This window comes from Paroedura picta, chromosome 2, assembly GCF_049243985.1.
Source record: "Paroedura picta isolate Pp20150507F chromosome 2, Ppicta_v3.0, whole genome shotgun sequence".
Lineage (NCBI taxonomy): Eukaryota > Metazoa > Chordata > Lepidosauria > Squamata > Gekkonidae > Paroedura > Paroedura picta.
In genome coordinates, this window is record NC_135370.1 from 133,733,778 (window position 1) to 133,877,956 (window position 144,179).

Sequence of the window (144,179 nt, forward strand, 5' to 3'; positions counted from 1 at the left end):
CTAATCTAACCCACTTTCAGAAAGAAGAAGAGTTGGTTCTTATATACCGCTTTTCTCTACCTAAAGGAGTCTCAAAGCAGCTTACATTCATCTTCCCTTTCCTCTCCCCACAACAGACACCTAGTGAGGTAGGTGAGGCTGAGAGACCCCTGATATTATTTCTCGGTCAGAACAGTTTTATCGGCACTGTGGCAAGCCCAAGGTCACCCAGCTAGTTGCATGTGGGGGAGTGCAGAATCGAACCTGGCTCCCCAGATTAGAAGCCCACACTCCTAATCACTACACCAACCTGGCTCTACCAAAGAGGTGTATAAGACACAACTCTCTCACTCATTAGTTAAAAAGACTTGGTAACCAACCACTTCAAAACATACAATTTTACTCTTCCTGAAATATATAAATGTGGCTCTATTAATGGGAATTGGAGAGAAGGGGAACAGAAAGGGATGGTGGCATTTGAAATGCTGTAAGGCCATCATGCCTGCATCTCCTCCTGCATCTTTGTTTGAAGGAGACTGCATGGACAGAGGCAATCTTACGAATGGACTGTTTTGAGACAAAACTTACAGCTCAAGTAAGCTTTTACACCCTGATTCATTTATATCTGGCACCAGTCAGTACATGAAAGTTTTGGAAGTTTTGCTTTTGTTACCCTTTGCTGCTTTTAGAGTTTTCTCACTGCCTTTCCTAATAAATATATTTATTTGATATTGGTCAGTTACCATGCTGTCTGCTCATATACTGACTTCACAGTGACACTTTCAAAGTTAGGGAAAGATGTCACCTGAATTGAACTTGTAATATTTTGGTGCCAGAGGTGCTATTGATGCATGTGAGCTGCAGGATATGCGGATACGGTTTGTGACACAAATTAACCTTCCATACTAAGCCCTGGCAATAGTGTTGCTGTTGGCCTGTATGTTTTTCAGTTAAATTTATTTGCACAGGCAATTGTCAAGAACTTAATTTCAATTTGGCCATTGTATTAAGTGTTTTTTTAAAACTACAGCAGCATTCTACTTAGTATTCTTATTAAATGAATTTTCCCTAATGTTTAACTGAAAATGAATGGACAGAATGAAATTGTTGTATGTTTTTCATGAATTGTTTGCTCTCTGTTTCCCTCTTCTGTTCAGAATCTTTTCCTTCCTCCAGTACAAACAGCCAGCCTTCGTTTCCACAAAGCCTTTAAAGACACTGAATTAAAAAAAAATCTAAACAAAAGAAAAGTCCTACAAAAACATTAGGTTCCCCCCAACCCGCTGTATAATGTTCCCCTTTTTTAAATAGAAGGATTCTGAATTAACACCAGATTTACTGGTTGTCAAAACCTCTCCTGTCCCACTTCCATCATTCCCTATAGATAATGTGAAATATACTTTGTGAGCAGCTTGAGAAAATATCCAAGCGGCAGGACCTAGTCATCATTCAATTTCCCAGATGTGTGCTGGGAAACAAACTCTGTGAAGCGTCCTCAGTCATGCAACTTTCTGACCTGTCTGGCTGACAATTTCATGTATCAAATGGTAGATGAACCCACAAGAAGCTCAGCCATACTGGACTTCTGACCAACAGGCAAGAGTTGGTGGATGAGGTGAAGGAGGTGGGGACCCTAGAGGGAAGTGACCATGTCCTCATAGAATTCCTTTTGAGATGGGGAGGCAAGGAAGCTTATAGCCAGACGCAGATGTTGGATTTTCGTAGGGCAAACTTTAATAAACTCAGAGACATGATGAGTGTCATACCATGGACGAGAATGCTGGAAGGGAAGGGAGCATGTGAAGGGTGGGCACTACTCAAACAAGAGCTATTGCATGCTCAATCAATGACTATCCCAGAAAGACGAAAACACTGCAGGAGCTCTAAGAAGCCCATTTGAACAGAGAACTTCAAGAGGAATTAAGAAAGAAAAGGGAAATGTTCAGGAAATGGAGGGAAGGACAGAGCTCTAAAGAAGAGTACCTACAGGTTACTAGGCACTGTAGATCAATCATCAGAAAGGCCAAAGCTGAGAGTGAGCTAAGATTGGCCAGGGAAGCCCACCGTAACAAGAAAAGATTTTTCAGGTATGTGAAGAGCAAACGTAAAGTAAAGGAGGCAATAGGCCCACTGTTGGGTGTGGATGGACAAACTCTAATGGAAGATGCAGAGAAAACAGAAAGGCTTAGTGCCTATTTTACATCTGTTTTTTCCCACAGGTCAAAGGGTTTAGGCACATCTAGAGATGGCAGTAGCCAAAGGATAGTGTCTGGGTGGCAGGTTAACATGGATAGAGAGGTTGTCGAGAGGCATTTAGCTGCACTGGATGAGTTCAAATCCCCTGGGCCGGATGAAATGCACCCGAGAGTGCTCAAAGAACTTTCCAGAGAACTTGCACAGCCCTTGTCCATCATCTTCGGGACCTCTTTAAGGACTGGAGATGTCCCGGAGGACTGGAAGAGAGCAAACGTTATTCCGATCTTCAAAAAAGGGAGGAAGGATGACCCGGGAAACTACAGACCAGTGAGTCTGACCTCTGTTGTGGGGAAGATAATGGAGCAGATATTAAAGGGAGCGATCTGCAAACATCTGGAGGACAATTTGGTGATCCAAGGAAGTCAGCATGGATTTGTCTCCAACAGGTCCTCTCAGACCAACCTGGTTTCCTTTTTTGACCAAGTAACAGATTTGCTGGATCGGGGAAATTCAGTTGATGTCGTTTACTTGGATTTTAGTAAAGCTTTTGATAAGGTTCCCATGATGTTCTGATGGATAAGTTGAAGGACTGCAATCTGGATTTTCAGATAGTTAGGTGGATAGGGAATTGGTTAGAGAACTGCACTCAAAGAGTTGTTGTCAATGGTGTTTCATCAGACTGGAGGGAGGTGAGTAGCGGGGTACCTCAGGGCTCGGTGCTCGGCCCGGTACTTTTTAACATATTTATTAATGATCTAGATGAGAGGGTGGAGGAACTACTCATCAAGTTTGCAGATGACACTAAATTGGGAGGACTGGCAAATACTCTGGAAGATAGAGAGAGAATTCAACAAGATCTGAACACAATGGAAAAATGGGCAAATGAGAACAAGATGCAATTTAATAAAGATAAGTGTAAAGTTCTGCATCTGGGTCAGAAAAATGAAAAGCATGCCTCCTGGATGGGGGATACACTTCTAGGTAACACTGTGTGTGAACGAGACCTTGGGGTACTTGTGAATTGTAAACTAAACATGAGCAGGCAGTGTGATCCAGCGGTAAAAAAGGCGAATGCCATTTTGGGCTGTATCAACAGGGGCATCACATCAAAATCACAAGATGTCATAGTCCCATTGTATACGGCACTGGTCAGACCACACCTGGAGTACTGTGTGCAGTTCTGGAGGCCTCACTTCAAGAAGGACATAGATAAAATTGAAAGGGTACAGAGGAGAGCGACGAAGATGATCTGGGGCCAAGGGACCAAGCCCTATGAAGATAGGTTGAGGGACTTGGGAATGTTCAGCCTGGAGAAAAGGAGGTTGAGAGGGGACATGATAGCCCTCTTTAAGTATTTGAATGGTTGTCACTTGGAGGAGGGCAGGATGCTGTTTCCGTTGGCTGCAGAGGAGAGGACACGCAGTAATGGGTTTAAACTACAAGTACAACGATATAGGCTAGATATAAGGGGGGGAAATTTCACAGTCAGAGTAGTTCAGCAGTGGAATAGGCTGCCTAAGGAGGTGGTGAGCTCCCCCTCACTGGATGTCTTCAAGCAAAGGTTGGATACACACTTTTCTTGGATGATTTAGGAGGCTTAGCGCTGATCCTGCATTGAGCAGGGGGTTGGACTAGATGGCCTGTATGGCTCCTTCCAACTCTATGATTCTATGATTCTATGATTCTATGATAGGCAGTTTGAATCACTAATCACTAACACTAATAGCAGCTATGGATTTCAGGAATCAGAAAGGTGGCATATATTGCCAGTTTGCACAATAAAGTGTTTATACAATTATGTCCAGCAAGAACAAGAAATTAAAATGTTCCTCCTCTCCCCAAACAGAGTGGTCCAGTTCCTGTTTAAATCCTGGTTGATTGGATGTCTAATGTTTCAGAGAAAATACCACACATTCACACCTTGACCTTGATGACAATGGTCAGTTGATGTAATTAACTATGGTTTTTTCTGCATTCTCATTTTCTCACTGTTAAAGTTCCTGTTCCTTTGTTTTTTTCCTGTTCTGCATATGTTTTTCTCCCTCAAACTTTATTTCCATTTATTTGCTCCTTCTATCTTTATTGTCTCTCCCTAAACTGTAGGGCCTACAGATTTAAACTTCAGGGAGACAAACTGGAGATAAAGCTGTTTGATATCGAATTGACTACTAGAGGGGGAAAAACACTTGTAGAACAGGAGAACACCCAGATGAAACAGGAACTTAATTGGGAGTAAAATGGGAATCTGGAAAAAGTCAATATGTTGATGAATAAGGGAAAGATCAGGTTCTCTTGACTACCAGTATCCCTGTGTGGTATCTGGTGAGGAGTGGATAATAAAAGGAACTGGAGACATCTGACTGGATATATCTCTGGGAAAGAGGAGAAGTCCCATGTTTGGAATGTGGTCAGGACTCTCCATATATTAAAGGAAGACCAGGTGAACTGTGACTGTCCTGACCTGCTGACGTATCTGAACCTATGTGAAGGGAGTTTAATAGTGGGAGGCAGAATGTTTTTTTTTGGGGGGGGGGGGGGTTGGAGGGGAGGAATCATAGGCATTAAGACTGATATTTAGATCCCTCAGTATTATTTCAGGATTTGAGTTCCTGGAATTATTTGGGTGTTATTATTCCTATAGAGTTTTGTTTCCCCATGGAGACTAGAGTGACCATTTCCCACCTACCCCAACCAAATTACAGCAAAATTTCAGGGGACCTAGTGCTACTTGTTTATTAATGACTGATCAAGGTTCAAGCAAATTGGAACAAGGGGTCTGATTCCATGGGCCCTTGAACAAAGTACTTCAAATGATTCAACTTGTCCCCATTTCCTATGGGAGACAAAACTCCATGGGGCAAAGCCAATAGCCAAACATGCAAGAGCAAGCAACAACTGCCCAAAGCCCCCCAGTACAAAGAGCAACCGCAAACCCTTCAGAACCAATGTCAAAACAGAAAATCTCTGCAGAACCATGAGCCGATGTGCCAACTCAGCACTAGAGTCAAGTCCAGGCATACCTTATAGACCAATAAGACTTCCATGGTATAAGCTTGTGGAACTCAAAGCTCCCCTCATCAGATGCAAGCAGGAATAGAGAACTCCAAACTTCTACATATCAGTGGATAGAAAGGGGTGGGAGGGGTGTTCCAAAGAAGGGAGTCAGGATGCAGAGGTACTACGCAAAATGTCATCAGCTTGATTAGAACAGGAGGAAAGGCTGGACTCACCATTCCTCAGCACAAGAAGCTGCCCAAGTCCTTCTTGCTTTTCTCCTTTGATAAAATGTGCAAAACCCTCTAGTTTTACTGCAACAGGTAATCTTTCATAATAAGCTAAGTGCCCCCCCAACCAAAATGTTGTTTAAATATACCAAATACAGTTTAAATAAACATGATGCAGAATTTCATTCTTAAAGAAGGTATGCCTAGTATTCTCAGGACTTCCCCGGAGGAACCAATTCTAGAAGGGTAGCCATGTAACCCCCCTATTTTTGCACTGAACGCCCAGCCTGATGAAGTGTTCATGTGAACAAGCATTGAAAAGCATATGTTGCAATGCAAGAACTGTTGTATAAAAGGTATAAAGCTTCCGTAGCTGCAGAAGGAACATGATTAATAGGTTGTCGAAAACTGAGACCTTTTGAAACACAAATTGTCCTATGTTCTGAATGGCTCTGCATTCCCTTTTTTTGGAACACAACAATCATGCATCCCAACTTGGGTTCCTTGGACTGCCTACCTATTTCCGATACTTCTTTAACATCAAGAGGAAATGATTTCTGCTCAGTAAGAACACTCTTTGATCAAAAGCCGCACACATTTTGCCTTCAAACCCTTACAAAGTCCTCATGTGGAGAGGTCAGGAACCACAGTACTTGACATTCACAGTTTTACAGAAGTGGGCCCTAGGGATGCATACGCTGTAGAAGGGGCTGCCTATGTCATGAGAGAAAGCGAATACAGGAGGATTATTGTTCACATGTGTCCTCCTTTCCTTGTTTCTGATGGTATTCTGCTTGCTTGCCAGGAGGATGACTTCACAGAAAACAGGGCCAGTATCTGAATGAGAACTCCAAATATTTTGTTTTTGGAATGCTGTGGAGACAAGGAGAACCAGAGAATTTGCCTCCGGGGAATGGAACGGAAAAGAGTGAACCCTTTCAGCTTTTCTTTCGGTGCCTCTATAGAATTTGCCTCTTATTAGAAACATCAGAGAACCACCATAATTCCAGCTCTGTGAATTGCTGCAGTTAATCAGCAGCAGAGAAAATTCACTCTGCACTTCAAGTTATTATTCTCATATGATCTATGCATAGATGTTAAAAACAGACACTAGGATTAAGTCACACTGGCTGTGGCTCAAGTTATTTATTTACTTGATTTATATTGCAACACGACTGACAACATTCTCCTCTCCACCATTGGTGAGGTGGTTAAGGGTGTGTGACTGGCTCAAAGTCAACTAGCAAGTTTCCAAGGGGGAATAGGAATTTGAACCCAAGTCTCCCAGCCCCTAGTTAGACGGCTACACCACACAGGCTGAATGTACGTGTACCTGAGCACTGTTCTTGAGTTGAGTGATGGTCAATAGATATTAATCAAGTCTTCATTCCTAAACAAAATGGCCTTTAAATGCAGGAACTATAGCTATGCAGAACAGCTCCAAAGGGGCCTTGATCTCTGCGGGCAGCTGGTTCCACTACTAGGCTGGAGCCAGGGCCAGCAGCACTTCTTTGGGGCCGGGCAACGCGAGCAAGTTGGCATTTGCTGAGTGAAGTGGGAAATACTCGGAGATGCGTCGGCAATTGTTTGCAGGCACAGGAGGCCACACTGTATGGGGTTCAAAGAAGGAAACGAGAGGTCAGAGAGACAAACAGAGCGTGGGAGCAAACTGTGAGCAAATGTTAATTTGGGGAAAGATAGTTGGCTGTGCCCAGTGCTAGGTGGATGGAAACCAACTAAGGAACATATTCTGTCCACACATAATATTGTCATGTGCTATACTACTTCCTTTAGCCAACTTTAGAGTCTTGTTGAGTCTTGAACACTAGAACCTTCCTTGATGGTTTGTTGCGTACAAAAACAAAAATTGAGCAACACAGTCACTAAGGTCTTGCTTAATTTTAAACAAGATATTGCAATCACATAATTTAACCACCACTACAAACTCGCCCAACCCACTGGGCCTCAGTATGAGTTGAACTGATGTGCTTTGCAGTTTCCACCTGTCTTTAATGTTATTGGTGTTTTTATGTTAATGTTATTGCTGTTATCACTTTGTTATTACTACAAATGGAGTTGCCTGTATCGTTTCTTGTTTCATGTAAACAGCCCTGAGCCTTCAGGGAGGGTGGTAAATAAACAAACAAACAAACAAACGTTAACAATTATTCACAAGCAATGATTTTGCATTTCACTAGAAACAAGATATTTTTCCTTTCCCAATTTTTTTTGAACTGCAGGTACTGGGTAAAATTTCAGTTGTAATAATAATAATGAGGATGGTGATGCTAGTGAGACAGAAGAGAAAGCTAGCAGCCTGTTCAAATAACAGCATTGATGGAAGAGGAAATTTAATCAATCGGTCTGCTGACCATTTTGCTTTTTTCTCTTAAGAGGAAAGAAAAACAGTCCCCAGCATGTTCATTCGTGTGCATGGAAATGGGTAATGCAGTAACATGGGTGGCGCTGTTGCACCATATAATCCTGCTTTCATAGGTTTTAATGTACTGTGTGTGTTATTAATATAGTCCAGTTTAAGTCATTATTTCAATACAGACATGAAAGGAAAGGGAATTTAGGAGGGGGGGGGTCACCCTTCATTAAAGGCAAATGTTCACTTCTCAGCTTCCTTTTCAGCAGGAAAAGTGAGGCGCTCCTTCTAACATCCCAGTGGCTAAACATAGTGCTTAAATTGCTAAATTGCTCTCATCCTGTTGCAATTACTCTTGCATTGAATGTAATTGCCCCAAACATGAAAATACAGTGCAGGTTTCTATTAGCAGCAGAAGCCTGCTGCTTTTTCCTGCCCTGTGGGAATTGGGAAGCATAGGCAGCGCTGTTTCTTCAGGGTCACCAGGAGACATCGTCCCAATTTCCTTGAAGGAAAATAGAGAGCCTTTCTGTAATATGCAGACAATGAAGATTTGGCTAAATTGCCCACTATTCTTGTTCTGGCTTTGATCTTGACTTCTAAATTGATCTGCGTGGCAATTAAATGGCATCAACTACTTTTCAAAGCATGCACCCTGCTCTGTTGATGAGGACAACGAACTTCTAGGACCCCATTAGGCACTGGGGCGTGTGTGTGTGTGTGTTTACAGGTCTACTCATAAGCTCCGTGCTATTCAGTGGGGCTTGTTCTCAGGAAAGTGTTCTTAGGACTGCAGCCTAGGAGAGGTACCTTACTGAAAATTAACTTTAACATTAGGAATCTTGATGAAATGTCAGCTTTAGCTAACATCATAAATAACAATATAGCACCATTAAAGTACATGACATTTTACAATAGAAAGTTGGAGACAAGTGGCATCTTTAAGACCAACAAAGTTTTATTCAAGGCATAAACCTATAAACCTGCCTGAACCTATGGCATTTTACAATCATGCAAGTTAATACAGGCAAAATGGGCCACTGTCCCAACAAGCTTACAGTTGACATTTTAACAGGGTGAAGAAGACAACAGGAAGAGGAAGGAGAAGAGGAAAGCAGCTGACAGTTACGTCCACTTCATGAGAAGTCTGCAAGGAGGGATCTCTAGCCCTTATACTACATGTAGAGTTGCCAGCTGGCAAGATTTGCATTCTCTTGGTTGATTACCAGAGTTAAACTACAAAGCCAGGAAAACCTCCCTTCCAACTTGGTTCTAAGCCTCTAAGGACTACCAAGATAGAAGAAGAAGGAGGAGAAGGAGAGTTGTTTTTTATATGCCATTTTTCACTACCCGGAGGAGGCTCAAAGCAGCTTACACTCGCCTTCTCTTTCTTCTCCCCACTACACAGATCCTGGGAGGTAAATGAGGCTGAGAGAGCCCTTATATTACTGCTCAGTCAGAACAGCCTTATCAGTGCCATGGGGATCCCATGGTCACCCAGCTGGCTGCATGTGGCGGAGCGCAGAATTGAACCTGGCTTGCCAGATTAGAAGTCCGCACTCCTAACGACTACACCAAACTGGCTCTCAGTGAAGTCCAGTGAAGTGACCAGTCTAGATACTATGCCGAGACAGTATTTGCACAGCAGAATAAATGGATTCCAAACAGACATTAATATGAAAATAGTCAGAAATTGGTGGGGAATATTTAAACCTCCCAGGGCAAAATGCCCCCTACTTCAGTTGTTTGCAGTTCCGGGTATAAATATGTTGGCCAACTGAATGTAATGCTTCATGCCTGGCTTAGATTTGTCTTCACTATAGCAGTTTTTTAATAGGTGTTTTAATGTGTCAATATTGTATTTTTAGTGTGACCTGCCACAAGCCAGCTTGCTGAGTGCAGCAGGATATAAATCGCAACATAAATAAATAAATAAAACCCTGTGTCACAATAGATTTGTTAGTCTTTGAAATGCCACACTGCTGGAGGTTCCTGCAACTCAGTCAACTAAGGCAGCAGAACACAACCACGATAGGAGCACTTACTTTCTGTCAGAAATCACGTGTATGACTCAAACAGGAGAGCTAAAGCACTGCTTACTTCAAAGTTTGATGACATTTGAACAGAACGGAAACCAGTGTTTTGTACGGCAGAATTTGAATACTTCAGGAAAAATGGCAAGATTATTATAGTACTTTGCATGGGATAATTAATTTGAAACAAATCTAGACTTGTCTGGGTTATTCTGTAGTGCTATCTTTAGAGAGCCAGTTTGGTGTAGTGGTTAGGAGTGCGGACTTTTAATCTGGTGAGCTGGGTTCGATTCAGCACTCCCCCACACGCAGCCAGCTGGGTGACCTTGGGCTCACCACATCACTGATAAAGCTGTTCTGATCGAGCAGGACTATCAGGTCTCTCTCAGCCTCACTTACCTCCCAGTGTGTCTGTTGTGGGGAGCGGAAAGGGAAGGTGACTGTAAGCAGCTTTGAGCCTCCTCCGGGTAGAGAAAAGCCGCATATAAACACCCTCTTCTTCTTCCTCTTCTTCTAAATTGCTCCCCCTTCCTTCACAGCAGGGTAAGTTTATGTCCCATTGGTATTAAAAACACAGTACCAAGGAATAAATTGTTCTTGATCTGGCATGAATTTTCTACCCAATAAAATTGTTTCCTTTATTAAATATCTTTCCTCTTTAAAATGGATTAGCACTTTCACCAGAGGTCCAAATGAATAAGCTGCTTCATTGCTATAGCAACATGATATGCAAGCTAATGTAGGCTGGCTTGTTCCACAGCCTCATTTCACATCGTTCAATACACTAGACCAAGCTGCTCCCAAGGACTCCCAATAATCACCTTCTTAGCATCAAGTCGGTTTAAATAATCACCAAGAACTTTTAATCAGGCAGAAGGAAAAGGTGACTGACTCTCAGCTGCACTGAGAGCAAAGACGAGGAAGCCTGGGCCATCATTTGACTGCCAATTTTAATTTTTGCCCCCTTCCCTAATGATAAAACAGTGAAATTGGGCATGATAGAAAGGGTGGGAAGTGCCCTCAAGTGGGGCCAAACGATTTTTCATTACAGACTTGTAAACTCACCCCCCCCCCTCACACACACACAATCCCACCCCAGTCATGAATTGTGACAAGAGAATGGCAATTTTAATTCTCAAAGAAGGTAAATAGAACTGCAATCGGCTTGGAGCAAGCGATGGGGCTGTGCCAGACTGTGGCAGAGTGCACTTGCTTTCTCTCTAACAACTATTCATGTTTTCTTCTGTTCCCAAGATGGCGCTGACTGCTGGCAGAAGGAAGCCGGCTGTCGAGAGCAGGAAGCCATTTTGTCTCTCTGGCTCAGACCGTTAGAAGGCCAATCCTAGCTGTCCTGCCAGGGCTGCACACAAACACTAATGGATTTTATTTTCATTTGTTCCACAGGTCTCCAAGCCCCAACATATGTTCACTACCATAACAAATTTGTATTAGCCAATTATTGGATTTCAAACACAACCTTTCTTCTCACTGAGAGTTTTAAACTTTCCAGAGTTTTTTAGTGTATTCTTCAATTGTTCTGCAAAAGTACAGAATAGCTCCAGGGTGAAATTCTAAAACATCTAGGCTCTTTCTGGAAGTGTGGGCAACATCGGCATTTCCCCCTCCCTCAGTCACTACTGTGTTCTTGAAGGAGTCCAGTCATCACTACCTCTTCCTTTCCCCTACTTTCTTCCTACAAGCGCTTTCCCTACTTCCTCCTTTCTCAAGCTCCTGTATCTTCTTTCCTTTCAGCCTTCCTTCCTAACACCCTTTCCCCTCAGGGTCACTGTTTCTACAAGACCCCCCCCCTTTTCTTCACACTGCCCATTTGCTTCCTCTTTTAGTGGGGCAAATTTACTTCCAAGTATGACTGTTTTTAGGACTTCAGCTTCATACTTCAAGTCTTCTAAAAACAAATGCCAGTTAATACAATAGCCACAGTGATTTAATTCTGCTTTAAACATTTTTTTTTACTGCAAAGGTTTTTTCAGACAGTCAAGATATCAATTTTTTTTCACACAAAGGATTCAACCCTGTTATTCTAAAATTTTGAGGTAATAAATTGGGCCATTTCAGTTTTGTCAGAGAATTGGTGTATGGTCAGAAATGTGACATGCATGGTTCTTGTGAGGATTTTGAGACTGGTTGGAGAGGATTTGGATTGATTATTGCTGAGGTGTGCTTTTCCTTGACTATTTGAGGATGCTTTTGCCAACAGATGATTTGAACTTTTCATGGTTGCATATGAAAGGAACAAATGGAAAGGTTTTCACTTTGAATTATGTTTTCCTGAAACTTAGTGATTGGGTTTGTAAAAAAGTCTTTGAAGTGTTCATTTAATTGCTCATTTCATATCAGGGAGCAGAGGGAAAAACAGCCCTTTGATGAATGCCACTGCAAAAGGAGAAAGCCAGTGGCTTCTTCAAGCACATTCTCAGCTATGTTCCAGTATCTGCCCATTGCATTTAAGCACAGGGTTAAGTATGTTCAGTTGGTTTGACTGCACTTCATTCAGAGATGTAGCATTTTTCTCTATAGCACATTTAGCATGTAAACAGTTTTTACAGTAATACAGCCTTGGCAAGAAAATGATTCCGATTAATAGTTTTCCATTTGAAATAGAAGTTGAAATGTTACTGGCTAGTGGACATCTATAACTGGATACATCAATGTGTAATTTTCTTGTGAAAAGCAGCAGCCAGGGTTGGGGCTACAGTGCTGTGAACATAGTTCTGCTTCTATCCAGGCCATTTTGCTGATAAAAAAGTCTCTTAACAGCCATTATACCTGGATAGTTTAGGCTAGCCCAGTCATGATAAGATCTCAGAAGCGAAGCTCGTCAAAGGATGGGAGACCTCCAAGGATATGAGGGTTTGAAATATGTACTTTCAATGTTCTTTTGGCCGCTGGATTTTCCTGGGTGGAATAGGGACATCTACTTCTGAAGGGCGTCGAGAGTGCAATATATGTGCGGAATGGGCTCCTCTTTCTACTGCTGCTGCTGCTGCTTTTTGCAGCACAGGGACATGTTGGGGAAATCCCATCACAGGTCCCAAAATCACAGATAGTTTGACCTCAAGGGAGGACTAGAACTGCGCATATTCTCCAGGCCCACACAATGAGTTCCTGCCGTTTGAGCAGGATTTTGAATATGGCACATTATCTGCTGGACAATATTGGCTTTTAATGAAACACCATTTCTCCACAGATATTTTTTAAATTTCCTCTTTAAAACTTCATCTTTTAATGCATCCTTCTATGGCCCTTAATCAAAGAATTTTTATTGATATACCACCACTTTGCCCATGTCTCATTTATCATTACAATCATTTTAATGGACCCAAAGCTACAAGAAAATCATTTAATTGGATAGGTATTCTATCACTTTAATATGACAACCACGATTACCCTCAACACTCAATTGGGATAATTTCTGGTGCAATTACTGTCAGTTACAATTAGCCGTATTAAAACTGGCAGTACAACCTAGCCAAACATTTCATGCCTTTTGTTCTTTATGGCTTTGTGGGTCAGGGAACACCAGATCACTCTGCTTTTTATTGCTTGCTGAACAGTTTCTCTTTCCTCCCCACACTGCCAGGTAATGCCACTCTATCCCTGAGGAGCTCCTTCACATTCCCACCTCAGCCCGTTCTCCTCAAGTATGGAAGCAGGCAGGGGGAAAGGTTTCACTCCGGATTCCTCCCACATAGACTGAGGCTCAGCACGTCATTTGAGAGGCTCAGGACAGAGCAACACTGCTGTAGGTATGTCAAGCAGAGATGTGCACTTTAAAGTACTTTTCACATTTGGATTTGGAGCAGGGTATAAATGGTGGCATAGGAGCCCCTGATAGTTTTGGGATTCCAGGATCCTGGAATTATTCAGACTCTATTTTTCTCAATGGGGCACTGGAGAGTATTTTCCCACCAAATGACATCAAATTTGCAGAGAATCTATTGATGCCTGTCCACTAAAAACCCACCAGGCTTCGACTAAATTGGACCAAGGTGTCCAATTGCATGGCCCCAGAACAAGGTGCTTAGTTGTCTTCATCTTCATTGTTTCCTATGGAGGGGGGGGGGGATCAAAGAAACCAGTAGTCAAGTACACAAGAGCAACCTCTGGACAAGACTCCAAATGGAAACAGAACCAGCAAACCCAACAGAACTGAAGTCAAACCAGGGAATCTAAGCCAACTCAACTGTTTTGTTTTTTTGTTTTTTGTTTTTTTAATACCTAAGCCATCACCTACAGTTAACTGTTAAAATAAAGCCTAGTTAGAAATTTTCTTCAGAATTGGATATTTTAAAAAAGTAACTGGAACACCCCAAAACACTACAAAGACACTCCTGCAAAAACACAACACAGAAATAATTTGGAACATCTCCCGCCTCCCAAAGTCAAAACCCTTCAACAACAGACAGGTTTTCAGAAACAGGAAAAGAAGAAAAGCAATTCTAAAACAAGCCAAAAGAACGGCTCAAAAATGGTGCAAAAGAGAAACAAAGAAAACTATTACTAAAAGATCAAGGAAGGAGAAAAAGCAACTCCCTGGAAAAACAAAAAGCATGGAAAACCTTGAAATAAATCCAGCTGCAGGCCTTTTATTCTCTGTGCCCATACTCAAGAAGCCATGGGGGAATAAGAGAATCACCATGATTGGGCAGCCAGTTTGTGTTCTCCCTACATTCTGATCCCAGAGCTGGAGAGATGTCCCTCCTTTTTCTTAGGAAACTTCAAAAAAGCATAACAGCAGCAACCCTGGGAACCTTGAAATGGTGGCCTTGAATTCATGCTTCTGGCTTTTTAACTGGCATCCAGAAAAAATCCCAAATGGTCTCTGGATATATATTCAGACCAGATATATTTGAGTGTACATCTTTAATGTCAAATGACCAGCGTGTCAAATTCCCATTCTTCCATGAAGCTTGCTGGGCAACATTGGACCCATCCATCTAACCTGCCTCATATAGAGATTGTGAGCATAAAATGAGGAAAGAATGAGGGAGGAATGACATTGGCTGTCCTAAGTTCCTTTGAAAAGATGTGGTAGACAGTACTGGAGCTAGCTGTAAAGGGATGGATATACCTCAGGAATATTCAGAAAATTTATGTTCCAGATTATCGTCATTCTTGTCTGTGTTTCTCTTCATAACATAAATCAAAAGCAAGCTGTAGGTCTAAAACAGATAAAGCCTGTAACACACGGTAGCAGCTATGCAATCTTTAGTGTTATTTATGTTTTGATTTACCAGAAGTCCCCTCCTTGATGCCTGACTGGTAGTCACACCCTCTGAGAACAGATTATGGGAGCTGCAATGCATGACAGGCTCCCGTGCCATGCAGGGACCATTTGGATGTCACAGTCATTAGGTTAGGCTACTCTAGAGGGTAGATCTAGCCATCAATGCAGCCAAGTCATTTTAAGGTTTAGTCAAAATACTGTGGATTAAATAACATCTCATTGCTTTGCATTTCATATTCAAGGAATGCCTTTTTCAAAATTCGCTACCAATACAAATTCTTGACTGCTTGAACATTTACAATTTTACTCACACTTTTCTCATCTCACTCCCCTGTGAAGCCACGTAGACTATGCAAAAGCCTTACTTTGTATACTGAGAGGGAAGGAATGTTTATCTGTCCCAAACTGTTTGTGATACCATCAGGACACTTTCTGATGCCCTTCTCCCACATGCTTCTGGCCAATAGAAAAAAACAGCTTTCTCTACAAAGCAACTCTTTGGCAGATGCCTCCAAGTGCTGGTGAAAAGCTACCCAATAAAGAGCTTGAAAGCAATTCCAGGAAAACATTGTATAAGAAGTTTATAGGACTTCCCTAAAATATTCTGCATACTGACTGTGTGTTACCTGACCATGACATAATTAAAGACACTTCAATAGTTTTCCAGCGGCCAACACCTTTCCCTGTCTTCATGAGGTGCAGAAACAGAAATTTGAAATATAAGGCATGTTGTTGCATGTTGCAGGGGACATCACAACAGCATGTGACTCTGTTTTTAAATTACCACCTTAGAGGGCTGAGTCATCTTCTAAACCATGAAATGGACAGTGTAAAAAAGTCTGATCTCATCTTTTCCATAATCTAACCCCCCTTCCCACCAGCATAAATGATTAGTTCTCTCTCCCAATGCCAGTTCTAAGAGCATCTTGTTTACCTACCACAGATTAGGTCTGCAGAACTTCCCTCCATAATCACATGAAGTTGTCTTATACCAACTCCGATCCTTGGGTCCATCGAAATCAGTATTGTCTGCTCTAACTGACAGCAGCCTTCCAGGGTCTCGGGCAGAAGACACTCCTATCACCTGTTCATTGAAGATACTGGAGACTGAATGCAGGACCTTCAGGATGCGGAGCTCATGCTCAACAACTAAGCCATGGTGCTCTCTAAAGCCAAACGTCACCTACCATTGTTTGGCTGCATTTGTAGCCCACCTTTCCACCCCGAGAGCCATGGAGGCATACGTGGGGTCATTCACCTAATCACTATAATGATTCTGAGGTGCATTAGAGACAAACGTTGGGGTCAAAGTGAGCTTCATGCATAAATGGAGAGTTGCTCCCCAGGTCTCCCCAAGCCCATATCTATTGTTCAACCAGAGGGGGAATTCTAGATAAGGTCAAAGCACCAAGAAGGGGAGTTCAACCCTTTTGCCCTGAGCTGTTTTTCCAGTAGAAATTGGCTCTCTGCCCAAGTTGCTATTACCCCCAGCAATGCAGGAGGGAAACAAATGAAATATGGGAATCCATGTCTATGCTCTGCTTCTCCTCTCCCAAGCTAATATTACCTCAGGAGAGCCTTCCCGGAAAAGAGTCCAGGACAAAAAGGGTTAATAGACACCATACCCAAGCCACAGTCCCTCTCCCCAGGCCTGCTTTTCAACATTAAAAATGCATTGGAAGATCTAATCCAGGGGTAGTCAAACTGCTGCCCTCCAGATGTCCATGGACTACAATTCCCAGGAGCCCCTGCCAGCAAACACTGGCAGGGGCTCCTGGGAATTGTAGTCCATGGACATCTGGAGGGCTGCAGTTTGACTACCCCTGATCTAATCCATCAATTTCACATATAAAGGAAAGTTTGGCCCTGACCTGGTAACTTCCAAAGGTTTTGTTGCATTGAATCATTCTACACAGTAGACACTGTGGTACAGTTCCTGTAGGGATCAAGTGAGACTACGGCCAGCATTTGACTCATCCTTGAACACCTCTGGCCATGCATAGCTAATTACAAGCCGACCACCAGATGGCACTCACTCACCAGTTAATGATAATCCCAGCCTAAGAAGCACCTAAATCTCCAGCAAATAGCCTCTTTTCCTCTCAAAGCAACCCCCCCCCACACACACACACACATTGCACAAAAAAGCAGCAGCAAGAATCTCTGAGACCGTTTATGCACTGGGAACTTCACTGCCCCAGCTCCCATGCAGGAGCACAAATCAGGAACGGATGAGGCACAGTGGGCCAAATGCTCCCCTGTGTGGGTGCAGGAAGAGGTGGGGGCAACGACCCATTATGCACGGGGGGAATAATGCACATTCGGGGTGGAAGGGCGGCGACTAAAATCACCAAGATTGCACGGTGCCGGCTGCAACCGGCCGCAGCTTCGGTGCATGCCGCTGAAAAAGCCGTGTTAGCGGAACGCGGAAGAAAGCACAGCTTCCGGGTGACCGGGGCGCAACCAGAAGCGGCGCAGGGATCGCCGTGTGCATAATCGGTTACTCTGGGTATTGCTGTCATCGTGCTGTGTCCCGTGCATAACCGGTGTGCTTTGCGTCTTCCCCCTCTGCATTTTCCATGTGACCCAAAATCGCTGCTTCAGGGGCCGTGCATAATCATAGAATCATAGAGTTGGAAGGGGCCATACAGGCCATCTAGTCCAACCCCCTGCTCAACGCAGGATCAGCCCAAAGCATCCTAAAGCATCCAAGAAAAGTGTGTAGCCAACCGTTGCTTGAAGACTGCCAGTGAGGGGGAGCTCACCTTAGGCAGCCTATTCCACTGCTGAACTACTCTGACTGTGAAAAAAATTTTCTTGATATCTAGCATATATCGTTGTACTTGAAGTTTAAACCCATTACTGCGTGTCCTCTCCTCTGCAGCCAACAGAAACAGCATCCTACCCTCCTCCAAGTGACAACCTTTCAAATACTTAAAGAAGGCTATCATGTCCCCTCTCAACCTCCTTTTCTCCAGGCTGAACATTCCCAAGTCCCTCAACCTATCTTCATAGGGCTTGGTCCCTTGGCCAACCTGCCACAACTAAAACTCCAGCCTGCAGCCAGGCATGAAACCTCCAGTGTGTAAACGGTCTAAGAGGCAAAGGATGCACAATTGGAAGTATTTGCTCTCATGTGCAGTTCCTTGGCTGGACACTGCGAAAAGACAAAGGCAACTACAGAGTTAAATGATGGCACTACAATTTCCTTTTAAGAAACTGACACCAAGAGGGAGAATCAAGAAGTTGCAAGAGAAATAAAAGCAGCCAAGTCAAGGAATGATACATACCATGAATAGCAGCAGGGGCTAGAAGGGCAAAGGGGAAGGATGGGAGAGGAAAGCTAGAACTACTCATTTCTTCTACCCTTTTCAAATTGCTCCTAATTGCCCATCTCATTCGTCTTCACAAGCCTGTTGCTCCAGGAGACAGTCCATTCATATTCCTGACTGACTGCCGCAATCGCTGAGCTTTTAGTCCAGTATGCCATTTTGACTCATTGTATTTTGACAGCAGTAAGAGTATGTATTGGCCTCAAGTTTTCAAAAACAGCATTAGTTCGAAATTATATGTAACAAGTTAGGATCCACAAAATGGAAGCACGCCCAATGTCCAAGTTTTCTTTCTACTCTCCAAGCCAGCGGTTCCCAACCTTTTTCAGGCTGGGAGGGAGGGAGAGGGAGGCACTGGCGCACCGGTGCCCACAAACCAGCAGGTGCTTTCCCCTCCTCCACCATGGCGTGGCGCTCGCTGCACTGAGAGGTGGCCGATCGCTCCCGGCGCAGCGAGTGTGCGCTGCAGGGGGGAGTAGGGAGGCGCGTCTGCTGGTGCACTGGCACCCGCACCTCCCCCCTCGCCGCAGCCCGGTACCAAGGCCTCCATGGCCCGGTACTGGGCTCTGGCGCGGTGGTTGGGAAGCACCACTTTAAGCTGTGAAGGAGCAGCTGAAAGATCTGGGAAGGGAAAATAGAGTATAGTCAAACTAAATCCAATGTTTTTAGCCACCAGTTGTGATGTTTTTGAACAAGTCGGGTTTCAGCTCATGAAAAATGACATGGAAGAGGCTGATGTCCCCTTGTGTTGCAGCCCAGATCTGAACTGAGTCCCATGCAGTGCTTAAAAAATTAGTCCCCCACATGAGTTGGGTCTGGTTTGTTCGGTTTTTTATCAGTTTAGTTTGGTCCTAAGCCCTCCCCACCCTTCAGCCATGAGAGGCAGTAAGACTTGGAGTCCCTTCAAATCTTTTTGTCATGGAGAGTTAAGGGCCTGTACTTGTGCAGAGCCCTCTAGTGCTGGGAATGTTCTCTCATAGCCCTCATTCTCTGCCAGTTTGAGGAGTGGTGATGGGTCATTCCAACCATTTCCTAATCATACCTCCTTCACATCTTTAAGTACAACTGTTTATACATGTGCAATCTCATCCCTTTCCTAACAGAGTGAATCTCTCTCCCCAAACTGTGTGTATGTTAAATGACACCAAGTCACTTTTGACTTATGACAAGTAGTCTTTTCAGTTGCCTTCTTGATGTGCAGCTGTAATCAAGCTTTGTCACTTCCTGCTTTAACCTTCATCAGTAGTCGGTTCTTCACTGTTTTCTCCCAGTAACATGGTGTCTTCTGCATATCTCAAGTAGTCTAATCACCACTGAGATACTCTAAACCTCAAACAATCTCACTTTGTGATCTCAAGCGCTCAGAGACCATTCCTTTGCATTCTAAAGTCAATTTGAGGCCCAAGGGAGCAGAACTCGTGATGGAAGGCCCTGTCCACAGGGATACCCACCTAGTCATTCTGATTTCTTGATTGCAGTCCCCTTCAGAGATACCCAATCTTGTCCACAGCTCTTGAGATTTATACAAAAAGCAGCAGATATTATAAATACCTTGCCAGAGCAGACCTCAGTCTTTAAAAATCAACAATACTTGGTATTGTGATTTTATGCACCTTTGTGAACTATTTCAAAGAATATAGGATAGGATATCCTTTTAACATCCATTTATCAAGTCATTCCCACCAACACCAGAAACACTGGTAATAAAAACAAAACAGTCTCACCTTTGTTTTCTAAATCAATACAATTTCTCAAATTTATTTTTAAGAATTACTTCTAATATATCTTTTTCACAGAAGGAGGGTATAGGGAATGTTCTCATTCCATCTGTAAACACTGAAATACAGATCTGGGAAACAAGGGAAGAGACACAAAAAAGTGCATTTTACAAAATTATCAACTAAAATATATTTTACATGTATTACATTTCAATTTTAATTCTACCGACTGCATTTTCAGTTTCAAAAATATTTCCATATCTAATAGATTAAAAAAGCATGAAATATTCTCATTTCAGATAAGACATTTCAAATCATTTACATGCTGTCCGCAACACAGCATAAAACCACCACACAAGTCTTTAAACAATATTCTTGGCCTGAAGTAGAATTCTGACAATATCAGAAGCGAGGAAGGGGAAGGGGGACCTCTTCCCCTGTCCAGAAAGGGGGCTCCTAAGCCTCTCCCAGAATCTGGGCAGATACAGTTCCGTTCTTATAGACAATGGTTTTTGTTGGGTTTTTTTCCTGCCTGGAAAGGAGGCAGGACAAAGATGGATGAGGAAGCTACAAAAACCAGGTTTTCAGGAAATTACTCTGCTTTCTGAAGCTAAGTTTCAAAACCACTCAACAGAGTTGCTATACCCTGAATCTGAGTCTGAATTAAATGTTTTTGAGGATTCCTGTTATCTACACCGTGACCATCACACTTCCACCTTTTCCAAGGAAGGAAACCTAGCAACATCCTCCCCATCACAGCAAAAAAGGAACCCCAAATCTGATTCTGCATAGATCAGACTGTCCCGTCTTCTAAGACGCACACACACACACACTCTGCCCATTTCACTCTGGGAACATTCCCTATTCCAGTTGCTCCATTCCCTCTACAATTTCCTCCTGAGCAGGCAAATGGAAGAACAGGCAGTAGCTACAGAACCCACAGTATTGCTCCCAAACCACTCCTGCTTACCACTAGATTAACAAGAGTGATGCTGTTTCTACCTTCCCTCCATGGAAACCAGAGCCTCCTTTCAGTCATACTATCACTGGCCTGAGCGAAACATTGGATGGAAACTCTTGTGCCATTTGTGTGCTGGAAAGCAGATGTGCTCTGTAGCACTAGTCACTCCAAGAAGTTCCCCTGCGGGTCCTAGCAGCGGCTAATGAAAAATAACCTCCTTACTCTGGGCTCCGGCAAACTTGGATCAACCACAGGTTGTTGGGTCAGCTGCATCCCCCCTTAATCGCAGGAATAGTCCTTTCCCCACTAGAAGACCGTGGGCATCATCCCCTTGTGGTCAGGCGGCCACAACCACCGCCATGCTTAGTCTGCCCCAATGCTTCAAGGTTCTGTTCATGACTTTTCCCCTCTTTGGTATGTAGAGCAAAAATCTGTCGATATCGCTTTGTTCGCACACTAGGAATGGAACACAGCAGGGCCACTTTTTCCAGACCAAGCAAGGACAGAGCACAGCTGCCCTCACTCTTGCTTCCAGCTCATGGGCAAGTCCAGGTAGTGCTACTTCTACTTGAAAAGACAACAACATTAAAGCCATAGAAACACTTCTAGATCATTTAACACTAGGTTCAGAACTCCCCGAAAAATGCAATCCCCAGTTCAGGTGAGCGACTCTGACTGTCAGCAGGTACGTGGACTGATACAGTGTTGATTCTCATTCTTCAGAACTAGTGCAATCGACAAATGGAATCCCAGCACATTTGTGTGACTGATTCAGTGGACTCTTCTTATGCTGTCCTTTGGTTTGCTTTAGAATTAACTGAAATAGCTTTGTGTTAAAAGCTAAACTAAAGTATTCCTAAGAGCTATACATGTAAGGCAAGAGGCAGAAGTATCCATAGGAATCAGGTAGCAGTTTTTTTGTGTTTGTTTTTGACAATGCAAACCTCTCATTGGTCAGTTCCTTTTGGGAGCCAAAGAATCTCACCTTCGTGGGCTCAGATGTCAGTGTTAGAGATTTTGGGGCTGGGCGGGGGTCAGAAAAGAAGAGAGGTAGGCGAGCAAAAGTACAGACTAAACTGGTCAGGGCTAAGATGCTTTTCTGTAAAGACATCCAAATGACAGAAGCTGTCATTTCTTAACCCTGCTTCTAGCCTCTCCCGAGCACAATGGGGTGCGCAAATCCAGATTCTACAAGGACTACAAATGAGAGCAAAGAAAACAGAAAGGGGATAGAAGGGAATATGAACTATTTCTGCCAAAGGAAGAGATGCCTCAAGACTTCTGTGGGAAAGAGATCAATATCATAGCAGCTGTTACCTAGACTCCATACTCGGGAAGCTTTTTAGAAGTAAAGATATTGCCCTTCCCTTCCAAACAGGCATGATGCTTAAAGTTTTCTTACATCCTGATCTTAATCACATTTACTTGGAAGTAAGTCCCACTGTTTCAATGGAACTGACTTTTGTCAATGGCTTAGGACCACAGCCTAAGAAAGATATGCAGCTTTTTCATAATGGCGTGAGGTAATCCTATTACATCGTTCCCGCTTCCCTGCTTTGGAGATGAAGCTCAGAGCCAGCTGGAAAATCTCCAACCTGACTGGATCATTATAGAACATAAAAGCCACCCCAAGTGTGGTCCTTCTCCCTTTATGGAGAAGAATATACTCCATATACAAGAAGGGTACTTGCTTCACTTATGTCTTCAAGAGAGACTCTTTGAGGGAGTCTCCATCCTTATCCTTCACATAAGGACTTGAGGTCAAGGACCTGTCACAGTTTGATTCATTCCTGTGCTGACGTTCCCTTCTTTATGTTCTAACCATCCCCCACCAAGATCGGCTCTGGATTCAGTTTACTGGCTTTTATCCCCCGGACCATCCTCCCTTCCCCGCTCAATATATGAAGCTCATTGTACATATAGATATAGATTTACAGAAGCAGGCACCTATATCTATATACACACACACTTTTCTCTATAGATATATATTTCGATTTATGCTCTTTAGACGAAGTGCTGTGCTTTGAACATCTGCCTGGACAGAAAACCTGCTCCCAAGTACAGAGGGTAGAGTGCTTAGGCATTCCGTCCTGTGCCTGCGGGCAGCACTCCCAAGAGCAGGACTGTGTATGAACAAGGAGGTCAACCTGCCCTTGGCTCTCGTGCGTTCCTTATCAACCCCACAGTCACAGAGCTCCATTACTGGGGATTCTTCAAGATACGTCCATGTCTGAAGTCGTAGACGTGGCGGCAGAGGAAAACCAGCTCGGGGTCTGTGTCCTCTGGCACCTTGCGATGTGCAGGGGTAGAATACTCCTCTGATGGCGGCACCATCACGGTTTTCTTGCCTGGGATCCCCTCAACTCGACGCTTTGCCAAGGCACAAAATCTGTCAACCAATCAAATAACCAGGACTCAGAAGCAGAAATGCTCATATAAGCATGCAACCCGAATGCAGCTGCTTTATAGTGAGCCAGACCCCCCACAGTCCTTGAAGATAAGGACTGTCTGTCTGACTGGCAGGAGCTCCCCAGAATCTGCTACCTGAGTTCTTTTACCTAGGAGCTGAATTTAGGATGTTTGTACCTCTCTAAGCCATGGCCACTTCCCAGATATTGCTATCTGCCACAGCAACTTGCTGAATCTTGAACTCCAAAGCTTTATTACCATGCACCTTTCCAGCTGTTTGCTGCTGTTCCCTCTACCTGCTTGATTGTTGAGACCCACACCAGAAATCTGCTCCAAATCTTTAAAAGTCTGGAGCTACCACAGAAAGGGTGATTTCTGCAGGGCCCTTCATCTATGACCTCCCTCCCCATTCCTGCTCTATTAATGCTGTTTCACTTTCCCAGGCCTATGGTGGCCTGTGGCAGTGTCTATTGCTGCTTTGTTTTTTACATTACCTTCCCAGAGAACAGTGCACAAGCCTCACAATAGATCTGATTTCCATGGAAATTGTTTTTTTAATGGGCAGTGTTGTTTAATTTGGGAGATCTCCCCTCTCCTGCTGGCCATAGACTTACTGCATAGGAGCAAAAAAATGACCAGACAAGGTATTGGCCAGGTCTCCCCCTTATATGATAGCAATTTTAGCTTAACAACTTAGATCAATGGGGGTTTGCTCTGAAACTAAGGTATGCAATAATGAAGCTGTCACAAAACAAAAATCTGACATTTTCTAAATGGGTCATTTTGCAAACTGTTCCACATAGCCTGGACGGAAACTTTTGAAAAATGTGCAAGGTTTTAGGCACATTTCATTATCACTCCTTCATGAAATACGATTGCAAACTTTGTAATACGTCATTGGGAGAAAATTCTCTAGCCTTAGTGACAGTAGGATTAGTTGGCTGTAATTTGCATAAAACTGGAACACTTTAAGGAGTTGCTTCACTCCCCAGTCTCTGCAAAATTCACTGAAGGAAGACAGCTAAATAGTTGGAAAAAGGGTAAAACAAGAGTAAACCAATACAGGCAGTATTTCTGTTGATGTGCTTTCTCTTGGAGCTCCCAAGAACAATCTAATAAGAACAGCCGCGAAGCCCCAGAGAACCACGGCACCTGCGGAGAGACAGGCAGAGCAGACTCATCACACCCAAAGCAGGAGCACAGACTGCAAACAAGGAGGCCCACACCATTCTTCTAGGGATCATTGAAAGAAAAGCAATGTAAGAGTGCCACCTACCTGCAGTACTCTGCAAAGGTCAGAACATAGCACTTTTCCTCAATACAGGCAACACTGTTTTCATCCTGATGTCGGGATGCAAAGATCTCGTTCTACAAGAAAGCACACAAGGAAGATCACTTGGCATCAGATGAGACACACACATGCTTGCTGATGCTCTGCAGAGACATGCATATTTATGCTTGCAGCTTGTCCAGGGGATGGTGGCAGAAAGCGCCATCATGTTTCAGCCAACTTATGGCGATCCTGTAGGGTTTTTCAAGGTGAGAGACACTGCCTACCTCTGTGTAGCATCCTTGGAATTGCTTGGTGGTCTCCCAACCAAACACTAACCAGGGCTGACCCTGCTTCTGAGATTTGACTAGCCTGGGCCATCCAAACCAGGGCTGTCTACAGAATTAGGCCAACCATTTGCATTCTTACTAGGTGTAATCATAAAGAAAAACTTTGTGAGGAAAACCCATTCATGGTGAAGTGGTTAAGAGTAGTGTCCTCTGATCTGGAGACATGGGTTTGGTTCCCCGCTCCTCCACATGCAGCCAGCTGGGTGACCTTGGACTCATGACAACCCTGATAGTGCTGTTCTCACAGAGCAGTCCTGCCAGAGCTCTCTCAGCCTCACCTACCTCACAGGGTGTCTGTGGTGGGCAGAGGAAGAGAAGGCAATTGTAAACCACTTTGAGACTACTTCTGGTAGAGAAAAGTGGCATATGAGAGCCAACTCTTCTTCTTCAACTGGGATCTATTTAGCGCGTGGTGTGGAATGAAGCCAATGCTAACCAGCAGACCAAACAGATTGACTGAGGAAGAGTTCTTGGAAGTAAATCCTAGTCAGGTCAAAGAGGGCACAGGAGGTATACCTTCAACCTTAGTTCAGCATCCATTAGATTTTTCTGGACACACTAAAATGAAGATATGAATTAAGAAAGGCAGAAGCGGAGTGTCTGAAGGCCTGTATAGGTAAAAGGACTGGACTCCAGAGTGGGAAAGGCTGGGCTCAAATGCCCACTCCATCAGGTTGCTGGGAAGATAAAATAGAAGAGGGAGGAACTGGATAAGCCACTCCCAGAACTCCGTGGAAGAAGGATGGAATAAAACATAGTAAGAGCCTGGCAGACAGCTTTATAAAACGACATGGTGGAGGAAAAGGCATTTATCACAGCATGTATAGTTTTAGAAGAAGAAGAAGAGTTGGTTCTTATATGCCACTTTTCTCTACCTGAAGGAGTCTCAAAGTGGCCTTCCCTTTCCTCTCCCCACAACAGACAGCCTGTGAGGTATGTGAGGCTGAGAGAGCCCTGATATTACTGCTCAGTCAGAAGAGCTCTAGCAGTGCTGTGGTGAGTGGGGATGCTCTGGCTGCATGTGGGCGAGTGGAGAAAACCTGGGCTCTCCAGGTTAGAAGTCTGTGCTCCTAACCACTACACCAAGCTGGCTCTCAATACTACTTAATACTACCTTGGATGCACAGAAAGCATTGTTACCTATCACCATCATCAACAACTAGACTGTTGGCAAAACACAATTTTCCTACAAGATAACTATTAATTGGGTAAAAGATATTTAGAGTTTCCACAACAACAAACCCTCACGCCACCAAGTAAAGGGGCCTGGATCAAAAGGGAGGGGGTCATTTCAACACTGGGATCTGGACAAGGCCTATTTCAGGGAAGGACCCTGAGAACGTGTGAAACTGAGGAAAAATTTCAAGGATCCTGACTACTCCAAGGACCCATATAACAAGCAAGTCATGTGATCTGTTGTCATATGAAATCTGGCCAATGCAATTTTTGTCAGGGGGTGCCTGTGGTGACTCTTGGCGGGTCACCTCATCCTAGCATATCTTTCTTGGAGCTATTGGCTGGGATTCAGCAGTGCTCAAATGGAAGAAGAAATCTACTTCGTGTTGTTTCGCTTGTGAAAGAGATTGCCCAAGACCTTCTTAAAACATCTACTGCTCTCATTCTAGTTTGCTCATAAACAAACTTGTAAAATCATGTAACTCAAACAGCAATCTCCTTCCTCACCCATACTGTACATTGGGGAGCCATTCTGCGATTGAAAAAACTGCTTGAGTTCACTCCTTGAAGTCCTGGGATAGGTTATATAATATTTTGCACAAGCAGAAATGAAAAAAAAGGGGGGGGGGGCAGACACAAATACATATGATTTAGTGCATGCGGCTACTGTGCTCTTTTCCTTGCATTTCTGCCTGTGTGAGCCAAACTCTGCACTGGATCCAACCTGGCCAGCATCTTTGCAGAACTGTTGGTTGACTGTCAGATTATGAACACTTTAGCAGAGGCTGAAGATGAATCTTTTTCATAGGTTTGTAATAGATTACTTGCTTTCTCATGCAATGCCACAAATTGTACCTATTCAATCATAGTGGGTAACTTGCAAAGAGGCAGCTTAACGCATAGCATGTGATTTGAAACTCTCAAAATCTGCATAAGGCAGGTATGCTAATCCCGCTCCCAGCAAGAGAATGGCTCTACTGTGATCTCTGCTGAAGAAGCCTAAACATCCTGTGGAACTCAACAACTTACTTGATGCATGCTAGGATTGCGGCCCCCCTGAGTGTGCTCCGGTCTATAATACCACAGGAGGCTCATCATCAGCTCCCCTGGAAGGAGAGAAAGGCAGACGTTAAGAAAACCTGAGCAGCAGAAGGAAGCACAGCAATCAGATTACCCCATTTAGGGTGAAGACTGAAGTAGCGGGAGATGGACTCACAACCAGAATGACAGAGGTGCATACCTGTGAGCTGAATGCAGATCAGTTATGACCCTGACACACTATTTTTTAAATTAAAAAATAAAATAAATGAAATGTCCTATGAACATTCATGTATTTACCTGCCCCCCCCCCCCAAAAAAAAATCCCTTTCAAATTGTGAAATCGCTCTTTGGGACATTAGGATGAGAGGGGAGAAAGAAGCTTGCTGGTGACATCCCGGGGCCTACAGCTAGTCTCTCTTTCAAAGTTGCCTGCTTTCCTCCCTGTAGCTGGACCCTGGAGAGCTGCAATTGGGGTGATCTCAGTGAGTGCCTTCGGAACAGCCCTGCTGCCCTGAAACAATCATCTCTTCACCCTGCAGCCTTATAAACTGGGCAGAACAGCCTTAACTTTGCTAGGACTGAAAACGGTTCAGGTCAGTTGGCTGTGAGCTGTTTAGGCTTCCTTCAAGGTGCTCATCTGCTCTTTGCAATAACAGTGGAAGCTGAACGCTGGTCACTGGGTGTCTCTGTCACAGAGAGAAGTACTTAGCGATGGATTCAGATTCACGAGGAAGCCCTAGGATGCCAAACTGCCTCTTTAACAACACAGGACTCCATTTTAGGAACCATAATATTCGTCCTCTGGCATCCATCCCTTGAGATGTTCATCACATTATTTTACAGGGTGAGTTTCCTGCTGCTTTAATTTTTTTTACAGTGAAATCTTAAGAACCATCTTAAGCAAGTACAGAAGTTGTATTAGAAAGCATCACCAGAGCAAGACTATACTCCTCCCCACCCCCGTCCTCCGCCTCCCGGCCAATTAGTTTTACTTCTTTGCTCTCACCTTTGCGTGATGTTAGCTGCTAGAAGCAAGACAATCAACTAGGTACAAAAATCAGAGCTTTATACTATTTCCCTGACTACAAACTGTAAAGAACATTAGCCTAATTAGAGGTTCATGACATTCTGGCTGTTACATTATCACGCGGGAGCAGCTGTTGCTAAGATGTTAAGAGTCATAGGATCACTACAAGTGTTTCCAGGGCAAACATCTCTAGCTGCTGGGCCTGAGCCAACAATGAGAAGTTGCCATTCCATGGAGTTCAGAGATCACCATAAAAATGCATTAAAACAATTCTTCTTCCCTCTGCTGCCCCGCCTGTGAGCACCTTGGTTGGAGAGGGTCTAGTAAATGCCTCCAAAGTATCTTCTTGGTGCTCAACAGTCTTCCCCTACATGATCAAAGGCAGCTAGTGCATCATCTCATGTTCCGCTGAGACAGAACAGCTGTGGCTTGGCAGCCTGGGAGCCATACTGTCAATACCGGTTGAACCACTGGTTGAGCCACTATGAATCGTGCAAGGTGGGCCAAGCAAAGAGTCACCCCAGAAATGCACATGCCTTGGCAGTACCCTCATTTTGTATCGGGAAGGAAGAGGGCACACACAATGTGGGCACTGCTAGTTTACTCATGGTCTCCAGGCCTGATCTTGGGGATTGGTTATCATGACATTTGCTTACACTGATCCAGTGTTTTACCAAACCCATTCTTTGCTCCACAAAAACCTCCAACACAGTGAGCGTGGAATACCTTCAGCTCACTTATAATTTGAGCACAACCACAAATACATTGAGGCAGTTGGGGGAGTATTGAAAAGGGCAAGCTGAATGCAGTGACCTTTGATTCCCTTCCACCTCTATAGATCTCTTATAAACAAATTCAATATCAGCAAATTCTACAAGCCATATGTCACCAATCACATTCTTGGCCATTTTTCCTCCATGTCAAGACAGGAGAATCTTCAAAGGGTAAACTTGTCTCTCCAGTACCTGTTTTAGGATCTTCCCATAAAGCAGATATCTTTGCCACATAAGGCATAGACTTCTTCCGTGGCCCTGATTTCAGGAGCACTGTGTCTCGGACCCGGATGATTTCTCCGTCTCTCTCCACAGCTTGGTAGCTCTTGCGAACAGCTGGCTCAGGTTCGTTCTACAAATATTGACAAGAAAGCGCGCCAAGAAAAGAAGTGAGGCTGGAAAACAATGCTGAGAAATAGACACCAGCTTCCTTTAATCCACCTACACAAAGTCAAAAGCTTTCTGCCAAAAAGGGTGTGCCTTTGCTGCTAGAGAAGCCATGGAAAAGCTGTGCGGCACCAAAAACCACACGATGCATCTCCTCACCCAGCAGGTTAAATTTCAGAAGCAAAACATACTGCTCAGATGAAAGGCAAAGATTATTAAGCTGAGAAAAACACACAGACACACATTGAAGTCACTTTAGCTTGCTTGCACCAGTTGTTAGCTGGAAGGCTCTGGAACAGGCGTGCTATTTTAGCATCTGGTTTGAGACAAGAATACATTAGTGCCTCTGCTAGAAGGAGGAACATTAAAACACTCACAAGCAACACAGTCCAGTCCACTCGAACCAAGGCGTTTTGCTACAAAACTGTTGCAGGATAAGGGTCAACAGCCACTTCATGATTTTTACCATTACATTTTTATACCACCCTTACAAAAAGCTCAGAGCAGTTTGCATCTTGGTAAAAACAGTAAAAGATCAAATAAAACAGAGCCATAACATAATATAAGAATCTGAAACCAATACATAATTAAAATAACTATTTTCCTATCCCTTGCGGCTCAAAAATGACCCTTCTTTGACAGAGTGTGTGTGTGTGTGGGGGGGGGGGGGGAGTGCTTAGCCAGATATTTAGGGAATAATTTTGGCATTGCAGATGTATAGCTTGCTTTTTCTAAAGTAGCTTCAGGAGTGCTTTGATAGGGAGGTCAGTTCATTGGTGGATTTTGGATTTCGGACCTCAACCATAGGCCTAGTGGAACAGATATCAGGGTAGCCCCATGTAGAGTAAGTTACAATTGTCTAATCTGAAGGTGACCATTGCATAGGTCACTGCGGACAGGTTGGATGCTGACAGGTAGGGCATCAGCTGCTAGGCCTGGTAAAATACCTGGCAAGCCACATTCATGACCTGGGCCTTTATAGATAATGTGGAGACCAGAGTCACGCCCAGGCTCTTGACAGTGGCTTGAGTTTTTGTGAATGCATGACTTGAAAGATGGCAACTTGTTTATGGAAAAGCACGTTCTTCAGAATACAGGAATCAAAGCCCTCCTGAAGCTACTTTAGAAAAAGCAAGCTTGAAGTGTGGATTTCTATAAACAATATTACGTTAGCACTGGGCTTCGGAACTGGAACACGGCAAGCTGAATCCAGCTTCAATAGTATATATGGAGCACTTCAATTCACAGTCCTGTAGGTTGATGGATTGTGCTATGCTGCAGAAAGCTTTTTACACTCCTGCTATTCATTCCCAATATTGTGATACTCCATGCATCAAAGATAACTGCTAAATGCTGCTGAACATTCCTTAGAAACTCTTATGATTTAAAAAAGAAAGGTGTAAATTACTACACTTGGGACACAATCAATTCAATCTGTAAAATCCATAGAAACCAAAGGGATTATCCAGGAGGAAAGGGTTTGATCAACATATCCTCATTTGCAGACTTAAAAAATATTGCCTTGACCCTGGCTCAAAATGACAGACCTTGCAGACCGCAGAGACAAAACACTCAAAATTAAAGAGCCAATCCTGAGAAAGATTTAGAGGGGTGGATCTTATCCCTATCACTCCACTAAGTAAAATTTATTTCCTTATTTGTTAATTAAAATTTTCATACTCCTATATTCGTTGTGGATCTCATTCCTTTGGAGAAAGAGCCACTTAAATTGGAGGAAGTCCCCTTTGGTTAACGGAAGGCTTCTTGGAGTACAGCTGGATCTGCTCCACTAAGGGGTGGTCAACCATGGACTACAATTCCCATGAGCCCCTGCCAGCAAATGCTGGCAGGGGCTCATGGGAATTGTAGTCTATGGACATCTGGAGGACCACAGGTGAAGGTTTACTTGAATACAACTTCCATAATTTTGTCAAAGATTAACTGGAGTGCTGCTGGGGAAATTTGGGGGTTATATTCTGACAGCACCATACGCCACAGCTTCACCAGAAGATGTATTTGCACAGCTGTAACTGAAATTTACACACCTCCACTGACAATGAAGGCATTTCTGGTGTTTATGCACAGCCATATTTCTGCTCCCCCCTGCAAGTTAATGAATGTTGTTTGAAACCCATCTATGGTTTGTATTCCCCATAAAAGTCAGGGAAGTAACCTGAAGTTTGTAATCCTGGTTTGCCGGGCATGCACAAACCATCACTTGTCACCTTGGATGTAAAATTGTGGTCTGCTGCAAAAAGGAAAATGCTGAACAGACAAGAGGAGGAGAAAGGGCTGGGCGCGTAATGGCAAGCCAAGGTCTATTCAGACCAAGACAGGAAGTTATGCACTGATCACAGCAGGACAGCAATGTAACATGCAAAGTCATACTTGGCTTGAGTTAAGGTTGTGGTGTCCTCCTGAGTCCTCGTAATGGAAGCCTACTGAAAAAGATTACAGCACACTCCAGTGCTGGGTACCAGGCCAACCTTATTCATTAAGTCCAAATCAGGGGTAGCATTCGCTGGCAGGGGCTCCTGGGAATTGTAGTTCACGGACATCTGGAGGGCCGCAGTTTGACTACCCCTGGTCCAAATGAAGTATTTGGCTCAGGCAACCAATTTTGGCTCAGGCAACCAAAGCAGCACAATTATTTGTTTGAAGCTTCTGCCTCAAAATGCCAAAATGTCACCTCATCTTTCTGCTCAGGTTCAAATCAGCTGTCATGAAAAATCTCAAGTTTGATTCAGGTGGGTTGGTCTGAAGCAGCAGAACAAAGTTTTGAGTCCAGGGTTACCTTTAAGACCAACAAAGTTTTATTCAAGAGGTATGAGTTTTTGTGTGCATGCACACTTCCTCAGATACAATAAAACAGAATTTCTTCAGCCATCACATATAGGTCAATGGGGGGGGGGGGGGGACCAGTTCCCAGGAAGGGCTAACCAATATTTAATGTTTGAGGAAATTCTGTTTCACTGTATCTGAAGACGTGTGCTTACACAGGAAAGTTATCTACTTTGAATAAAGTTTTCTTGATCTTAAAGGAGCCACTGGACTCAAACTTAAATCTCAAGCTTGTTAGTGATCAGTATGAACCTGGTGAATTTCTAGAGTTGCATGCTTGCTCCTTTTCCCCACTCTTGTATAGCTTGCCAAGACTGAAGATGGTAGTTTCCAAATTCCAGTTCATTGCAATATTTAAAAGAAGTCATTGTCACTGAAGATTATCTCTTTCCTAACATGGATTCTTAACCTCATTTTAATCTTGGTTAAGGATCTAATGGTGCAACCTTAAGCTCAGTTACACCTTTCTAAACTTAAAGGAGTAACCATTTAAGGCTGCACTGTAAGGTACTGGAATAGAACCAATCCTCAGTAAGTGAAAATTTCTACCTGCAATCACAGTATGCTGTGCAGTGAAAGTATAGAAGGAGCGTACGATGCTGGCTGTTATCCAAGCTTGGTGCTCATCTTTATTATATCTATAAATTTCCCCTCAAATGAGAAGCCTGGTTGCAGATGACCACAAGAAAAAGAAGAAAACAAAAAATCTTGGGGTTTTTTTTCTGGTAAGGACTTGTTCTGCAGAGTAAGTTGGAATATAATTTTTTGGCACTGGCACGACCAACTGGGGCAGGGGAGGCACAACATGCCAACGCTTCCTCTACCCAAATATATGTCATACGGAAATGTGTGCCAACATTTCTCTCTCTCAGTTTTATCCTCTTTTTTCTCATTCCAAGTTTATTTTTTGAAATTTCCATTTTCTGACTATATCATATGGAATTCCTAAGGGCAATCTATTCTAAACACTGTTTAAAAACCTGGCCCATACATTTCCAAAGGCAAGCTGGGACTGGTCCTCTGGCATCACTGCCCTGACTTTGGGACTGTCACAAAGCACACAACTGTCCTTTCTAACAAGGCTTGGCATAGCTAAGGCTGACCAGCAATTACTGAGCCACAGGATCTTCCCCAACAAACAGGCATGGAGGTTTCTGGCATTAAACCAAAGCATATCATAAACACAGTTGCTGAAAACTTTGCACAGTTTAAGTTAGTGGCAGAGAAAAAATCCTGAAAACCAATCGGCTGTAGCATGCTTACCACGACGTAGACAGCTTTCTCAGAAGCTGCTCCAACAGGTACCCAGCCATTTGTGGCTCTCCTCCGGTTAATGCGCTGCTGCTTTGGATGAGAGTGAGCCCCAGCTGTTTTGCTGTCAGACACATGTAAACAACTGGTTGTATTCCGGAGGCCAGATTTAGAGCCACTGGGGGGCTTGGAGCTCTGTGGGCATTCACGGGCCATAGTCTGGGGCTCCGAGTTGGGTGTCTGCAAGTGAGGAACAGGTTCTGCAGCTGGTGGCACACTGGGTACTGGACATCCTGAGAGCGGGTGGGCAGGTGAGACAGGGTGCCCTGCCACAGGGATTGTGAGGCTCAGCTGGTCCAGGGACTTGCAGCTGTCTGCAGGGGGGATTTGGGAGGGGCAGGAGAAAAGAGAGGGGAGGGAAAAAGCAGAATATAGTATGAAATGACGCTTCTCAGGGATAAAGACTCAATCTCCTGGGATCATTGTGCTGTTTCATGAGGAGGGTTGTAAAGCCCTGTATAACAATGACTAAGCACAAATATTCACATCTGAAACTGCGTCTCATACCTCAGAATCGTTCTGTTTTATTATGTCATTCTTAGTATTCCTTAGGAATGGTATTTTGGCCTTAAGAATTTCTTTTTTGCCCTGTCTCCAGCTCTTCTCTTCTACTACAACTTACAAAACACTTCCAATTTCCAGAGTGCAAAATCCCCCAGAACAATTTGAAACATGACACCTTCATTTGTCTTCCTTTTTCCCCACCACCCTTGAAGCAACTTTTTAGATCCTATGATCAGTGAGCAGAGATAAAAGAAATTCATAAGCAGCTGTTTGTTTCTGCTGAGAAACCACCTGCTTCCAGCAACAGGGCTGCTGTACCTATCTGTGCTACCAGATGCTGTTGCAATGCTGCCTTGATGGTATTATGGTCGGCATTCTGAGAGTCCTGAAGAGTACGCCAATTCTAGAGCTACTGGTCAATTCAGAGATTTTCACCAGAGAATGCTCTCCTGAATTTGTAACCCAAGTTTAAACACCTAAGGCAACTTCAACTCTCAGTGGATGCCGTACACCTGGCATGACTATAGCTGCATTTCCTGTAGAGCAACTTCTATCCTTGACCCATTTCAACTGTCCTGGTTTTGGGAACAAGGCGTCTTTGGCTGTTGTGGTGAATGACCTACAATTTCAAAGGAACAGACAACAAAGCCTCATTATTGATCCTTTTTGATTTGTCTGCAGATTTTCAGTTTTGCTAAAGTGCTCAGGGCCTTCCGAGAGTTTTGGTCATTTCCGTCCAAGAATTCATGAACACACCGTATCAGGAAGGCTGAGTCATCTGTGTGAATATTGAAATGTGGGAGTTCTCCAAGGCTCAATACTCTTGCCAATGCTTTTCAACATTCAAGCCACTAAATCAGCAATATCATTAGCTACACGTATAATATACTAAGTCTCCAGGAGCAGCGGCATCAACCTTAAAAAACAATGTTGGAAAGCTGTGCTCCCAAGTGCTTGAAAGGCAGCAAGCTGAACCTGAGTCCAGTAAGACAGCAGTGATGCTGCCTGGGAAGTGGATATTCTGGAAAGGACCGACTTGCTGAATGGTGTGACGTTTGGGAAAGAGCCTGGCAACGCTCTTGCAGCCCAGTTTATTAAAGGAAAAACTGGATAGAGAGATTGCTTTATTCGACTCCCGCCTTTCCCCCATTCTATTGACTTCACTTATTGCCTGTCTTTTTCGTGGATACTCAAGGTAGATTCTAGACTCTGCTGCTCTACTTGCACTTGATTCAGTTGTTGTAATGACGTGTACTGGAAGTTCTCTCATTTACAGAACGAGGATGCAAGCCTATGGAGAAGATTTAGCAGCTATGAACAGGTAAGCTCAATTCTGAAGCGGTTTTAAAGGGTAGCTGTGCTAGTCCAGTAGCCACTTAGAAAAAGACCATTTTTTCAGAGTGTGAGCTTTTGGGAGTCAAAATTCTCTGGCACTTACTTTTCAAGCCCTTCCAGGTAACTGAAGGACAAGCCTCTTCCTGTACAGCAACTATACTCCTCACAGCTGTTCCTCAGCCTTTGCCCTGTCTGCTGCGCTGAGTTTCTCCATGTCCCCCGGTTGCCTCCGCATTATGGATTCGCAGCTCTGCAGAAAGCACCATCATAGATGGCCTTCCAGATAGCATGAAATGGAACAGCCTTACAGAGGGCTTTTTGCTTGTGGGCGGGAGAGGCAGGCTTTAAATCGGAAAGGTATTTAATGCCAGGTCATTAGTTCTAGCATTGCTTCCTTCAAAAGCATGTTTCTCCAGGGCTCTCATAAGAGTCCGCAAAGGAGCTTCAGGTAGCCTCCGAAAACTGTGGAAGTTCACGTTAAGGGACGCTGTGAGAGAAGCAGGTCCGTGTGGTGCATGCATGCACCCAGCATGCCTCAGAAATCACTGCATAGTGGTACTATGAATGCCACAGCTGATTTCAATCTAAAGAGGGAAGCCTGGCTGAGGCTTTTTGCAGCGGGAAACTGCTGCCCTCTGCCTCCCACACGCCAAGCTGTTTCTTTTTTTATAAAGCTATGATGATGAAACAGTCCTCCCGCCTTACAAGCTGAAGGCATTAAAGAAAGCACTACTACTGACCCGTGAGCCCCACAGCTGTAAAAACAAGTGCAACTAATAAATATGACAAGTTCTTCTAATGACAGTTCTTCTAATGACGTTAGGGTGCAATCACCCTTCCACGCTCCCTGCAGTGCCAAGCCCTCGCCCCTTGCTAATGCTGATGCCACCAACATAAACAGCACGAGGAGAGGACCCACAAAACATGCTGCCTCCTCTCCCAGGGAAGCAGGACCTTGGGCACAGCATGCAGAGGCTGGAAGGGGGGAATCCATAGCTGGGTCCTGTCCCTGCCCTGCAGGTGGGGGCTTCTCCAGACCAGACGTTCCCTCCACCCTGAGCGTAGGGAGATGGGTGTGCAGTCTCAGTGGAAACGGAGAGGCTGTGGCCCGCTCCAACAGGGCATCATAGATATCTCGACAGAAGAAATTAATCTCCATTTGCTACGCTATAAGCGCTGCACCGGAAAGCCTAATTTAAGTTAATTTAAACAATTTCTTGGTTACTGGCCAAGCAAAAGGAGACCTTGGGTTCAATTCCCTTGCTGGCATTCTGGCTGCGGACCACACAATCTCTCTCTCTCTTGAATACTGAGATACCAGGATGAAGTTCTGTAGGCAAACTGGGGACGTAATTCAACATTTCAAGCTCTAGCTTGACTCTCCCCTGACATACAAATGCATCATGGGAAAAGGGCTCACAGAGATCTGAGTTCTCTCTTTTGTCCAGGACCCATTCTGCACATGGAGAATAATGCACTTTCAATGTGCTTTTGCAGCTGGATTTTCCTGTGCAGAACAGGAAAATCTACTTCTAAAAAAGGTAAAGGTAAAGGTTTCCCCTGTGCAAGCACCGAGTCATGTCTGACCCTTGGGGTGACGCCCTCTAGCGTTTTCATGGCAGACTCAATATGGGGTGGTTTGCCAGTGCCTTCCCCAGTCATTACCGTTTACCCCCCAGCAAGCTGGGTACTCATTTTACCGACCTCGGAAGGATGGAAGGCTGAGTCAACCTTGAGCCGGCTGCTGGGATTGAACTCCCAGCCTCATGGGCAGACAGCTTCAGACAGCATATCACTGCCTTACCACTCTGCGCCACAAGAGGCTCATTCTAAAAAAAGGTAAAGGAGCATTAAAGGTGCATTAACCCTTGGGTGCAGAATGGGCCCAGGATTGTGTGATTTCCTCTGGCTCCCCCAAAACTACTCCACTCCAGGGATTTCTTTTAATGCTGGCCAATCTTACATAGTTTCTATTCCCATGAAGGTGCCTTTGCAGAGATGGAGGAAGGGGGTAGGTTGTAGGAGCAAGTCATGTTACTGGGGGTGCTCAGTCTTTCCAGCTTAGGATCAGCAGTTACCCAAATGATTAAGAGCACAAGTTGCTCCATGTCGAAGTACTGGAAGAGGCACACACTGTGACACAAATATTAGGAAAGTAGCACAGGCTGCACTTACAGCATGACCCCCACCTCATACACCTGGTGGTGAAGGATGCCTCTGCAGAGCAGCCCAAGCTGAATGTTATGATGTGCGATTTCCAGCATCTGCTCCAGAACTGCTGGACTACCATTCTGCTGTATCAGAAGCAGGAGCTGATGGGATTGCCAGGGCACTGCCAGATCAGTGACACCAGCTCTTGCTGAAGCTCCACCTGAGCATCAGAATCACACGCACAGCTGCAAGAGACCACCAGTCCAGCCCCCCGCCTTCTTAGGGACTTTAAAATGACACATTCTTGACATCTGGTAGAGCAGAGCAGCACCCTGACTCATCTGACCTCAGAGGTCGATGCTTTGCATGTAGAGAGAGCTTGTAGCAGTAAGGAATGGCTGGATCTCCCACAGACACTGGAGCTCCTGAAGGAGGTCACCAACGCATGCTTGTCTGATACAGCAAGCCTAGATATCATCATTCTCTCAATTCAAATGTTTCAGGAGAAGATAGCTGCGTTTCTGGACCCAGGCCCAGGATGTGCATTCTTCCAGCCGTTTGCATACCAGTGCAGTGGCTTAAAAAGGGCACCAAGTCCTGCCTGGAATACCTCACACCCAGCAGATGGCGTGACCTGTGCATCAAAGGGCCAGGCCACTCATTCCCTGAAGAAATGAGCTCTCTTGGTGGGTACAGTGCTTGGAGGCCAAGAGGACCACAGTGCCTTCAGCAGAAGAGAAGGGGAAAAACAGCTCTGCTGCTCTTTCCACCTTCCCCTTTTGGGCAGGGTTCTCCCACAACCATTCCCGAGATATCCAAGGAGATAGAGACTGTCGAGGAGGCAATTGGCTGCTCTGGGAATGTCAGGCACATAAGCCAGGCTGCAGCCATGAGTAACTATCTAGCTGAGACCTATGAGTTGCATTCCACCAATCAACTGAGCTACTGGGCCAGGAAAAAGACATTTTGGCACAACCTCTCTCTTCTGGCTGAGAGGCTCCTCTTGTGCTCTCTTAAGGCAAAGCGGAGGGAACGTGACTTTCCCCCAGACTATCAACACTGTCTGATCACACTGCTTATGTCAGCTCCACTGGAGAGTTGAGCAATGGGTTTTCCCGAAGGCCAACTTGTGGTTCTTTAGCCACTCAGGCCTGGACTTTGAGAGTGAGTGAAGTGGGCACCTGTCTGTGCCTGCATCCTCTCAGCTGTGCTAGGGAGTCAGGGGGAAATGCTCTTTCCACAAATGAAAACCTTAAGCTCAGTAAAAAAAAGGGGGCATCAGTAATGCTATCCAATTTGATTGGCACTATGTAAAACCCACATTGCAAATTGTGTTCTAAAAACAGATATCCCTCAACTGAATTTATTCCAGCACCTCTTGGCACAATTCTGTGCAGAAAACAGGTATGATGCCAAAAATGTTGTTCTAAAAAGAAGAAAACCCACAAATATCATTGAAACAAGAGATGTTAGGCAAGCAGAAAAGTCTGTCAGTTAAAACAAGCAAAACCCACAGGAGCACCTTAAATGAGGCTCTTGCATGCTGTCTTGTGCTGCCTCTGTATGGGGGAGGAAATGACCACCACCAATTCACTTGCAGCTCTTTCTATAGACTCTACTAAGCCAGTACTGGTAGAGGCTGCAGACTGCTGAGAGGGGAGCATGTGGGCACCTCCCCCCCAGGCAACCCCTCTGTTGGTTTCTGATGCCTTCCTTGGGGAAGTGACATGAGAGTGTGTGCGTGTCTGTGTCAATGTCTAAGAATAAACAAAAAAAGTGGGCTACACCCAGCAATGACACAAAACAAAAGGGGAAAATGATAAGTGATAAATAATATTTATTTTGCAAAGTCCCTATGTGTTTCACCATGTTGACTTCTTTAGAAGGAATCAGAACATGCAGCTGGTACTGGAACTACCCACAGCAAATGAATTATTTGACCAAAGAATGGCTACGAGCTTTGTACTAGAGAAAACATGTTATATGGTTACAACTATTAGTTATTATTATTGTAAGGTTATTCACATGTTTTTATAGACTGTTTTATGTATTGTTCTTTGTTCTTATGTAAACCGCCCTGAGCCTCCGGGGAGAGCGGTAAGTAAATAAATAAATAAATAAATAAACAAACAAACAAACAAACAAACAAATAAATAAATAAGATTTTACTTATTGGATTCATTTATTTAAAGATTTTTATCCACCATCCTGCAGAGGCCTCAAGACCCTCTGTAAGAAGGCAAAAAGGATAAATGGAAATATCTTCTTCAGGCACCTGTAGAGTTGTAACCCCTGGTCCAATTCTCTTGAACCGGGAGGGGGGGGGCTAGTGGACAAACAGCACTAGATCCCCTGCAATGTTGGTGCCATTTGGCTGAACAACAGCTGCTCCAAACTATCAAAACAAATCCTCCATAAGGAATAATGGAATCCAAATATTTCTAGAACCTTCTCCCCAACCTCACTTGAATCCTAAAACAGTTTCAAGGTACCAAAATACCACTGAATTTATTTATGCCCAGTATTTATGCCCCTCCCAAAATCTGAATCCTAAAACATAAAAAAAAACAGGTACATATTCTTAAACACAAATGCAGACAGGAAAATAGTCAATGATTAGAAGTACTTGTAGAAAAGAAATCAAAACACACAATGAAGAGTGCATGGGATGGTATTAGAAGCCAGGCTTAAAGACCCTCTGAACATGCACCCCCCAGAACAGAAATTCCCTCCAGGACTGGAATCTATGAACAGAAATACGAATTCTGAAAATTTCCCCATGCTTCAAAAGGCTAGGATTGCAGGCCAATTTCCCCTTTAGAAACCAGCAGGGTCCATGGGATTGGATGGACTACTGTTCACAGATTCCAGCCAGACAGTGTAAAGACTGGCTTTGAAATTAGTGCTCCTAGCATGCGTTAATGGCTGATGGCAGATGACTCAAGGGAAAATGAGCTGACATTTATTTTGTGCTCCTTGGTGCATATTTAGCAATCAGGTTCTAGAGGTAAAACCAACAAGATGCATTATCTCACAAACTAGTGATTAAAAGGACAAAAGTACAGATTGTTCTTCTCATCTCGGTAACAACACAGTATTAGGCATTACAGTACCAGAGTCATAATAAACTGAGAAACAGCTATATAATCCTCATTCTTGTAAAGCTGTTCTCATCTCCTTTGGCAGAAGATCGCTGGATCATGTTGCAAACAAACAAAAAAACAAACAAACACATTCCTGTCCTCCCTACTCCACAGACTACCGAAAGCCTAAAACTTGGTTAGGTTAGTGCTTTAATTCAGCTGTTAGGGGTGACAGCTCCAGGCAATTCAGTCGGCTTCCCCACTTCACTTTCTACCCACAAGATCTAGCTGTAAGTACTTTATTCATTTAACTTGAGCTGGGGAGGAGAGACAGGAGAAGTTTGGTGGCAGTGAGAGAGACAGAAAGGGTTCAGTCTTAATGTTAATAGAACAGAAAGAGAGAAGGTTTGAGAAGGACAAGAGAATGTGCTGCATAAAACTATAGAGCTTTTCACTACCACAGAATATTGTGCTGGCTGCTAAGAGAACAGGCTGTTGAAAAGACTGAAAAAGATTGGAGGAAGGCAGATAGCCAGGAGTCCATCTTGAGAATGGCAATCTAAGGCTATCCAATGCTGTGAAACACAAAGGACAGACAAGAACCACCTCTGCTTCTTCAGGGCATGTGAGTCGGGACACTCACTTGGGTGAGCACAACCAATCTAACAATGTGAATGTTGTAATAATAATGTTTAAAAGCTAACTGCCAGCTCTTCTCTATACTCTTTAGAGCAGCCTTTCTCAACCTTTTGTCTGTGGATTAACCCCCAAATATTCTTTAGGCTTCAAGTAACTCTGGAAATGCTGCCAGCTGGTCACGTCTCCCTGCTACACCCTCAGAAGTCACCTGTTTATAGTGTGCGTGGAATCACTAATAAAATAAAAAAACTTGTTAAATACAAAGTTAATTTCATTTTTGTGTGCGCAGTATCTTGTCTGAGCAAATCAAGGAAGCATTCATCTCAGCTGTCATAAAGCCCACCATGCAAGAGAGAAATGATCTGTGTGATTTAGAGATCATTTGTATCTTTAGGAGATCTCCTGGCACCACCAGGAGGTTGGCAATCCTAGCAAGACCTAATAATATATTTTCCTAGGGTCAGAAATGGCTGCCAGGGCATGAGGAAACATGGAAGAAAGGAATTCTAGTGAAGGCTGTACACAGTCCTTGCACTGGATCCAGGTGTAGTAGCTCTCAGCTAGGGATGCCAATTCCAGGTAGAACCTGGGGATCCCCAGATGAACCTGGGAGCTCATCTCCAGACTACAGAGATCAATTTCCCTGGCTGCTTTGGAGGGTAGACTCCTGGTCCTCTCCTGCCTGTATAGTTGAATCCCTTTGCTTGCAACAGTCTTCCTCCAGCCATTTTCTGCTGATGGGGCTCTGAGAAGAAATTCTGAGGGGGGATGGTGGTGGTGGTGGTGGTGGTGGTAGTGGGATGAGCCAATAGGGCAGTACAGCAGATTCATCTCTTCCCTCCCATTCCTTTTCCATTGTGTGTGAATTCAACAAGGCCACTGCAGACCAGGCAGATGAGCAGAAAGCCACTCTGTCCTCCTGAGTCTTCCCCAGGTTAGTTAATTTTAAAAATATATCCTCCCCCTAACTGGAGTAACCCTAGTTGAGAATGACAGATTTAGAGCCACAATTTAAAAAAAGAAAGAAAGAAAAACTTTAAAACCCATTATTGATTTAACTGAATGCGATTCAGATTTACCTCTACAGACATCAAAGAACCATCATATGGATGTCGTTTCTGAGCAATGGAAGTCTCTTTCGCTACTCATCTCTCAGAAAGTAGTGAAAAAATTAATACAATCTTCTTTAATTTTAAATGCAAGTTAATAAGCGGACAAGATGTGCTAAGTTCTCTTCCTACCTTTGAAGCGAGCATAACTCAGACATCACATTTAAGAGACTCACACTACAGCCATATCTTCCAGTACAGAAAAGCAATATAATTAGATTTTTGTCAGACTCCCTGTATTTGTGTAAAAAGTAATGCAGTCACTTGGGAGGCATGTCTACTGGTGCTAAGAGTCAGCCTGACTTGCCATGGGTCCTTCACCTCTCCTTACTGCCAGCCCCCTTGGGCATTCATTAGGAATTCCTCTTATTTCCCAGCCACATAGACACCTGCCATAACCCTATAGTTAGATCCATGAAAGTGAGTGAGGTCAGCTAGCCATCAAACCTGGATTCACAGTTGCTAATCTGATTGAGAAGTTATGGAGGCCGCCTGAAAGGTTCCCTCAGCAACTATTTACATCAGGGGTAGTCAACCTGTGGTCCTCCAGATGTCCATGGACTACAATTCCCATGAGCCCCTGCCAGCGTTTGCTGATTTATATGACTCCCTCTAGTCCACGGGTGGCCAAAGCATGATTCCCAGATGTCCATGGACTACAGGAACTAATTGTAGTCCATGGCCAACTAGAGAGCCACACTTTGGCCAGGCATGGACTAATTCTTCCTGCCTCCCTTGAGGAGGTCTTGTGATTGCTTTATGGTGACAGAAGAGGCTGTCAAAGGAAAATCAGATTGCTGAGGGCCAAGCATCGCTGGGTGGTGCACTGGCTGGAAACTACACCTAAACCATACATGGGCCAGTGACTCCCACTGGCATTCTACTATTCAGTACAACCATCAATTATAAAGTTACATTCTTCCATGCATTATTTGAAGTATCACACGTGCACCTTGACAATCCTACATACCACACATTACCAGCAAGAGAGTCCTTGAAATGCTATGCAGTCTGGCACTAAATAAATTGTCCCTTTGTACAGAAGCTATACTGGGTGGTACTCTTTCCTGACTTTGAGTGCTTTATGTGGTCACCTGAATGCAAGCAAGATACAAAGCTCACAACTCTAACAGCACAGGAGAAGTTGGGCTTAGGTGGCTACTCTTTAAGGACATGATAGCCCTCTTTAAGTATTTGAAAGGTTGTCACTTAGAGGAGGGCAGGATGGTGTTTCTGTTGGCTGCAGACGAGAGGTACAAGAATATAGGCTAGATATCAGGAAAAAAATTTTCACAGTCAGAGTAGTTCAGCAGTGGAATAGGCTGCCTAAGGAGGTGGTGAGCTCCCCCTCACTGGCAGTCTTCAAGCAAAAGTTGGATACACACTTTTCTTGGATGCTTTAGGATGCTTTGGGCTGGTCCTGCGTTGAGCAGGGGGTTGGACTAGATGGCCTGTATGGCCCCTTCCAACTCTATGATTCTATGATTCTAAATACTTACTTATAAAATGAAAATCCAGTGTTCTATGGAACTTTAGCACAGGACTTTCCTGATATCCCTACCAGTTGCAGCTTCCTAAGCTCCCTAAATGTTGTTCCTCAGGAGCTCAGTTTTTTACAAGAGGAGTAGGAAGCAAGAGCAGCACACGGGGCAAAGCAGGCATCAGCAGTGGGGGGAGGGGGGAAGAAGAAAGGAAACTACTGCCCTATCTTCCAAAGACAGAGGTGCCCTTAACTCTTAGGAACTGCATGGTTGGATAAATGCCAATATCTCTGTTCACGTGCTTCTTCTATGCCTAGCTGGATGAGGTGTTCTGGTGAACTCAAAAGCTTACACGCTGTATTGGAGCTGGTTCTAATAAAGGTATTACCCAGTTTATGTTTTGGGATTTTGGACCAGTACAATTGGAAATAATTTTGGTTTACTTTTGAACAGCCATATCTCTCTGGAACAGGAGGAAAGCATAAAGTCCATCTTATTCCATAGTTCTAGCTTACGCGTTCCATCCATCTACCTAAAATCACCCAGCGGTTTAATTGGATTAGTTATCCTTCCCTAAGAATCTTAAAACAGTCTGCACAGCATGGCGGCACACAGTCAGAAAGCAATGTCCACAGAGGCAACTGACATCTCAGGTAGAGGAAATTATGCCTCTTTATCGACTAATTGTGTAAATAACAGTTATTAGAGATAGAGTTTTATAGCCCCGCAGCTTTTATACTTGGCATACTGGTGTGAAATTTCCTAGCACCACAAGCACGAGAAGCAATTTTAATAGTTGGGGATCAACTTTTTATGTGCTGTACGCAAAAGAACCATATATAGATATAGATATAGATATAGATGTAGATGTAGATGTAGATATAGATATATATAGAGAGAAATAAATAAATAGATATAGATATGGATCCTTCCTGCCCATCCATTGGACCTCCACCTTTGAAGGGTTGAGCTTCAGATGACTCTACTTGAGCCACCTCATCACTGCTTCCAGACACCTGGCTAAAGCTTCAGGGGGAGAATCAGAGCAGCCATCCATCAGGAGGAAAAGCTGGGTGTCATTTGCATATTCTCTATAAAAAAGCCTGGATGAAAATCTCAAGGGACAGAGGGGGCTTGTACATATGTACTGACCCTCCCTCCATTACATAGATCACTTTACTCAATGCGTAATTAATTTCTGGAAGGCCCTGCCAATGGACATTACAATGGCAATGGGGATAGATCGCTTTAGGCGGGGATTAGACACATATTAGATGGATTAATGATGGAGATGGACTGCAACGGCTATTAGCCATGGAGGGTAAAGGGAACTTGCAGATTCAAAGGCAGCAAATCTCTTAATACCAACGTTAGGAGACAACATCAGGAACAGGCCATGGCCTCTATGCCCCGTTTGTTGGCCTTTCAGGGCAGAAGAACAGATGACTGGCTTACCTGAAGAATCCTTCTCTTAAGTGGGGCAAAGTCTTCCAGGAATGGTTAGGTCATGCCTCCATTTGCTCCAGGCAGGACTATGCAAATTCGTATGCCTTTACTGGACAGTAGTGGGCTGACCCTCTCCAGGCACACAATAGCCAAAAAGCTCCACAATAAACGTAGTCAGATGTAAATCTTAACCTTATTTAAGATAATTTCACAACAGTAGAACTTTTGTTCCTTCAAACAACTCTGCAACGTAACATGCAAATACACGAAGTTTAACAGTGGTGGAAAAATATGCTGGAGGACATCGCCCCACTGAAGGTAAGCCAATTAGCCAATCTTCAGGTAAGCCAATTATCCATTCTCCTTCAGTGTAGAAAGTATTCCAAGAATGGTTATGTAGAAGAAGAAGAGTTGGTTCTTATATGCCACTTTTCCTTACCCGAAGGAGGCTCAAAGCGACTTATAGTCGCCTTCCCTTTCCTCTCCCCACCACAGACACCCTGTGGGGTGGGTGAGGCTGAGAGAGCCCTGATATCGCTGCTTGGTCAGAACAGTTTTATCAGTGCCGTGGTGAGCCCAAGGTCACCCAGCTGGTTGCATGTGCGGAGCGCAGAATCGAACCCGGCATGCCAGATTAGAAGTCCGCACTCCTAACCACTACACCAAACTGGCTCTGTAGAACAGCTTAACCTCAGATGGGTTATTCATTCTTATTCAATGTTACATCTTTCTGTTTGCTCCTGACACTCCTGCCAAACAACATCCCTTCCGATACCTGCATATCAATTTTATAATACTTTATTACAAACGTTAAGTGAGAAGACCATGTGGCCATTCTGCATATCTCTTCAAGAGATTATCTTGTCTGAAAGGATGCAGATGTAGCTGCTGACCTGATAGAAAGTGTAGTAATACCTGTGGCCTGTTTTATGCACCGCTCAATCCAATCCAATCCAATGGTACTCTTAAATGCCTTATTTCCTAGATTTGTACTGTCATGATCAACAAACCTGACAAACAAAACTCTTTGGTCCTCTCCAGTATACCTTTAATGCCCTCCTCACATCCAGCCTGTGTCATTAAAGGAGGGAAATATAATCAGTCAATCAGTATGAAACGAGTTAACCTTTGGTATGAACGATGGATCCATTCTGAGTACCACTGAATTCTTATGAAACATGCACAGCTCTTTCTAATTTGATAGAGTTTCCCATTCTGACACCTTTCTAGCTGTAGTAATTGCAACCAGAATGCCACTATCCATGATAGATCTTTTATTTCTTCTCGTCTTTTAAGTGGTTCGAAAGGATGTTTTAACAATGCCAATAGCACTTTGGATAGACTCCACAAAGGAAATCTGTGATGGACAGGGAGTGCTAACTGCATGGCACCTTTCAACGATTTACAAATTTGTTCAATGTTTGTAATGCCTGTTAAGCCCATAACTTCTACTATTGCCTCTAGGGCAGATACCTGGCACTTTAGGGTGTTTGGTCTAAGACCTTTACCTCTTCCATCATGTAGAAACCCGAAATATCCTTAGAAGAAGGATTGTTGGGACAGACTCTGCGATTTCTAGACCATGTCTTCAATATCAACCAAATATGACTATAAATACGTCTGGTTGTTGGACTTCTGGCCTGAAAAATGATCTCAACAGTATCACTAGGAATTCCAGCATTCATTAACATTTTCCTCTCAGTCTCCAGACCGTCAGCTTCAGCCACTGAGTGTCTTGATGCCACAGTGAACCTTGATATTGTAGGTCTGCCCTTGTTGGTAGCAGTGAGGGTTGCCCCACCTTTTGTTGTACTAGTAACAGAACTGCTCACATCTCCCTGATGTTGCTGAGCGTCCTGCTCAACCTTTGTGTCAGGGGGAAAGCATACAGAAGGCTCTAAGGCCACACTTGAGTTGATGAATCCGTTCCCTCTGCTTTGTTGCCCTAGTATCTGGACATCAACCTGACCACTTGATGATTCTCTGCTGTGTTGAACAAGCCCATCAATGGGATTCCAAAGTGCTCTGTTATCTGCTCAAAAATCTGCTGGTTGAATTTCCACTCTGAGTGGTCTACGTCTCTTCGATTTAGCCAGTCCGCTGTCACGTCTGCTGTTCCTTTTACATGCTGTGCCTTTAATCCCAGGCTTTGATGCACTGCTCGTTGAAATATTAGAACTGCTTCCTTGTGTAGAGACCATCCTGGCGATTTGGATATGCTTTTGCCGTCATGTTGTCTGTCGTTATCAGAACATACCTGCTATGTCTTGGAATGACAACAATCCCAGTCTGATTGCCTGTAACTCGAGCAGATTGATGCTGGCTTCCCTTTCTGAGTCTGACCATCGTCCCTGAGTCACTTTGTTGAGTCAATGAGTTCCCTAACCTCTTAGACTTGCACCTGTAGTTATCATTAGCTAGGGAGGCTGGATAAACTGCAGACCTTTTCTGAGGTTGCCCTCATTAAAACACCTATATAACTGTAAAGTCTGTACTGTTATTTTTGCAGTTCTCCCTCATCTAACAATCCCTCCCCCTCACTAAAAGTTGTCAGGGTGAGAGTCAGCATGCACCCCTTCTGTTTGAGTGCCGTCCTTAACATCCTCATTGCCTTCATACATATATTGGAAGAGCGACCACTGATGAAGATAAAACAGAAAGCGGGTCATTTAACCTAGGATCCCGTTTTGGTTGACTCTTTAGGTTTGACCATTTAGACTTTGTTATAACCTTTTCACTTATAAACATAGAGAAGACTACTATATCATTGTGCCTTGTGATTTCCTTTTTTCTTCTGAGTCCTTCATGCATATCCCTGGCAATGACGACTGACCAAGGTGTAATGCCTTGTGCTAATAATGTGTGTGAGCCTTAATAGGCAAACTCAGGGGGGACTATGCACAGGGCACACCTTTAAGAGCCGTTGAATCCTAGGAACCAGGCTCCATGGTGCCCATCTAGCAAGTGCTGCATTGTCTGTTCTGCCAGTGATACCCTTCCCATATACTGGGTACTGGTGATCAAACAAGTTATGTGGGGCAAGTGAGAAAAAATATTTTATAGCCATGTGCTGACAGGACAGGAACCAGCGATCTGTATTGGAAACCTCTATGTTTAGCATCCAGTAATACAAAGATGATTTGCCATTTGCCAGCCTCTGTGTATCAACCCTGGACTATTCTGGGTGGTCCAAGTACTAGCCAGGGCCAAACAAGCTTAGTTTCTGAGATCTGACAAGATCAGGCTGGCCTGGGCCCTCCAGGGCAGGGCCTGTAGTATTTGGCTTGGCTGTCTACCTGACTTCCTTGCAACTAATAGGCCCCAGAACAGGATAAGTGTTTGATTTAAAATCTCTGTCCTTCTGTGTAGAAGTGAATGTTTGGTCCTTTTTCTTCCCTTTGTTTCTACAAGGATCTTGTTAAATGCACCTTCTCCATGAGAAGTATCCTTGCAGTTTAGTTGTTGCCATTCTGGTCTTAAAGATGGTAACTACCTTTCAAGGCTTCAAGCCGAGGTTTCTCATTGTCCCAATCTAGGTAACCTGCCCCTAGTTGGCAAAATATTGTACTGTAACTGGTGATATCTCTGTAACAATAACCAAAAGTTCTTGATTTTAATAGAGACCATCTTTCCGAAGCTGGTCCAGTTCCAGTCCTGTAACAAATCATCAGACCAATTTACAGTTGCTCTGACAATATACCACCTTTGCTCTAATTGCCATTGAGCTAGCCTCATGTGTTACTCATCGTGCCTCCCTGCCAGCTCTGCACTCTCGGCACAGGTACATTATCCATTTGTGCCACTAGAGACGAAGGCCAGCCTGCTCTCCTTTGGCGCCTTCTGATTGTGTCGACTTCTGTCCTGGAGTGTTGTGACTCTTGCAGTGGAGGAAGCACGGTCGCTACAAGGTGGGCTATTTTTCCGCTCCCTGCTCCGGTAGAACAGGGGTGAGAGAATGGCCATTTGCAGTGCTGCAGACAAGGTCCCAGCTTGCTCTCCTCTGGTGTCTTCTGTTTGTGCCACGTTATGCCTGGGAGCGTCATGCCTCTTGCAGTGGAGAAGGCACAGTCGCACCAAGCAAGGCTATTTTTCCCCTCCCTGCTCCAGCAGAACAGGGGGGAAGGAATGGGGCAGCAGGGAAGAGGTTGCATCTCTGGGTGCCCTGTACTAGACACCTCTCCCCAATGGTATGGTTCTGTGTCTAAGCACACTCCTTCCCTGACCTGTGCCCTTCTCCTTCATCTTGAAGCTAGAGTAGCCTCCTTCTCCAACGGAGAACTTCCGTTTTCAGATCCCCAAAAGTCCACCATTCTGCAGAGTCATGGAGCTTCGCAACAAAGGTCCTGCTAGAGCAGCAGGGCTAATAGGACTGGACAGGGTCAGCCTACTACAGTCCAGTAAATGTATACTAATTTGCATAGCCCTGCCTGGAGCGAGTGGAGGTGTGACCTAGCCATTCCTGGAGGACTTCCCCCACTGAAGGAGAAGAGCTGAATTTTATACCCCACTTTCTGCTAGTCTCAATGCAGCTTACAATCACTTTCCCTTCCCCTCCCCACAACAGACACCCTGTAAGGCTGGTGGGGCTGAGAGAGCTCTGCGATAAAACTGTGACTGGCCCACAGTCACCCAAGCTGGTTACCTGGGGAAGAGTGGGGAATCAAACCCAGTTCTCCAGATTAGAGTCCACTGCTCATGACACCACACTGGCTCTCAGTGGGTGAAACACAATGCTGGACTAGATGGCCTAGCAGGGCTCTTCTTATATTCACTACAAAAGCTGCTTTCTAAAGTCAGGAGACTGCAACCTGGCCCATTGTTAGGACAGCTATTGGGTTGACATCTGATTCACAAAAGGAAGCGACATTTGGAAAACAGCAGGATCCTGGAGCTCCTCAGTACTGGGTGGGGAATGCCAGAAGATTTGCATCCCAGACACAGTCTTTAAGATAAGGCCTGTAAACAGCTGTTTGCCAGTGGAGAAAAAAACCTGTAGTGTATGGAATAAGATCTTCCCAGCAATTCTAAAAAGGCAATCAGACCGAGCTGATTGGGGAGGCAGCATAGAAAGTGAATTGAACTCTTCACCCATAGAAATTCTTCATTTGAAACTAGCCCCTCCCCCCCGCTGTTGTTAGCTCTTTAAAGAAGAGACAGATAAATATTGGCTTCAATTACTAAGACATGCAGATTTGAAAGTGCCCCCTCCCCCTGCATTCTGGGCAGCACCATGGCCCTGGTCATGGCAAGGTACTGCTGCAATAGCCCTTTGGAACCAAACCATTGTGTCGATACGGTCATGGCATCTCTTGCTATAAGCCTGTGAATCTCTTCTAAGACACAGGTAGAACAGCTTTGCAAAAGCTTTCTGGCCTCCATCATTTTAAGCAATGCAAACAGGTGGCCTAGATATATTTGCATGCTTCCCATCACTATCATTTTATTTCTAATAGCCAGATGCATTTATTGATCTATATTAGTGTTGTTACCTTTCTCTTGCTTGCTTCATGGACCAGGAAATAAGAGGAAAAAGTGGGGTACCTTAGTGCACAGGAGTGGCAGAGCAGTGCAGAATTCTCCATCATGACTGTTGGCAGGCTTACCCCCCCCCCCCCCACACACACACACTACACAGGAGTCTGGAGCCAAGCTATTTGATGATTTCCTGCCTAGCTTCCTTATTGTAGCCATTATGATACTCAGCTTCCCTGGGTTGGCCGGAAATGTCATTTACAAAACATGCCATCACCAGTGACTTTAGCTCTTTTCAGTGGCATACTCCTTTTCATGTAAAACAGGGGTAAGTCAGCCTGTGGTCCTCCAGAGGTCCATGGACTACAATTCCCATGAGCCCCTGACAGCAAATGCTGGCAGGGGCTCATGGGAATTGTAGTCCATGGACCTCTGGAGGACCACAGGTTGACTACCCCTGATGTAAAAGACCAGGAACCCTCATTACTTTGTATGCAAGAGAACAGACACATCTAGTTTGATCCCTATAGAAACAAAATCCCTAAGTGTTTGAATTAGATTTCTAGGCACCAGGGCAGAGAGCATATAAAAACTACATTTCTCAGATGATAGTTCTATTTTTTCCCCAGAAGAAGATAATCCCTTGCATAACATTTTTGTTGCTTCTTCTGTACAACTTTGGTTGGCCAGATTACAAAGCTAAAAATAATAGTATGGCATGAAGAAAATACACGAGTCCAAATTCTGTCACTTCTATACATTTTATGATGTTTCCCTGCTGGCATAAGCAGGAGAAATGCTTGCCAGCAGAAGGTGTTTGACCAGAAACCTGATCCAGAATCCACAGGCCCCTAGGGAAAGGGGATCTCTTCCTCATGTCAACTACTCAAGCCTTTCCAATTAGCATGCACCACTCATGCCAGTAACTTGCATAGATATCTGAGCACAGCACCAGAGTCTTTCAGGTGCTTGCTACTTAGCAGTCTCCCTGAAATGAACACAGCTATGCATTCCCTAAATTCAGCCTGCAGATAACAGGTTGTGAGGGCAACAGAGATGCATGGAAATAAAGCAGGATCCTTTTAAGACAGCTTAACACTTCTGCCTAATGCCTAACTGTCTAAGGATGAGAGCCATCAATCATCCTTCTAAAAGTCTACAGTGGGCACGTTGGTTTGCTGCCAATGTGCACTGTGAGAAATATTTCAGTTGGTATGCTGGTTTAATCTCTGCAAAGCCCCGGAAGCTCTCCTGGACACCCCATTACAACTTTTGTCTCCCTCGTATCCAGAGCTCAAAGTCCCACCTCTGGAAAACACACACACAGCTCACCCAGCCATGATTTCTCAGGTACCTTCTATTTCCAGATAGATCATCATCAGTTTCCAGTGTGTACTTTCAAGCTAAACATATGAAGCTACTTGGCATCTGCTACTTCTCCCCATATTCTTCATCTCAGTCTCCAATGAGATAATCAAGTCCTTAAATTGAGTAAAAGTCCAGTACGATGCCCACATCAGAATTGGGTCACCACTAGGGTTGTGCGCCTCGGCTCGGCCCAAGCCGCCTCAGCAAAATATATAATAAATAAAATAAAAATAAATAAACTGCCGAAGCCCAAGGTGGTGCGTAAGAGGCCAGCACCATGGTGCGGAGAGGAGGGCCGGCAGCTGCCCCTCCTATGCCCCGCCTCAGGCTTCAGGGATCGCCGAAGCACACATCCCTAGTCAGCACTGACCTAGACAACCGAAAGGCATATTGCCAACACTCCTCATGCCCAGTGTTTCTCCAGTAGAAGGTGTTGAGGGAGACAGCCTAATAAGAAGGTGGCTAGGCAGCAAGTGTTTGAGCAAAAATGGCAAATATCAGCTAACACACCAAATTCAGAGAAATAATCCCAACATGCAACTGCAGGGCGATCAGTTCACTGTGCCACACACACAGAGATAATGAAGCTTGCTAGGGACAATCAACGGACAAAACAATCACCATAAGGGCAGCAATGTCCCAGAGGTAATGTTCTCTCAACTGGCTATATTTTTGGCAACTACAATATCACTTTATCCTCTATCTCCTTCTATGCTTCAGGTATTAACAAGCCCACTTAACCCCCCCCCCAGAAGACAACATAAGGCTTACCTGCTGTGAAAGGCATTTTATAAGGGTAGCCATTCCGCGCCGTATGCACACCACCGATTCTGCTTTCTGGTACGTGCATAACTCCACAAAGGCTGTAACTATTAATTGCTGTTCCTTCTCCACAACAATATGGAGAGTTGCACCAGTGAAATGGCTGAAAGGAGGGATCTGATGGCAAGGAACCTGGGGACACCAAAAGGCCCTCACAACTGGTTGCCTGTGACAACTCATCCTTCGGGTACACAGAGCAATGCGTGTAACTACTGTATCCACTTTGGCCATAATAAACATAAAACCCATTTAATGGAGTCAAGCCTGATGATTCGTAGACACAGCCGCAGTCCGCATGATTTCCTGGCACAGGCAAAGGATGGAACTGAGGTACTGGGAAGGAAGGCTGATGGAATTCCTGCTTGGGGGTAGGAGATTTCTCTCCAGGTCTTCCATATTCAGGCTTCATGGAAGCTTGTCCACCCATAAGCAAAGGCAGCCTGTGATAGAAACCCTCCGTGCCTTCACAAGAGTTAGATAACGGTTCGTAATTGACAGATTCTGCTTTCCCATACACTCTAGGAGGATCCTGATGGGCTACTTTTCTAAATGCGCCCTCAGTGACTCCTTGCCAGCCATGCTGACCCTCTATTTTTATAGTGGACGTTTCCTTTTTGGATTTAACACAATTTTTCCTGTTGGCTTTGGCCCACTTCAGCTTCGATTTGGAACAGTGGTTTTCAGACTTGCCCTCCCCAGTCGATTTACTCCTCGGCTTCAGTGGGTGGTCTTTTTCATGGGTCAGTTTCAGAAACGCTACTGCATTGAGACTGGCCAATCTCTTTGGAGCAGGATGGTAGGAAACCCCACTATCCTCCCGCCTCTTCCCATCGAAGACGTCGTCCAATAACTGGTCATAAGGATCACACTTCCGACTCGATCCATTTTGGTTCTTTCCCTTCACTGTTTTAGAGCTTTGCTTTTCCAGCAAGGGCCAAGTGCCCTGAGTTTTGCAACATACGGTCTTAGTGCAACAAACTCCACTGACTTTGGTGGAATCTTTTCGAAAACGTCTGCCAGACAACAGGCCATCGTCCCGTTCGAAAAGCAGGTTGTTTACCGCTTCTGCATTCAGAGAAGCCAGCCTTCGCTTCCTGGGCACTGAGAGGCAGGCATCGGGTCCTTCCTGCTCAGTTACTGGACAAGACACTGTGCATTTCCCTATGGAAGAGTCATTCGTTCCTGCTCCCCCCACTTGAACTTGATCTGAAAAGCAGGCAGGTCTGAAGTCATCCATACAATTGGGGAGGCCTCTTTTCATGCCACTCTGAGTCTCCTCCGAAAGCGATCCGGCTACATCCTCCAGTCTCGTGAGGAGCACCGAGCATGTCTTTTTATCCACGGATGAGCTGAGACGTTTCCTCAATGGGTACGTCTTTCGGAGTTCTTGTGAATTCCTGCTTTTATTCACGCCTGCAAATCTATTCTGGCAGTTTCGCCCCTCGGTGCCATTTCCTTGCTCGCTGTCCTCTGCCTCAGTCCTATCCATCCTCTCACCGTCAATCGGTGACAAAGCTTGGTCCGCAGAACCAGCTGAGTGTTTCAGAAGTAAGAGCTGTTTCTTCCGGGCATGCGTCATAGGATCAACGTCCACCCCTGAGAACAAAGAGGAAAATGTCTTAATATCACGAGTAGAGAAAGGCTTCCTTACACAATACACCAACTGATGATCACTCGGAAATAGTCTGGAAGCTTGTGCCCAGTGCAAAATACAGGATTTGGGGTGGGGAGTTAGCTTTTTAACCAATGAAGACTCCAGATAGTTTGAAATGTGGCTTTATTTCAAGACCCGTATCATGGTAATTACCAGGGAGGATTGAAGGCCAAAGTCTCAGCCTCCGATTATCTACCCAAACACAAGCTGTCCTATTGTGTAAGTAGTACGTGAGACGTGAATTTATTAAAAATATATGTCCAGAGTAGGTACTAATGAGAATCATTTACCTGTAATTTGGCAGGTCTCCTCTCAAGAACCGGAAGCAACATCCTATTTTGTGTGTGCGCATTGGGGGGGGGGGTGTTCTAATTGACTTCTGATATACAGTAATACAAATTATACAGTACTAAGCCACCTTGTTTTCCTCTGAGTCATTATTAACATATAATCAAACGTCTCATCAGTAGAAGCAGCTATTTCATGGCAATGGTCTTTAAAATTTTAATTTGATATTTGGGAATTGGTATCCTGGAGTGTGTCATTCTACTTCATGTTTAATAAATGCTGTTAAAAAGCTCTAAAATGTGTGTTTATAATATATTCCAGCTTTAATATGTGTAAGAGGCATTAAGGAAGAATGGAGAAATGGTGTCATGAGTCTGGGAAATGGCAGGATTGAGCAAAACCACTGACTATAGCAGGCCACACCAACCCAGTAAAAGGTATGAGAAATTTCAGTTGATAACTGCAACTGCACTCTATTTCTTTAAATTGTATAGTTATAAAAAATCAAACACAAATCCCAAATGGCAAATACAAAACAAAATGAGAAATTAAGTAAAAAGGAAGGGAGGGAATAAAATGTTTACAATGTTAAACCTATTTCTTAGTCAATGTCTTACCTCAACAGGCTCACAACCGAAGAATTGTCTGTATGAATGACTAAAAGGAATGGATGGAAGGGGTCCCAAGCACAGACAGAAACCATGCAGGAGCAAGGAAAGTAGGCTGGAACCTATCCAGTTATGTAGCTCACCTGTGATCCAGACAACCAGGCCTGGAAGCGTTACCAAAATTTTCATAGAATCATAGAGTTGGAAGGGGCCATACAGGCCATCTAGTCCAACCCCCTGCTCAACGCAGGATCAGCCCTAAGCATCCTAAAGCGTCCAAGAAAAGTGCGTATCCAACCTTTGCTTGAAGACTGCCAGTGAGGGGGAGCTCACCACCTCCTTAGGCAGCCTATTCCACTACTGAACTACTCTGACTGTGAAATTTTTTTTCCTGATATCTAGCTTATATTGTTGTACTTGTAGTTTAAACCCATTACTGCATGTCCTCTCCTCTGCAGCCAACGGAAACAGCATCCTGCTCTCCTCCAAGTGACAACCTTTCAAATACTTAAAGAGGGCTATCACGTCCCCTCTCAACCTCCTTTTCTCCAGGCTGAACATTCCCAAGTCCCTCAACCTATCTTCATAGGGCTTGGTCCCTTGGCCCCAGATCATCTTCGTCGCTCTCCTCTGTACCCTTTCAATTTTATCGACGTCCTTCTTGAAGTGAGGCCTCCAGAACTGCACACAGTACTCCAGGTGTGGTCTGACCAGTGCCGTATCCAATGGGACTATGACATCTTGTGATTTTGATGTGATGCCCCTGTTGATACAGCCCAAAATGGCATTCGCCTTTTTTACCGCTGCATCACACTGCCTGCTCATGTTTAGTTTACAATCCACAAGTACCCCAAGGTCTCGTTCACACACAGTGTTACCTAGAAGTGTATCCCCCATCCAGTAGGCATGGTTTTCATTATTCTGACCCAGATGCAGAACTTTACACTTATCTTTATTAAATTGTATCTTGTTCTCATTTGCCCATTTTTCCATTGTGTTCAGAACTCGTTGAACTCTGTCTCTATCTTCCGGAGTATTTGCCAGTCCTCCCAATTTGGTGTCATCTGCAAACTTGATGAGTAGTCCCTCCACCCCCTCATCTAGATCATTAATAAATATGTTAAAAAGTACCGGGCCAAGCAACGAGCCCTGAGGTACCCCGCTACTCACCTCCCTCCAGTCTGATGAAACACCATTGACAACAACTCTTTGAGTGCGGTTCTCTAACCAATTCCCTATCCACCTAACTGTCTGAAAATCCAGATTGCAGTCCTTCAATTTATCCACCAGAACATCATGGGGAACCTTATCAAAAGTAAACGACATCAACTGCATTTCCACGATCCAGAAAACCTGTTACTTGGTCAAAAAGGAAACCAGGTTGGTCTGGCAGGACCTGTTGGAGACAAATCCATGCTGACTTCCTTGGATCACCAAATTGTCCTCCAGATGTTTGCAGATCGCTCCCTTTAATATCTGCTCCATTATCTTCCCCACAACAGAGGTCAGACTCACTGGTCTGTAGTTTCCTGGGTCATCCTTCCTCCCTTTTAGATCACATGTTAAACAGCTCTACAGGAGCACATAAGATAGTCAAACATCACACAGGCTACTGATCAGTAGACATATTTGCACGGCTGGATTAAGGTGTGATTCTTAATAAAGGCCATGGACAACAATGCCTTATAAGATGTTTATTAGGCTTCCTTGCAGCTCTAAAGACCATCCTTTAAATCTGTGGATTGATTATGTCCACTCTTTCACCAAACACTTCAATGATTCATCTGAGCAATAACCAGAATAATGCACTGAGTTGCATGGAAATGTATAATTTCACAAAGGACAAGCAAGCAAGAATCTGGAGCTACAGCAACTGCAGAAATGCAGACTTGCTGTGGCAGCAACACACACAAAATAGTCAAAAAGCACCTTCAAATGTTGCTGCATGTTTCTGTGGAATATCAGTGTGTGTACACCAGGGAAGGGGCATATTTCTCTCCCTTACAGCCATTTCTTGTTCTACAAAACTGTACCCAAATTCTCTAAAGGCTTTCACTCAGCTTCCAGAGGCTGGTTTTATTTTGGTTTGGTTTTAAAGTACAGAAAGTTCACTGCAGCAGCAGCAGCTGCTGTGTCGCCTTCAGTCATCCAGTGAAACATCAACTGAAGGGTAATCGAAGGGAGCCCTCTGCTTCCTCCTGCAGGTATAGCAGGGACCATGAACTCCGGACTTCTACTACTCCTTTCCATGATCAGATACCCTCAAAGCACAGAGGCCACGCTGATTGTCAGTTTCTGTTGTCCTAAAACTTCCTAAATCCCCCAGAAAAGAACAGGCCTCTAGCCGGAGCCCCCTCACCCTGAACTGTGGCTAAACAATCAGTACCCCATGGCTGTCAACAGCAGGAGAAATTATCTGTGCCTTCCCCTTGTGGAACTGTCTGAAATAACCTCTGGGCCGAGGCCAGTGACAAGGCATCTTCCTGTGTTTAGGCTTGGAAGGATTCGATTGCTGCCAAGCCTCTTTTCCACTAAAGACTACGTCTAAAAATGATGCCCACTAGCCTAAGATGTACACATGAAGAACAAACACCTTTAATAGTGTATAATGTGTAAAACGATGTCACTGGAGCACCCCCCCTTCCCCCAAACACCCGTAGCCTTACATGTTCACGGACAGGATCGGAACTGGTGGCAACTGGCCAGAAGAGATTGTGAGGACATGGTGGAAAGCTCCATGAAAACACCCAACTCACTGTGCAGCAGTGACGAAAAAAGCTATGGATTTTGAGGCAAACAGAATTATTATGATGTGTTCTCGTTTAAATCACTCGTGCAGTCCTACCTGGAGTGCTGTGTACAGTTCTGGGTGCTCACCTCTAAAAGGAATAAATATAGAGGCAGAAAAGGACAAGCATAATGATTAAGGGGTTGGAGATCTTTCCCTCTGAGAACCTTCCTCTATATAATACTGCACCTTGGAGAACTCGGTGGGCAGTAGAATCAGTACTACTTCACATGTAATTAACTTTATGGACCTTACTACTACAGGCTGTGGCAATCATCAACAATGTACATGATTTTTATTTCATGGAATATAGTAATTAATCAGCCCTACTAGCCATGATTGCTAATGGGGACATCCACATTCAGAGCTACTCTGCCTCAGAACACCAGAGCATGAGGAAAAACAACATGAGGGGGTTCTGACTGCTGTGCCCAGTTCATGGGGGAGGTGGGGAGGCTCTGGTTAGTAACCATACAGGTCTGATCCAGCAGTGCTCCTCTCAGGTATGACTGCAGGGTAAAGGCTTACCTTGACGCATTTTTAATGGTCAATTATTCCAATATTTGATTTTGGCACAAGTCACTAAATGTTTTTATTCCCACAAATGTAAGCATTTGACAGAAATCAAACTACATTTCAGAAGAATTGACATTGCTATAATCCATTGCAGCTAAACAAAATGCAACCTGCCAAGCTGTGTTATAAATTCAAATACAAACTGAATGTTAGCAAAATGAGCATTTTTTTTTGAGACTCAAAGTCTGCTTTTTTTTTTAATTAAAAATGTTAACCAATGCAACTGTAGGCTCATTACAATATGGATAACATATCCAAACCTAACTTAAACAATAAGCCCTCTACTTATCGCTAATAACCAACCCCATCACTGAACTAAAAACTGAAGTTGATATTCTAGACCAACCCTTCCCAACCTTATTTTTGGCCATGGCCTTTTTATTATACTATATTTTTAATAAGAGATCTCCTCAAGTTCCCTCTGCAGAAGGCTGACTGTTTGTACAATGAGCCAGACTGTGTCCATTTCACTGAAGGAATCGGAAACGGCACTTTAAAAGATATATACAGTGTCATTAAATATTGGGATTAGAGGGAATTCTTTGAAAACACTTTATCATGAGCATTTGACTCCTACAAGATTAGCTAAAGTCTTAGGACGGTGGTTCTCAACCTGGAGGTCAGGACGCCTTTGGGTGATCTGCTTGGCTGGGGGGGGGGGAGGGCGCTGCCACTGTTGCCGCTCCTTCTGCAGGTGCCCACGCTCAGCCACCAGCCGCTTCAGCAGTGCCTCCTGCACTGCGCAGTCTCCGGCCAGGCGCTCCAGGTGGCAGCACAGCTCAGTGGGACAAGAGGCAGAACTGAACTGAGAAACCCCGGGAAAAACCAATTTATATACAATTATTATGAGCAATGGATCTTCATACCATTGGTAAGTTTCAGAGATTGTCCCCTTAATTTCTAGTGTAAGATGACTCTCCTCACAGCCTTTCTGCTTTGGAGTAGTTCCATTTCCCCAGCAGGTTATGGTCTTCTGCTCACCAGTAATTTCAATATATGTATCCCCATTACTTAAAGAAGATGGTAAAGTCTCAAAAAGTTATTTTTACTATGAAAGCTATGCATTATCATATTCTATTTGGTACATTTTGCATATGCTTTTTGGGCTCTGTCACAATATAGCTTCATAACAGCTTCACAGCCCTGCTTCATTGTACCAAGTGACACACTGACATGTTATGCTACTTTCCAGTATTTAGACAGGAATCTTATGAAGAATGCTGAAACTAGTTTTATCAGCTCAATGTAATCAATTCCACAGAAGTTACATAAAACAAACCTGCCTCTGAGTACATAATACTCAGTGGGGTTATGAACAACTCCAATCTACACATTTCACACAGCAGCTTATTCAAAGTTCCTAATTAAATACAAATCAGCAATATTTTATAACCTGGACAGTAACTTGTACATCTCTGAATGTAAACTGATGCAGTGAACTAAATAGAATTTAGAGCCTGGTTTGGATGGGCCATTTGTCTGATCCAATAAGGTACTGACATATTCTGTAATGCTGGGCTGGTGATAAACATGCAACAGTTAATTTATTTGAACCATTGCTGTGCATTGCAAAGCAATATGGCAGAATGTCAAAAGAAAGGGCAGTATATTATAGAAAAGTATTTTACACAAAAGCCCATGCTTATATTACAAAAAATGCCATCACCGTATCAGTAGATCCTAATAATTGTAACTTGGGGAGGGAATTCTAAAAAGAATTGGCAGCTTAGAAAATACCGTCAAACAATATTGCATTTAAGTCCTGCTAAGTACTATTTGCACGATCATGCATTTGTGCACAAGTTCCACATGAAGGGGAGGGGAAGTGAAGCTGTGCCCACATTTCTAATACCCACAGTGGGTAAAAGTTTTTACATTTATTAGCACAGAAGTGTTCACGATGAAAAAGGGAGAATGAGTTAAACTACCAAATTAACTTCAAATGGGGCTTTAACAGATTAGAGCAGTGGTTCTCAAACTTTCTAATGCCGCGACCTTTTAATACAGTTCCTCATGTTATGGTGACCCCAACCGTAAAATTATGCAAGTGTTCTTTCATAGAAATTAAACCGAAACTGAGCAATGGCGTGAAGATCCATTGCTCATGATTGTATATAGATTGGGTTTTTTTTCCACGTGGTTTCTCAGTTCAGCTCTGCATCTTGTCCTAACATGCTGAACTTGCTCTTTTCTGCTGCTCCAGACATGAACGCTCAATCTCGATCTACCCCCACAAAGCTGTTGTGTGGATGCCCTCCCGCAAGCTGCTTGCCCTGCCATGACTCCTGAAAGGGTCGTTCAACACCCAAAGAGGTCCCAACCCCCAGGCTGAGAACCACTGGATTAGAGAAAGGAAAAATTTGGCATGGGTGGGGGCAGCTCTTCCCAGCACCTGTCAAAATCTGCCTTGCACTGAATAAGCCCATTCTGTACCTGTGTACAAATGCTGGAGGTGCAATCATGCCCTGCGATGCCGGCTCAGGGTGGATCACAACATATTGTAGTGTATGAATATAAATACAACAATTAAAAACACAATAAAACCATCCTACCCACTCTATGGCAAGCCCAGAGCATCTCTGTTTCCGTTTCTGAGGGGGAATATCCCTATAGAGGGAGCCCAGGATGTTAATCAAGTCGTCTAGATATTCATTGACCCCAACCAAATGCCTGGCGGAAGAGCTCCGTCTTACAGGCCCTGCAGAACTAACTCAAGTTACATCAAGCCCCTGGAACAGGATTAACTCTCCCCACCATGTCTCTTTTCTGCCTGTAGTCAGAGTGCTACCTGAATAGCAGGAAGCACAGTATCCACATTGAAACATTTTTGCAACAGATCCACCACTACTTATCTTTGGCCTTCTCAGCCGCAACTCCCAAATCTTTTCACATCCAGTGACTGAAGATGGAAACATTAAGCACTTCTGCCTCCCCCCCCCCCCCCAAAATAGATCTTCCCTACACTCTCCCATGTTAAGGGCATGGAACCGTGAATACGGTGCTTTGCCAAAGCAGCACCACGGCATAGGGACATTTGAAGGCAGCAATAAGAAAAGCAGAGTTGCTCGGTTCTAGAAAATTGCTCCGAGAGGAACTGAAGACTTCTACCGCTCCCACACAAACACAGTATCTGTTGCAGCTCAAAAACAACAAGCATCGGCAGACCAACCGGCTTTTTAAATTCTCATTGAAATCAGGAATAATAAAAAACATAGGTACCCTTGACTCTCAGTGGGGGCATGCCCCATCCTAGCAATTAAGCTGCTGTTAAGCCATCGCAATCTGCGGTAAATTACAGGACACGCTACTCTGTTATCAAACTCAGTGCTTGTCTTTGCCCGAATGTTTGATTTCAAGACAACGAGGCAAGCCCATGACGACGCAGGTAGCACTTGCAAGCTCACCACTTGTGGGAAGCCTGCTGCTTGTAGGCTGGCAGATTCCCTGGAAACGCGCTTATAATTGCATATCTTTAACTCCTTGGGAGTACTGCACAGCTCGCTAGTCTTAATTTTCGGCCAAGTCAGCGGCACTATGAATTACTTGGCCGGAGCCCACGCACAAGGATGATGATGTATTTTTTACTACTATTATAAAACCATCCAGCTTGTACTCTAGCTGGGAGAAAACTGACCCCCCTGTTCCCCAATTTTTAACAATATTCTAATTTTCTCTGAAGCAATACTGGGAACTTCTAGGTACAGAACTGAACTTTTCTACCTTGAGTTTTCTGTGAGAAAGGCAGAGTGTCACTGAAGTAAATATATAAAATAAAAATTCACCAGCATGAATTATAAAACTAGTTCTGAAAGCAGGTGCAACCTCTGGGCAATACAACGTCAAGCTAAATTTCAGCCCATGATATCATCAATCTGTTTATCAAAAGTCCAACAAGATTTTCCACTGGAAATTTGAGAACCACAAGTGGTACCCAGAAGTGACCTCGGATTCCCACCACCCCATTATTAATTGGAAATTGGGGGGGGGGGTAAATTCAAACCATCATTTACAAATGAAGTGCTCTATTTACCTTGTGCAAGTCCCGGAGAAATGAAATGATGCCTTCCAAGATTTCACTAAGCTCTATGAAATCTGTATTCTCCTCAAACCAAATTACACGGGGACTGTAAAAAACTTTGATGTGTCTCAAGCAAAATGACAATGTTCCACTTACAGCTTCAATTTACTGTTTTTTGAAAAAAATAATAATCAAACCTTCCTTGAATCATAACTACAACTTGTCCTATTCCCCTCAAAGTATAATCCTATGCAGAGAGCTACTCCAGTTTAAGCCCACTCATTTCACTTCTCATTACTACATTCAAACATCTTGATTAAAAAGCAAAATATTCTTGTTCATGCTGCAGGTGCAGTTTGAAGATTTGCAGCACTTCTTAATGCTTTCTTGTGTCAAAAGTGGAATCAGTTGAAGTGCTCAACATGCAGTTCTGCTTCTCCTTCAATTTCTGGTTAAGTTATGCTCTGTTCTGAATTTCTTAAGTAAATGTTAACAAAACCAGTGCAAGTAATCTCTGTGCTTAAAAAAATAAGCACTTAGTACATAAGTAACAAACATGATTTCCATGTTGTACATGTAAGATCTAGTCATTTCAGGCTCATAAATAAAGGAACCAAGTAGGGCGGGACCTGGTGTAAAAGGTGGGGAGAAGTTTATTTAGTGTATTTTAAGTGCTGCCTTTTTGACAGAGGCGTTCTGAACTGCATGAGGGAGGAAGACGTAACAGCTGACTCAATGTTGTTGACACTTGAGGATAACAATTTCAGAATAATATTTTAGGATAAATGCCATATGTCTACCAAGAAAACTTCAAAATCTGCCACATTCATGAGAATATGTAAATTCTACTCAAAAGCATAGAAAATAAGCAGATATCTAGTGTGATGCTCAGCAAGTTACTTATGTCTGTTACAAGTGTTGCAGTAAGAGATATTTAAAAAGAAGGAAGAAAAGAGAACACAGAAAAATGGTAACTTCTCTAAAACAGGAACACAGACAAACCCTGATCAGATGCAGATCTGTGGATGACTAAGAATGAGGGACATACAGATCCTGAACTTTGACAATGTAATCCACATTTTTATCCCTTGAGTAAATTATGAAAAAGTAACTGTGCATAATTTATTCCATTTACACTAGTTGAGGAGAAGGCAAAAGGGCACTGATGTCATTCCACTCTCCACCACCGAAAAAAGGAAGCATGGTGGAAACAGTCAACAGCTGAGATTCTCAGATCGCTTAATTCAAATAGAACTCTGCATTAATTTTTTTATTTATGTTATTTATAGAGACTCGTTGAGACTCAAGGCAGATTATACAATGTAAGGCAGTGCAATCAATAGAATAAGACATCTGATAAATGAAGTGGTAGGGATAAAAAATCTGTAGCAAAGCATAAATACTAGATTTGATATGTTTTGATATCCAAAAAGTAGAATTTCAACATTGCTAGAAAATAATGCAATATTAAGAGTACACCACGAAGAAAGGATGGTTCAAAATTATTGTAACAGAAAACAGAACCTATCCTGGGCTATACTAAACAATTTCACAATAAATATAAATAAACGTTTCTTATCTCTTCTTTTATATATATATGTATTAGAACAACCAGAACGGCCTCTAGATTAAACCGTTTTCAATTGGGTTTTCCTCAGTGGTTGTTTTTCAACTTATTGTATTGTTAATGAAGTCCTTCAAAAGGATCAAGTTTTCCTCTCAACATTTAAATCATATATATGTGGCCTTTGGCTCCCAAGTTCGGGGAGGTCTAGTCAAAAGACTCTTCCCCTAGGGCTTGCTAGTAACTGAGTATTCTTAACTGAGTATTCTTAACAGAAACCCTGTTAAGTCAGTGTCTTTCATTCTCACATGTCCCTAAACCCAATAGAAAAAAAGGCAATTGTCCAAAAGAATGAAAGATTTAACTCAGTAAAGATTATGGGAACTAGCAGGTGGCAGTTGAAACAGAGTTTGAGGTTCACTTAAACTGGAAGTCAGTACATATCACCAATGTACCTAAGGCATGGCTTTAGCAAGGGGCTATGTGCAAAGTTATGCTATATGCACAGACTGCCAGAGCAGCCAAGAGTGGCCCTTGGAGTAAGACGTAAGTAAGTAAGAAGCACTTTCAATATCTGTGATAGTCATTCATAAGAGTCATTTTCATCTTAGCATCTAGAAAATACCACTCTAGCAGCTAATGCATAACACAAGATATAACAAGCACCTAATCTATTTGTATGGAAGCTGTCCCAGGCCACAAATCATTTACATGTAGACCCAAAAGCACATGGAACTTTCATTTTCCCCCCTCCATGCCTAGTTCAACATTTTAATAACAGCCAATAGATACTAAGAGTCCCTTGTTTCTTCTTCACAACTATTATTATTTTAAAAGCATACAGTACCCAACAAGCAAGTTTTTTGAGACAACATGAAAACAGCACTAGAAATAAGAACCCAACCCCCCAATTGCAGATATTGGGCATGTGCTATTACTATGGTATGGTATTTGTCATCCCATTTTCGGGGGGGGGGGGGTGGTTTAGAAATCCCAATAAATAAATAAATAAATCCCCCAAAATGAATTTTTCAAACATTTCACCCTTGAAAGGTACAGGAAAGGGCACATGCTATATATGCCAAAACAAGCCACAGGGAAGAGCATGAATCTGCTTGTCTATGGAGGCAGCATTATAAGAAGGTCTACAGCCATCACTCACAACTACATTCTCTAGATATAATGCATACAGTCTAAATTATCCCTTTTCCTCCAGGACTCCAAAGCCCTTACGACATCACTCCTTTGTATTACATTGGGGAGGCAGCAGTAAGCTTCTAATTCTGAGCACAGATTGGAGGGGATGGAGATAGACACAGAATGAGCAGATCTCTGGCTATGGTTAAGAAGCTATTCGGCCATCTTCTACCTATGCCAACAAGTAGGCTTTCCAAGGCAAGACTAGCATTATGGAACAGCAAAGCCCAAAGGTTTGTAGATCAAAGAAACTACAGAATTCAAGGATGGTGCTCAGAACTCCTACAGCCCACACAAGCTATATTCTAACTCCAACTAAATACAAATACCAGACCAGAAGTATCTTAACAAACGATCAATAAAAGCTGGCTGGACCTATAAATGAAGCCATTTCAAATGATGTAGAGGTGAGGAATAAACCTTTAAAAAAATAATTAAATAAAAGACTGATAAGAGAGCAGATTCAAGAGGGTAGTCATGTTGGTATGAAGTAGCACAACAAAATTTGAGAGTGCATGCACATTAAAGCTCACACCTTGAATAAATCTTTGTTGGTCTTAAAGGTGCTACTGGACTCCATTTTTGTTGATAAGAGAGCCGTACAAGATTCAAACTGGACCAGTTGCAATGAAGGCAGTACTTGGCTTCAACCTGCTCTCTCCAGTCCAAGTGATAATCTGTACATCACAGTATACACCCACAGATCTCTGTATCACCTAATTACAAATGAATATTAATCCTGAGCATCTTGCAACTCCTTCGTAACATAATTCTCAGGTTTCAGGAGTGATCCCACAGGTAAACCCCCACATTAGCCACCATCAAAACAACCCCCAAGAGCCAACTGCTCCTAAGTAGCAAAGTAATTCCTGTTGATTTAGAGTTCTTCTGATGAACAGTAACATTTAGGGTGCAGAGGTTCCCAAAACAGTAGACAGGAAAATGATCTGCAACTTTGCATTCATCACACATAACAGACTTCCAGCAACAAAAAATGAGTCTGTGCAAGGCAAAAAATGCAAATGAGAGATTTTACTAGTATAACAATCATCAGTGCACCAAAAGGTGAGCAAGAGCTAGAAGTATTATCACAAGCTATGCCAAGAAATGCCACCCATTGAACATGGCAAGTATACTGTATGGGTGAAACTGTGGATTCATGTTTTGATTACAGCTTTAGAAGTTTATTGCTTCTTGTGATTTTCACCACTCACTAGAAGTAGTCTAAACTGTCAGGAGCACATCAATATTTCTGTCCATGGGATCTCTCATACTTTTCATCAAGGATTAGAGAGGGATACCTTGCACATGTGGACGACTCTGTGCAATTTTATTGTCACCTGGCATTCCAAGATGGCTAGAAATTTAATCAAAAACTAAGTGGCTAACATATCCCACCCCAAAAAAAATAAAAGAAGGAAGTCAATGCAACCACTTGAACATATTCTAGTTTAAGGCTTCAAACATGTGACAATTAAACAAATTTAATAGGGGCCCACTCCTGTCCTCTACTAGTTCAATACTAGTCTTAACAGAGACCTCCTCAAACAAATGATTGGTTGTACCACACAATCAAGACCCCTGCTCCTCCAATTAAATATGCACATATTGGCTTCTTACAATGTGGATAACAGAGCCGGCAGACACAATCTCAACTTCTCCCCTGCATAGGTTCGGCTTGTTTAAATCTGAATATAGAGCTTATGATACCCACCATCCATATTAACAGCTATGATACGACACAAATTGAACTGAACTATGTGAAATCTGCCTTTTGTTTGATAGCAACCCAGTCAATCAGCAGTGACAATTATGTCTACTGTACCATTAGGGCGTAAACCTTGCTTCTATAAAGGCCATCACAAGACAGTCTGCTGGTGCTTGTCTTGTCTAAGCAGAGAGTGACATTTGTCCTGCTCAGCAACAGAGGATGAGGTTTGATGAAGCGTTTGATGGAGAGCCCTGCACTGCTCCTAACTGCACAGATAACAAAACACCAACAAGTTATATCTGTAGCCAAATGCAATCAGTAAAGTCTTATATTCATACATATTAATGAACAGATTTAAGAATTCTTACTTGCTAGAGGAAATTACCAATTCCTTTTCTCCACCTAGAGGTTCATTTGCAGCTTTGCTTCAATTCAACTATTATGAATTATTAAACTCCATACCACACATTCAAGATACATTACACTTGAGTCAGCATGATGTAGTGTTAGACTAAGATCTGGAAGACCCAGGTTCAAAAGCCCCAACTGCCATAAAGTTTGCTGGTGGATATGAACAAAATTTACCTCAAAGGGTTTTACTGGCAAAAAATGTGGGAAGTCAAGAGCCGCTGAGCTTCCTCGAATGAAGATGGTATGGAAAGATAGACAGAGTTGAATGCTAAAGTCCTTTTGTTCTGCAGTCACAGATTTGTTTTCAGAGTTCCGAGAGAGACCAAAGATCTCCCTTTCTCATTGGTTGAGTCACTCGTGGCCTGTAGAATAGCAAGGCAACACAGAGTGTTTCCATACCAGGAATTTGCCCTGACTTACTGCTCATCCAGTGGCAAAGCAAATTCCTGGTTGCACTCAACATCGGCACCAAGCTGGGGCTGTCTCAGGTATGGCCCAACTTAAGCCTTCCGTTTCCCTGCAGCAAAGGAACATGGACGGCAACAGAGCCTATGTCAGGGCAGGCCCATGCAGCAGGTCTCACCCTTGCCTGACTATGGCATCTCGAAAGGGACAAAAAATTATTAATAATAAAAAGAAATCCAGGCCAATACTGCCCCACAGTGGAACCTTGCTGCCCTGGTGGGAGCACAAATTCAGGGTGGATGAGTGTTGTTGTTGTTAGGTGCAAAGTCGTGTCCAACCCATTGCGACCCCCATGGACAATGATCCTCCAGGCCTTCCTGTCCTCTACCATTCCTCAAAGTCCATTTAAGTTTGCACCGACTGCTTCAGTGACTCCATCCAGCCACCTCATTCTCATGAGGTATGCCGGGCCAAATGCTCCACTGTGCAGGAGCAGGAAGAGGTGGGACAACTTGTCCTGAGGCAAATGCAGGTGGCAGCCCAGTGTAATGGCAGCCATGTGGTAAATGTCATAGACACTTTCCTGAGGTACAATGCATGCAAAGCATGAGCTCAAACCACTGAACTCTTTAGAGATGGCTTACAGCAAGATGAACTGTTACTGGCTAAAATCAAAACAACCTCCATAACATCAAGAGAACATCAGAGTTAAGGAAGTTTGATTCCGCTCACGTATGCAGTGGACGTGAAAAATCAATTTCAACTATTGGATGCAACAGAGAAGATGCCTGATGAACTGTGGCAGAAAAATTCAATCAACTGTTGTTGAAACAGCTGTTAAACACAAACCAAAGAAGAAGACAGAAAAAAGATCAAAACAACTCTCAGATGAAACCAGAAGAATACCTGAATGTAGAAAATCAGCAAAAGCTGCAGGCAAAAGGGAGGAAGCAAAAAAATTAAATGTGGATTTGCAAAGCGCAGCAAGAATAGACAGTGAAGCTTACTGGAATCAGAAATGCAGCAATGATGAGCTTGAACCAAACATGGAAAAGCAAGGACATAAGCCTGACTGTCAAATGTAGATGAGTTAGAGCTATCATATTTCCAATATCCACTAATGGCTGTGAAATTTGGATGATAAAAATCGATTCTTTTGAACTCTGATGTTGGACAAGGCTTCTGTGGTTCCATGGACACCAAAAGTCACAAACAAGGAAATACTACAGTGCATGAAGTCCAATATATTATTGGTAGGCAAAATTGCAAAACTCCAACTCACTTATTTTGGCCATATCATGCGATCCAACTCAGTGGAGAATGCAGTGATGCTAGGATTGGTCTGTGGAAAAATGAAACCAGGCCAATAAAGAGCACGGCCATTGGATGTAATCAGAATGGACATAGGCCAGAACATTGCATGGCTGAGGGGGCCGGTGCGGGATTGTGGACTGTCGCGGCAGCTGTGCCACAGGATCGCCAAGAGTCGGACAGGACTGAATGGCTGACAACACCACCAGCAAGATCCGTTTAGGCCTTTCCCAGACTGGACATTATTTTTGCTCAAGACTAAACCTGATCATCCCTTCTCTTTGCAGTGAGGCCACTGATTCATGTAGCTCACCACTAGCTACTCAGACCACAAGCAGCTTTCCATGGTCGCAGCCACAAGTCTTTCTCCACCCTGCCACTTGAAATCCTTCTACTTAAGGAACAGAACCTTAAGCCATCTTTGCCCAAGCTGAGAAGGCAACATGCACACATTGTGAATAAATAAACCTGCAAAAATCTGGATCACAGTATACACAGAGCTATCTCCCTCGGAGACACAGATTCTTCAAGTACGAAGGCCAATAATGACAGACCAGCTTCCTGAAAAACAACCTGCTCAGCATTCTGAAAAACCTCAGCAATGTGGTATCATAGGGGAGCATTGCAAGGAATATTCCCAAATCCTGGACTACATGAAATGACGCTGTGCCTTGGCTAAATTCAGTTATTTAAGAGCAGTTTTTGGAATTAAATAAGCACACTGAGGAATCTCCTCCTTTAGAATTTTTCAAAGGTTGAACAAGAACCTCTGGTAGATCTCTGACATACAAGTCACCCCATTAGACAACAGAAGTTTGGACTAGATGGACTTTGGCATTCTACTTCCATGATTCTGCAGACATTATGCCTTAACTAGGGCAAACATGACTATGAAATTGGCATTAAGCAAGGCACTGATGGCAAACCAGCCTTCTGTCTTAATGAAATTAAAGTACTCAGTAAGCAGAACAAAACTTTCCTGCCTTCCCTCTCCCAGTGCACCCCCCAAAATGCTGCCCTTGAACATTCCCATAGTGCTGTATAAATGCTGACCCCAGCAAAATTTTAGCACTAGCTCCAAGAAAGATGGCACTGTTTGCTTAGTCTGTCTGGTTATCCTGTTCCTTTAGTCAAGCTGCCTGAAAACATCATATGACACCTAGTATTCCATGATGTTACTTGAAAATTATTAATAAAGCCAACAGATTCTGCATGAGCACAATTGAGGTCACCGACACATTTCTGATGCCATAAAAATATTACTATAACAGTTTAGTTTAAAGAGCTGTTTAGTGTAATAAACAGTTTAGTTTATCTGCACCCCCCTCTTGTTCTTGTGATTCTCATGCTGCAGCACAGAGAAATGAATGATGACCTTCACTAAATGAGAAACTGACTGTTGGGTTTTTCCCCCTCCATGGAGTCAGAGAGATGCAAAGCAAAAGGGCATTTCAGACCCTTCTCACAAGATTTCCTTGTGAATATCACTGTGCTGCATTTCTGACAGGTCCTGTTGAAGCGGACCCTGTTCCTGAACTACACTCTCCCTCCACCCATTTCCAAGGAATTAACCGTTGCCACTTTATTGCCCTGAATCCAGCTAGTTCTGTATTCTGGAAATTGAAATGGTGCCTGCCACAGAATTGCCCTCAAGATACTCAAGGATCTACCCTCAATATTGCAATTTTCAGAGACTACAGTCTTGTGCACACAGTGAGGCTTGCGTATGCACCATTTGCTTCAATGGCATTTAAGCCCCCAAACCAGATACAGAATTGCAGGCCATTTATAGACTCCAATTTTTGGCTATTTTACCCTCAGAAGGACCTGTACGTCCCAGTTTCACGTTGTTCTCTTAAGTGCTTCAGACTATATTTGTCTTTAGGAAGGCAGGAGGGGATCACCATATAAATCCCAGAAAAATAAGAATCAAGAATGCAGAAGCAGCACTGAATTTCTCAAAAGCATCAGCAAGTCTCTTTCTTTTTTCCTCTAGCCTCTTTTTTTGTTCATGTTCACAAGGTCTTAAACAACCCTAAACCATAGAATAATGGCACAGTTTTTCTAAAGAATTTTAATTCAACTTTAGAGCTAGGAGAAGCAGCAGCTGCCAAAGACTTTGCAATGGTTGCTGTTTACATCCAAAAGTAGGGTTTGGGAAACGGAATCTGCACTAAAATCCACCTCTGGATCCACTGCTCTCTCTCTTTCGTTGCCTTCTTCTTTTTAAGCAATGAGCAATCCATTATTCTATGTGTGATGATATCAATAATTTCAGAAGCACATTGGCGAAATCTATCTAGAAAGGGAATACCCAAAAACATACCATAAAATTGAAGGAATGAATGGCATTTAAACATAACATAACATAACATAAATGCTCAACACTGAGTGAACGATAAGGGCAGATAAATGAGTGGTTTTTCCTTTTGAAGTAACTAATGGGAAGCAAACCTGCCTTTCCCTACTCAAGGCTGAAATAAAATCGAGCTCAATTATTAGATGTGTTAGTATTTTCCTGAGATGAGGCGATATCCTCGGGAGTGACTCCTAGTTGCAAAAACTTATCCTCTGGTGTCTTGAACCGGGGACTGTAAGCTGAATCCTGGCTCAGGAGATACTGGAGACTATCTGTCAGAACAGGGTTCTAGCTCTAGCTCTAAAATTGAAAATATGCGCTTCAACTGATTTAATACCCAGTTAAAACCTAATAGCTGAGGTGGCAATATATGAGGGGAGTTGCCCTATCCATCATTAACAAAAAAGAATAGAGATAATCCACTGTCTCATTAACCATCATGATCCAAATCAGAACATCATAGAGAAACTGTGCAGGGGCTCAAACACCAAGGGGAAGTACTGAGAAAACGATCACTTTTATTATTTCTGAAACTTTAAAATAAGCTTTTTGCCTATGTCTGTCTCAATTTAGTTTAAAGGAGAACCAAACACCCAGATAGGAGTAGATTTTTACCTGATCGGTTTTATGATTATTTAGTAACCAGGGAATGTTGGTATTAGATGGAGTCCTTCTGAAAACCCTTGAATTTAGAATCATTTTCTTCTAAGACTGGTGAGCACAATGAAGCAAAAAGGTTTTCATTCAGTTACTACGGCTCTCTCTAGTTCTAGAATGCAAAAGAGCATCATCTGCATACAACAGATTCAAAATGGTTTACCTGGCTAAGATGGGCAAAAATGGTGTCCCTTGAGGGTGCTTGGTAGATACTTTAAATATACATTAAAACCAAAGGAGCCAATAGGCAACCTTGATCGTTCTGATCTTCTTGGAGAGCCATCCATCAAAAGTGCAGCGCACCTGGGAGGAAGTATTCGTATAAAGAAGACTAATAAGCCATAGAAGGCAATGATCTATAGAAGTTGCCTTTAATTTTTCCCAAAGACACCTTTGAGGCACGGAGCGAAATACTGCCTTTACATACATAAAGGCAGCAAACAGAACTCCTCTAGGGACTGAATATTTATAAGCTAAAAAAGCAAGAACTACACAATGATCTAAGGCGGTGGTCCCCAACCACCGGGCTGCAGCCTGGTGCCAGGCTGCAAAGGCCCTGGCACTGGGCCGCGCCCAGCCACGCACGCACGTTTGCGTGGCATGCGCGGCCGGGCGATCGCCCTCCCCGCCACCGCCAGTCCGCAGCCTAGAAAAGGTTGCGGACCAATGATCTAAGGTACTGTGGCCTGGCCAGAATGTTAAAAAGTGGGCGTAAAGCGTCTGCAGTACAGACAGCAATGTAATAGGTTGATAATTTGCTGGTTCTACTTTAGAGCCAATTTTATAGATTGGGACAATGATGCAATCTCACCATGATGTAGAAGAGAAGAGCTAGTTTTTTATACTCCGCTTTTCACTGCCTGAAGGAGCCCCAAAGCAGCTTACAAACACCCTTCCCTTCTTCTCCCCACAACAGACACCCTGTAAGGTTAGTGGGGTTGAGAGAGCTCTAAGAGAAACGCTCTGCGAGACCAGTTCTAAGAGAATTGTGACTATCCCAACATCACTCAGCTGGCCGTATGTGGGATGTGTCCTGTGTCCTGTGTTGTTAGATGGATCAATAAAGTGACAGGTAATGGTACCCACCAATCCAAGTTCTTTCTAATTGCTTCTAATGGAATCCTGTCTGGGCCAAGTGTTGTATTGGGAGAAAACCTATAAACTGCCTCAAGAATTTCTTCAGGGGTGATCAGTGTCCTTTCAGAGAAGTGCATTGCAGGGGTGTAGCCACTGTTATCACTGGCCAAAGGGTTGCTATATAATCCATATGAGTCAGAAACTGATGCCCAGAATCTGACTGAGTCTTTACTCTGAGAAGCTCATCACCAAGTCCCCATAATGACCTATTACGGTGAACCCCCGTGGGCACAGGCAGCAAGACCACCAAATTTGTTTGATAGCTCTACAAAGGTCTAATGCCCAGAACTCTGGCAAGATTATTGATTTATTATAGTGACCAGGCGTCCTGATTCTCTCGGGACTGTCACGCTTCTGGGCCAAATGCCCCGTGTCCCACCAAGGTCTTTGAATGTCCCACGATGCCTGGCTGCTGCCACCGAGGGGGAGGGAGGGCCCACCACTACCGCCGCTGCTGGTCTTGCCGCACAGCAGGCCGTCATGCTCACTTCCCATACCCAGGCTAGGCTCGACCAGCTCCACCTCGCCCAGGTGACGTCAGGCGATGCGAGAATTGCACCCTACTCTGCCGCTGGCGCTGCGCGTGTCCAGGTGATGGAGAGGGCTGGATGCATCCCGCCTGTGAGGGGAGAAAGTGGTGGGCCCATGCACACGTTTGCGGTCAGTTCGGCTGAGGGCCCAGCAGCCGGAGGAGCCTTCAAGTCCCAGCCCACTGAGGGGGCCACTCGCCCTGTCGATGCTGCCTCCAGCCTCCTTGCCCCTCCACCACCAGTGCCATAGATTCGGATGAAGGCTACAAACTTAACATCCCAATGATTGTTTTAGCCCTTTAGCTCAGTGCTATGGAAATATTTGTTGGCAAAGGAATGCAGCTGGAATATGTAAAGGTAACTCAACGAGCAATCCTATTGAAACTTATTTGAAAATAATTCTGTAGAAGCCAATGGGACTTTATCTAGGCAATGCTGTTTAGGATCAAGGTGACAAATTTAGAGGTTTGGTTCTACCCATATTTTCCACATTTAATTAATTTTAGCAAATAAAATGCGTGTGTGCTTGGGTTCAAGAATCAATCAATATATCTGGATGCAAATGTTTTCATATTAGGGTATCCTACTATGAGTCATAGATATCTTTAATCTGCACATCTGTATACAACTTGCCTAGAGTAGATGATTTAGAGTGAAATAGGTGGGCCATAAATTTAAGCAAAGGAATCTTTCTTGTCTGAGATTGGTCATGAGTTGCATAGTTCTCCTAGAACTTGCTACAGTCTCTGTCCAACAACATACTTTTTATCCAAACTGTCTCCCAAATGATTATAATTTTTTTAAAAATCAACTTCGTCTTGTGTTCAAGCTTGGAGAAGCAGCTCTAACTCTATCTTTGGTCATGTTGTTTATTAGTGCTGCTTTGAAAGAAACAGAAGTCTTGCTAGGACAAGACAAGTGGCAATCCCAGTAATTAGATTTGCCTTAAGAATCACATTCTTGAAGATGGAGGAGGATCAGGCAGAAGAGCAGATGAGTAGTGATTCCAGAACTCCAGGCTGTACCTGGAGGTTGGCTACCCAGTGGTGTTCCTCTTTACCAATATTAAAATCTGGTCACCTTATACTTTATGGAATTCACAAACCAGAAAACAATGTACATATTGAGCAAGCCTCCTTCTCAATGATCAAATCTTGACAGCAGCCTAAAAAGCGAGTAAGATGAGAGCCAGCTAAGCAGTTAGGTCTAAATTAATCACTCATCATACACCAATGAACACATTTTTCAAGTGACCAATCAGCTGGAAGATTCTCTGAGTTGACAATATGGAGAGGGGGTGGTCAAGGACATGCTTATTTATTTTATGTTTATATTTATTAATTATTATAACCTGCCACTCATGAGCCTGTGTTGCACTTACTTGTAACAGTTCATTAAATTGTCTGCTGTGCCGGCACACATGGGATCAGCCAAATGGAAGATTTTTTTTAGTTTCTTCTAGTCTGTTGGCACGTTAAGGAGAGCTCCCCCCCCCCCCAAGCATGCTAGACATTGTTTCCCCACTCAAATGGTCATATGCACCATGGGGAGGTGCTCCCCTTCTGTCAGTTGCAACAAAACGAGGAAGGACTACTGAGATCTCACAGCAGGGCAGGAGGCAAGGGGCGTGTGTGCCTGCACAGAAAATAATGAGATGAACAACAGTTACGGGAAAGGGCAACACTGTTTTCATTTTTGGTCTTCTGTGCAGTTTCGCACTGAGAGACTAACAAACTAGCTTACCCTGGAGGTGAGGTGCAGCTCTCATTGGAAGAGAGCCCACTGGACTGCCTTGCCAACTGACATCTCCCTTCTTGCATTCCTGTCCACAGAGTAGTGTTTCACAAAGGCGTCAGCAGACAGCCATGTGGCAGACCCATAGATGTTATTCAGCAGAACACCTCAAAAGAGGATTTTGCTCTTGTAGAATTTGTTCTTACTAGGAAGGGGCAGGAAAGTCCCGCACATCCATAGTGCAATACGATGGCCAATATGATCCATTTTGACAGTCTGAGATGCTGCTGTCTCACCTTTTGATGGCCCAGAATGACAGGCTGGGAGACTTTATGAAAAGGACTTATCTTCTTTAAAAAAACAATAGAGTTCAACGTGTGTAAAGCTGTTGATGTGTGAGATGGAAAAGCTACTGCCAGTGTATTATCTTGTGCTAGATGGAACCCATGCAACGTTCCCTCCAGGCAAATATTGGAAACTGCCTTGTCTAACAGTGGGAAGGGCGGGAAATAGAGCGCCTGCTCAAGGCATTTGAAAAGCATCCCTAATAGACAAATGATTGTTCCATCTCTGACACAGAAAATTGGGGCTATGGTGGTGTGACACGCAGGAAATAAGTTCACAACTGGATATCCCCATTGTTTAATCACTGGGCATATAAAGTCTGGGCCAACAGACCACTCATGATTGAAACTCCCATCAGCTCTGAACAGCTATGTGAATTGTATACAGCTCTACTGCACGTTCCCAAATTACTCCACTTCCACACAAAGAGAAAGCAATGTTATGTCTGCTTACCTGTTTAAATAAAACCTCATAGCTGTGTTGTCTGCTTGGACCAGGACCATGTTCCTGTGAAGAATAGCCATAAACGAAATAAGGGCATAACAAATGACGCTTCATTCTAGAACTTTAATGTGCAAATGTTTTTTGCTGCGTAGGCAGGGGTCTTGAACAGAAACTTCTCACAGTGGGTACCCCTATCCTGGAAATAAGCAGGCCTAAACAGTCCGGGACCAGCATATCTAAGGGACTGCCTCTCATACTATGTCTACCCAGAAGCACTAAGGTGTTCTAGTGACCAAAATCTGCTGCGGGTTCCTGGTCCTAAAGAAATAAAATTGGTTTTGGACAGGGCCTTTTTAGACCTGGCCTTGTAGAATGCATTATCATTCCACAGGCTGTGCAAAACAGAGCTGTTCCACCGGGCATATGATTGAGGTCTAAACATCTAACACCAAAATAGTGCTGACCTCTCTTCCAAATCCACCTGCAAAACTGTGTTAAAGTACACTTTATATCTCCCCCCCCCCAATGCCATTCTGCCAAAGTAATGAGATGGATCAAACAGACTGATACTATTTATTGTTTTATATACTGATGTGTTTTAAATGGATAAGTATGAATTTAACATTTTAAATTTATTTTTATATATGTAATATGTAATGATTGTATTTTATTTTAAATTGTGCGAACTACCCTGAGGAAGGGTGGCATGCAAGTATAAAAATAAATAAATCTGAGGTTACAGTTAATTGCAGACAAAGAGGTCCAAAGGAGACACTCCTAAAATGACTCATATACTGAGACCACCACAAAAGTAGCTTGGCAACAAATTGCCATTCAGAGAACCTTTGGGTTAGTAGATGAGTTAAAGTAGTCATCCCCAACCTTCTTATCACCGGAGACCAGTCAATGCTTGACAATTTTACTGAGGCCCGGGGGTGGGGGGGTAGTTTTTTGCCGAGGGACGTCGCTGCTATCGCCTGAGCCCCTGCTCTGCTTGCTTTCCCGCCAACGCCTCTGACTTCCCATTGCCCATTGGGGGGCGCTGCCAGTTGCAGCTGCGCAGTGCCACGCCAAGGGGGAACCCCAGCCATGGCGGCCGCCAGAAAGCACCAAAGGTGAGCCAGTGGCAGCAGCCGGGGAGGAGGATAAGGAGGAGCTGCAGCCCGGTACCAACTGACTCACTGACTGGTACTGGTCTACAAACCGAGAGTTGGGGACAGCTGAGTTAAAGGACTGAAAACAATTCTGTAGTAGTCTCATCTTGAGCTGAGGATATGGAACAGAGATAGTTGCAAAGGGCATCAGTCCCAGATATCCCTGTATCTGTTGGAAATGGTTACTAGCAAACTGTCAAACTAACCCTTTAATGTGAGAAGCTCAATCACAAGGTAAAGAAAAGCTTGAACTAAAATAGAATTTAGCAAAGCACCAATAAACTGCACTTCTTGGGAAGGAGTTAAAAGTTTAGTTAAGTTTAGATTTCCTCCGATTGAGCACTAAACCTACAATGCTGGCAGGTAGTGAGGTCTAGATTTGATTGTGCTGAGGAGCCAATCATCCACGTCTGGCTAGATGGCACATCCCTGTGATCTCAAATGTGTAATTACTGCAGCTATACATATTGTGAACATATGGGGTATAGTAACCAGCCCAAAGGGTAAAACAATATATTGTAATTAAGGTGTAGGAACTTTCAGTGATCTGGGTAGATGGAAATAAACATCCTGTAAGTTCAGCACAGCAAACTAGTCATTAATTTAAGAAACTAAAAAAAAAAAAAAACCCTAGCAATAATTGTGCTAAAATATTTAGCAAGAAGGAAGGCATTAAACCTCTGAAGTCCTAGAACCACCACTTTTTTTTTTGTCTACTAGAAAGTATCTGGAATGGTATCCATGCAGGCAATCAGAGTCTATATCCTTTGACTTGCACCTTTGAGCAGTAGAGATTCTAACTCAGATGGCAAAGAAGCCCTTTGCAAGTGAAAAGACTCAAATTCCAGATAATAACCATCCTTAAGAACTGTAAAAACACATCATGATGAAGCACCACTGGGGGGGGGGGGACAGACAACCTTGTTCAAACAATCAGAGGCATATGCCTCCAAAAGGCATGCTAGTCAAAGGTGGGTTACTGGCCCTATGGAGCTACTGAATTTTAGCCCTGGGCCTATATCCCCCTCTGCACCTTGACCATGGGTAGGATTCACAATATGACCTCTGGGGAGTATACTGTTGGTGATTTTGATGGAAAAGCCTCTGATCTCTTTGGTATGGTTGCTGGTACTGTTGCCTACAGGGGTGCTGCTGCTTGTAAGTTGACTTGGTTCAGGTGTGATGCAAAAGAGCGAGCTGTTTGTTCCTTTTAATCTGTGAAAGTAGTTCACCTGTTTTGGTGGAGAAGAATGAAGACACCTTTAAAAGGCAGGTCTTCCACCCTATTCCTGGTTCCCGGGCTGTTGTACTATGCTATTTCTTCTCTAGACCACTGCAGAAGCCATGGCACTGGTGGATGAGTCTGTGGAGTATTAGCCAGTATTATTTTTAAAAACATTTTGCTCAACCCTTCTTATCATAAAATCAAGGTATGTGGAGAGCTCTTCCCACAGGAACACCCTCAGAAAGTGATGGAAAAATGCAAGTGAATCAATGGGATCTGAGGTGGTTCCATACATGGAACTGACTCCAATGGTTTGTTGAATGCAGACAGGAGAGTTGAACATGTCTTTCCTTATGTTTAGTCTTAGTTATGGCCTTCCTTGACAGCAGTTCTGAAGACCTCTATGACAGTAATGGCTCAGGTGACCTCGATCGCCTACAGATCGGAGCCTTCGGGGAGGGCAGTATATAAAATAAAATAAAATAAAATCCTCAAAAACAGATGGAGCTGAGATAATAGAATACAACCACTATGGATGGTCTATCTGCAGCAGTGACTTCAGTACTAGAGTCAGATCCTCCCTGCATAACGTGGGCAGATAATTTAGCAAATAGGCAATTAGGGCTTGATGAAGCCTTCTTCCAAAGGGCAGCCATGAGGCAGGAAGCACAACTCTATGCGCTCTAGGTGTGAACTGCTGATATCATTTTCAGGCTACCACATTATGTAGGCAGATTAAATAATGGGAGTGCTCATCTTTCCTCATCATTTTTACTTCACAGGAGGAACATATTTTAAAATGTCTTCTAAGACACATTAAAGAAACTCTCAGAGACAAATTTAAAAAATCAGATAAAAACAAAGTTAGAGAGTTCAATTTTCATGATGTGGTGGCAAAGAAAAAACTGAGGAAAGGGGAGCACCTCCCCTGAATGTGAAAATGGCACCTAGCATGCTACAGAGAGGAGGGGCTTCCCTTAATGTATCTACAGACCAGAAAAAGCTAGAAAAATCCTTCAATGACTGGCCTTCACACTCCCAATGTGTGCCTGCAGAGAAGACCGAAGATGAACTTGATAAAAAAATTAAGTTATTAAACACCTTTATCAGAATGACCACTTTGCCATTAAACTTAATTGCTTAGTGATTAAATATTTCATTACAAAGCAATTGGCACTTAAAAGTTTAAGTGTTAAGCAGCCAGCTGCATTCTAGAACTGCTTAGGAGGTAGAAGAAGGACCATTGCCTCATCATCAGTCCAAGTGCTGTAGGGAAGTGGCTCCAAACACAAGCACTTGTCAAGTTCCCATACTAAATGGAGAAGCCTCAACAGTGCACAAGTATTCTGCCTGCAAAATTGGATTCTCATACAACAAAACCTCAAACTGGAAGGGTGGGAGGTGAGAGGGTCATTCACAAAGAAGGAAAGGATGGCAAGTAATATGAAGACTCTGCTGAAAATTAATGGCTGTTAAATTCTTTGGATAACTTGCTCCAGCAACAACCTAGGCACCTGCTACAAAACCTAGTTTCAGACAGAATTCTAGGTGACTGCAAACATGGATTTACCACACCAGATGAGTGAAGAATATGGTAGATGTTAAACAAAATGTGATAGTCATCATGCTATTCCAAAAGTGATGAATGGCTGATGTCAACAGAATGAAAAACTGGGGCAGGAAAACCACTGCCTGGAAAAGTATGAGAGCAGCAAGATGATAAGATAGGCAATGAAGATGCACAGAATCGATTTGCTATTCAGAGATCAAAATTAGGTCTGCAGGGGTTTTTTGTTTGTTTGTTTCTACAAAAAATCCAGAAGCCTTGGCTGCAGTAGGAAGAGCCAAGGGACCAAGGAAATAGCTCACACAACCTCAGGAACTGGATGAAAACCCACTTTGGACATGGGATTAAGCAAGACCAAAAAACTCTATGGAATGTGAGAGCTTGGATTACAAAAATAAGCCACCTGCAGGAGAAAACAGCAAGAATACTACTAGCTCTGCCATCCTAAACAGAGCTATACTTTTCTAAATTCACTGATTTCAAAGCAGTCTTGTAAAGGCTTCAGGAGACAAACTGCAAATCATTTTAGTTATATACCATCTTCTACATGACACAAAATAAATACGATGATTACAGAGCAAGAATAAGGAGGCGCTTCCCTGGACTCTAACACAGCCCTTCCTTTCAAATCATCTCATATTTTTAATAACCTTGCCACAACCCAGTCCTGTTCCAGGTAACTTTTGTATGAATACAAATACTAGCTAAAAGTGATTTTGCACTTGCACATCTGTAAACAGAAGCTTTTCTACTACTAAAAAGGTTAGTTTAGAGTTAAAGTGGTGCTTTGCTGTGCAAGATGTCTCAACAGCAGCACGCTGTCCAGTCTATTTAAACAGCAACATCATCTGGAAAAATGGGGGGAAAGATTAAAGGACATTTCCTCTTTCTTTGTAGAAATTATTTTTAAAGAATGTTTGGCTCTCAGGAACACAGTTTAAATAACACAACAGTATTGCACAGATGCAAAACACTCACACAATCAGGCTTGGGGAAGAAGGCAGAATTACAACATAATCTAAGGCATCAATTCCAGAACTATTAGGCTGGAGTAAAAGATAGGGTAAAGAGAGCTGACAAGGAGACATTTTTATCCCTATCCTAAAACATTAGAAGTTGATGGTATCCAATGAAGTAGGTTCGGGATGGACAAAAGGTAATCCAGAGAGTAATTAAAATGCAGAATTTGCAGCCAGAGGATGTTGTGATGGCTACAGGAATAAACAGCTACTAGCCATGGTGATTGAAGGGAACCTCCACATTCAGAGGCACTGAATTCCAGAGCCAGGAGACAATATCAGGGAAGGCCTCAGTGTCTATGCTCTTGTGAGATGAAGCACCCTGATTCCCACCCTCCAAAAGGTAAAGTTTAGTCAGTCTACTTATGCCCTCCTTATCTCTTCCAAGATCAGATTCAAGAATGTGGTAACTGGCTAACTGTGGGAACCTGGGTTTATATTTTGTAACTAGTTTTGGGGGGGGGGGGGAGCAGGAATGGATGTTGTCATCTCCTGGAGGGCTCCACCAAGCAAGCTCACTGATTGGGTTACAGAGACTGCCTGATGCCAGATGGCCTCTAGTGACTCTTGGACTTCAGAATTGCCCCTGCACACTCAAACAAGCCTCTGTTAAAATCATAAACAAAATCATATACACAAGGCATATGTTATCACCCTACTATCCTTTAATTCTTATGAATATGTATTCATCTTTTGTTGGTGATTTTTATAGTCTCAAGGTTTTAAAGGGGATTTTATGGGGTTTTATAGGGTATTATGTGATCCATCTTGAGTACAAGGAGGAAGGCAGACTATAAATTAAATAGTTTTAATTAGAAATATTAGAAGTAGCGGTAACTAAACAAATGTTACTCAGCTAAGGTGCAAAACGTAATGTGCTGATCTGAAGGTGGCATTAATTTATCATATGTACAGATTTCCTTTTCATGACTCTCAAACCTAGAGGGCAGACAAACCCAATATGCTTCAGGTGTGATTGTTCAAATTCAAAACCAGTTCTGTGCAACACAGATGCTGAATGTCCCATGAACATGCTTTGGCTGTTTATGATTATAAACCAAACACAGTGTATGGTCACAACACCATAAGGAAAAGAGTTACTAATGGTAAGTCAAAGGCATCACTGTAGCAGAAAAATAAACACAGAAAATAAACAAAGAAATCCTACAAAATGACACCCAACATACCTTGCCCCACCTGAAGTTCTCTACAGCAGTGACAGGCAGAGAAAATTTAACAACTTCTGTTTCCCAAACATACAGTTCTCAGGTGGATAATCATGAGTTGTCCAGAGACACATCTTGTAGTTCTAATAGTAATCCTTTTGAAGCCCCTTGCTTTCACATGAACTACTGCCGATTGCCCCCAAAGTCATCTGAATACACTCCATCATAGCATGAGGGAAAATGGCCCTTTGCCCTTATTACTAATCACATCTCAACAGGAGGAAAGATTAGATGAATCGAACGTAGCAAGTTCTGCCGAGGCAGCGTGGGCAAGCCAAGGGGCCAAGAACTGCAGAAGACAAACATCTCCCTGTCAACCCCCCTGACTTTTCAGGGAAAAGGGCAATCACATTACCTCCATGACTGCCAATATAGCTGCTGTAGCCAAGGAGGCCCCACAGTAGTCTTCCCCTCCCTAATCCCATTACACCCTCAGACATTTGACAGAAGAAAATAGATGATCCAGCCTTCCATTAACAATTCATTCAAGTTCACATTAGAGTACTGCACAACCCATTTTGAAATACTAACTTCATAACATTCTTATCTAGTAGAGAGTACATTTACATACCAAATACACTGTATAAATGTAAGTTATGATGATCTTGCAATTTTTCATTCACGTTAACACCTGCAGCATTTCAAAGTTTGGCCAAGTTACAAAATCTGATCTCCTAGTATAATACACAAAATACTGCAGAAGCCAAATAAAGACTAGGAACCAGTGAAATGAGCTCACAGAGTTGACCTGATGGAGTTGAAATTACATATTTCCCACTCTTGCTATATCCCATTGGGTTCCCTGAAATTTTGCTCCTGGGAGTCCCTCAGGAACAGCACAGAGAACAAGGTGGGGGGAACTAAAATGGGAGGGAGGAAATGGGAGGTACTGTCACTCCTCCTTAAGATTTTGGAATGGCACAGCTGGACATAAGCCACCATGTATGTGGCTGGGCAAGTTCTAGTGCTACATTCAAGCTTACTACAGAGCTTTGCACACAGAGGGAAAATAGCTCCTTACATGTTAAGCAGATACTACTGAAGAGTAACCTATATCTGCAGCCAGAATGGTGTGGTGGTTAAGAGCGGCAACTTCTAATCTGGAGAGCTGGGTTTGATTCCCCGTTCCTCCACATGCAGCCAGCTAGGTGACCTTGGGTCAGTCACAGCCCTGATAGTGCTAGTAGTGTTGTTTTCACAGTGCAGTCCTGTCAGGGCTCTCTCAGCCCCACCTACCTCACAGGGTGTCTGTTGTGGGGAGAAGAAGGGAAGATTTGTAAGCTGCTTTGAGTGAAAAGCAGAGTATAAAACCAACTTCTCTTCCTCCTCCCATGTATATTACTTAGAAGCAAGTCTCACCAAACACAAAGAGACTTCCCCATGAATTGTTTAAAAAGCTTTAAACTGACCCTTGAAACTCTTTCCCTACTTCTTAGGGGGGGATTACTCATGTCAGCAGAGTTTCTGCAGGTGCCAACCTGCAAATGAGCAAAATCAACAAATGTTCATATACATGATTTCTCCCGTTTGTCTCCCACCTTGTGGGATGGGCTGCCTGAGGAGGTTCCACTTTCCTGACTTTCCCCAAACTATGCGAAATTGAACTATTTAAGAAGGCTTTTCTGCACTATACAAAATGGTTTCACAAACCGGCCAGAATAAATTATCAGGAATTGTGATATTTTCTGCTGTATATTATTATTTATTATTTATTATTTGTTATTGTTATTGGATTTCTAGCCCGCCGCTCCCCTGAGGCTCGTGGCGGGTAACAACATGTAAAAACCCACTAAACCTCCTAATACATAAAACACCTAAAAACCATCCCCAGCCCATCCAACCCACCCCACCTGATGGCGGCGGAACTATCCGGGAAACCTATAGTAAATAGGATCCTGTCATGGCATCCGGCCCTCTCAATTCCTGGCAAATAGATGGGAAAGAAATGGAGATAGTGACATATTTTATTTTCCTGGGCTCCAAGATCACTGCAGATGGGGACTGCAGCAAAGAAATTAAAAGACGCTTGCTCCTGGGGAGGAAAGCTATGGCAAATCTAGACAGCATCCTAAAAAGCAGAGACATCACCCTGCAAACAAAAGTGTGTTTAGTCAAGGCTATGGTCTTCCCAGTTGCAATGTATAGCTGTGAAAGTTGGACCATAAGGAAGGCCGAGCGTCAAAGAATTGAGGCTTTTGAACTCTGGTGCTGGAGAAGACTCTTGCGAGTCCCTTGGACTGCAAGGCGAACAAACCGGTCAGTCCTAGAGGAGATCAGCCCTGACTGCTCCTTAGAAGGCCAGATCCTGAAGATGAAATTCAAATACTTTGGCCACCTCATGAGAAGGAAGGACTCCCTGGAGAAGAGCCTAATGCTGGGAGCGATCGAGGGCAAAAGAAGAAGGGGACGACAGAGAATGAGGTGGCTGGATGGAGTCACTGAAGCAGTCGGTGCAAACTTAAATGGACTCCAGGGAATAGTAGAGGAGAGGAAGGCCTGGAGGATCATTGTCCATGGGGTCGCGATGAGTCGGACACAACTTCGCACCTAACAACAACAACAAAAATGTAATTTCTGTACCACATAATATGTTATATTAACACTTTAATACCCTAATGCATCAGTTATTGAATATCACATTTTGCTGACTGTATTGATTCACTGTGTATAATCCCCTTTGAGTGTATGCAAGGGGGCAAATTATAAACATCATAAAATAAATAAATAAAACCAGCTTCTTTGAAGACCATAGCCCTCATCAAGCAAGTCAGGGAAGCAAAGCTGCATCCCGCCTAATCGCTGAAAGAAAAACAACATGTCCCTTAGTATTTCTGCTCTCTTCACTCTTGTGATTTAGGGAGGCAATAATCTCTATAGGCCCCAATTCAAGTTATATCACATTCCAGAGGCAGAGTAATGACTAAGCCTTCAAATACACCACAACCATGCTTTGTTAGTTGTAACAAGCTGTGGGGCACCACTGAAGTTACTATCTGTGTCTGGTTGTTACTGTTGTGCAACTGCTGAGTACCACAACACCAATTTTCTATAACAAAATGGCATTCTCATACCACAGCTGCTTATTCTAATATTCAGTGGCTAATGAAAACAGGAAGTACTGCAATCCATGAGAGAAGTAGTATCCTGAACATTTATATAAGAAATAACATCTTTGCTTATTTTCCTCCCCACTGTTAGTAGCATGGAGGCACAGGTCAAGAAGGTAGCTGGCCAGGCATTTTTCCATCTTTGCCAGGCTCGGCTACTAGCGCCCTACCTGTCCCTGAACACTTGACCATAGTGATCCATGCAACGGTCAGCTCTAGAATAGATTTCTGTAACTCGCTCTACGCGGGCCTACCCTTGTCCCTGAACCCAGAGACTCCAGCTGGTGCAAAATGCAACTGCTAGGGTCCTCACTGGCACATCTTGGAGGACCCATATCCAGCCTGTACTGAGGGAACTGCATTGGTTGCCAGTTGTTGTCCAGATCTGGTTCAAGGTTCTGGTTTTAACCTTCAAGGCTTTACCCGGATTGGGACCCACATACCTGAGGGACCGGATATTGTTCTATGCCCCCCGCAGGGCATTACGCTCGTTATGATGATGATCACAGGACAATGACCGGGCATAGAACTTCCCAGGCCCTCTACTCCCATGGAAATAGCCAAACAATCATTGTTGTTAAATGTAAATTGCTAATTAAAAAAAGGCTTGTTCTATATCAGCCACCCCCTTTGAGCCCACGGGGCATCAATGCTCTGTGACACACAGACAAAACTTTTTACAACAGCTAGAAATTCAGATTAGGCTACTGTGTCAGAGCCCTCAGTACTGGCTGAGAAAGCAAACCAAATGGACACACATAGTTAAGTAGCAACAATACACCACAGTAGAAGGCAGAGGATGCTCCTTTCAAGTGTTATATCAATCAGTAGTACCCAGCATCTTGATCAACCCATATGCTAATGTGCAAGGTGGACTTTGACACAATGTGGACATTGCAAGTATATCTATCTTTTTTAAATGCCCAGAACATTGCGGGTGGGGGTGGGTTAGAAAAGGGATTATTTGATTAAATAAAACTGTCCCCTCCAGCCACTATGTAGACAGTTTTCTGAGGTATCAAAAATGCCCAACCAAGCACTAGTGCAGAGATGCTGATGAAGCAGACACCACAGAACCATCCAGTCTGAGTCTACATTAGCATACTTCCCCTAAGAGAGAAAGCAGGAGAAAGCTTCTGTTCACGTTAACATTTCCAGCAGATGATGATGCAGAAAATGCAGAAATTATGGAGGGTATTATTTGGCTGGCCATGCAGTATCAGTGGCAGTCCAAAACCTTCCCTGCTGTGTAAGGTTTTCCTCTAGGTCAGCCTTCCTCAACTTTTTTAGCATTGAAAACCCCCTGAAACACACTTCAGGCTTTGAGAAACCCCAGAAATGGCACAATCATGCAGAATACAGATGGGAAGCATAGCTCTGTACATGCCCAACCAGGGTCCCTCCCCTCCCCACCCCCTCGGGGTCCATCACAGGCCATTTTGGGAGAGGGATCAACGTGACCATATATGGTCACATCACCCAATAAAATGTTTAACTATATATAAAGTAAATTAGCTCCCACCCATTTGGGAAACCCTTCCAGGGCCATCAAGAAACTTCAGGGTGTCATGAAATCCTGGTTGAGAAAGCCTGTTCTAGCTACTACAAAAGCATGACACACTTTCTGTTTGTATTAACACAATTCCTACTTCCAAAAGTGCCTGCAAGTCCCATACTACTTCTCCTCACTAACAACTCTGGTAATCCTGGTTCTCTTTTCTACCAACATAATCTCTTCCAACTGAGTACACTACAATTGAGTGAGCTCAGTTTGTTCTACCCACACTGGAGGATGTCCCTTCCCTTTTCAAGCCAATATTGCTCTCCTTTGAAGCTCCAGCTGTCAAACATTAAGTCACCCATTCAAGTCTTTTGCCTGGGTGTCTTATCAACTCTTCAATCACCTTCCTACCACAATCATTGTCATCCATCCTCCTGTCCATTTAGAAAGAGGATGAAAGCAGTTCTTCCCTCACGCAACCAACTTTATTTCTAGAAACCATAAAACTGGTTCCAGTTAAGCTTGAACCTTCCCTCCTACACTTTCAAAACTGTGTGCATTCTTTTCCAGTGAAAGTGATTTAATTAAGCAAGCCCAAATATACTGAACAGACGAATACTGTTCCCCCCTACACACCTTAACAGTTTATTGGCTTCCTACTTGAGCAAAAAAAGTATTGATGAATTCAAATTATAAGCAATTATGCACTAATTTTATGCAAATTCTGAAAGATTATTATAGTTCCAATTATAAAAAATATTATAAGCAACATATGGTATCCATAAAGTACATTCCAGTAAAGAACACATGCCACTTTCGTAAATGGAACTGCTTGTCCTACTTCTTTCAAATTCACTGTTACTTTAAGCATTCTATCTTCTGTTGAAATTTGCTATAGGTATATTAACATGCAATAGTTTCGATCTATTTTTGTTTCTATTTCTATTAGCAGCCATATATTTATATTCGTCCCATCCAAGTATCCTCTAAAATAATTAAGCAAACTTTTAATGGACTCACAAGTAAAAGCTATCCCTTCAGAATTCCTTATACCCAGATTCCTCGTACCCAGAATTTTGAAAACCATCTTATAAGACTATAAAACACACACACACACACACACACACACACCTTAAAATCTGTTCTAGTAAGCTTACTAGAAATATTATCAGGGAAAGTATACGTAATGGTTAATGAAATGAGTGCCAAATGCCAGCAGTACTTTACGGTGGGGTTTTCCCAGCAGGAACTGTATTTGTAAGACCATTAAAAGTGTAAACCGGCACAGTTTGAGTCCAGTGGCACTTTTTGAGACCAACAAAGTTCCATTCTGGGTATAAGCTTTTGTGAGGGTGCAAGCTCTTGCTTGCACATGAAAGGCTTCAAATAGTAATACAAAATTCTCCCATTGAGTCCAGGAGGACATCTATCTCAGGTAGTTCTCGCTGCTCTTGTTGGGGAGGAAGGATCCCCTTCCTGTTTCCCTAGTTGGAACCACCACCACCCTCCTGCTGTTTTTCTCCTGCCTCTTAGGGAGTGCAGTTGACCGGAGCTCTGCTGATCTTCAACTACCTAATTATTTTAACTTCCCACACACACACTTATCTACCTTTCTACAGCTGTCCTTTCCCCTACATTTCCCCTCCTCTCTTCTATCTTGTTGGAGCTTAGAGTTGGCTAGGGGCTTTCTAAGAATAGCAGGAAAGAGAGTAAGAGAGATCAAAAGCAGACAGTCATTCCAGGCGCATCATTTTTGCTTGCTCAGTTTAATGGTAGCGGACAAACTTTTAGACAACGGCTTCCTCCCTGATGCAGATCTGGAGACCACAGCACCAGCTTCAGGAGAGGCAACAGGCCTGGCGGATAGTGCCTGTATCTGTACTGACCATGGCAGTCGCAATGCAGGTGACTGGATCCAAAAAAGGCACAAAGAAGCAGTGTGTTGCCAGAGCGACTGTGAAGACATGAGCTCCTGCTGTGCTACCTATGGTGCATGGCGGCCATTTTGATCCCCAGACCAACTACAGCTACCCTTTGGCAAGTGGGTTTGGAATTTTAATTCAGCTTTTCATAGTGCACAGGAAAATACCATCTTTTTCTCCAGTGTCTAGACACCCAAAAGAAAAACAATGGCATAAACTAGATGTGAGAAGAGCTCTTAGTCAGGGGAGGGTGGTAAATAATAATAATAATAATAATATTATTATTAAAGCCTACTTAATCAGGATGGAACTGTTTAGGAAAACTGATTCCCTATTCATTTCAGCTATACCTTCTCTAACAAGAGGGCCAAAATGTCCAAGTTAGTGATCAGTAAGTGCCTTAAGCATTGTAATGTGGAGGGCTTATAGGTCACAGAGCCAACCTATTCCATAGAGCATTACAGCACTCACTAAGATATCTGCACAGTCTGCATCTCTGGAACAGATTGGTAAGGTTGCCATCTGGTCCTCCATTTCAACTTTTGTGCGGCATTATAGATTGAGCGTGTTTAGTTCTACTCACGCAGCATTAGGAAGATGTGTGCTTCAACATGTTCTGGATAAGGATGACAACAGCCCACAAGGACTCATTAAGTACTCTGATATGTCGTGAAACAAGATGTCCTCCTGGACTCAAGGGGAGAATTACCACTGTTTACTCACCATGAAGGGTCCTTCTCCCTGGAGTCCAGGAGGACATCTGGCCTGACTCTGGGTGTTGTCCAGTCCACCACATGCCATAGGGTACTAGTAGCAGAATGCTGTTAAAAAATACACAGGGGTACATAATTCTTATAATGTAGTTAGGGGCTCTTTTTTCTGAATATAGGTCTAGGTTTCTTCTCCTTCCGTCTTCTGATATTCTTGAGAGTTACTTGAATTAGTGTCTTGTTATTTAAGAGTTAATTACCAAGGTTCTTTTAAGTTACAGCTACTGGAGTCTCAAAACTAAAGGAGGGGCAGTTCCAACTAGGGAAACAGGAAGAAGATTTTGTTCCTGCCTGCCTAGCAAGAGCAGCAAAAACCACCCGAGACAGGAGTCCTCCTGGACTCCAGGGATAAGGACCCTTCATGGTGAATAAAAAATGGTCACTCTACACAATGAACTAGCAGCCACTCCAAGGAGTTCAGACATAGAATAGACAAGGTTCCCCAAACCATCATAGTTATCGATAATGTTACCTATTTGAGAACATGCTGTGTTTAAAAGGGGGGAAAAGGGATTCTACAATTAAAAGATGTATAATGGGAGTTCAATTTACAAGGATTAGATGCCCTTCATTCATTAAATGTCACCAAACCTGGCTACTATCGAATTACTACTTAGCGCATCATCTAAAATTATTTTTCCGCTTTGTTAATATACAGATTACCACACACTACTTTCTGCTTTACAAGGAACCTGAATGTTCCAGATTGGGGAAGGTTTTGATGAACTGCTGGCATGTATATTTTCAAAAGGGAGACATTCCATCTTTCTTAATTGCAGAAGACTCCAGCACATCTTTTAACTCAGTTAACACCCAGCACCCACAGGTTCAATACAGCAATCTGTCAGCAGCAGGCCCTGTTGGATGCAGAATTCTTGCTGTGTTCCTTTATGGCCTCTGTCACTTTGGGATCAGATTTTCGCTATCTTCCCTTATAACCCCTGGCCAGTTTTCCTGAGAGGGATGAATAGTCATGCAGCTGAAGGGGCTGAAACAATATAACGGATGGGGACAAAATGGTCCCTCCTTTTAACCTGTGAACACAGCAGAACACCCTTCCACATTGCAGCCTCCAGATCCATGCTGGTGGCGGAATCAGCTTTTCTCCACCCAACACCCATTAGTTATTTGTACTTAAAAAACAGCCTGATTAAAAGTTCTGGGAAGCTTATAAGCTCACTATTCTGTGATGTTATGGTAACTTCTGTTTTGGAGCAGCACCTATAATATGGACAATATTTTTACATTTTTAATATGCTGAATTATCCCACAGGGTGTTCAATTCTAAAAATCCTTATTGATCAGGATGTACATATCTACTAAACTTTTTTTTAAGCAGCTAAAACAAATAGCATTTTGAAGTCCACATTAATTCTGGCATCTTTGTTTCCTCTTGACATTGACACATTAACAACTGGATTAACTTCAAGTGGGTATCAGAACAAAGTTTGAATCCAATGGCATATTTAAGACCAACAAAGTTTTATTCAAGGTTTAATGTTAAGAAAGTGTGGGTGCACATCAAATCAAAGTATTAATAAAGCGCTAAGGGCAAGTTGAGAGGAGAAAGGGGTGGGCTCCGTCCGTGATAAAAATTCAGAGGGGTGATTCAGTAGCCGCGGAGTGTCACTCGGGGGCCAAGTGGCCAATGGGGCTACTTGGCCCGTCCTCAGATCTGCGCTCTGGCGAGGCGCATGTCCTCGCCTCTGCACTCCCGCTCCATCAAAGGCTTTGCCAGGGGGAAAGGAGCAGGGCCACCGTGTCAAGGACATGGCAGCACTACTTCTTTCCTCCCACCGAGGCATCCAACTTGCCCGGGGTCTGCTGCAGGCAGCAGCCGATGGCGCTGCCACCCGGTGAGGGGCACCTTGCGCCCCTCCCAAGCAAAACTCCATGCCGGAACGCCCCAGGTAAGTGCCCGCCCGCCGCAACCCCCCAAACACCCCCCCACCCGCTGCGCTCTTCCGCCCCCCACCGCCACTCCTTCCTGCCACCCTAAACCCCCACCCGCCCACGAAGCCTCCCACCAAAAGCACCCTTCTCCCCACACACCCACCCACAACCATTGCCGCCGCGCTCCCCCCTCCGCGGATCCAGCCCATCACGCCGCCGCTGCTCCATCGGGGGCGGCACCCATCCTTCCACACGCCCCTGTTGCGGACCGCTGCCCTGGGAGGCGGCCACCTGTCCGTGGGGGGGGGGGCGCGTCCTTCAACAGGGCAAAGCCCATTTGTAAAAATGGGCTTTGCCCGTAGTCTTTAAATAAATTTGTTTATATCCTCTAAAAATGTTGCAATTTCTTCATTCTTTGCTCCATTCTCCCTCTGTTACCTACAATATAGAAGATGCTTTCAAATGAGTCTTGGATCCATAACTTCCAATTACTCCCTTTCTATTCTTCTAAAACTCTTATCAGATCAAATACTGAATTTAATTTTTGATTTATATTTTGCACTCAGCTTGCTCTTTCCTTTTCAAATATGACTGGAGTTGGTTGGTTTGCTCATTAACAAATCTCTAACACAAGCTTTGCATATTTCCCATCAAGTTGTGAACACCACCTAAGAAAGCTGGCAAGCCAGGTAGGGTAGATCCAGCAAGGAGTGGTGAATTTTCCTGCCTTCTACTCTCCACTGCAGCCACTTCAGATTCTGTCTAAAAATAAAGCATGAATGGGCAATTTTCCCTCCTTCCCCACTGCTTATTACTCCATGCAGGTGCTACAACTTGGGAATCCATTCTGCTGGTCGCAGACGCAGCGAGGCTGCTCCTGCCACCGGGAGAAGGCCCCGGGACGATCCGCCATTGGGGGGGCCCGCAGCCTTCTCCCGGCCCCAGGAGACCAGCCCGCGGCCGGGAGAACACCCCAGGTCCTGCCCAGTCGCCCCCGCATCCCACACCCCCGAGAAGCCTTCGCCCTGCGAGGACTTCCCTGGGGAATGGCCCCAAGCGCCCATTTTATTCAAGAATAAAATGGGCTTTATTTCTAGTACAAAAATAATTTAACAGTTACATCAGATCACAGATTCAGGTGGGTAGTCCAGTTAGCCTGAAGCAGCAGAACAATATTTGAGTTCAATGGCACCTTTAAGAACAACAAACAGAGGTATATCCCAAAGTGCCCCTAGTACATGATAAGTTTAACTTCTGCTCATGGAAAAAGTCTCATATTTTACACTATAACTAATCCATCATGAGAAAAGTGGACTAAATCTCTCTCTTTTTGCTTATGAAACTTCGTGCACAATGTAAAATTTGAGGACATGTACAGAAGCTATCACTGTACCTTGTGAACATCCAGCACAGCCTTTCTAAACTATTTTACTGTTGAGAGACACCCAAAACATTCTTCAGGCTTTGAGAAATCCCAGAAGTGGTGTGATGGTGCAGAATATGGTTGGAAAGTGTAGCTGTGTACATGCCCACCCAGGGCCCCTCCCCTTCCCACGCCCTCCTGGTACACCAGTGCCCATTTTGAGAGGGGGAGGCAATCAACATGACCATATATGGTCATATCACCCAACAAATGTTTAACAATTTTAAAATATATATAAGAAATTAACTCCCATCCATTCAGGAAACCCTTTCAGGACCATCAAGAAACCCCAGGGCTGTCATGAAATCCTGGTTGCAAAACCCTGACCTAGAAGTTTCCAGAGCAGCAGGTGCTGCTGTTTACTTCTGAAATAGTTTGTTGAATCCAACCTAGGAGATGGCAGTCACATCCACTGAATTCAGAGGGCTAGATCCAAAGCATTACAAAAGGAACTTCCCCATCACCCTCTGCAGCCCCATCATGCCTCCTGAAATACTGACCTGAAGAGAAGAGTTGGTTTTTATACCCTGCTTTTCTCTACTCCAAGGAATTTCAAAGCAGATTATAATTGCCTTCCGTATTCTCCCCACTACAGTCACCTTGCAAAGTAGATGGAATAAATTAGATGGTGAGAACTATGACTAGCCCAGGTTAACCCTTCAGACTTCATAAAGAAGATTGGAAAATCAAATCCAAGTTCTCCAGGTTAGAATTTGCCGTTCTTAACTAGGAATGGGCACAAATTGGAACACAAACCAAATTTTCCAATGAAAATGCCCTGGTTCATGCCCCCCTACATGAACCTTTCACAGACTTTTCTTTGGTTTGGCGTTTACTGGCAGCCATTTTAGTACATGGGTTCCCTTCCCCCTGTTTCCAAAGGGAGAGGAAGGAACTGGCATGCTAAAATGGCTGCTGATCCTAGGCAGGCCCCCTTGCAGCTTCTAAGCAGGGGGATGTGAAACAGACTGGCATAAACTAGACTGGTTTGGGAGGATTGGGTCATCTGGGCTAAGGAACCCCCCAAACCGAACTGGAATTTTCTGGTCTGGGCCTAGTCCCTACTCTTAACTTTCACACCATGCAGACCCATGCCTGTCTCCAACAGGTAGCTTACCTAGACAACCACGGAAAAGACTGCCAAAGATCTCCTAGGTCTATTTACTACTACTACTATTACTATTACTACTACTACTACTACTACTGCTACTGCTACTACTACATGAGCCTCTTGTGGCACAGAGAGGTAAGGCAGCAGACATGCTGTCTGAAGCTGTCTGCCCATGAGGTTGGGAGTTCGATCCCAGCACCCGGCTCAAGGTTGACTCAGCCTTCCATCCTTCCGAGGTCGGTAAAATGAGTACCCAGCTTGCTGGGGGGTAAACGGTAATGACTGGGGAAGGCACTGGCAAACCACCCTGTATTGAGTCTGCCATGAAAACGCTGAGGGGCGTCACCCCAAGGGTCAGACATGACTCGGTGCTTGCACAGGGGATACCTTTACCTTTTACTACTACTATTAAATTTATTCCCCGCCTCTCCCAAAGCCAGTTTGTGTTGGGTTACAACGGTCCTTCATAAAAACCCAATAAAGCCCTATTAAAACAGGACATCACAAAATACAATATAAGACAACGTACATGACGGTAACAGCACACAACACCCATTCCCCACTATTCCTAATAGCAGAGGGTAGGACGAGGGCCATCAATGTCACATTGGCCCAAAATGCTGTATAACACTAGCACTGGCATGGGGGTGGGAGGCAAATCTATCTTCCTCACCACCCTGGCCTCAACCGTAGACCTGGCTGAAGAGCTCCGTTTTGCAGGCCTTGCAAAAGTTCCCACAGGGCTCACAGCTCGCCCAGGAGCTCATTCCACCAGGTCGGGACCAGGACTGAAAAGGCCCTGGCCAAGGCCAGGCGTGCTTCTCTAGGGCCAAGAATCACCAACAAGTCAGTACCCACAGAGAGTAAAGCCCTGCAGGGGGGCAAAGGGCAACAGTCGGTCCCTCAGATATGTGGGGCCCAGACTGTGAAGGACCTTGAAGGTCAAAACCAAGACCTTGAACCCGATCTGGACAGCAACTAGTAACCAATGCAGCTGCCTCAGCACAGGCTGGATTTTCCCAAACAGACTGGGATTTTGTCATTACTCAAAAGTAGCTCTTGTTAAAGAAATGGTTTGGGACCCTGACAGCATCTCCTCAGGAAAAATAGGCATAGGTCTGCAATGGAAAGTGGAAATTACCTCCCATCTGCTGGCTGAAGCGCATTTCATCACACAGTAAATGGATCTGGATACCATACTGCGGGACTTACTTTCAATTAAACATGTACAAATTATTATTATACTTTAAAATAAGTGTTTTCTGCCTTTTCTTCATACAAACTCTACAAAAAAAATAATTTTATGAACGATATATGTGAGATGCATTAGTTGCCATCCTATAGGAACATTTTGTTCCCACCACCTCGGGTCAAACAGGTTTTGCAATGCAAAAATCTGTTTGACCAAAGGCAAAACTGGGTCGCCCACACACAACAATAGCTACAATTCAAGCTGCCAGCACAGCATGAGCACCAGCCAATCAGCATGAGTAGGATCCTGCAATGTCATCCTTCCAGTGGCAGCATTTTTCTATGGTGCAAAGAACATTCTTGTTGTGAAAGAAACTACTATCATGGCAGATGTCTTCTTTTGCAGGAAAGCACTACCGTAAGAAAAGAAAGCTACAGGATATATCTAATCTGACCATACACAGAACTTCTCAGAACTTAAGAGAATTAATTGGTACTCTACCTTCTTATGCTGCTTATTTAGATATTTACAATTTGGGACCTGTGATACTTTGGGGGGGGAATATCTCTCCCCGTTTTAATTAAAAACAAAAACATCATTGCTGCATCCTTTCGGCCACCACAGCTCCTGACCTCCCCCCATCCCAGCCGTGCCAACTATCCAAAACTCTAATATCACTACACCACCGTTGCAGATCCTGAGAAATCAATGTTCTGCATTATGTGGAGCTACAGCTGTGGTTCCTCATCATCATGCTTTATATAATGCTTTATTATTCTCATTAGCCTGCAGTGCCCCATCCCTACAGAGCACTCTTCCCCCTAAAAAAGAAAATGAGGGGGGCTGCTGGGGGAGGGGAAACTATGGAACTAGGGACTGCCTCCCGAGTATGGTGCAGACAACCAGCACAAGCAGCAGCCCATGTGCTAACAAGTTCCTGCCACAGCAGGTGATCAGGTGAGAACAGAGAAGGGGGCGAGCAATCCAGGGACTGCTCTGGTGAATTGCTGGCAACCTCTAAACCATCAGCACAAATTTTGGTGCCTCCCTGTTAGATCAGGAAAGGAAGGTAACGGGCAAGGTATGTGTCCATGCAGGTCTCTCTGACTCTACAACAACCTGCCTCCTTCTTTTACCACCGTAAGGGAAGGCTCAGGGCTTCCGGCACCAGATTCTTGATCTGTGGAACCCTGTTCTCTTCTCCCCTCTGGCAGAAACTCTTAATGCAGCAGTGTGCTCCACTCGTCCACCCTACATCCCAAGCACAACCCACAGTCCTATTACCCGCCCCCCCCCACAAAACTGCCTCCCTTACACTTTACAGAGAAGAGGTTCCAAGCCCTGTCCATTCATTGTGTAATTCAGCATTTAGTAAATAGTTTCTAGTAGATATAATTTTATCATCACACTAGGGGAAAAAAACAAAACGCTCCACACATGAAGAAAACAAGTTGTGCCAACAGGTTCTGTTTAAACCTTCTTCCACTAAGTCAGCCCCGGAAACATTTCCTAGTTTCTTTTTCCTTCTTACATTGACTGCTTGAGAATTATGAAAATGGGATTGCAATTCAGATTGTTTTAAAATAACAGTACAACCAGAAATAGGCTGGGCACCGCTAATGTCAGCAACCCCCCCCCACTTGCTAGGGGCATCAAAAGCGTTTTTGCCCATCCACACAGGGAAAGTGAGGGCAGCAACTCCATTTAAAGCACTAAGAACAAATAGAAATAAGACCCAGAAGACACTGTCTCAGGATGACATATCAGGACTCTTAAACATGGACACATGAAATCAGGCTAAACAGCCTGTTCTCCAGACCCCTCCCCCCATTTAAAAAGTTCCTTGGTGCACTGGAGATGAAGAAAACAATGGCTTAAATAACTAAAAAGGAAAAATAGAGGGTCGTGAATTGACAGGGCACAGCTGTGTGCTTATGTTTGCTTTTTAAAAGTCACAAGTATGTTCCTTCTTCTACAGCACCGTGAATACAGTAAGAGAACGCTCAGCTTCTAAATCAGTAAGAAGTGATAGAATTTCTTTTACTGGGCCTTTGAATGACACAAACTGAAAAAACCTTTGAATGCATGAGGGGGTGTGTGTATGAGGGAGGTGATTTGGAAATCTTTTCTATCCCCCACCCACAAAAACTCTCCATAATTCTATAGATTCTCAGTGGCTCAAGCAGGGCATTCCCCCTTCCCTGCAATTCCCCCACCCTTTCATTTATTTGCAGCTAAGGTCAACTGTCTGCACCTCCTGTTTGGGCTAACTGACAAAGTCATAGTTTTCTGTACACCAATAGGAGCCCCCCTCATCTGTAGATGGCCTTTGTCACCAGAAAGGGTGCTGAGCATGAGAGAGGAAGAAGAAGAGATTGCCTTGCCCGGAATTACATGCCAGGCACAAGGCAATAAGCGTCTATGGCAGTCAGCACCACAATGTGTGCTACACTGCACATGACAACATTCATGAGAAGTATCAAATACTCCCAGCAGCCAATTACTACTCTTTGAGAGGTGGAGAAACACCCCTTTTCCGGGGTTGAAAAAAGCACTCCTTTAAAATCTGATGCCTGGAACCATCATAGCCACGTAACAATTGCACAATGAAATTATCTCCTAGCAAGGCTCCAGGGACCTTCCCAACTCCTACCATGCCAGTATACAGGGAAGGGCCCATCTACAAGGTCATCCTTATGTTGCCATGTTACATACAGTATGCCTCACAAGTTGTAGAATCAACAATTTGTTATGCTGTATGCGTTGTGACCACAATAAAGAAGAGAGCTTTTAGAGAACAAGCGAAACCAGCTACCCTATGCTGAGTAAAAGTGAAACCTTAAGCCCGTTTCCTTGACCTTGTCTGATGAAACCAAGTGACAGCTCTCCAGTAGGTTTCTGAACTTATTCTTCTGAAACCAGCTGACATTTTTCGCCCCAAGGATGAAATGCACAGAGAGCGTTCATTTACATCTGCAGCTTTACAGCACTCTGGTTTAGCCTAAAGAGGAATCAGCAGCTACTTACGTGCTGCTAAACTAGTTTAGAAACAAAAGCACTTGCTCAGGTAAGTGAACCCTTCCATGACACATGCCATGGTAATGCATCTGCTATTCCGGGAGATGCTCCACGGAAAAGCAAGCAGATCTTTCGCCCTTCCTGTCACTGACTCATTTAGGCTCTCTGCAACTAGTGGTATGAAGGTAAGAAATTTACTTGCTATCTTATTTTTTGTGCTCTTCTGTCATTTGACACTATCCAAGAAATAATAAAATTTAAAAGTTAATTTTAATAATCTGATACCCAAATCTTTAAATAGGATTTTTCATCCGTTGAGATCTTCCTTGAGCAGGACTGGATATTACTGCCATCCTTTTGCCCCATGATGCCCTCTTGCTCCTTTATGAAGCGTCCCCACAACCCTTCGTGCAGCAGACAATGCAGCTACCTGCTCCCCAAATTCCTTCAACCAACCCCTTTAGAAAACAACCAGAGTATTGCAAACAGTTTATGTTTTGTACAGTACAATAACAATTCGTCACACACCCACAGTGACAGGAGCAGGATGAAACCCGTTAGTAAAGATATGTTTCGCATAAACAAGTAGGATATCATTTTGTTCAAGCCAGTAACTGGATTACAGGAATATGGTTGTGACTTTCAAGTAGTTCAACCGACAAACTAGAATTTGCTCCCATGGTAGCATCTTTGTACTACATTTCTTTGAACCCTTATTAATGCTTCTGTAGGTTGACAGGGAAGGGGGAAAAGTCTTGAACATGGCACAGAACAGAAAGGGCATCCACAGAACAGAAAGGGCTGGGTTTGACTATCAAACGCATTTGGGGTTTTAACTTACAGATACTATCTGGGGCAGTTATATAACTTGCAGTACCACTGATAAAGCTTAATTACGTGGTTGACTATCCAGGTTTGCCAATTACTTATTTGTTTAGTATATATTTACTGCTAAGAACAGACTTTCTGTAATGCATTGCTTCTTTTTGATCCGTGTTTCAACACTGAATATACCTAGTCATCTATTCCCATCTCAATACAAACTTCCAATGGTGTACAAGCAGGGCGAAAGAGATGATTCAAGGACCCCAAGGCTGGGATAGGCCACACGTCTCTTTTTTCATCCACAATCCATATTAACTAACTTCACTGCAAAAGAAGGGTAGCCATCAGAAGAATGCAGGACTACAGAGAAGTCAGAGATACCGAAACAATTCAAACACTTAAGCGGCTACTGAACAGGTGAGTCTAGGAGGAATATTTACATTTTTGAAATTGGCTTCTTAATACCTTTTATCCCTATTGATTGTTTTTTCTAAAGAGCCTAAAAACTGGCAATTGTTTATGTTTGTTTATGTTTGATTTGTTTCGTAGTCTACACAGTACTCCTCTTATATTAGCATGGTTTATGCAGAATTACAAAATGTCACAAACACCTTTAATGAACACATACGTTCCTTAATGAGTTCTAGTTAAAGAGGGAAGGTACTAGACATAAGTTAAAATTCTATTCAGATAAAGATTTGAACCTCCAAAGCCTTAATTCAACTAAGGGAGAAGCTGTAGATATCATTAATGTTAGGCATAGATACATGTACAGAGCTGGCATCATTAGGATTTTCCTAGAAGGACAATTGTTGGAGAAACAAAGAGAAACAAAGAGAAAACAGGGGGGGCATCCATAAAATGCCACTCTGAAAGGCCTTTTTAACATGCACAGCATGTCACAGTTTGCCCTCATTTTAACTAGTAGCCACTCCTTGTTTTGTCGTAGACCTGTTTATTATTTATTGAGATAATGTATATGCTTCTTCTCCAGGGACCCTTACAGTTGATGTGCAAAATACTTCATACAGAGTCTCTGCAGATTATCCTTCTCATTTAAATGGCACACAGTACCGGGAAATACTTCCCTAGCAGGCACTTGCCTCACTATTACCTGACATCCCAAAACTTCAAGGAAGAAATCAGGCACAATATGAAGTTAAGGCAGAGACACAAGAACATTCTTTTAGGCATTCTTTTAGACAAGAATGTCTAAAAGCAGGGATATGAGAAAAGGAGCAATTCCTTCTAATGATGGCTAAACGTGGCTTGAAGGGATCATTATGCACATACAACCAACATGAGCAGCACAGATAATATCAAGTGGACTCACATCCCCCCATGTAAGATATGAAGGAGAAAACAAAAGGTAACATATTTTAAGTCACGAGACCATGAAGGGCCACAAATGTCCCAGCCAAGTCAATATGAAGAATGAGATCAGGCATTCTAAAGAAAAAACACACACAATACATTCAATGAAGCATGCTATTATATCAAAAAATATGAGGGAATTCTTACTTCAAGAGACTTTAACTATGATTTTAAAACAGCACTGGTGCCTTACAAGCACAGAGAAGATCAACATCCAAAGTTCTGTTTGGATCACTCAAAGCCAAAAGCCAAAGATAATTTATCACCTCAACAGAATGCATCTTTAAAGGGCTAAAAGAAAGATTATTGCAGATATTGGTCACATAATTAATGTCTCTCACATAACAGAAATTTGTGTCTAGCCACGGAAGCTCTCTTCAATCAGGAAAGTTTAGTTCCTAAAGATATCATAATTCATTTTCCTTTGAAAAAATAACCAATGATTAGGAGAAAAGTCACAGAAGTACCCAAAGGAAATTAACTTGGATGTTGTTAATACATTACAGTGTTAGCGAACTGGCGGGATGCCCGTTCCTATTTCTTTTAAAAGTCAGAATATAGCAATCATGTTCTTAAGGGAAGGGGGACGGGACAAAAAACTGTTTCCCATGTTGCAAGAGTTCGGTTGGTAAACCATATTTAAAAGCACCCTAGAATACATTGAGGCTTCTGGAATGGCCAAAGAAAAAGATGTCACTTCATCCCTTTTAAGCTTGTTTCCTATTAATCGTTTAGATCATACTGCACAAACATTAACAATGCTCTGGACTGCGTATGTGTGTCCCCTGCTCTAAGCCTTGAATATAGAGTACAGGGTAAATAAGTTCTCTTCCATTCTACTTAATAGGACAGAAATTCAATAAGTGTAAGGAGAGATAATCTGCATAAAATAAACAGTGTGTTAACTACTTCCCAAATCTGAATCAAGGATGCTCATCTTGGTCTTACTCAAAATAAAACTACCTTACAAAGATACAGCCAAAATGGATGCATAATTAACATGTTTAGCACTGTTTGTTTGCCTGATATAGATAGTGACATTTCTTGATCCAACTTAATATCAAGAATTCAAACATCACAGCCGGTCCACATTTTTGGCCATTTTTCTGGGGGACACTACTGAAACTTTCTTCATTCTAGGATCAACAGTTAAACCTCTTTTAGCACTCCTTGCCAACCCCCATCCCCTCTCTTCTCCCCTGTCCTGTTCATCTAGCCGACAGTAAGCGTGTAAGAACAATGACACTTCAGTGCTCCATACAGAAGCAATTACGCTTCTAATACTAAAACAGCTATCAGCATTAGAAAGTTACCTGAATAAGAAACCAGATCTCTTTCCAATGATATCACAAATTTGCTAGCCACTTTTCAACAGAAAGCCTACTCAGTATTATGGGGCTTGCTTGCAAAAGATTAACGTGTTAGAAGCAGTTTGACAAAAGGCTTAACATCCTAATTGTCAGAAAATGTTGAATGGTTGAAATTCAGAAGTCATTTTAAGCAAATGATTACTTACATCCTGAAAAATACCCTCTATCAGACCATGCTACAAACCATACAGTTTGCAGCAACCAACAGTACCAACATATATTTAAGATTACTGTGTCAAAGATTCTTCTAGAAGTCTGAGTTCAATAGGTGCTCTTGGAATATCACAAAGAAATGTTGGCACCATAACTTCTACTTTCAGCAGAACTCTGGTCACCTCAATCCAGCCACAGAGCACATTCTAGCCTTCCTGCAATGGCCAGGAGACCCAAGTATTAAGTGCAGATGGTAGGAAAGTAAGTGGTTAGTGTAACAAGGCATTAACCATGGACTCACCAAACAACCATGGGCAAAACATAGTGTGCCTTCCTTCCAAAGGTTACAAAACAGAATGGAGACTCTTCTCAACTAATTGTCACAAAAGGAAATAATATACTCCAAGGATAGACAGACGGCAAATCCACATATATAAAAAGTAATGATCCAGCTAGAATTTTACAGATAGTGGTACCCATTCCTTTCAAACAACAGCTAGGAAGGAATAAGAACATCCAGGTTTTTAGACGTTACTGCCAAGCTGCAGAAAGTGACACATGCGGTTGCGCTCTACAAGTTACCAGAAGGAAAACATGAACATCTAGAAGCAGGTAATACAGGCTCTCAAGATTCATGCCTTTATTGACTATTAACTTTGTTCTACTGCAAAAATGCATGTTAAAATACAACATGTACTTGCCTAGAATACTGCTACATAAGCAGTTTTTAGAGTATACCAGTTCACATCAGTGATGTCCTCTATTCAGTGGTCCCCAACCCCCAGTCCGGGGATCATTCGATACCGGGCCGCGGCTCCTCCTCGTCCTCTTCCCTGGCTGCTGCCTCGGGGGCTGCCCTGCCACTCAGGTGCGCCGGTGGGAAAGCAAGTGGAGCAGGGGCTCCGGCGGCGGCGGCTTCCCTCAGCAAAAGACTACCCCCCCCTGGCCTCCGTAAAATTGTCAAGCGTTGACCAGTCCCTGTGATAAAAAGGTTGGGGACCACTGATTTATGTGATCTGTTGACATGTGGGCTATACAGTGGAACAGAACATTGATGTTCCACAGAGAAGTTAGTTTCTGGATCATCCCACACAGGAATGATACACTTAACAAAAATGATTGCACATCCTTTTCATACAACAGCTGCTCAGCATGCATTTTTCTTCCATTTGGTCTTGGATTTAATTAAATACCTGAACTTTTAGGAAACTTATGACATACTAATAAAATCCCTAACACAAATTTCACACATGTGATTTGCAGCATTTTTAGTTTCCTTCCCCTGCTGGATACAGGCATGAAAGAACTGCAGTTTTAAGTGCATTTCTGTTAGGTCTTAAATTGAATACAGGCAGATGAATTTTCAACAATATTTCAGCCTTTCTGTATCTTTTAAGCAATCTGTCCAAAGTGCATTTTCAGTCCTCCAACTGCACTTGTTCCCATAAAGTTCCACATACTTGCAAATCTTTTTTTCGCATATTGAACTCTTCTACCTCTTGGTAATGCTCCTGAAACAGATGTCTTTTGGGCTGCTTTCTTTGCTCTCTGGAGAAACTGATTAGGATGGAGGAAACACTTGACAGTCTCCCTCCCCCTTCAGAGAGGCATGCATAGTATTTTTCTTTCTTTTTTTAAGCTATGATGATTTTCACTCAACTTGGTCAGTTTCACTGAAGCAAAGAAGGGGGGGGGGGAGGAAGAAAGAGTGGTAGGGCAGACTAGAAGGATCTGTGTGGTGCTACATCCAAGTCTAGCCATAAAGCAGACTGAATTAGTTGTAGGAAAGGCAGAGGAGCCGTCATCGTTTGAAAGTAGTGTGCTGATATTTCAAGTGGGAAAAGCGTAAAAAGACTAAGTCACACTAACGGAAATGGGAGGAAATTCCTGGGAAATCATTGAAGTGCTTAAAAAAGACTATGGAATTTTTGTTTAAGAGGGGGCTACTGACCATCATTTCTCTTCAAGTAAAATGTGACGAAAAAAGCCACTGAGAATTTTCAAACTCCCATAAATTGTATTCTTACAAAACCAGATCTAGAGAGGGGGTAAGGGGAGCCTCGTGCTCCTGTTTTCTTTGGGAACCGGGGAGGGAGTTATGCTGGTGGGAAACCCATCACCTTGCCACATGCTACTTCCATAGCCTTTCTATGTGCTTTCAAACAGTACAATTATTGCGTAACTTTAGCTTGTTTCATGAAACACTTCTCTTGAGTCAGTGTGAAGTTCTTATATGCCTTGGTCTTTCCAGTAAAAACCTATTAAGTTCCCAGTATCTGCCTCAAACCCCTTCCCTTAAGGCCGGGTCTCTTCTGACATGGTACCTGATTCCAAGAACAGACCACTGATCTAGGAAGAGAGGGTGTTCGGTGTGCCTTTGTCCTTTATGGCCCGTTTTAATCAGGACATCTGTCCCCATGTCTGGTCTACCCAGTAAAGAGTTTGATACAGGCAGAGCAGCCCCCTCCACACTAGGAAATAGGGCTGTGTGACATATCTTTTGCAGAGGCAGGGGCAAATCAGGAAGGGGGGGAGGGTGTAGAGGACAACCAAAGGCTTACAAATGCTGCCATTCACGTGGTCTCCCACAGATCTGTTTGGGAAGAGGGCTTTTTTTTGTTGCTGTTGTTATAAAAGTTAATGGTTTTATTACATAACTTCAGACCTAAAGCTAATCCCAGGAAGCAGAGCAGGAGCAGACCAACCCCCCCCCCCCCCCGGGCCAGGATCCCAGTGGGCCCCCATGGCGTCCTGGAGCCCTGGCTCAGCCCACCTGCCACCAGAGGCCATTTCCTCTCGCGGCTCTCAGACGGCAGGGTGATGGGCGGGGTGAGACGGGAGCAGCCCAGAGTGTCCTTCAGCTCGGACGGAAGACCAGCCAGGGCCACGGTGCCCTTCGGAAAAAGCCGATCACAACCCAGCGGCAGCCAGGCCAGGGCCCACAGGCACCAACGTCGGGGGGCGTGAGCGAAGGGAGCAGAGAAGCGGCTGCAGCTGGAACCGCAGCTCTTAAGCCAGCCAGCCACCCACCCACCATGACACGAGGGAAGGCGGACAGCCCAGACGCTCGAGGACGACGGCGACGACGACAGCGGCGCCACTGGGGACACTCCACCCGGGAAGCAGAACCCCCCTCCCCGTCCCCGGGCCTCAGCCGGATCCAGGAGGAAAGTTCCCGGGGGGCCCCCTCCCCCCCAGCCTCAGCGCCGACTCCCGCGGCGTCCCCTCCGCCCCCCCCCCCTTGAGCCCCTCGGCGGCGGCGGCAGCGGCACCTGTTCCCCTCGCCCGCCTGCCCCCGACGAGATCCCCGGCGCCCGTGACGCCCCTGCAGCACCAGCACCACCACCTTGCGGGCTCCGGGGCGGGCGGGGCCCCACCGCGCTGCCGGCCGGCGCAGACCGACGGCCGGGCTCCCTCCCTCCCTCGCTCGCTCGCTCACCCACCGGGGCGCTCGCGGGCTGCTGCTCCTCTTGCTCCGCTGCTGCTGCTGCTGTCGCCGTCGCCGCCACCACTCTGCCTGGCGGGGCCCACCCGGAGCAGGCGGAGGCCCCGGCCGGGCTGGAATCCGGCGGCTGGAACGCCCCGGGGCGCCCGAGTCCCGGGCTCCACGCTGCTGCGTCAGCACCGCCTCCTCCTCGTCCTCCTCCTCCGCTGCCGCCTCCCGCCGCGTAGCCGCCCGGCTGCGGGATGGGGACTGGAGGCGCGCCCCCTTCTGGGGCCCGCGTGCACAGGCCGGAGGGGGGCGGTCGCGGCTGCCGCTGCTGCTCCCGCCGAGGACGAGGCGGAGGAGGAGGGGAAGGGCGGGAAAGGGAAGGGCTCCCGCTCGCCCTCCGCCGCGTCGTCGTCGCCGCCGCCGATGCGCTCTAAGTCGCCCAAAGCGGCGGCGGCGGCGGCAACAGAGGCAGCATCGAGTCCCCGCTCCGCTCCGTCCGTCCTCCCTTCCTGCTTCCTCGTCGGCAGCCAATCAGGGCCCTCTCCAGCGCCGTCCGCTCCGCGGCGCCCGCCAATCGCGCGGCCCCTGGCCCGCCCCCGCCAGCCAATCTCCGCAACCAGCCGCCCGCCCCAGCCGAGTCCCGGCGCAGGCAGAGCACAGGCAGGCAGGCAGGCGGCTCCCAGCGGACGCGGCATGGCCACTGCCGCCCAGCGCGGGGGAGGGGCGGCCCCACGCGAGCATCCTCCTCCTCCTCCTCGGCTCCCCGCCCCCTCCGCGCAACCTGCCTCCCCCCCTCCCTCCCTCCCTCGGAAGGCTGGCGGGAGGAGGAGGAGGAGGAGGAGGAGGAGGAGGGGGCAGAGGGGCTCTGCGCTGGAACCCCGGCCCTCTCTCCCCGCCCCATAAGCGGGCTTACCCCCATCGACATCGGCATCCTGCTCTCCCTTGGCGTGGCGGGGGAAAGACCCCGCCGAAGTTTCCCGTCGCCGCCCACGCCAGCCGCTCTCCCCGGCCGGCCGCTGTCGTCGAAGCTCGGGCTCCGGGGGAGGCATGCTCCCGCCGCGGCTCCGGCAGCCCCCGGTTCGCTCCTCTTCTCCGCCAGGCAGCCCTTTGTTGTATCCACTCCCGCCGGAGCGCCCATATTCAGGTCACCGACTCCGCTTGTCAGTCAGCCTCCCGCAGGTCCTGCCCACCAGTCCCCCTTCGGCTCTCGCCCCCGAACACGCCCGCCCTCCGCAGCCGAGGCGCCGACGACAAGCCCCAAACACGCCGTCAAACTTGCAGGACCGTCTGGTTGGCAGAGAACCCACTCGGCGGCTCGGAGCAGCGGGTCCGAAAACTGAAAAGCGCCCATGAAAATGCCCGTGGCCCTCCGTCGGGGGCCGAGCTAGCAGCCTGCCTGCCTCCGGCCTGCGAGGGAAGCCACGGCCAGCTGGAGGGCCAGGAGACATGGAGCTCAAGACGGACAAAGATGTTTGCCGGGCCAGGCTCCGTGCTTCCCCAGTGCCACGACTGCCAATGCAGTGGCAAGGGGGCCTTCCCCAAGGCAGAGCCCCCCCCCAGTTTCCTTGCCCCAGCTGCCTGGCAGTGAGCATCCCTCCACATTACCCAAGCTTTAGCAGGCAACTGCGTAACCACCTAATATCCTCACAGTGTGAGGGTCAGGGAATTGCCAACTTTTTTTTTAGGTCTCTATTCCCTTTCACTGAGATATAAGGGGGGAAGCCAGATCAAAGAAAAGGGCCAGAGACTTATCTTTAAATTAAAAGCCAGAAACTCAGAGAACCCTTACACATTATCATAACAACTTTATATTCAAATGCTGATGGCTGATGAAAACCGATAAAAGCCCATTGTGTGAAGAAGGGGGGAATGACAGCTACGGGAAGGGGGGAGGCGGGAAAATGGCAGCTAAGTGGGCACAATCAGGACATTCTGCACTCTCCCCTCCATGCAGCGGCAGGCGGTTTCTCCGGACTTTGCAGCAAAGCAGCTTTGGGAAAGAACATAACATCTTGGGGAAACCCAGGAGGTGCACAATGCTGTCAACATTTAATGGGTCTCCCTGACAAGATGAGTCCTCAGTTTTGCCTTTTCCGAACTATCCCATTTCTTAGTCTTATTTTTTGGTTTTGTTGATGGAGAACCAAAGCTAGCAGGTGGTTCTAATGTGACCTGAGTTAAAGGACAGTCATCTTGGGCTGTGTTGTAGGTGCCAGACCTATTTAAACACTAAACGTAAAATGAGTTGGAGGGCTTCCCTCAAAATAAATTGTGGGTTGCAAATTTAATTTCTGGAATTTAATTCCAGATCCTGTTGCCACATGCTATCCTTCTAAGAGTACGCATGTTGCTGTTGTTGTTAGTTGCGAAGTCGTGTCCGACCCATCGCAACCCCATGGACAATGATCCTCCAGGCCTTCCTGTCCTCTACCATTCCCCGGAGTCCATTTAAGTTTGCACCGACTGCTTCAGTGACTCCATCCAGCCACCTCATTCTCTGTCGTCCCCTTCTTCTTTTGCCCTCGATCGCTCCCAGCATTAGGCTCTTCTCCAGGGAGTCCTTCCTTCTCATGAGGTGGCCAAAGTATTTGAGTTTCATCTTCAGGATCTGGCCTTCTAAAGAGCAGTCAGGGCTGATCTCCTCTAGGACTGACCGGTTTGTTCGCCTTGCAGTCCAAGGGATTCGCAAGAGTCTTCTCCAGCACCAGAGTTCAAAAGCCTCAATTCTTTGACGCTCGGCCTTCCTTATGGTCCAACTTTCACAGCCATACATTGCAACTGGGAAGACCATAGCCTTGACTAGATGCACTTTTGTTGGCAGGATGATGTCTCTGCTTTTTAGGATGCTGTCTAGATTTGCCATGGCTTTCCTCCCCAGGAGCAAGCATCTTTTAATTTCTTTGCTGCAGTCCCCATCTGCAGTGATCTTGGAGCCCAGGAAAATAAAATCTATCATGTACTAGCATTTTATTTACTCAAAGGTCCAATAGATTTTTGAAAGACATACCTGTAAGGGTGTGATCCTACACTTGGGTGGGAATAAGTCCCATTGTACTCAGTGAGACTCACTTCCAACTAAACATGCTTTGCACAAAGTTGCCAGTAAGTATACTAGGAGTGCCAAGATGTGCCTGTTCACTTACACAGCAGTATTCAGGGTCCATACAGTTTTAAGTTGCTTGGAAAGTCTTTGGATTGATTTCTTAAGGGTAACATGATGCAGAGCAATACAGGGACGGCTTTTGTGCCTACAAAGGCGAATTTCCTGTAGTGCTGCCTTACCACTGCACAAAAATTGCACTTGCTGAAATGCCCTCTTTTGCATTCCTATTCTGATATACAGGAGCTCTGTGCTCTCTGCTTCAGATCCCAGGACAGAACCCACCACTATGAGCAGTTAAACGAAACTACTCTAGTGGTAGCTGCTAACCACTTAAGAGGATAAGGAACCAGGGGATATATAAAAGTTTCCTGATTATTATCTAATGATTGCAATGAACATCATTTTTTGGTGGAGAGGAGAGGAGAGGAGAGGAGAGGAGAGGAGAGGAGAGGAGAGGAGAGGAGAGGAGAGGAGAGGAGAGGAGAGGAGAGGAGAGGAGAGGAGGAAACCAGCAGTAATGGAACTGACCTAGTAAGATCACATATTATGTTCTGTGTTTTAACTATTCCTTGTCTTTGGAAGGCCTGAAAACACACACCATAGGAATATAAAACATTTGCCGTGCTTAAATTGCCCTGAGAGTTAAGACGTAACTAATCTACTTCAAGTGAACTTGAACATGCGCCTGAATAAGATGGTTGGGAAGGCATATCTCTGCAATAATGAGGCCAAAGATCTACTTTTAAGAATTCAGAGAACCTGATGCACAGATGGTTACAAAGTTTTGATGATGTTCCATTGTCGTTTTCTCCTCCAAAACTGACGGCCTTGGTGTGTGTCTGGGGACGGGGGATATCTGCTGCTAGGGGACTGAAGCAGAAAAACCTGCCCTATGAAGTCAGCAACACAAGTTTGTCCCTGTATGGACAACGCCTGAAGCTTCAATCCTCAAATTTGCAGAAGGAGCATTTATTTGCAACCCTTGTTAGGCAAAGATCTATGCATAAAAATAACTAGATCTTCATATGGAAAATTTTCCAGTTGTCTATAGCGGCGGTAAGGCTTGTTTTTTTCCTCTGTGGTTTCAATTTTGTTTCATTTTTTAAAAGTGCTTTTAAATCATAGCACGGTCTCTGACTCATCTCTGAATGAAGCAGCTGTCACTGCTGGGTTCTATGAGAATGATTTCTTGAACTGAGGACATCCTTTGCTTCAGGATTCTTATAAAATCCCACTTGCCCAAAATAGCATTGCAAAATTGCTATCTGTTCAAATGTTTTAGAAAGAAGAAGTATGTCTGAAATACTATATCATTGAGGGGTTGTTCATAGAAGCCCAGGATTCCAGCGCTGCAAATCCAGATCAACTTCCTTGATTGTAGTTTAAGTCTGAGGACTCTTCCAGTTGTAGGATTTTCAGTATGACAAACACACAAACCGCACTGGAGGGAAGAGACTGTGAGAGAACCTGTGACTACCTGTACGCATGGGTTCAGCTGAAGTCATATAAAATGGGTTGAACATGGGATTGAGCTTTCACATATCGAATGGTAGTTGTATGATTGCTTTAGTCATGCATCTTCAGGTCCCAGCATCTTCAAAACACTTAGTCAAATAACATACCTGCCCAGGTTGCAACTCACTGTATTTATCAATCGGGGGAAAATCCCAAACTGAAGGTTGTTAAAGAATATCTAAAGCAGCCCTTTGCAACCTTTTCACTGTGGAGTAACCCTTGAAAAAATGTACAGGCTTCGAGATAACCCTGAAATGGTCAGCTGGCCATGCCTCTCTGCCATGCTCCTGGAAGTGACATGTCACCCCTTCTCTCTCTTTTCAACCCACCAACTTGCACAGAGGTTAAAAAAAAAGCAGCCCCCTACAACCAACCTCAAGGGGACTCACCCAGCTGTAGAATGGTGACCTGCTCCACCCCCCACTGGGACCGAAATGCCAGGTCACAGCAGTATGTGGGAGCCAGGCCCCTGTTCCCACCCAAACCCTGCTCCACCCACCACCATGACCAAAATCCAGCCGACGGTGAGAGCTAGTTATTTAATCCCACTCTTACACCCCCCAAGCTCCGAAACTGCCCAGTGGCCTGCTCTGCTGTCCCCTCTCCCTCCCACCCAACCACCTAGAGTTCAAAAGAACACCAAAATACCCCCCCAACCAACCCCAAGAGGACAACTCACTGAACTCCAGCCACCACCAGCAGGTCAGCCATATGAGAGGAGCCTCAGCCAGCCAAGGTTTGTATGGTCAGAGCCCATCATTGGCCATTTTGGGAGGGGGCAGGTTTAGAAGGAGAAAAACACCATAAATAAATTTAAAATTTTAATATATATATTTGTGCATGTTCTGAAAACTAAAATCTGGTCATCATCTGAAATGCACTTTATCCTACTGGGGGCTAGAATCTCTACTACCAGTGGGGCTTTTCTTCTTCTGCTTCCCTGATAAGCCAGGCACAGCCTCATTCTAACTACCAGCAGGGACACCCTGTTCCTGCCTGTGGTCACCTGGAGCCCGGGCAACAGAGTATCCTGCTGGGAGGGGCAGTGGAGGCCTGCAGATGCTGCCACCTGGCCAAGTGTCCAGAATAGCATTTGTTTGTTTTATTAGATTTTAATTTTGCTGTAAGGATAAAATAAAGAAGGGGAAAATGTTATAAACAGCACCACTGGGGAGAAAAAGGGGGATGTAAATGAACTCCATAAATACATTCTTAAACAATGCTCCTGACATTTTAGGGATTAATAAATATCCAAACGGCAGGACCTTGTCATCATGGGTGACTTCAATTTCCCAGATGTGTGCTGGGAAACAAACTCTGCGAAGCGTCCTCAGTCATGCAAGTTTCTGACCTGCCTGGCTGACAATTTCATTTATCAAATGGTAGATGAACCCACAAGAGGTTCAGCCATACTGGACTTAATACTGACCAACAGGCAAGAGTTGGTGGATGAGGTGAAGGAGGTGGGGACCCTAGGGGGAAGTGACCATGTCCTCATAGAATTCCTTTTGAGATGGGGAGCCAAGGAAGCTTGTAGCCAGACGCGGATGTTGGATTTTCGTAGGGCAAACTTTAATAAACTCAGAGACATGATGAGTGTCATACCATGGACGAGAATGCTGGAAGGGAAGGGAGCATGTGAAGGGTGGGCGCTACTCAAACAAGAGCTATTGCATGCTCAATCAATGACTATTCCAGAAATACGAAAACACTGCAGGAGCTCTAAGAAGCCTATTTGGATGAACAGAGAACTTCAAGAGGAACTAAGAAAGAAAAGGAAAATGTTCAGGAAATGGAGGGAAGGACAGAGCTCTAAAGAAGAGTACCTACAGGTTACTAGGCACTGTAGATCAATCATCAGAAAGGCCAAAGCTGAGAGTGAGCTAAGATTGGCCAGGGAAGCCCATTGTAACAAGAAAAGATTTTTCAGTTATGTGAGGAGCAAACGTAAAGTAAAGGAGGCAATAGGCCCGCTGTTGGGTGCGGATGGACAAACTCTAACGAAAGATGCAGAGAAAGCAGAAAGGCTTAGTGCCTATTTTACATCTGTTTTTTCCCACAGGTCAAAGTGTTTAGGCACATCTAGAGATGGCTGTAGCCAAAGGATAGTGTCTGGGTGGCAGGTTAACATGGATAGAGAGGTGGTCGAGAGGCATTTAGCTGCACTGGATGAGTTCAAATCCCCTGGTCCAGATGAAATGCACCCGAGAGTACTCAAAGAACTTTCCAGAGAACTTGCACAGCCCTTGTCCATCATCTTCGGAACCTCTTTAAGGACTGGAGATGTCCCGGAGGACTGGAAAAGAGCAAACGTTATTCCGATCTTCAAAAAAGGGAGGAAGGATGACCCGGGAAACTACAGACCAGTGAGTCTGACCTCTGTTGTGGGGAAGATAATGGAGCAGATATTAAAGGGAGCGATCTGCAAACATCTGGAGGACAATTTGGTGATCCAAGGAAGTCAGCATGGATTTGTCTCCAACAGGTCCTGCCAGACCAACCTAGTTTCCTTTTTTGACCAAGTAACAGGTTTGCTGGATCGGGGAAATTCGGTTGATGTCATTTATTTGGATTTTAGTAAAGCTTTTGACAAGGTTCCCCATGATGTTCTGATGGATAAGTTGAAGGACTGCAATCTGGATTTTCAGATCGTTAGGTGGATAGGGAATTGGTTAGAGAACCGCACTCAAAGAGTTGTTGTCAATGGTGTTTCATCAGACTGGAGAGAGGTGAGTAGCGGGGTACCTCAGGGTTCGGTGCTCGGCCCGGTACTTTTTAACATATTTATTAATGATCTAGATGAGGGGGTGGAGGGACTACTCATCAAGTTTGCAGATGACACCAAATTGGGAGGACTGGCAAATACTCCGGAAGATAGAGACAGAGTTCAACGAGATCTGAACACAATGGAAAAATGGGCAAATGAGAACAAGATGCAATTTAATAAAGATAAGTGTAAAGTTCTGCATCTGGGTCAGAAAAATGAAAAGCATGCCTACTGGATGGGGGATACGCTTCTAGGTAGCACTGTGTGTGAACGAGACCTTGGGGTACTTGTGGATTGTAAACTAAACATGAGCAGGCAGTGTGATGCAGCGGTAAAAAAGGCAAATGCCATTTTGGGCTGTATCAACAGAGGCATCACATCAAAATCACAAGATGTCATAGTCCCATTGTATACGGCACTGGTCAGACCACACCTGGAGTACTGTGTGCAGTTCTGGAGGCCTCACTTCAAGAAGGACATCGATAAAATTGAAAGGGTACAGAGGAGAGCGACGAAGATGATCTGGGGCCAAGGGACCAAGACCTATGAAGATAGGTTGAGGGACTTGGGAATGTTCAGCCTGGAGAAAAGGAGGTTGAGAGGGGACATGATAGCCCTCTTTAAGTATTTGAAAGGTTGTCACTTGGAGGAGGGCAGGATGCTGTTTCTGCTGGCTGCAGAGGAAAGAACACGCAGTAATGGGTTTAAACTTCAAGTACAACGATATAGGCTAGATATCAGGAAAAAGTTTTTCTCAGTCAGAGTCGTTCAGCAGTGGAATAGGCTGCCTAAGGAGGTGGTGAGCGCCCCCTCACTGGAAGTCTTCAAGCAAAGGTTGGATACACACTTTTCTTGGATGCTTTAGGATGCTTAGGGCTCATCCTGCGTTGAGCAGGGGGTTGGACTAGATGGCCTGTATGGCCCCTTCCAACTCTAAGGGCCTTTTCGCACGGGGATCTTTGTTGCAAATTGTTTGCGGAATGAAAAATCGCCATTTAAAATAGTGGAATTCGTCGTTATGCATACCTGCCTTTGTAGTGGAATCAGTTGCGTTTTTTAGCGTTTCCCACAGGCTTCCGGTCTCGGCAGAAATCGCTAGAAAGGAAGCGCTATTGCCAAGCTCGTCCCGCCCCTGGCCGTCAAGCAGCCAATGGGCAGCCGTTAGCATGCTCCCAAACAGCCCCTTTCCCTTTAAGAAAGGTTTTTTTAAAAAAAAAACAGACCCATAGCAACGAATCTAGGTAGATTCGTTGCAACGGAGAGACCCATCCAGCTGCCTAATGTGAGCTGTCGTTTGATTGTATGATCGTTGGCATGCTGCCTCGAGTGATAAAAAAAAAATCCCCCCCCCCTCTCACGGGCCCGATTTTCGGCTGAATTAATGTGTAAAAAATAAAGGGACTTTATTTCAGCAAACGGGCTTTTATGTGGTTTGTGCTTAGTGACTAAAGGTGAAGGACTGAAGCCAGGGAAGCCTCTAAACAGAAAGAGGCTCGCTGGTGCGTTTATCCCCGCTCGCTCGGAGAAAAAAAAATGGTGATCGCTTCGCCGGAAGTTTGGAGGACAGGCTCAGGAGGAGGGACTTTGAAGAACCCGCAACAATGGTAACGCACAGGTCTTTAGCGCTAGTGTTGCAGACTGGTTGCAGGAGTGTATCGCTATCCGGAGGGTGAATCCACTTTTCTGGATTCCCCTGAAAGCGCTACAACGAAGCGCTTTTTGCTGATTGGTTTCAGGAGTGTTGCAGATTGTCTGCGACGTCGTGCGTTAAGGCAAATTAGTAGCGTTTTCAATTAGCAACCATTGTGCTATTTTGAAGCCGTGCGAAATGGCCCTATGATTCTATGATTCTATGATTCTATGAATAATGCTAGATGCACTTTGTTACATCTTTAAACCACTATGTTTGATTTCTACTCTTCTTTTTGTGCTCCCCCCGCCCCCGTAGCCTAATTCAATGCCAGTAGCAGTGACGTCCTGAGACTACATAACGCGGGGGAACGTAAGACAGGGGCAGCCAGAGAATAGTAAAGCTGTAGTTCGTCACTTCGAAAACAAAGGTAAGTGCTGATACGTGTACTCCGCGTGTATCACTCAAAGAGTCTTCTGTGTGTCCCATGCCCGTAATGCAGATACAAAACCTAAACTGGCTATAATGTTGTTCAGTTGAAAATGGCCTTTGGCTACTACTACATTCTTATGTGCAAATCTCATGTGTGACCATGCCCCAAGTGGCATCAAGCCTTTTCAGTCTAGCCTAATAACTCCACCCATCCGGATACCTGCAGATGAGAAGGTCGTCGTCAGTTCCCTAACATCAAGCAACTCTCTCTGGGTCTGCAATAACAGAAAACATAAAACGCTGGATCATCACCAACACAGGCCTTACTGAAAACATGGGAGTGATTTAGTCTCCAATTCTGCTCTAAGATCAGGCTCTTGCTTTTCTCCGTGTGGCTAGAAAGTAAAAGAATGAGAGAATGATATTCACTCCACTGGTTCAAGCACTTTGAAAAGACATTATGGTGGTAACATTACCATTTCCAAGTGCAGAATATGGGCAGCTTCAAACAGCTTCCTGAAGTCCTGCTGATGAGGAATGGGTTCTTGCTCAAAACATTTTCATACTTCCAGGGGGCTGTACAGGTTCTGAGACCAGAACTACCATGCATTCTATCCAAAATTTAAATAGGGTCGGTAACAAGGTATTACAGAAGTGCTATCTTTAATAGCGAATTTACTAAATAATTCCTTCATTCACTGCATCCAGAAAGGGGCATCTCCATACTCAGGGGAAAGTGGTCAAGGCTTTCCTAGGAAGCTGAAGTGAGAGGCAGATAAGAAGTAGATTTGTAGGCTGAAACTGAAGAACACACAATGGCAGTTTCCCCCATTGTGCTCACTTGCACTGAGTCAGGCGGTGATCCCTTCTCTCACTGTCTGAATCGATCATGTGGATCTCATTCTTCCTCTATACATCCATTTATGTTACCTGCATTTATCAGCTTTAACAGTTTCCCATTCATTTCACGACTACTTATTTGAAAAAAATACTATTCTTAAACAATTCATACAAATTATATGTGTAGCTTAAACATGTGCATGTTTTAAAATGCAGCATTTGCTGCTGGAATATGTGCAAGCAGTAGCACATTCCTTACTGCTGCAATTTATACTAATGTCTGCCATTCATAAATAATGCTGTTTGCATGTATGCTTCAATTGGTTCCCAAGTATGCAGATTAGCATAGGAAATAGCCTTCACTCCAATCACAGAAAGAGAAATATGAAGCCTCAGTATATATTGTGTATAGTGATAAAGTAATCATCATGTATTGGCATTGCAGCAGTGTGGGTCTCTTCTTCACCTGTTGTGTTTGGTTAGCAAACCTCATAACCTGTCTGGCATAGGGGAGAGGGGTTGGTATGAAGGAAGGATCTGCATTCTCTGTTTAGCTCTGCATCAGTACTCCCTTTTTATTTCTTGCTTTCTTTTGATCTCTCATTAGTCTGGTATTCATTCTTAAGTGTTTCCCATTCTTATGGACTTACCTATTTCCTGAGCTTATTTTGGCACTGAATACTTCACCCCATGCAAATGCACACATCAAATAATTTTGACCATATATGCCAGGGATTCCCAACCAGGGGTCTGTGGATCCCTGGGGGACCACAGGAGCTCTAGAGGGGTCTGCAGCCTTCCCCCTCCTACATTAATGGACTTGGCCACAAGCTTGGGAACTGGCCATCGGCACCCAGAGGGCTAGGTGGGTGGGTTGTGGTGTAAAAATCAAAGAGGAGGAGTCGATGGCTGTCTTCTTAGTTCCTGAGGTATTTTCCAGCCTGCGTGAGGAAAAGCCACCATAATAGTAGTGAAAGTGTGGGGAGGGAGTGAAAGGATGGTGAAGGGGGTGGGTAGTAATAACACTTCTGCTGACATGTTGCTTTCAGGGGGTGTGACATGGAGGCATGGCCAGCAGACATCAATTCTGGGGGCCCTTGAAGCCTGACAATTTATTTCAGGGGCTCCTCCACAGGCAAAGTTTGAAAAAGGCTGACATATGCAGAAGGAGGGACCTGGGCAAATCTTGATTTGTCAGGTTGTAAAGGGACTATAGAGCCTCTTGTGGCGCAGAGTGGTAAGGCAGCTGCCTGACAGCTTTGCCCATGAGGCTGGGAGTTCGATCCCAGCAGCCGGCTCAAGGTTGACTCAGCCTTCCATCCTTCCGAGGTCGGTAAAATGAGTACCCAGCTTGCTGGGAGGTAAACGGTGATGACTGGGGAAGGCACTGGCAAACCACCCCGTATTGAGTCTGCCATGAAAACGCTAGAGGGCGTCACCCCAAGGGTCAGACATGACTCGGTGCTTGCACAGGGGATACCTTTACCTTTACCTTTAAAGGGACTATGCTAAGCAATCTCAGGAACGGATGGGCCTTTTAACTCACTGGTTCCTGGTGCATCACTGCCCTCGTAGGCTGCTGGCAGCCAGGAGCAAACACAGCCAAGCCCATGCTTAGCTCTGCAAGGGACACTCAACGTGGCTAGCTCTAGGGCCCTTTTAATTCCCCAGTCCGTGTCTGATCAGATCCCACATATCCTCCCACTCCTGGAGGGGAGAGAATCCCAAGTTCTGCAGAAAATGAAGATAGACAGATTTCTGCAAACTCATTTTAAAAGAGGAGGACTGTTACAAAGAGGAGGACTGTTCAGAGACAGACAGGATTTACCTGTATTTACTCAAGAAGAAGAATGTAAAACAGCCTCCCCACAAAGTTATAGACAAAAACATTTATTGTTGGACATAACTGTAACCTGTATGTAAATTTAAGGTAACCCTCTCTCTGTTATGATAGCATACCTGTGTGTATGGGAGAAGTACCTTAGTCTTGCATTTGAGTAAATACAACAGGTGTGGGTACTCTGAAGGAGAACTGATCTCCCAAGCATATCTTATTGATAAATGGCATCTGCACAGAACAATCATATGGAGCTGCTTTAACTAAGATCACTGGTCGACTGACGTCAGGATTACTCCGGCTGGCAACACTCTCCAGAGTCTCAGGCAGAGGTCTTTCATGCTGCCTGGTTCCTTAACCGGAAGTACTGAAGACTACATGTGGGACCTTCTGAATGCGCAGCACATGCTTGCCTACCACTGGTTTGTACAATCTCACAGTCATTGGGCCTCCAGATTCCTAGGGGGCCACGGCACAAGGAGAGACAGGGTCAACCTTTCTTCCAGCCTTAAAGCCATCACATTTCCCTATGAGCTGCTATTAACCCTGTTGGGGAAATACAAAGGTTTCCTTATATGTTCCCTAATAAGGCAAATAGCAGCTGCAGAGAGGACATTTGAAATCAAGAACAGGGTGTAGGGGAAGGGTTGAATCTCCCCAAGGAATAGCTCCTATCTAAGTCAGAGGGCTGGGGGCACTAAAGCTGAATAAAAATAAACACAGTAGATCCATTCATAGATACCAGCATTTCAACAAGTCAAATAACTTAAGTTACTGACAGATTCTGCAAAAATTTGAAGGTGTAGGTTAAACCATACAAAAGCAAGATCCTGAGTCTGACCCCTCCCCCCAAAAAAAAGGCAAATGCCATTTTGGGTTGTATCAAGAGCTTTTTCTTTGCTTATCTCCAATCCATTGTCACATTCTCATACCCTGCCTGGTCTGATACTTCTTAACACCTGTTGTTGGAAAGCTCCCAGAGTCTCAAAAATTAGAGGGAGGGGAGGAGAGAAAAGAGGGGTAGAAATATCCAAAGAAATAGCAAACAGATACTGGTGGTAGGCAGCCAGGAGAAAGGGGCATCCCTCTCTAACAAGACTTGTGTCTGAAAATGCCATCACATTACAGAGGTGTCATAAACGGCAGTGTATCCATGATCAGAAAGACTGGTCATGCTTTTATCAGTCCCCATACCATTTTTTACAATGTTTGTAAATAGTTTCAGAAGTCTCAGACAAGCAAGCCAGTTCACAGGGCACAACCTGAGGTAAATCACTGACTAGCTTCACCCTGGAAAGGCCAGGGTTGCCAGATGTGGGCAAACTAACAATGCCATCCTAAATAGTTTCACTTTTCTATAGCCACTGAAGTCCCAGGATTTCCGAAGGGTGTAACTTGGACTGACAATTACACTGTGAGCATTTGTACCTACTTTGCTCCCCACTCAACAGTATTTTTTGAAATTTGACCTCTACTATAGCCCACCTTCAGCATCAAGGTGTAGAAGAAACTTTGCCCCTACTCAAATGTTTTGAGCTTCAAGCAGACACATTCAGCCCCAAACAAAGGACATTGGCGACACCCTTTTCACAAGAAAACCTAAGAAATTACATAATTGCACCACATTTCCTTCAATATCCAATTGCCTTGGGGGGGGGTGGGACAAGAATGTTGGCTAAAAAGCTTAAAACCAAAACCAAAAAAGGAACACAACCCAACCTTTACAAGTGGGAACTCAGAAGTTGAGCTGTACAATAAAATATTATTAAAAATTATAAAAATAGTAATTATTTATTGTGGTGCACAATTTAAAAACAGAATAAAAACTACATAAAAACTATACAGAACTAACTGCACATAAGACCAAATGCGTTTCGACCCTACTGGGTCTTCTTCAGTGGTTAGAATTATAACAATACACTCTATATACAAAGTCTGAACTAATTATAAAGTGTAGCTGAGTGGGATCTGTAGATTATGGTTCCAACCAATATATAATTTTTTTTTTTACTTTTTGGAGACCACCTCCTATGGCATATGCCTAGGCTCACCACTCTTCACTATCATATAATTCTGTGCTGAGAGTGTATCTCATGTTCATTAGGGGAAAAAAGCTAAAAAGCTTACTCAGATAATTATTTTTACTAGGATAATTATTTTTTACACCATCAAGTCTGTAAGCTTTATTATTTCACATCTCTAGCCCTTGTCATTCACTAAGACACACATTTCACTTGGCATAGGAATAACTGGAGAGGAAAAACAAACATCTCTGTTTTCCCTTTTGAAATAGGTCAGTGTGGTAAAGATCACCATATCTTTGTCAGCCAAGACCCCCCCACACACAATGTGGGCCTGGTCATCACCTCCAGTAAGTGATTTCCGCAGCACACAACCCACTCCCCAGACAAAAACAGGTCAGCCTGGAGAGGGTTACAGCAGGTTCTGCAATCTCTAACATAAACGAGACCAAACACCTGTTTGTGCAATTTTTGCAGTAGTATCATTGGACTCCCCCCCACTCCTTCCCCCCCAAAAAAGAAGAAGTGCTCCAAAATAATAATTCTTAACTTCTGGCAAATATTTTCCAGGAAAAAAAAATCGGTGTGGACTTTTCAAATAAATTAGGCTTTATAGCACAAGACAGCAAAAGCGAGGAAAACAGGATGAAATAGGGAGAGGTGCTACAGCTGAGAGACAATGACAGAAGGGGAGAAAGAAGCAGTAGCATCAGTACGATGGAGCTTTTGGACCACCTTCCCTGGAAGCAACTTAGATACTGGCAGCAAATGGAAAAAGAAGAAGAGTTGGTTCTTATATGCCGCTTTTCTCTACCCGAAGGAGCCTCAAAGAGGCCCATTCCTCTCCCCTTCCCATTCCTCTCCCCACAACAGACACCCTGTGAGGTGGGTGAGGCTGAGAGAGCCCTGATATCACTGCTTGGTCAGAACAGCTTTATCAGTGCTGTTCTGTTCCAGGGAATCAAACTCAGCTCGCCAAATTAGAAGTCCACACTCCAGTGGAATAGGCTGCCTAAGGAGGTGGTGAGCTCCCCCTCACTGGCAGTCTTCAAGCAAAGGTTGGATACACACTTTTCTTGGATGCTTTAGGATGCTTTGGGCTGATCCTGCGTTGAGCAGGGGGTTGGACTAGATGGCCTGCATGGCCCCTTCCAGCTCTATGATTCTGTGATACTGTGATTCTGAGATTCCTAACTGCTACACCAAGCTGCCTCTCTTGTTGTAGTGGTTAGGAGTGCGGAAAGAGAATACAATGACTGTTATCAAATGCTGTACAACTAGGTAATGCTGGGTTTCATGCTAGGTATTTGGACTCTAAATTTTCTTCTCTATGGGGACCTAAAGTGTCTGATAGCATGATTTTTCTCTCCGTTTTCTCTTGCCAACAGCAGCCATGTGAGGTAGATTAGACCAGTAGTCCCCAACCTGCGGTCCGCGGCCCAGTGCGGGGCCGCGAAGGCCAGGGCGCCAGGCCGCGGTTCCCTCTCCCTGCCCCCCCCCCGCAGTAAAAAACTTCCCAGGCCGCAAGGTTGCGGCCCAGGAAGCTTCTTACTGCGGGAGGGGGAGAGGGAATCAGGGGCATGCTGCGCATTGCGCATGTGCGGCCCGGCCGCACATGCGCACAAGCGCGCTGCGCAGCTGAAGTCGTGCATGCGCAGCACTTTCGCGCATGCGTGCATATGCGAAAGTGCCGCACATGTGTGATTTTGGCCGCGCAGTGCGCATGCGCGTGTGGGCCGCACGTGCGAAATGCGCGGGCGGGGCAGTTGCCCTGCCGGTCCCCAGCCGAAAAAAGTATGGGGACCACTGGGTTAGACTGAAACACAATGACTGGCCCAAAGTCACACTAGATTTAGGGTGAGAGATGCAAGACAATGCAACTGCAAAAACACTTCCAACTTTGTTTAGTCCAGAAGATGACCTACACTGACTTGACTGATATAGCCTCCTGGATCCATGCCATGGTAAAACCAAGCCTGGGTGGGCCTGCCCTTGAAGTCAACCCAGAGACACCAGTTGGTTCAGGACACCACTACCAGGAGCTAGCTGGAGCATGTCTATTACACCCATTCTGTAGCCACTTCACTAGCTGCCCATCAGCTACAGGGTTCAGCCTAAAGTACTCATACTACATCTCACAAGCTATCACATAACAAATCCCTCCACAGTCTTGTGCCCCATATCTATAGGACTAGATTTCCCGCTATGCTCCATGACATCTACACTCTTCCGAGCAGGACGTTCTGCAAGTGCCACCTGGCAAATTAACAACTTCAGTTGCTGCCCGTACATGTGCATTTTCTGCTATGATCCCTCCCTCATGGCATGGCCAGGCCAAGATGGCCAGGGAGGCTCCCCCACTTCCCTCATTTTGCAAACTAAACAAAACAGAATTGTTCAAGAAGGCACTTTAGGGAAGAAAACAGGGCCATATTGTAGCAAAATAGGCCGGGAAAGTGTTTTTATAAAGAGGACTGAATTATACCACTGTGTATCCTATAAATTATTTGCTTGCTATGTGTCTTATCCTACTGCATTGGTTTTTTTCTCATATAACACCATTTTCAGGACTGTTTAACGTATCGTGTCTAGTACATATGCTTTTTTTCATTTTGCTGTAACCCTAGTCCTTTTATATTGCTTATCAGATGCCTCATCTCATTGATTGCATTGACTTCCATGCTGCAATCTGCCTTGAGTCTCATCTCAGTAAGAAAGGCTGACTAAACATAAACAAAGCCACCTACTGAGCTTCCAGTTTCCAGTCTGAAATAGTGAAGCATGTTTTTAAAGCAGCACAAGGGAAGTCCAGCTACCCAGCTCTCTCAGGGACTTAGTAAGGACAGCAGACAGGCACGGCTCCAGCATCTCGTTGTCCCTGTCCCTGCGCCCCCAATGCAGCAAAGCTCATTCAGACATTGTTCAGTGTCTCAGCCATCCACAGCACTGGAAAACCACAGGCTTCCTTTTACCCTGCAATGTTTATCCTTGTGAACTGAAAATATTTATATCCTGCCTCCTCTAGCAAAAGATTTTAAGGTGCCTTGTATTTATTATTAAGAGCCTCTTGTGGTGCAGAATGGTAAGGCAGCAGACATGCTGTCTGAAGCTGTCTGCCCATAAGGTTGGGAGTTCGATCCCAGCAGCCGGCTCAAGGTTGACTCAGCCTTCCATCCTTCCGAGGTCGGTAAAATGAGTACCCAGCTTGCTGGGGGGTAAACGGTAATGACTGGGGAAGGCACTGGCAAACCACCCCGTATTCAGTCTGCCATGAAAACGTTGGAGGGCGTCACCCCAAGGGTCAGACATGACTCAGTGCTTGCACAGGGGATACCTATACCTTTACCTTTATATTTATTAAAATACATGTCACACAATAATTTAAATAAAAACTAGGCATACTAAGTTGACATCAATAAACTGGATCATATAATGATTATAGAAGCAGCAAAGGAAGATAAGGAAAGCAAAATCAATAGTGATAATTATCATCAAAAGCCTAGGGAAACAGGAAACAAAAAATGTTTCTACCTGATGCTTAAAGGTCAAAAGAAGAGGTGCCAGGCAAGTAGATGTAAAAAGGGGATTCCACCGTTGAAGTTTGGCAATCATCCAGCTCACTTCTGAAGATGGGCCGCACAGAGAGCAGGGCTTCTGATAATGATCTCAAAAAACAGACAGGTCCATTTGGCAAGCAGCCGTGGCTCAGTGGCAGAGCATCCGGTTAACATGTACATGGTCCCAAGTTCAATTCCTGGTACCCTGAACAATCAGGTAGCAAGTGATGTGAAGGGCTTTGGCCTGAGATGCCGCACAGCAACTGCCAGTCAGAGCAGACAACACTGGTCTTGAAAGTCCAATGGTCTGATTCACAATAACACAGCTTTTTGTGTACTTTAAAGGGTGGGCAACTCGATCTAGAAAAGGCTGACTCCTCAATACTTTTTATCCATCAACAGCACAATAAAGAAGAAGAAGAGTTGGTTCTTATATGCCGCTTTTCTCTATCTGAAGGAGACTCAAAGCAGCTTACAGTCACCTTCCCATTCCTCTTCCCACAACAGACACCCTGTGGGGTGGGTGAGGCTGAGAGAGCCCTGATATCATTGCTCAGTCAGAACAGCTTTATCAGTGCTGTGAAAGCCCAAGGTCACCCAGCTGGCTGCATGTGGGGGAACGCAGAATCGAACCCAGCATGCCAGATTAGAAGTCTACACTCCTAACCGCTACACCAAACTGGCTCTCAATAGTCCTCATTCTGCATATTATTGACTCCCAGAACCTATTCAGGACATCTGAGACCTCAATGACTCCATCAAAACAAAGAAATGGCATTGTGCGTCTTAAGCATATTGATGGCACTGTACTTCAAACCTCTGGAAACTGCCACAGCGATTTCACATAGACCTTAATATACTGGAGGGCAAGATGGAACTCTGGGGGACCCCAGAACACAAATGCCAAAGAGTCAAGCATTTGCCTCCCAGTATGACCTTCTGCTAACAGTTATCTGGGCAAAGTGGGACCAACTTCGTGATGCCTCCAGTTTCTATTCAGTGTCTAGAACATTGGCTTTGAGCCCATGTTCTTAACAGCCCATATTCAACAAGGGCTTGTCTCTGATTCTAGTTTCTGGTAAGTGGGTGGGAGCCAGTTATAGCCCCGTTAAATTTGGCCGACCTCCCAAAGAAGGTGAAACATAAGACATAGTCAAAGTCTGCAGGCAGCCACATTGGTCCATTGGGGGAAAAAGTCAATAGCATAACACTTTTAAATTATGGTAGGTCCAATATATTTTAGCATAATAGTACTGTTGTTGTGATCGTATATGTTTGTATCAGAGAGAGATTTATTACATGACTTCAGTTGTGCTTATTTATGTCTTGGGCAGGACTCCCTGGCCTAGAGAGCTTTTGTGCTTTCCTGTCCAACCTACTATCATATAGTGTAGAGCACCAATTTGCTTCCCCAGTCAGTTGTAACTTGGTTCCTTCCCATAGGGTACTAGTAACTTGCTAAAGTATTTGTCCCTTCCCACTGGCTGCACTGCTTAACAGCGCAAGGAGTCTGTGGTCTGCTTTATTCATAGACTAGATTTAAAGCCCGTTGTACTTTTAAATACAACGGGCACTAGAAAGGGAGGAGGGGAGAAAGGAGGCCTTTTGGGCCCGTAGGGAAGGCCTGCTTCTCCCCACTTTTTCCTCCAGCTGCAGTGCAGCCTTTCCCCTGGGCCCAGAAGGCCTCCCCCACCCGCCCGACTGGCTAGAATTCTTGTGTGTCCTGGTGAGGGCCCAATCGGAAGGCGCTTTGTGCCTTCCGATTGGGCCCTCACCTGGACCGGCCCTCCCACTCTCCACCCACTTAGGCCTTAGCCGTTAACTTAACAGCGACCCACTGTTAACAATATTAGCTTATCTGTGAGACCCTAAAAGACATTTCATGCTCATATCTCCTTCTGCTTTGCATTTCCTTTGATCCGCCCACTAATGGGCCAAGCAAGCGAGTGTCTGTTGGCAGCTGCACTTCCAGGTAAGGCTCAGGTGGCTTCTTTTCAAAACAGAGGCTTGCAAATTCTGAGAACTTCTGAGGACACCAAGAGAATAAAAGCCTGTCCCTTGACACTGAGCAAGCCAAGAAAAAAGCCCTCCAGAATTATCTGTAATGCACAAAAAGATACACTAAGGCTACAGCAAACAGATTAAATTAGGGCTGCCCATCCAGCTATGGAGGCTCAGCTTTGTCCCTGCAGCTCTGGTGCAATTGAAACAATCACTCATCGTTTACTGCATCGTAATTGTAATTGGGATGCTATATATAGTTTGATTTTGCCTCTGCTGACCAAGTTCCCTGGACACTCTTAGTAATTTTTTTACTTGTAGATAAGGTACACTACTATCTCTTACACTGAAGCAAAGCTCTAGTATATAACCATCAGGATGTAGAGATTCCTCACTGGCACAATGAGGTGCTCAGATTGTTTTTGAGACTGTTTTATGATATTACTTTATCTGCTATCTTTTATTGCTAGTCAATAACTGTGAATGAATGGGTGGGTGGGTGGATGGATGGATGGATGAAGGCTGCCCACTTTTCAGCCAGCATCTGCGATTGTACTTTTAACAGCTTGAAGCAAAGAATATTAGCAGCTGTTAATGTTTGCCTCATGCTGTGCACAACTTCACATTCCCTCTTCTGTGATTCAGGAATTGCTGTTTAGAACAGGCCAGCTTGAAGGGTGGCTGTTCAGGGCCATTGGCAGACCTAGAAGAGGTGTTGTTAATAAGGCACACTTAGAAACTCTTTCCATCCCATTCCTTAAGAATCCTTCCAGTTTAAATAGACAAAAAAATACTGGCCAACAGGCAAGAGTTGGTGGATGAGGTGAAGGACGTGGGGACCCTAGGGGGAAGTGACCATGTCCTCATAGAATTCCTTTTGAGATGGGGAGACAAGGAAGGTTGTAGCCAGACACGGATGTTGGATTTTCGTAGGGGAAACTTTAATAAACTCAGAGACATGAGGAATGTCATACCATGGACGAGAATGCTGGAAGGGAAGGGAGCATGTGAAGGGTGGGCGCTACTCAAACAAGAGCTATTGCATGCTCAATCAATGACTATCCCAGAAAGACCAAAACACTGCAGGAGCTCTAAGAAGCCTATTTGGATGAACAGAGAACTTCAAGAGGAACTAAGAAAGAAAAGGGAAATGTTCAAGAAATAGAGGGAAGGGCAAAGCTCTAAAGAAGAGTACCTACAGGTTACTAGGCACTGTAGATCAATCATCAGAAAGGCCAAAGCTGAAAGTGAGCTAAGATTGGCCAGGGAAGCCCATTGTAACAAGAAAAGATTTTTCAGTTATGTGAGGAGCAAACGTAAAGTAAAGGAGGCAATAGGCCCTCTGTTGGGTGCAGATGGACAAACTCTAATGGAAGATGCAGAGAAAGCAGAAAGGCTTAGTGCCTATTTTACATCTGTTTTTTCCCACAGGTCAAAGGGTTTAGGCACATCTAGAGATGGCAGTAGCCAAAGGATAGTATCTGGGTGGCAGGTTAACATGGATAGAGAGGTTGTCGAGAGGCATTTAGCTGCACTGGATGAATTCAAATCCCCTGGGCCGGATGAAATGCACCCGAGAGTGCTCAAAGAACTTTCCAGAGAACTTGCAGAACCCTTGTCCATCATCTTCGGGACCTCTTTAAGGACTGGAAGAGAGCAAATGTTATTCTCATCTTCAAAAAAGGGAGGAAGGAAGACCCGGGAAACTACAGACCAGTGAGTCTGACCTCTGTTGTGGGGAAGATAATGGAGCAGATATTAAAGGGAGCGATCTGCAAACATCTGGAGGACAATTTGGTGATCCACGGAAGTCAGCATGGATTTGTCTCCAACAGGTCCTGTCAGACCAACCTGGTTTCCTTTTTGATCAAGTAACAGGTTTGCTGGATCATGGAAATTCGGTTGATGTCGTTTACTTGGATTTTAGTAAAGCTTTTGATAAGGTTCTCATGATGTTCTGATGGATAAATTGAAGGACTGCAATCTGGATTTTCAGATATTTAGGTGGATAGGGAATTGGTTAGAGAACCGCACTCAAAGAGTTGTTGTCAATGGTGTTTCATCAGACTGGAGAGAGGTGAGTAGCGGGGTACCTCAGGGCTCGGTGCTCGGCCCGGTACTTTCTAACATATTTATTAATGATCTAGATGAGAGGGTGGAGGGACTACTCATCAAGTTTGCAGATGACACCAAATTGGGAGGACTGGCAAATACTCCGGAAGATAGAGACAGAGTTCAACGAGATCTGAACACAATGGAAAAATGGGCAAATGAGAACAAGATGCAATTTAATAAAGATAAGTGTAAAGTTCTGCATCTGGGTCAGAAAAATGAAAAGCATGCCTACTGGATGGGGGATACGCTTCTAGGTAACACTGTGTGTGAACGAGACCTTGGGGTATTTGTGGATTGTAAACTAAACATGAGTAGGCAGTGTGATGCAGCGGTAAAAAAGGCAAATGCCATTTTGGGCTGTATCAACAGGGGCATCACATCAAAATCACAAGATGTCATAGTCCCATTGTGTACGGCACTGGTCAGACCACACCTGGAGTATTGTGTGCAGTTCTGGAGGCCTCACTTCAAGAAGGACGTAGATAAAATTGAAAGGGTACAGAGGAGAGTGACGAGGATGATCTGGGGCCAAGGGACCAAGCCCTATGAAGATAGGTTGAGGGACTTGGGAATGTTCAGCCTGGAGAAAAGGAGGTTGAGAGGGGACATGATAGCCCTCTTTAAGTATTTGAAAGGTTGTCACTTGGAGGAGGGCAGGATGCTGTTTCCATTGGCTGCAGAGGAGAGGACACACAGTAATGGGTTTAAACTACAAGTACAACGATATAGGCTAGATATCAGGAAAAATATTTTTCACAGTCAGAGTAGTTCAGCAGTGGAATAGGCTGCCTAAGGAGGTGGTGAGCTCCCCCTCACTGGCAGTCTTCAAGCAAAGGTTGGATACACACTTTTCTTGGATGCTTTAGGATGCTTAGGGCTGATCCTGCGTTGAGCAGGGGGTTGGACTAGATGGCCTGTATGGCCCCTTCCAACTCTATGATTCTATGAAAAATTATTATGAATTCTCCATTGTTGACTTTCAGATCTTGAGAGCTGCACATGGATAGGACTAAAAATATTTCAGTAGTGACTGTAAATGTGGAATGAATGCCAACATTTCTTTGAGAATCAAAATAGCCTTGAGCTGGTAGTGTTATTTTGATGTTTTAAGAATTGGGGAATGACCAAAGTACCAGAGGCCTCACCTTCTTTTACATCTAGTCGTCATCATAACAAAAATAGAAAGAATATTCTAGCAAGAATATTTGGCTGCATGATGACAATTCCTAGGTTTTTTTCTGGGGCAACATGGGATTCATGCACATTTCCAAGCAACATTTTGTTCTATGGCCGCAGTGTGCATCCCTATTTCACTCTCAGTGCTATCCATTCATTATAAGAATTAGCCAATGGCAACCACAATTTAAAAGCTAAACTGGACTTGATCCAATTCAGTGTGATCCTAGAAAATCCTAACAAATAATACAACAGTCAGGAAAACAATGTAAATATGGGGAAAATGTTATTTCAAGAGTCACTTTTGTTACAAGAGAAACACACCTACAGAGACCACTCTCACTTGTTGCCAGTGGAATACTGCATTCGGTTCAAGGTTTGTGTGTTGACCTTCAAGGCCCTTAATGGTCTGGGAGTCTCTCTCAGCATACCCCCAGGAGGTTGTGTTTCCAAAATAAGAACCTGCTAGTAGCCCCTGGCCTGAGGCAGGTGTGTCTTTCATCAACCAGGACCAGGGCTTTTTCTGCCCTGACCCCAGTCTGATGTAACATGCTTCCAATTAAGATCTGGGCTCTGTGGGACTTACTTTAGTTCCATGGGGCCTGTAAAGTGGAGCTGCTCTATTAGGCTATTGGTTGACGATAGGTACCGAAATCCTGTTACCAGCCTCCCAACTGGCCATCCTCCCTTTCCTTTAATCGAGTTGCTGCTGGCCTATGGATTTGGAGCCATTTGAGAAATGGAATATTAGAATTAGATTTTAAATGTTTTATTAATGTTAACTATTGCTAGACCTATGAGCCTCTTGTGGCGCAGAGTGGTAAGGCAGCCGCCTGAAAGCTTTGCCCATGAGGTTGGGAGTTCGATCCCAGCAGCCGGCTCAAGGTTGACTCAGCCTTCCATCCTTCCGAGGTCGGTAAAATGAGTACCCAGCTTGCTGCTGGGGGGTAAACGGTCATGACTGGGGAAGGCACTGGCAAACCACCCCGTATTGAGTCTGCCATGAAAACGCTGGAGGGCGTCACCCCAAGGGTCAGACATGACTCGGTGCTTGCACAGGGGATACCTTTACCTTTACCTTTATTGCTAGACCATGTATGCTGTAAAGGCTATTATGTTCGTTTAATTGATGGATCTGTGAGCCGTCCTGAGCCCATTGTTAGGAAGGGCGGTATATAAACATAATAAATAATAATAATAAATTTGGATTAACTGCCCTTCCTTGGTAATGATTCACAATCATTAAAAAGGAATGAGAAGAACCCCTTTTACTCTGAAGGTGTATAGAAAGAAGGGTGGAGAATCCGCCTTTTAGCCACCACAGTGATTCACACAAAAGAGCAGCAAAGGTAGTTTATATTAAGTTATAATCTTGAGTGCATTGCTGGGTTTCAGAATCATGCTCTAACCCAGGGGTAGTCAAACTGCGGCCCTCCAGATGTCCATGGACTACATTCGCTGGCAGGGGCTCATGGGAATTGTAGTCCACGAACATCTGGAAGGCCACAGTTTGGCTACCCCTGCCACTCATCACACATCTGTAGTGGATTCGATGGTTGGCGGTGGCCACTGGCAGCTCTATTATCTGGGAAGCAAGCATTATAAAAAGCCTGTTCTTCTGATACCCTTTAAATTATATACACACATTACTAGAACACAAGCTGATGATTCACTCTCCTGTAACAATGCTTGAAAAAAAAGAATCACAATGCCCAAGACTTTCAAAGAAAGGCTGATCTTAAGCATGAAGCGATTACGCCCTCTGATATTTCAAAGATGAAGACAGGGGCAACCTTCATGCACGATCATAGTGAGACAGCCAAACCAAACAGGAGTCCAGGAGCATCTTAAAGACCCACAACATTTACCCCAGCATGTATTAATATATACATTTATGCAGAGGCATATAACTCATGACAGAATGAAGTTTACTAGTCTTTAAGGTGCTCTTGGGCCCCTATGCATGAGTGTTGGAGAGCAACTTAGGGATGAGGCTTAGGGGGAAACTGGCTTTTTGTTGCAAGCCCTTCTTTTGGTAAATTTTACCAACCCATGACAATGCTATTCCAGAAACTGGAAGGGGGGAGGGGAGGATAGGAACTCCTTCTATGGGAAATAATTGTGATATAAACAATAGCGTCTATGCTGAGGAAAGATATCTCATTTTATTCTCTTTTTAAAATTTAAGAATACCTGCATTTCCAAATCTAATTATTTGAAAGGCCCATTAGGCTGTATTAGACTGAAAGATTCTCCCTCCAAAAAAGGTGGCAACTATAGCTGACCAAGAACCCACTGAACTGAAGGGTGTGTGGAGCATATATCTATTCTGATAACCAGTTCACAGAAATAGGAAGCAGAGAGTTACAGGCTGTTGCGAAACCTCGCTCTAGTTTCACAGAAATCTCCTGACTTCTATTGCCTGCTCCTATAAACTTCAGTCAGCTAAACAACACTCTCTCTCTCTGGGAATGGAGAACTGGCAAACAGTGACAGCAAGTCATTTGCATTTAACACCGACAATGTAGACAGCAACATTGGTGGGAGAGGCAGTATTTTAAGTTAGAACTTTTTTGCCAGTTTCTTTGCTTGACCTTCTGCAAGATATGATGCCTGCACAATCACCAGTTCAAATTTCCAGACTCACAATAACATCAAATATGTCAAGATTTCAAAGGTTTATATGGCAACATACTCTAGATGGCAGCTCTTCCCAGGGCACTGGCTAATGCTGCTTTGAAACTGGGGGCTGTTAGGGCCAAACACATAGAGCAGCGCTACATCAGTACAGTGTCTGCCTTCTTAAAGTTCACCATGAAATGGTGGCTGAATCATTTTTCTTCCGGCAAGCCCACTCTGCTTTCCTTTCCCACTGTCTTTCTTCTAGAACTCTGAGAATGGAAGGAAGTATCTCCAAACAATAACAATGTTATTTAGACTTTTTGCTTCTAGTCTGAAAATGTTAAAAGCCAGCAGTTCAAATGTACTAAAGCATGGGGAATTTCTCCTGCTTTGCAATCTTTTTCTGCAGCTTCTTTTATTTTAGTCTACTGATCTATTAGCAGTGTTCAAAACTTGCCCCCATTTTACCGGGCTTTCTGCACAGACTTGCAGTTTGTAAAATAAATAGATTTGTTCGTTCTAAGCCAGAAGAATCTGGCAGTGCATCGTTCGCTTGTTATCAGGAGGCATGAGGTTAGTTCAAACGGTCTCTGAACAGGTGGACAAAATAATTCAGCAAACATCAGAAATCCTGATCTAGAATTCATCATATGATCTATAGCACAGAGAAAAGCTTGCACATTACAGAATTAGAAGAGCTTTTTTTGTACCCTGCTTCTTACTATCCGAAGGAGTCTTAAAGTGGCTCTCCCTATAACAAACCCTGTGGGTAGGTGAGGCGGAGAGAGCTCTGAGAGAACTGTGATTGGCTCAAGATCATCCAGCTAGCTGCATGTGGACTTGAACCCAGCTCTGTCCCTTGACACTGAGCAAGCCAAGAAAATTGAACCCAGCTCTCCAGATTAAAGGCCACTGCCCTTAGCCATTGCATGAAGCAAGCTTTCTTAGACAAAAGACCAATGCAACCCAGCTGCAATGCAATTCTATTTCAAATCAGAACAGACCTGCGTGTCTTCATGCCTCTGAAATTATACGGACACGATAACTGCATTACCAATCTGACCAATAACCTACCTAGTTTAGGATACAATGAGTTGCGCCAACAGCATCATCCTAAACATAGTTGTACCCTTCTGTTGAAGTCAACAGGTTTAGAAGAATAGAATTCAATTTAGGATGATGCGATGGAATGCTCAGTGATACTTTTGCTACCCCGTCCTATGTCCCGTCTCACACTGCTTTTGGAGGCCCCAGAAGCTGTTTTGACATGTGGTGGAAGGGTCTGCTGTTAGGGATGCCAGTTCCCAGGTGCAACCTGCAGATCCCCATTAATGACACATCATCTCCAGACTAAAGAGTTCAATTCCCCTGGAGAAAATGGCTGCTTTGGAGTGCAGACTCCATAACATTGTACAACAATGAGGTCCCTTCCCACCCCAAATCCTTCCTGCTCCCAGCTCCACCCCCAAAGTCTCCAGGCATTTCCCAACCCAGAACTGGCAACTCTAGCTGCTGTTCACATAAGCATAAAGACCCATTGGGATTGTGGAACCAGGTGCACAGATCAGTGGGGAGTTCACAAGTATGGCCCAACCAGGCTCTTATCCTTGGCTTCTGGTTATCAGTTATTCTGCCTTTGAATATAAAAGATCCAGTTTATGCTAGAGTATGCAAGATCTGCAGTGTGCATAATTGAGCAGAATATAAAGGATGTACTGTGGGGGGCATTGAAGAAGATGCATATTTAACATAGATAGGGCAGGAACTTCCTGATGATTTTCAAATAATCTCCTCCAGTGTCCTGACTGGCTCAACAGGAGATTTCCTGCTTTTTAACCCCACTTCCTCCCTGTTGTCTGCAGTCATTCTTCTTTCTGTTCAACGGCTGTTCTGGAGGCAAGCAGGAAGAAAGTATGGGTCAAAAAGCAGGAAGTCTGTTGAGCCAATCAGGACACTGGAGGAGATAATTCAGTAGAGAGTTAGGTCTCTCCTCTCCTCTTTCTATACACAGTCGTTTCTCTTCTGAATAAATAATATTTTATTTTATTCTTTAAGCAACCTCTGTTCTCTCTGCATATTCAAACTCTGCCAACATGTTGTCTAAGAGTCCTTAATAGGATGACCCTCCATATATTTACCTAACCCTTTTGAAAAGCCATTTATCCTACAAGATAATTTTGTACTGCATATTAAATATTTATTTGTTCTGAACCAATTCTAATCAATTACATCTGGTGACCTTGATTTCTGGAGTATTTGACAGACTAGAAACGAGTTACCTTCATCATCTTAACATAGCCTGCGGCGCCGCGGGCGCTGCCGACTAAATAAAGCCGTAAGGGCTTAGGGGGAGGAGTTAGGGCGGGCTCTGTCTGGGATGAGGAAGGGTGCTGATTGGCCCCCTTCCTCCGGACAGACCATTGGCCCGGCCGATTCCCGCCCAGCTCGCAGTTGCTCCCAGTTGCTCCCTTGCCGGCGGCCTGACGCGTTGGGAGGCGCAAAGCGCCTCCGATGCATCAGGCCGCCAGCAAGGGAGCCCCCGGCAGTCGTGCGGAGCGCAGCTGGCGGGGGCTCCCTGCCCGGCGGCCTGATGCGGCGAGATCACCGGCCAAGGCTCCGCGCGACTGCCAGGGGCTCCCTTGCTTAGCGCCCGCTGTATTTTTATTACAGCGCGCTTGATTATTAGTTTTCCAAATAAATCACAAATAGGGCTGGGTTATAGCCGAAACAGCCAGTGCGATGGAGTGCGCGGGGGGTGCGGGTGCCAGTGCACCAGTTGGCGCACACACTCAGGTGCAGAGCTCTGTGCCTGCATGTATGTACCAACTGGCGCACCCGAGCCTGCACCGCCCCTCACTCCCATGCTGCAGCCGCTTCGGCGGACAAAGGGCCCTGCCTTAACAAACCCTCTATAATACACACTTTAATTGCCAGATGCTATATATGTTTACTTGGAAATATCACAGAGTTTTATATCGGGTTACAGCCCATCAGTGCAATCCCAATCAGAGTTTCACTATTCTAAACCCACTACGGTCAATGTGTGTGTGTTAAACTGCTAATTATTCAATGAATACAAGCATTTATTCCAATGCTGCCCACCTCTATAGAAGACTAGGCTGCTAGCTGTCTTTAAAATCAGAAATGAAGTGATGCCTAAATTCTTTTGGACTTTCTTCTCAAAATGTTCTGACCCTCATTGTAGCTGCCCCCCACCCTGCCTCTAGTGCTGTAGCTCACTGAAACGGAAGTCTTAATGAATTTTCTGTTATGAATGTGAGAGTCTTATACCTGCTTGGTTACAACCGGCCCACAGTGATCAGAGTCATTTCCTCAGGTCCCCTCACAGGGGGTGGGAGGGTAGGGATGCCAGCTCCAGAATGGGAAACTCCTGGGGATTGAACTGAGCCCTCAGTGCAGTGCAGTGCCTTAGAGTCTACCCTCTAGAGTAGGGAATCCCAACCAGGGGTTCGTGGACCTCCGAGGATCCACGTAAGTTCCGGAGGGGTCTGCTGTAGGCTTTGTGTGGCTGTTTGAGCACCGCGCCATGGGGGGAGGGGGGCGGCGCCAGAGTTCTTAGCCTGCATGTGTACGTCAGCACTGATTTCTCTCTCCTTTATTTCAAAAGTGACAAGTAAAAGCAGGGGCAGAAAATCTAGGTGTGAACTACAGATTGCTTCTTCAGTTTGCAGCATGAAAACCAACCAGATGAGTGAATTGGGACATGTGAAGAGAATTGGTGTGTGTGTGGGGGGGGGGGATTCCCCATGTCACCCAGACTGGCATGAGTTTTTAACCATAAGCTAGGAGCCATCTTGGTGAGATTTGAAGGTATGAAGCAATGTGTGATCCTAAGCAGGTAGTGAATTCCTTTTACTCACCCAAACTAAACTGTTACCTACCTCCTCCAAAATATTTAGAATTAGGGTGAAAGGACTGAAGGGGGTATAAGACAGAGGTAAGCTTAAACCCTAGCTTCTCATGACAGAAATTTTAAAAGGAGATGGAATGTCCAGGAAGTTTTTATGCCAGGCCACACCTTGCCATGGCGGAGGGGGAGTCTTCAGGGAAAGAGGGGATCTGAATAAATTTGAGTCAAGAATAAGCCCTACTGTCTATGCCAGTGCTGCAAACTACTGAAGGGAATATTGCTGGGGAGCCTGAAGTTGGTTCTCAGTCCCTTATTTGTGACTTATTTGTAAATCAAAGCACAAATAAATGCTCTGAACCCCCAAATAAGGTTGTAACCATTGTAAATCATACACCCTGACATTATGCTGTTTCCACAGGTTTAAAGATCACTTCCTGTGCCAGCTGTTCCAAAGTGGGGTGCTCCCAGAACAATCACTGAGGTGGACACTGAGGCCAGATGGCACTCCAATGGCACATCCTCACATTCCAGGCACTGTGTCCTGCAAAAAGACAGACAGTGGTGCCCAGTCCAAACACTGAGCTCCCTACGTTGGGCCAGCTGGCACAGGAAGTGAGCTTTGGACCGGAAAACAGCATATGTCCTCTCAAAGAGGAGAGTCCCCAGAATGTCAGGGTGTATGATTTATGGCGGTCCAAAGGCCCAAACCCTTGTTTTGGAGTTTACAGCTTTTATAGTGTCCTCAATATTTGTGCTTTGCTTTACAAACTAGTCACAAATAAGGAATTAATAAGGAGCCGGGAACCAGCTTCAGCCTCCTATATTCCTAAGGATATGTAGGATGTCTTTCCCGTACTAATAATTTGAAGGCTGTTTGACTCAGTTTTAAGAACTAAAGCAATAGCAAAGTCCCCAGCTCTACTAATCCATCTTTCCCATTGCAGTTTTAAATCCTACCTGACTCACCTCTTCTGGCTTATCTCCTGCAACATTTCTTGAGGGGAAAAGAAACGAGATATGCTACTTAAATAGACAAACAACTCAGCATACGGTTAGAAGCAAATAATTCCCCCCTCAAAGGAAAAAGAAATGAGGGTATGCCATGTTAAAGATTTTAAAGCTTTGCCTCCAAAGCTTTTACTTGGTAGGTATCCTAACTTTGTACTCTTTCTAGTTTTACTGCATTACATTCCTGCTGAAATGCAAACCTGTTTAAGAATCTGGAAATTAGGAAAATCCTAGTAAAACATGAGAAAATATTCCCAAGAAAAGTCAGATATTGTCTAGGGCCAGTATCCCTGCTCCTCTCTCTACTCTCCTTTTATGAACTGAAAATAAATTCAGGATTTTCATTATGACTTATTTCCGGTTCCACTTATTGTCATTCCTCCAGGTAATTAGAGGTCTATTACAGCTCATTCTTACCTTCAAATGTAAGTTTCACTTCCTCACAAGTAAGTATGCAAAATGGAACTGATGGAACTCGAACAGTTTTGCAGGCCCTGCAGAAGGGAGCTCCTCCGCCAGGCATTTGGTTGAGGTCGACCCAAACGACCGCCTCCCTCTGACAGTCATTGCAGAGCCAGTCAAACCACTGGGCCTCAGTACGAGTTAATCAATGTTTCTAGTATTCTACCATTCTACAATGTTTATTATTTTCATTATATTGTTGTTATTGTTACTGTTAATACCACATCACTATAAACTGAATTAATTGTATTGTTCCTGGTTCATGTAAACCACCCTGAGGGCTGCATAATAAGTAAATAAACAAACAAACAAATAAATAAATGTACAGCATAGCTGGATGTAATGAGGTTGTAAAGTACAGCAATTGTTCCATCAGATAATGTTGCACAGGATAAATGCAACCTCTCTGGGATGAACTAAAGAGCAGATAGTTGTCACTGGGTTTGCCAGCCTCGAGGTCAGGGGTAGTCAAGCTGTGGCATTCGCTGGCAGGGGCTCATGGGAATTGTAGTCCATGGACACCTGGAGGGCTGCAGTTTGAGTATCCCTGCTCCAGGTGGTGGCTGAAGACCTTCTGTTATTACAAATGATCTCCAGGTGATAGAGATTGGTTCCCCTGGATAAAATGGCTGCTTTGGAAGATGGAGACTCTGGCATTAGAGCCCATTAAGCTCCTACCCAAACCCCACCCTCCTCAGGCTCCACCCCCACCCCCACAAATCTCCAGGTATTTTTCAACCCAGAGCTAGCAACCTTTGTGGTCACCCTGGAACATGAGTTTTTGGGTCCACAGTACTTACAAATCCAGTGAAATTCAAAATAATAACAGTACAATCCTAGGCAGAGTTCACACATTTCTAAGCCCATTAACTTGAATTGACTTAGAAATGTGTAGGGCTGCACAGTAAATGACTGTGTATTGGAGATATTTAAGTGTATGTTTTTAAAAGCTGACTTACAAGCTCCCCCTTGCTCTTATGGCATCCACCATAAAATTTCTAACAAAGGGCCTCAGTTACAACCAGTTTAGACTCTGTCATGTAATATAATACCTGAGATTGTTTCTCTCCTAGCATGCAGAGGAGGAATCTCAAATGCTCAAAGTTTTTCCTATACTTTTACCACTAAATCTAATAAATTATATTAATTTTACCAACTTGTTGAAGAAAAAAAGAGGGGATAATAGCTGTTTTAGTTAACTACTTGCTAGGATAAGACAGTTTTTACCTTGAACTGTATTGCTGACAGTCAACATTCCTTTTTAAAAGACTAGCAGCTTTTATACTATAACTAGAGGCAAAGCCCGTTGTATTTAGGATTACAACGGGTGCTAGAGCTTGGCAGTGGGAAGAGGAAGGGGAGGAGTGGTCCAGTCTGTAAGGGCATGGGGTTGAGTGTGTGTGTTGTGTGGGAGGTTGTGGTGGCGTAGTGGCAAATGAGGGCATGGGTGTCAAGAACCTGTGGTGTGGTCAGGGGGTGCTAGGTAGCTTGTGGGGGCATTACACACTTTTGAGGCCCCACTTTCAGACTTCAAGGAATATGTTCAGACCAGGGACAGCCAACCTCCAGGTGGGGCCTGGAATTGCTGCTCATCTCCAGACTATACAGACCAGCTCTGCAGGCAAAAATGGCTACTTTGGAGGGGTGACTATAGCATTTGTATCCCTCTAAGGCTTAGGGATGCCAGCCTAACATGACAGTTAGGACGGCCTTGGGGCAAAAAAGGGCTGGCACAGCCTGTTCAAGCCTCTGTTCCCTACTGACCTCCTCTCCCTGCGGTGGTCAGGAGCAGACTGACAGTGATGTCTCCAGATTGCCCCTGGGTGGGCGGGCCCTGTCATAACTTTGGCCCAATGATTGGGCCTCGCTACTTGCTTCGTGTCTCCCAGCTGGCTAGAACTCTGGCCTGTCTTGGTGAGGGCCCAATCAGAAGGCACGAGGGCCCAGGCTCTTGTCCTCACCTGGGCCCTCACCTGGGCCGGCCCCACCCACTCTCCGCCCACATAGCCCTTAACCAAATATGTATACTGCTCCTTAAGCGGTTTAAAGATTATTTTCCTGCCTATTACATATGTGTAAACAGCACTTAATTTCCCTAGCATTCATGTCACAAAACAGTGTTCAGCTGCAATTAGTTGTTTTTTCCTACATATATCATATAATAAATCAGATACTCAGAATGAGTGATACCAGAGGTCAGAGGTTTGAACAGATAAGCAACATGAAGTAGGATAAATAGCTTAAGTGAAAATTACCTGATATTGGTACAAGGCTATATCGTCTGATAAAATTGTTAAGAAGAATCAGTTAACATTTCAGAGAAGCTGGTCATGTAATTAGCTAAAGTTAAACAAGTTGAAGGTGAATCCTGAAAAGATGGAGGCAATTCTGATTGTGAAAGCTGAGTGTGCTCCACACGTTTGACTGGGTTCAGCTGACAATTTCTGACTCAATGAAGAGCCTCAGCTTACACTAGATCCAGCTTTACTGCTGCAGAAGAAGGCTAATGAAGCCTCAAAAAATTATTCTGTCATTTCCATTTAGTTCAGAAGATGGACCCTTCCCCTGACTCAGCCAGTCAGGGCACGTGGATCCATGCTGCCTTATCCACTAGGCTTAGCAGGCACATATTCAGTGAATAAACATCCCATGGTTACGAAGTTAATACGTTATTTATATTGGGTAATCTCTAACCTAAATAGATGATAATTTACTGATTAAATTACTCATAATACATATCTTTTTAGTACTCAAAATGGAGAACACTGACGTCTGCATTATTATTTTCAGGTGAGAAGTTTAGTGATTGTAAATTATTATTATTATTATTATTATTATTATTATTATTATTATTATTATTATTATTATTATTATTATTATTATTATTATTATTATTATTTCAATTTATTTCCCGCCACTCCCAAATGGCTTGTGGCAGGTTACAGTGTCTTAAAACCCCATTAAAACTCCCTTTAAATATCACAGCATGGCGGCACAATAATAAAATCCCCTTCCTACCCCCCTTCCTAAAAAAGGGGGGGTGGAGGAGAGGAGGTCAACGGTGTTCAAGAAGAAGCCCGGGGGAGAGCAGTCGATGTACCACAGCAGCCCGAGCCTCAACCATAGACCTGGCGGAAGAGCTCCGTCTTGCAGGCCCTGCGGAACGTCGAAAGGTCCCGCAGGGCCTGCAGCTCTCTCGGGAGCTCATCCCACCAGGTGGGGGCCAGGACCAAAAAGGCCCTGGCTCTGGTCGAGGCTAGGCGTGCTTCCCTAGGCCAGGGAACGACCAGAAGATTGTATGACCAATATGGCCTCGGCCACAGGCACCAATTGAATGATGGCAGATAGTGCAGCTTCAGTGCTGTTTACTTCTCAGTCTAGTATTTGGGCAGAAACTCTATAGTAGACAGATCACTGGCTGGGCCTGGGTCAGTTTCAAGGTACGTCCTGATATGCCCCAAGTATGCCCTTCACTGGGCAAAGGGGAACTTGGCTGAAATCCTCCATTTTATTGTCCATTGTGATCCCATGGACAATGATCCTCCCTATAAGCAATAATGGTCAGAAATATTTGTATGTCAGAAATAAGCCAAAGCATGCTCCATGTGAAGTCAGCCTCATTCATGAGGTTTCCTGGCTGTCACTGGAGTTATGCAAATAACCTGCACAAAGAAAGGGCTGGCCAGTATGCTATTTCCCCCACCCTGGCACAATGGGGACAATCAAACTGCAGCACCTGGCCAGTGGCTAATCTTCTCAATGACCTTTCAGGGTCTCACCATAGTGGATGTTGCTAGGGACTTTAAAATTTGTTTTAATAATCCTTTTAATTAATTTTTAAGAATGGCCTCTGGCTAGGATTTTTGACCAGATACTCTCTTAATATCTACTGGTGCAATATTTTGCTCATTGCCCCTCTCACATAATCAGTCAGCTTAATCAAACCATCAATTCCTTGTGGTATCTCCCCTTCAAAAATATACAGGAATTGTCCAGGCTATTCCAAATCAGTAATGGATCTTTTTATTTCTTCTTTTTATAATGATTCAAAACTTTATAAAGTTCCTAGGTGGGTTCCTGGGTAAATTATATCCTGTTCTCCCAAACTTCCTCAGTGATTGTGAGCCTGTAAAGATGATAATAATATAATAAATAATATAACAAATCCACCGATTACCGCCTTATACTCAATTCCAATCTAATCTTACAGCATTTAATTTTTTTTTCACTGCTCCTTATTAGTTATCACTTGGGCTCTCTGCTAATCCTATTTTTGGGTCCTAATTTGCTAGACCTAACCACCATCAGTGGCCACTAAAGTTATAGTTATCCAGTGTAACAAGTGTAGCTCATTATTCACTGGAAACATGCCAAGTCCCATTCCAAATTCAAACCATTTGGCCCCAATTTATTACAGTTAAAGATGTAGAAGCATTCACGCTGTAATAAACTTTGTTGAGGCGTTCCTGAATTGAAATTCCCACCAGCTGGCTTTAGCAGTCAAATTCCTTCTCTCATTCTGGGGCCTTTTATATATAGAAAACCATAAACAATCTTCCCCTAATATCATTTTAAATATCATAAAGCACCACACTGCCTCATCTGAAATGGGGGTCATCAAGGCTTTACATACAGATTGAATAACATGGGGTTTGTACCCTGTGTACCACCTAGGATAGCTCCCACATTGAAGTTAGGTGGCCCCCAACACCAGCCCCTTGAGTCTGATCCGTGAGGAATGAATTAGACCAGTCCAAGGTACATTCACTCATACCCACTACTGCCTCCAAACACCCCAACTGGATTCATGATCTGCTGTATCAAAGGCTGCAGATAGATCCAGTTGGAGCAACAAAGAAGCATGGCCTCTGCCTTTATTCAACTAAAGCCTTATACTTCATAACTCCACATTTCACACAGATCGCAAAATACCTTTTCCTTGGGCAGCTTACTGTTCTCATGGTCCCTCACATTGTCTTTGAATGTTCATATTCTTAGTCCTTTTATTCATTGGATGTATCATTGCTGTATCATATTTTTTACATTTTCTTTACTTTGTAATCTGCCTTTATAGCAGCCTTTCTCACTGACTGTCAGTGGGAAAGGCTGCTATAAATAAGGTAAACAAATAAATATTAAAGACTGTAGTAAGTAAAGAAATCCAAGTCTATTTAAGCCAGGATATGTAGTGTTAAATTTCTTGATGACTCCTAATTTGGCACTATCATATTGTATATCTGCTTTAATGTCACACTGTTGACTCATGTTCAATGTATGGTCTACTAAGACTCCTAGGTCCTTTTCGCATATACTACTGCCAAGACAAGTCTCCCCCATCCTATATTGGTGTGTCTGGTTTTTCCTTCCTAAATGCAGAACTTTACACTTGTCCCTATTGTTCATTTTATTCAGTTTAGCTCACTTCTTGAGCCTATCAAGATCATCCTTTATTCTGATTCTGTCTTCTGTTGTGTTTGCTACTCCTCCCTGTTTAGTATCATTTGCAAATTTAATAAGTATCCCCCCTAAACCCTCATCCAAACCATTTATAAATATGTTGAACAACACAGGCCCCAGGACAGATCTCTGGGGAACTCCACTTGTCACTCTTCTCCAAGAGGATGCTGAACCATTAACAAGTACCCGATGGGTATGATCTGTCAACCAGTTATCAATCCACCTGACAGAATTAAGATCCATACCGCATTTTGCCAACTTGTCAACAAGAATATCATGTGGAACTTTATCAAACGCTTTACTGAAATCTAGATAAAGAAGTTTCCTATACAAACCAGTGTGGAATATGCAGTGGCTAGAGCAGCCTTTCTCAACTTTTTTCCTATTGAGAAACCCCTGAAATATTCTTCAGGTTTTGAGAAGCCCTAGAAGTTGCATGATCATGCAGAACATAGTTGGGAAGCATAGCTGTGTCCACCTGGGACCCCTTCCCTTCCCACCCCCTCCAGGCCCTTCATTGGCCATTTTGGGAGGGGGGTCAATAAGACCAAATATGGTCATATCACCCAACAAATGTTTAACAAATTTAAAAATATATACACAATTAATTACCTCTCACCCATTTGGGCAACCCTTAGAGAGCCATCAAGAAACTCCAGGGTTTCAGGAAACCCTGGTTGAGAAACCCTGGGCTAGAGGATTGTCCTAGGATATGGGAGATCCAGGTTCAGATCCCTGTTTTGCCCTGGAAGCTTGCTGGGTGACTTTAGGCCAGTCACACATTCTCAGCCTAACCAATGGAAATTGCTTTGAGTCCCCAATGAGGAGAAAGGAAGGATATAAAAGAAGTAAATGAATAAATACATCTATTAGGAATGTTTCCAGCCATATATCCTGGTCCAGGTTTTGAAATCATCCAATGAGGAGCTTTTACAAGACACAGTATTTATGGTAGGTTTGCTCCAGGCATAGCACCCAACTTCTTGAACTCCCCTCCCTTTGGAGAAACTTCATTCCTTCTTTGCTGGAACCAGCACAAGCAAAATATTTCTGTTTTCTAAAGGTGCCACCTCTTTAGTGTGCTAAGGTCTCATAAAGGTATACTGACATGCTAAGAAAGCTTCTGTGACACTATCCTCTTTACCTTTTCTATAGGAATTTGTTTTTTTATCTTTCTGCTATATAATTTTAATGTTTATATATTTAACCTGTTATAGTGAATCTAGTATAATTTCATGCTACGTGTATTTAGCACTTGTAGAATTTCAAATATTAAGTATATTATTTTCAGAGATTAGACATAATGAGTTGCAGTAGAAGAGTTAGATCTAAGCCCAGTAGCAGCCTAGAGTAGAGGGGGGCAAACTGTATCTCTAGATGGAGTACAATTACCATGAGCCCCTGCTAGGACCAAATTGGAGAGTCATAGTTTGGCCACCCCTAGACTAGAGCTTTGTGTTTATTACCTGGAAGACTTGCAGGTCTCTACTGGACTGTTTTAAGGACATTCTGTATTTATTGGCCACTACCCCAGATAATCCCTGCAACAGAAGTGCAGGATAGAGCTAAATGAAGTACTTAGCTAAATAAACAAACTTGGCTGGCTCCATTGCAGCCTTAATGACCAAGTGCTAAACCAGTGACTGCAAAAATAGCCCAAACAGCCATGTCAGGAGTGTTCTGCCCCA

At 44.2% G+C, this 144,179-nt stretch overlaps 1 protein-coding gene across 4 annotated transcripts; it reads right to left on the reverse strand.

Annotated features, from left to right (window-relative positions):
- Nucleotides 1-20,108: 20,108 nt before the first annotated feature.
- Nucleotides 20,109-107,231, reverse strand: BAHD1 (bromo adjacent homology domain containing 1). 4 transcript variants are annotated; one of them, XM_077322893.1, is made up of 8 exons: nt 106,088-106,602; nt 90,239-90,336; nt 53,007-54,653; nt 33,600-33,961; nt 29,301-29,460; nt 27,297-27,373; nt 24,748-24,839; nt 20,109-23,451 (listed from the first exon to the last, which is right to left on the reverse strand). In XM_077322893.1, exons 2-8 carry the CDS (start codon nt 90,309-90,311, stop codon nt 23,262-23,264), a joined length of 2,601 nt encoding a protein of 866 aa, XP_077179008.1. In that variant the 5' UTR covers nt 90,312-90,336; nt 106,088-106,602; the 3' UTR covers nt 20,109-23,261. The 4 variants fall into 4 exon arrangements, with proteins under 4 accessions (XP_077179008.1, XP_077179006.1, XP_077179009.1 ...); XM_077322891.1 differs by lacking the exons at nt 90,239-90,336; nt 106,088-106,602 and adding an exon at nt 106,991-107,231; XM_077322894.1 differs by lacking the exon at nt 90,239-90,336 and having other exon boundaries at nt 106,088-106,601.
- Between the last annotated feature and the right edge of the window lie 36,948 nt (nt 107,232-144,179).

Coding starts and splice junctions, on each gene's coding strand:
- BAHD1 (XM_077322891.1), bottom strand. CDS start 107,126: ATGCCTCCCCCGGAGCCCGAGCTTCGACGACAGCGGCCGGCCGGGGAG. Junction 27,374..29,300: donor ATGGGAAGATCCTAAAACAG/GTACTGGAGAGA, acceptor CTCTCCTTCCAG/GGGAGCTGATGATGAGCCTC. Junction 24,840..27,296: donor GCAATCCTAGCATGCATCAA/GTAAGTTGTTGA, acceptor GCTTTCTTGTAG/AACGAGATCTTTGCATCCCG.